At 32.2% G+C, this 108833-nt stretch overlaps 3 protein-coding genes across 3 annotated transcripts; 1 reads left to right on the top strand and 2 right to left on the bottom strand.

Moving 5' to 3' along the window:
• The first annotated feature begins 1474 nt into the window (after positions 1 to 1474).
• On the top strand, positions 1475 to 42309 carry Gbeta13F (guanine nucleotide-binding protein subunit beta-1). The gene is made up of 7 exons (XM_011065282.2): positions 1475 to 2121; positions 27605 to 28177; positions 33215 to 33360; positions 37082 to 37375; positions 37911 to 38112; positions 38231 to 38447; positions 38644 to 42309. Exons 2-7 carry the CDS (start codon positions 28121 to 28123, stop codon positions 38748 to 38750), a joined length of 1023 nt encoding a protein of 340 aa, XP_011063584.2. The 5' UTR covers positions 1475 to 2121; positions 27605 to 28120; the 3' UTR covers positions 38751 to 42309.
• A 5187-nt stretch (positions 42310 to 47496) lies between these two features.
• Positions 47497 to 54459, bottom strand: LOC105151524 (uncharacterized). The gene is made up of 8 exons (XM_011065284.2): positions 54293 to 54459; positions 54128 to 54213; positions 53825 to 54000; positions 53439 to 53666; positions 53103 to 53355; positions 49327 to 51186; positions 48542 to 48900; positions 47497 to 47972 (listed from the first exon to the last, which is right to left on the bottom strand). Exons 1-8 carry the CDS (start codon positions 54442 to 54444, stop codon positions 47733 to 47735), a joined length of 3354 nt encoding a protein of 1117 aa, XP_011063586.2. The 5' UTR covers positions 54445 to 54459; the 3' UTR covers positions 47497 to 47732.
• A 957-nt stretch (positions 54460 to 55416) lies between these two features.
• LOC105151533 (defective transmitter release) lies at positions 55417 to 89557 on the bottom strand. The gene is made up of 4 exons (XM_087412328.1): positions 84753 to 89557; positions 59086 to 62739; positions 55944 to 58006; positions 55417 to 55699 (listed from the first exon to the last, which is right to left on the bottom strand). The coding sequence occupies exons 2-4, from the start codon at positions 59224 to 59226 to the stop codon at positions 55417 to 55419; spliced, it is 2487 nt and encodes an 828-aa protein (XP_087268454.1). The 5' UTR covers positions 59227 to 62739; positions 84753 to 89557.
• Positions 89558 to 108833: the final 19276 nt, after the last annotated feature.

Below are 108833 nucleotides of genomic sequence, written 5' to 3'. Positions count from 1 at the left end.
TAGCGCAAAAGATATTTTGCAATAAGTGAGAAGGGATCGGAAAAAAAATGAGAAAACAACGAATTTTTTTCAAAACCTTATCTTTTTGTCAAAAATAAATGAAAAAAGATTTTATTAGTGATGAATCAACAGCTAATGAGTTGAACTTTAAGAAACTATAAGCGTTTTTGCGATTTGTTCTAAAAACGATATTTTTTTTGCAAAGTAAAAATGATTTTTCAGTTTTATGGAAACTAATCATAAACCGAAAATCTTTAAATTTTGAAATAAAAAAAGTAATTCTAATATTCTTCTAATGGTAAATATTAACAATTTACTGTTATAGGTATGATCAACGCAATGCTACAAATGCAATTTTAAAGCAATTTTTAATTGGTCAATTTATAAAATTCTTTTTTCTAATTGATTAACCAAACGCTTCAAAGCATTTGTAGTGAGACTTTGATCGCAGCTTATATTTAGTATTTACCGCATTTTCCGTAGGATTCATTAACGAAGAAGCCTAGGAGAAGAAAAAATCTTTTTCTAATATTAAAAACACAATAAAATTGACTTAAATCATTTTTTTATGATGTGCACTCATGATTAAAATCATAAATAATCTAATTAATCATTTCTATTTTCATTTCAACTTTACAGTAAGTCCGGATTTTTTGACGTTGTACCCACAAGGGGTTAGAATAACCCCAACACGTACTTTACACCATACAATTATGTAGCTAATAACGCATTAGAAGGTCGCCGAGCAAGGAAATTATAAAGGTGAAACTTCAGTTTTTCCCTTCCAGTTTCAGCACCATTGCTCAAAGCCTGTTCAAATGCCTGAACTATGAAAATCGGGTGGGGTTACGCTAACCCCTTGTGTGTACTGAGTGTTAAAGTAGTAGTAAGGCGAGAATACATCAGAGTCTTGGATAACGCATAACGCATAATAAGAAAATGAACCAAAGTCCTTCATTTTCTTCCTTTTCCATGAAATAAAGGACTAATTTTTTATGCTTTATGCATTACGCAAAGATCTGTGCTCTGGTTTTTAATCTACATTGACTGAAACGAACACGAGTTTCGAAAGTATCCGCCATTTGCGCTAATCGCAAGATGTCGCGATCGCCTATTGCCGGTCCTTACCTTTCGATCTGCCAATCGCGAATGAATCTCTGCCGGATTATCGTTTGTTGCGTCGTGTCGGTGCGGAGCAATTCCGCAGACGATCGTTTCTTTAATCATGTGTACTCGCGTACGTAACGTTCATACGTAATTTAATTGACAAGGAACTTGTCCGCGAACACGAAACAGACTCGGCAGGCAGCGGCAATCTACACTTGAACAGCTCCGACGTCGCGCCGCGTCGCGCGACACCTGACGGATCTGTTTGAAAACTGGCGGAGCCGGCCGCACCGATATCGGCCGACTCCGGCTGCGCTCGGCGATCTTCGGCTGCCGGCGCTGCGGCTGCGGCTCGCTACTGCACGGGGTTCACGAGAGTCGAAGCACGGAGCCCCGCCCTGCCTGCCACCCGTCAGAGCCGTGAAGGAGCAGGAGCAGCAGCAGCAGCAGCAGCAGCTCCGCTTGTCTTGTTCGAGTTGAGAGTTCCCGTGTGTCGTCGAATGAAAACAATCGCCGACGTCCGACCGTCGTCGTCGTCGTCGTCGTCGTCGTCGTCGTCGGCTTCTCGAGACGTTCTAGTTCCCATAATCGCGTGCTCAGGTGCGGCTCCACGCCATCGTGATAACGCGTAGCCGTCGCTTATCGTCGTCGTCGCCGTCGCCGTCCTCATCGTCGTCGTAATCGTAATCGTCATCGTCATCGTCTTCGTCATCATCGCGGTGTACCCGTTGTCGCGACGTCGGTTAACCTTAAAGAGAGCGACGGGTGCGGTGGTAGTGTTTTCCCTCCGAGGAGGTACGACAAGTAAGCTCGAGTATATATCGATACTCGAGGCGAAGAGCTGTGACGAGGAAAGTGCGTAGTCATCGATGTGAGAGCCGAGGACGACGAGGAAGAGCAGAGGGAGCGAGAGTGCGAAAGGGGAAAGCGCGAAGAGAGAGGAGAGCGGAGAGCGGAGAGAGGCCGAAGCAAGCCGGGAATTCTGAGGATCGCAGCTCCGTCAGGGAGCATCAGGTACGTAGCACCTCCGTAAGCACCTCCGTAATTACGCGTTCGAGGCTCCTCCGCGACTTCCGGCCGGCCCTTCCGAGTTCCGCGCGACTCGATCTCGATAACCGCCGAGAGCCATCATGGCGGCCGCCTAGGCCTACGCTCTCTGTCAAAATCTCGCCTGCTCGCCGTTATTTCGATCGCGCGCCGCTCGTCTCTCGCCTCTCGCCGCTCGCCGCTCGCCGCCGGTTGTCCGGGCGACGACACCGACCGCCGACGGCGAGCCCGGCCACGAGAGCGGATTCACTCCGGAAATTCTTCGCGTCACTCTTCTCGAGACGACGCGCCCGTTTGCACCCGCGAAAGAGACTCGACCTCATCTTTTTCCCGTGTCCACGCCGTGTCTCTCGTCCATAAAAGCCTCCTTCGATTTCATCTCGTTTGTCGCGCGACACGTCGTGCGTCGTGGCGCTACATTTATGATGATGATGATGCTGCTGATGATGCTGATGATGCTGCTGCTGGTCTAAGAGGACGACTTCGTTGCGCGACGTCGGCGAACGTGTTCGGAAATAGAATGAGCGTTGCGATTACGTGGGTCTGGATGCATTATCGATCGGATCATTGATTGGAGTGGACTTCCAATCGAGATTGCCGGGAAGACTCTTGGTATACATATAGGTATATATGTGTAGTAGAGACTTTAAAAAAGAGCGTTCTGACTACAATGAGTCAGAGTCCGGCGATAACGAGACTCTTCCTGCGCGCAGAGAATTTCCTTGTCGTAGGATATTTGAGAGAACGTCAACGAAAATCTTTCATTTTGTTAGTTTATATTTTCGTGCGAATTTATTGGCAATTTTCCCATTCAGATGTGACAGATCCTTCAACTAGTGTAGAATTTATAATGAGAGAAAATTATTAAGTTGTTAACTTGATCCGTCTTTATTTCTTTCATATTATATTCAAATATGTATTTTTTCCAATGAAAGAAATAAAGGCCAACTAAATTAATTTAGTCGAATTAATAACTTTTTTTCAATGTATATGGTAATTGTTGAGTTTAGCCTCCTCATCTCTGATGTTGATAAAATTGGACTCATTTTGATTCATTTTTTACACGAAATGAACGAATTTGGAAAAAAGTGTCGCTCTCTCTCTCTCTCTTTCTCTCTCTCTCTCTCTCTCTCTCTCTCTCTCTCTCTCGCGAACCCGATATTAATTGCTAAAGTTGACAAATATTCAGGACTAGAAATCTGTCACATCGATGGCATAGAGAATTACATAAATTCTCTCTTTTATAAACAATATAAACACAAATTATTTTCTATTGTACAATTTTGGTTTTTACAGTAGTGAATTTTATATTTATAAAGCAAACAAATATCTAACCAAAATAAAATAAATTCTCTACTAAAAACAAAAATTATATAGAAAATAATTTGTGTTTTTAAAACAGAGAATTTATGTAATTGAAGCAGAAAATATACTTACTCTAGCTTCACTTACATGTTCTCATGTTTTTTTATGCCATTCGATGTGACAAGATTTCCCAACTTGAACAGCCGTCAATTTTAATGATTAATACTTCAGTCCATGGAGCAGAGCGACATTTTATTTTTACCAGCCAGATTCGTTCTTTTCGTGCAAGAATGCATCGAATGAGCCTAATTTTATCAATATTGAAGATGAGGAGGCTAAATTCAACAACGATTATTTCACACGTAATATGATTTAAATACATGCATTTTTCGACAAAATTGACAAATTTATCTCTATTTATTTATTATTATATTATACATATTTGATAAGTACATACATTCTGCAGCTATACTATCATAATTTAGCCAAGTTAATAACTTTTTTGAACGTATGTATTTAACTCAAATGTATTAGGTTTAATTTAAATACATACATTTTTCATCAAAATTAATTAACTATGTTGTTTTTATTAATTTCAACGAACAAACTGTATTTTATTTTTATTTATTATTATATTATACTTGATAAATGTAAATATATTCTACAACTATACTAGTTTTAGTCAAGTTAACAGCTCTTTTGAATGTAGGTACATATATATTTAAGTCAAACATTGTGATTCAATATTAATAACACATTGTTTTGTGTTTATCAATTTCGACGAATGAACTATATTCTGTCTTTATCTGTTTATTATTATAATATATTTGATAAGTATATACATTCTATCCAACTAAATTAATTCAGTCAAGTTGACAACTTTATTTTTTCAGTATAATATTTATACATTTATTTTCATTATATTATTTATAAAATTGAGCAAATCTATTTCAACTTCTAATTCATGCGATTATTATGACTTTTAAAATGAATCATGCAGCGTCATTCTGAGTTTTTATATTGAATACAAATTTATCATTAAGGAAAAAACATATAAATATACAATAATACATTTGTCAAGAAGGTGCATCACGCTAAGCCTTTAAAATTACGCGACCGTAACTTTCAACATTTTGATCTTCAGGAATGTTTGCGTGTCACATCCATAGTCGTTTTTCCTCGACGAAGCGATGTCTATGACGTTTGTTTGACGATGACTCGGGTTATCTCGCGGCATACAATGCGCGTAATATGAGTCGCTTTACATAATATATGTTTCCGTGAAAACAAAGTTTGTTTTAACTTCTTCTCGATGTAACCCGTGAGTTGAATTTGATGTAAAAAACGCTAAGGCGAAAAGTGTCCATTGTTTTCTATGGAAATTCATTAGAGAGAAATGTGCTTATTAGGAACTTAGGCACTGAAAAAGAAGTCTAACTATATAATAATAATCAAGCCTAGATGATAGTTATTAAAGATTCAGTAAAATAATTTCAATCAACTATAATTGATTAACATAACTAACACAAATTAACTAATGGCTAATTTTACTTTTCTAATTATTATTAAATGGTTGATTACTAGATATTATTTATTATGTTTGGTTGATAATATTTACTAAATATTAAACCAATATTCTAAACAAAATATATTTGATAGCTACTGTAATACCAGAATACCCTTTTTTTTCAATGCTAATTTTACTTTTCTAATTCTTTCTAAATGTTAGTTCTTTTTTATTATGTTGGATAATATTTACTAAATATTGCATCAATAAAATATATATTGTATATATATTGTATATTATAAATATATATTGTAAATATATATATATATATATATATATATATATATATGGTAGCAATTATCAAACTTTTTTTTAGTGCATTGAAATTGACGACTGCGAGTCACGCCGTAACATTTAATCTCGGCAGGAACAGGACTGCGCTCACTCGATACAATAATTGAAAAAACAATCATTAATTTTTGACAATTTATGACATTTCGTTATTTCAGGCTGGATTAAATGATGTAGTAATCACATTACTCATCTGTTAAAAATAGAGCTACTAAATTTATAAGTGAGACTGTCACGAACAAATTTATAGAAATCGTAAATAGGAGTCATAAAAAATGGTTAAATAACGTGAGTAATTGGGTCTCTCTCTCTCTCTCTCTCTCTCTCTCTCTCTCTCTCTCTCTCTCTTGCTTCTGCTAAGATTAACTCTTAACTGGTAACTTTTGTGAGATATTCTAAGAACGGAAAGCGTGATGCAACGCAAAGAATTGAATTTTCTTATATAACAAGTGGCGATTATGTTTGATTTCTGTTAACATCAAATGCGTATTTGCTGGATTCGTATTTATTGGTAGATATTTTTTTACGATACGAACGACTTTATGTCGTAAAAATATTCAGCTCAAGAAAGTTCACATTAAACCATATTTATATAAATTTCATGTTCTTCTGTTCGGTATTTTAGTAAATCTTTAAATATCACACAAAATTGTTTTGTTGCCGTTTGAGAAGCACGGACATTCTGACGTCATTCACTGGATTTCCTGGAAACATTTCATCATGTAATAATTGGCTTTACCATTTTGGATAGAACTTTCTCTCTCTCTCTCTCTCTCCTTTTATTTAACCGTATGTATCACCATAGTTTTTGTCACAGATTTTTGGCTGTCTCATGGCAATAATCGTTTGAGTCAGAGAAGATGATCAAGCGAGGATACACGTAAGCACGTGATCCATGGATTTTACGAGAATGATCTTTGGCATTTCTCGGATAATAAACCTTAAACGACAGGTCACGGGTTAATGATCGCAATAAGTCGAGAATGGGGAAAGATGGAGAATCGGTGATAAACAACGGGCGATTGTTGTTGCGGGTTATAGGTATCACATTGAGATCGCTGGTACTTTAATTTGATGCGTCAGATACGTGGAGATACGTCAGGCGACTTTCTGATCTTGGTTGGAGAAAGAAATTTCTTGCGACGCATCACATTCCATCTTGAAATTGGCCGACCAATTGCCGACCGCAGCTGTCTTAATCGGCTTTAATTGCTTCGGAATATAGCGTCGCGCGCGCTACAGACAAGTGACGTCTTGAGTTCAATTGACAGCGTCCCACTTGAGAGACGTGTCGGCGATGATATCTATGGTTATCGGCACTCCCGATTGAGTTGGGCCAGAAATCAGTTGCACGTCACAATAAATCGCATGTTTCCTACGAGATTTCAGTATTTCACCGGCACGTGAAATGCACTCGATGAGAGAGAGAGAGAGAGAGAGAGAGAGAGAGAGAGAGAGAGAGAGAGAGAGAGAGAGAGAGAGAGAGAGAGGCGCGGTTGTTTCCATTAGTATATAATAGCGCATCTCGTATTATTCAACTACATTTCTTCAATCTTATTTATAGCAAGTCCTGAATTAGGAGAGACGGGGTCAGTTGAATAGGGGTAAGTAGAATAACCGAGACTACATTAAAAACAAAACAGGCGAGACATGCGTAAACGAGTCTAAGCACGCAGCAGCGACTGTCGCTAAGTCTACTGTAACATCTTGTTGCGAACACATCTATGATAAAAATTATGCCACAATTTTAAAAAATTGTACACCTAAATAAATATTTTTATTCTTAAAGTTTTTGTTTTACTATCGTATATGATTGTCTGAGATATTTGATTTCTACTTAGATAGTAAGTGTAGTTCTTACTTAATAAAATCCAACAGATTTTTTTTGTTTCTCTATGTGTCTCTATTATCGTATATTGTTAATGTTTTTAAAAAACGTATGAGGATAGTAGACTAACCACAGCATGGAACTGTATGACTCATTTAGTGACGACTCTTATAATACTTACTCAAAATTTTATTCCTTTCAAAAGATTTTCCTCAGTGGTAAATGTTATAAGTTTAGTTTCCTCAGGTCCAATCTCGAAAACTAGGCTTATTTGACGTGTTTTTGTACGAAATGAAATTTTGCAAAAAGAAGTATTGTTTGTCCTGCGAAGTGAATGTTTGTGTTTAAAATATATTTTATAAAAGTTTTATTAATATGTAGTCAAAGATGTAGCTTAAAATACATTAATCTTTATTTTAATAATCTTAGTCGAATTACCCCGATCTCGGGGCTAGTTGAATCAGATAGAATGCATTAGAAAAATGCATTTTTTTCATATTAGTTATCAGTTTTCCCTTATTATTAAAATATTATTAGATAGTCGAATGTATGTAGTATGTAAAATTCATTTTTTCATAAGTCTCTTAATTTTGTTTGTAAAAATTCGAAACTGAAAAATGAATCTATTAGCCCCGGTTTCCCCTATTCAGCAAAGTCTACCTTAATGTAAATCGATTCTTTCATAGCGAATTCGGTCTCCTACATTAAGTACATTATGCATATTAAGCTGTCCAGAAAGATCGCTTTTGTCGAAAGATCTAAAATTTTGCTGGATATTAATCTAAAAATAATTTTATTGGAAAGTTAAGTTAGTAGAGTATCAAAATTTTTTGCAGCATTGCTCATCACTTTTTTTAATTTCTAACATATAATAATTATTTTGATAATCTAAAATTATTTTTAGATTTATGTCCAGCAAAACTTTAGCTCTTTCAGCAAAATCTTTCTTCCGTATGCTATACATAAAATTAGCAAAGTTAAATGTTCGTAGCATATAAATATTTTAAATGATTTTACTACTCAATAATTATATAATATTATAAATTTATTAAAGATATGCTTGAATTATTTCATTGAAGTTAATTACGTACATCGCATTTAAATATTTTATATAAAGCAGCTTTTAGTGTGTACTAATCCAATACTGTAGTAAATGATCGAATTTTTATCATCAGTTTTGAATATAGCACAAAAAACACGATTTTACTGAAATATTTCAAAATTTAGCTAAATACATATTTAAAAATAATTTTATTGAATCAGCAAATAATTATGTACTCGTAGCTTAAAACTGATTGCTAAAATGTCAAAAGATTTCGCAGCACTGATCGCCATGCTTGAGATTTCTATAAATAATAAAAATTTGAGTGTTTTGTATAATTATTTTGATAAGTCTAAAACAAAATTATTTTTAGATGTGCTTAAATTTTTAAATACTTGAGCAAAATTGTTCTTTCCGTGAGTTTTTGGTCTCGAGTTATATTTAGGTTATATTATATAGGTATTTATATTCCGTAAAATTTATTTCAGTGAATTAGATTAATTCCGGTAGCATTGGATGTGTGTTTAACGAAGGCGCCTACCGCTATCCCTTTCATTTTATATTGCAAACTGAACATTGTTCTTGGTTGCGCGATGTTCGCGTAGGAGGCCAAGATCTATCCAGGACCGTTGTTTGTTGTTACTCCACTCGCGTGTGGTTCCGTATATCATTTCATCACAGATAACGTCACGTGCGCCGAACAGCGGCGACGACGGTAAGCTTTATACAGATGCAGACGCTTCTCTCTGATAGAAAACACCCGGGCCTCTTAATAGCGATCGCGGCTTACAGGACGGTTAGTAGGTCGCACTACTTATCGAATGGCGAAAGGGTCAACGTATTTGAGCTGGATGATGTGTCTCATAGTTAAAACTCCCCTTTAGTCACTCTGTCGTCGACTTTCCTGCTCTTCTCTCCCATGGGCTACGTCCTGCTGTTTTATCATACCTGCCTCTCTATTCCTTGATACCAGCGAGATAGCGGTTCTTTTTGCAGGGACATGGGAAATAAGCAGTACAAAAAAAAAACACGATTTGTTAATTTAACCCTGGAATCTGGAATTGTACTTATATTTTTCTTACGCTATTCTGAGTGAAATTATTATTAACACTACTCCTGGTGAAAATTTATATAATATTTATTATATAATTGGAAATGTTTTTACTTTTTATTCTATTTTATAGGTTGCAAAGTGTAGAACAACTCTATTTTAATGTAAAAAAAATTGATTTTAATGTTAAACAATCTTAAATGTTTCAAGCTACAACATTTTAATAACAAGAACTGTACTAAATTTGAATTAGTACTTGAGTGAAAAAGTCATTGCAGGGTTAAGGCTGATATGTATGTGTTTATATTTTATTCGTATGACAAATTTTTCAAGTATAATGATTAACTACAGAATAGAAAAGTTCTCGAGTTTCCATAAACTCTGTATTTTGTAACCAATTGACATACAAGAAAAATTTGTCGTACGTCAAATAAAATATTAGCTTAATAATTGGTTTCTTGGTGAATTCCCTTCTTATAACGAAGTTTAATTTGAATATTGTGTAATTTGTTCATGAAATTTAATATTGCGAACGAAATATCGTTATCTCGAACTTTTATATGGTAGTTATTACGTTACAATTATCTTAAACTATGAACAAAACTGGGACACTGCTGACACTTGGAAAAAATCTCACAGATGCGCTTTATGCGGTTAAACGATTCTTCTTGGCACGCCTAATGACGTCATACGACTGCATTAAACTAGGACAGGGTTTAACGCTGCAAGTTCTGCAGCGTGTATTCGGCCGCGATAAAACCGTCAGGATACGATTATCGTCGGATTTAGTTTCTCGCAGATTTCGGTAAACTCGATTTACGAGCTTTCTTAGTGAGAATCCATTCGCGTCTCGAAAGCCGTTGGAATCGGCTTTCTTCTCGCGGCATTATTTTCATTCATAAAAGTAGCACCGGCGATTTCATTTTCTAACAGAGAATCACGTTCGCGGTATAAATGCCGTTCATTGATGTCGATGCTGCCACGATCAATATTGTACACCAGGCCGCGTATTGAATGTAATTTACACGGTCCAGTTGCCTCGCATGCGACTAATCGAGAGTCACATGCACATTTAGACGCGCATTTTTCTTCGATCGGGCGACGTTTTTAATAATAAAATCAAATGTATTTTATCGTCCACCTTTTTCTTGCGCAACTCCCACGCGGTGACACGTTAAAAAAAAAGAACGTCCCGTTGGTTGTTGCATTAGATCCTAATATAGAAACGAGGACGTGTCCGCGTCTCCCTCGGCATCTAGAAATTAGCGGACCAGCAACACTGCGCGGTCTGCTACTCCAGGTTACTTTCTGACGTCACTGCCAGCCTCTTGACGTCATTCACCTGTATCTGCTTCTCTCTTTGTCTCGTCTCGGGAGATGTGCCACATCTTCGCCACTTAGGATTCGATGACCCAAACGTGTATCACATTTATCATCTATTTCGCTACTTTGACGAAACAATTATGAGACGAATATTACTTCGGGAGAGGAAAAAAAAGTTCAAAAAAGCAAACGAGTTGCAGTTTTTGATCGATCGATCGATGCACTTGCGTCACGGTATATTTTAAAACATCATAATGATTCCGTGCCAAAGTGAGACATTAACTTTCTATGGCCTATAAACGTGAGTTTAAACCAACGAACTGTATGGTTATTAACTAAAAGATTGAATTTCAGAGAAGAGTGAGCAGTGGTCTCTCCGTTATTAATTTCTCTTCGTTAAGACGAATAGATACTTTGTAATAAAATCAAATCGGGATGCCAAGTCCAGAAGTGAAGCTCAATTACATGAGCGATCACGAAAGTGACGGTCGGGCGACCGTAAATCAGATCGTAGCTCGTGCATCGGGTCAGGTAGAAAATTACGGCACAAGGGTTCGACAATGTTAGCTTACCGAGCATCAGGATGATAAGTCATAAAGCCATTAGCCAAGTAACCAGAAACATTGGAGGGCAGGTGCGACGTTGATGAACGTCGTGCCGGTCTGTCGACCAACTGTCGCTCCGCTCCGCATACGATTACTGGCTAGCGCTCTCCCCTTTTACTTCGGTTCGGTGCCCCAAAGAGTCGACGGTGCCAAAGGAACGATCAAGTATTCGATGTACTTGGCAGCCCCGCGGTTGTGTATGATCAGGCCGAGACGCAACCGAAGAGGCCGAAGAGCGAAAGAGCGAGAGCGGGTTGCATTGGACGTTGACCCGAGCGACTCAACTGTTGCTCCCATTCGCGCATCCGGGAGTCCGTCGAAGGGAGGCGACCTAGGGAAGATTTGATAATGGACGAGTTCTTCCGTCTGGCTCGAGTGTTTGTCACGTAAATTTAGTCTGGGGAATGACTGCCGATCGAAAATTTGTGACACACGAATTGGGAGTCACTTCACCAGAGAAAAATATCTGGTTGGATTTAATAATTTGAATTCTGAAAATGAATCTTGAAAGTGAACGAATCAGAATTATCTGGTTAAATCTATTAATTCTAGCATACTTGAGATAATACCAGAATTCTGATTGATATAATAAAAATTTTATGGCTCCATTTTTCAATCAGATATTTTTCTCAGTTTGAATTTCACACTCAATGTGTGCTGTGTTTTCGTCGGAGCAGATTCCAATTCTCTTAAGCGGCTATAATTTTGGGATTTGATAAAAAAAGGAGGCTGTTAATGTTCAGTTTAATCGAATCGAATAATAAAATGTGGAGATGTCAGGTGTATTAAACTTTATATGTTCACTAAAAAATGATTGGTAGTGGGCATGTAATACTTATCAAATGTATTTTGTTTAGCGTATTCATGCAATTAGTAAATCACCAAACATAATAACAGTAACGAACCGTTGGTAATGAAATTTTATGGATAATTTTTCAAATCGCCGAGAAATTGATGTATTAAAATTATTAGAAAATGAGGTTTTTGTAAAGAAACTATGTTTTATGTTTTTCTTGTTGTAAAAATAATCTTTTTGTCGTTCAAAGACTTGAGAAATAACATTTTTAAGTCATCATATAATTACACTACAAATTACCGGTTGATGTTCTATTTTAGTCAATATCACAATGCAGCGAATATGAACTAGCTGCAATATGATTGCTTAAAATAGAATCATCAACCGCAACCGGTAATCCGTAGTGTGATCATAAATTTGTTCGCATCGAATACTTCAACATGTTTCAAATGTTGATCGTTGGAATGAGTAAGAGCTATGATTTGGAGCATGTTGGAGCATGTTAAGGCATGTGGCGCGAACAAACCTTATAGTTTGAAGGTAACACATTGTAGGATATTTTCCTTTTGATAACATAAGTCGACAGACACGCAAGTGCGATGTCATCTTGTGTCATCAACTGGAAAGTACCCATCGTTAGCTGTGTTCGATTTGGATGCTTACCGCGCTGTAAATGATAATTCTATCTTTATTGTTTATTAGACGTAAAACAAGGATAGAAGCGCTGAAAATGCTGAAAGCGTTCAAATCGAATATAGCCATAGAAAAATGTAAAGCACTAACGTTCGTTTCTATCAACGTGATTTAATTTTAATCTCGTTCGTAAGTTCAACTAACTTTTCATCTTTTTCTAATTCTAATACGTCGCCTACAATATGCGGAGTAAGAAGTAAGAGTAATACACATTCTGCAATAAGTCATTAGTAGTGAATCAGAAATCAGAAGAAATTGACCAATCACAGTCGACTCTTCTTCTTATATTCGACTATGATTGATAAATTTCTTATTTTTGCTTCTTACACACACACACACACACACACACACACACACACACACACACACACACACACACACACACACACACACACACACACACACACACACACACACACATTGTAGGCAACGCAATAGAATTAAAAAAAAGATAAAGAGTTGTAATCGAATCGAGATTAAAATTAATCTACAGTGATAACAGACATAAGATTAAGCAGGACTGAATTGATCAATTATAATAAACACAGGATTGTCAGTTTTCCACGGACGGAAAAATCGAGGAAATCGGGAAAAGTCATGGAAATTTAAATTGAATTATCATGGAAAACCTAGAAAATTCAAAGAAAAATATAAGAAAGTCTGAAATTTCGAGCTTCGCTCAATTCTCTCAAAATGCTTTTATTCCAAATAATTATTATAATAATATATTAACATTTATAATCAAATATTGATTGTCTTAGTCAATATTTCAAACCGTGTATTAGATAATGTATCAGTCAGTCATTATATTAAAAGAAATGTTATAATTTTTTTTTAAATATAGAAATTAGACATTTCTTAAAATGTCAAATTTTTATTTTTGATTTACTCTTCATGCAGTTTAACACAAAACTTAATTCATTTTAATTAAACTTTGTTATAAATGAGATACATATTCTATTAAATATATTTTTTACTTCAAATTGTGATGTAATTAAAATTAAAGTAATCGAAACAATTGAAATTTATATTTTATTCGATATTTTACTCATTCTTTTCTATTATAACTGAAATCTTTTTTCTAATACTCTTTTATTTTTTATTTATTGACCTAAATGTTGCATCCAAGATTTCATTATGCTGTTAAGTTTCTAAATGTATGTTCTTAATAATACAGGATAGAGCTTTCTTACAATCTCTGCTTCTAAATGTAAAAATTTACATATTTGATATTGATTATGGAAAAGTTCGTTTCTGGTCGTTTCACTGTCACCTGGAAGACTTGGAAAAGTTCAAGAATTTCAAAATTCATTTTCTGTGCAACTTGGGGCAATAGCCTTACATTATTCTCTACTATGATTACTCGATTTGCTTAAATCATACATACTGCCATACTTGTTTTTGTATACAGTACCATGGATTTTAGGCACTGCAATCAAACAAAAGTATTTAGCAGTTGCAGTAACCATACATCATATGTTCTGCTTGCCATTGCCATGCATGTTGCGGTGATTAAACCGGCAGCTTTCTTTTTTATTTGGATTGCTGGCTGGTGGCTGCAGGAGGCAGCAACAGCAGTGGTTTATGTAGTAACCTGTCATCGTCGGCAGCGACGACTGCGTCCTCTTGACGCCGGGTCGGTCAGTTGATACGGCGCCAGCGTCGTCTCTCCCACTTCCCGACGACTCGTCCTCCCGGCCGACCTTCTCTCGAAACCACGTCCTTCCTTGGGTGTGGTTCGGGATCGTCGAGACGTCGTCTCTCAATCGTCGACAAGTCGTGGAACTCGTTTTTCAAGCTGCTAATCGTGGATTTCCTTCGCCTTGACGTCGCGGCTCGTGAATGACGCTTGTCCTCCTGCATTCGTGATTTATGCGCCCGTCATAGGAACAAGGACGATTGTGCGACACTGCGAGCGGACGAGTCGAACAAGAAGTGCAAAGAGTGTATGGATAGGGGGAGGAGGGAGAGGAGAGGGAGAGAGAATCAGAAAGATTGAGGAAGAGCGGGGTGAGAGCAACGACGACGTTCATCGATTCGCGTCGCGCTTTCACGATTGCGTGCGAAACGCGATGGAAAAAGCGAGAGCCCCTCTCGCTGACGTACATGCGTGTATACATGCACCTCCGCAGTGCCTGCAAAACTAACCCGCAGTTCCGAGCAGTAACTGTTCCGGGAAAGGAACTGGAAGTGAAACTGCGGCGCTAGCCCAAAGTTCCAAAGTTCTCCGTTGCCGAAGAAAAGAGTTTTCCTCGCAGACACGATTCGCGTGTTGACGGGCGCAACCTGGCGGTAACGAGCGGCAAGACTTTTGACGGGGTTGTACGTCGTCTGCTTCGACCTGGTGGTTGCGGCGGCAGCGGTGGTAGTGGTAGCGGTAGTGGTGGCGGTGGTAGTGGTGGTGGTGGTGGTGGTGGTGGTGGTGGTGGTGGTGGTGGTGGTGGTGGTGGTGGTGGTGGTAGCGGCGGTAGCGGTTCTTTCACAAGAGGTTATGTTGCTGCGGCTTCGATGATGCTCCTCTGACAGCAGTGGCGGTGACGGTGGGACGGAGCAAGTGGGTTCCATCAATGCGTATAAATCATACTTTCCATCTCAACGCCCTCGTAGGCATCGTCTCTTTTTTTTTAGTCTTCTTTTTTTTCCTCTCTACTCTCACCGATCGAAGCTGTCGGGAGATTCTTGCTACTCGCTATTAGCTAGCCAGGACAATGGCGCGCGTCGTCAGGGAAAGGCGGAAGAACGATATTACATGACGTTGTTCCATCCTGTTGTTAATAGCGCCCTTTCTCGTTATCGATAAATGCGCAAAAACGCATCTCAAGTTTCCACCGATTTTCATATTTTGACTCACGGGACCGATTATTCATCGATAACATTCTTTCGCAGGTGGCGATATCGTTGTGATGCCGTTATGGAATTGCATTTTGTCTACATCTAGAGGAAAAAAATGACGGCAATTATAAAAATGACTATACAAGTTTTATATGCAAAATTAGTTTATATAATTGTACAAACTATTTTATTAGGTGTACAAATAAGTTTCCGCCGTTTTTTATAAAAAATTAAGCATTTATTGTGAAAGAACGATACATAATGTTTTATTGATGTAAATCAAAATGTAAGTGCAAGTTCTTTTTGCGTTTGGCACGAATCTTCATTCATTAATGTTTTCAATTCCTCGTCTTCGTACACTTTCGGCCTTCCGCTACGTTCTTTGTCTTCGACGTCAAATTCACCGTTCTTAAATTTTTGAAACCATTCACGACAACTTCTCTCACTTAAGGCAGCCTCACCATATGCTTCTACAAGCAATCGATGAGCCTCAGCTGCAGATTTCTTCAAATTAAAGAAGTAAATCAAAAGTTCTCGCAAATGACGCTTATTCGGCACAAAACTCGGCATTTTCGCACAAAAAAAAATATATGATGCTGATACAAAATCGCTAGTATTTCAAGGTTATGTTGTTGACAGATGTCCAACTTACGATATAATGTTTTACATCAGACAATTTTAACCATAGCTTGCTAGTGGCACCACCTTTTGTCAAACGGCGGAAACTTATTTGTACATCTAATATATTTGCAATAATTAAAATAGTTTATTCAATTGTGTGTACATTAATTCTACATACAGAACTTAGTGTGCCGTTATGGAATTGCATTTTGTCTACATGTAGAGAAAAATAAATGGTAATTCAAAAAACAACTGGAAAGAAAACATAGCATAGTTGCTTATTTAAAAAATTATCTATTTTGCATACATATTTTTTTAAAGCAACGATATGCTTTCTTTACACTAACTGATTCATCTTATTATTCTGTTCATAAAAGGTATGATTATCAAAAAGTTAATAGTTTAAGAGTTATTTAACATTTTATGTGTCAATATGTGCCAGAATAAAGTGTAAAATATCTCGTCAACTATTGGTTTTTTGATACTATCTTAATACTTTTGTATGCAGAATAATTAGAGGAATCATATTGTGTAAAAAAAATACAATTCCATAAAAAAGTGGAGGTAACCTTCATATCTTTTTGGCACCTCCACCTAGAAAAAAAACATGATCAAAATACGTTCCCCTCGAAACCGTTCCATTTTTGTTTGAAACATTTTTTGTGTCATCAAAAATAAGCGAAATATTCGAGGTGTTCGATTTAAGTGGACCACCCTGTATATTAAATCGCGAAAAAGTATATTGTGCTGTTTATTATTGCACTGTTTTATGAAACATGTATATGGGTATTTTATCATTCGAATTATTTGCATTTCACTTTTGTATTCAGAGATTAAATCAGTTGTATACCAAATATAATATATGCCGATGCGTGTCAGTGCATCCAATTAAATTCGCTATATGCTTTTTCTCTGAGTGTAATATATATGTTTTTTTATTTTTGCGCTTTTCAAATCAATACCTACAGACAGAAATGAATAAAACATGAATTAACATATAATTACATATTTGCGAGGTTGCATAAAAATGCTAATGTCAGTTTTCGGTTTTATCAATTGATTCATACTTTCTTTTTTTTTTATTTGAATATCGATTTATTGAAAGATACATAGCTTCTATGCTATTATTATCTCTTTTCTTTTATTGATGGGCGCTAGTGTCATAAAGTTTCTGTGTCCCTGTGACAATCTATTATATTCTAAATTCAATAAAAAAATCTAAATTTTTCTCTTTCCCCCCCCCCTCTCTCTCTCTCTCTCTCTCTCTCTCTCTCTCTCTCTCTGTTTTTTTCCGACTCGCGATTATCTAATTTGTGTCTTCTGTTTATAAAAACTTAATGATGCAGTGCGAAAATATTTCCTGTCCTTTTCTGAGATGTTTCTCAGATTTTTCCTTCATGTTTTCTCAAATCTGATGTATTTTCTCAGAGATAATTGATTAGTCAGTAAAAGTTAGTCAGTATAAGTTGGTAAAATTTTCAGCAAGCATTGAAATTAACACAGTCAAGTTAATTTACATTACGTATCCTAGTTTTCGGAAAAATGTTTCCTTGTTTTTCTCATTTACATGTACTTTACTCTTGCTGTCGGCTCAATTCGGAAGATGAGAACATCCGAGCGTTGGATTGATAATTCTCGGAGTTTCAACGGGTCGCAAAATCTCGCGAAGATAAAGGACGTGGATCTCTGTATCCGTGATTGTTCGAGAATAGTTGCAAATATCATAGTGAAGAGGAAAACTTATGTAACCACAAGACGTAGTATTTGTGAGATGTCCACTTTTCTCTCGACGAAAGAAAATTTCAGGATTTGCGGCGCCAATAAAACTCGAAGAATTTATTTGTCTACGTATTAAAAAAAAAATTTATTTATGTAAAAAAGTAATCGATTGTTATTTTGTTATTTGATCGTATAAAGGAAATATTCTAACTATTTTTAAAATAACATTTATGTATCTGCGAACACTGTAATGAGTGTATGTTTTTATAATAATTATATGTTTTTAAAAACAATTTTACATTGTTCTCAACAAAATCAATATGTTTTTTTTTATTTTGAAAATGTTAATGGAAAATATTAAAATATAATAGAAAAACTTATTGATATGATTCTATAGATATAGTATAATTGTTTTAAATAATGAAAAAATCGAAAACAAATTATTAAAAAAGTCAAAATTGGGCGTATTTGAAATAAGCTCTATAAAGCTAGCAGGACTAAACCAATAGAATCAAATCGAACTTATCGGAATTTTTAATATTCATTTTGTACTATTAAAATTGTACTATTAATGATTTTGTACCGTGTGTCATTTCGAAAAAAAATTGTGGTGGTTAATATCAAGCTGGCAGGACCAATTCAAAATAAAAGAAAAAACAAAAATATCAAAAATCAATAGGATTGAATTTGTACTATTTCGTTATTAAAAACAATTCTATATTGTGTCATTTCAAGAAAACAATGGCGCTGTTAATTTAATATTTAAGCTGGCAGGACCATAGAAAAAATACAAGGATAAAAATTAACACAACTGAATTTGTACTAATTTGTATCATTGAAAGTAAGTTAATATTTTACATTTTTCTCCTTAAAATGACTTTATTAGTTACTCTATGAAGCATTCCACGTCAAACCGTGCACCTTTGAAATATCATTTTATTTTTTTTTTAATTTGCTAACATTCTATAGATAATATGAGACACATGTTTTGCGAGAAAAATGTGAGATTTTTTTATTTGTGAAGTTATCGACGTTTGCAAGTTGCAGAACTTCTAATAAAAAACGTGCGAACATTCCAATTTTTTATTATTATTATATATCGTCGAAACCATTAGTCGTACAAAAAAATATGCAAGATTTTCCGAGATTAAAAGTCCGATTTAAAAAATCTTGAATTGTTCTATGAATGGATTATTTTTAATTTATTGACTGATATAAAATATATAAATTTTAATATTTAGACTCAAGGAGCTACTATATTATGTAACTACTATATTATTAAAGCTATATTATTAAAAATGCAAAAAAGCTTAATAGCATAGTAAAATTTCGGGCGCAAATTGAAATCATTAAAAAATAAATTAGTTTTGAAAAAAAGAATGTAGTTACGACAAAAAAGAGGGATCAAATAAAAATATTGAAAAAATATTGGAAAAATATTAAAATATAAATTTGAATTATTTTGTTAAAATCGTTTAAAATGTGCAAGTTTTGAACTATAAACGTCAATATAATATTAAAACAATTATTTGGAATAGAAGCAGTTTAAGGAAATTGTGAGCAAATTTTGAAATTCCAGACTTTTTTACATTTTCCCCTGACTTTTCCCGGTTTTCATGATCAATTTCATTTTCCCAGTTTTCCAGGTCAGTGGCAGCCCTGGATGCGCAATTTTGTTACGGTTCAAGTATAGCGAACAGACGGCATGCCTAAGCCGTCTTCCGCAAATGTTTCTCCGAGAATTATTGCGATTCCTTAATGACTGTAATAGATAATCGCAGTAACTTTGCACGACTCACAAAGTACGGTCTTATGCATGCGTGTCGCGACGATCTATATATGCCTAAGGAAATTCTAAGAAGTCAAGTGGTATAAGAACATCGCTGGAACTTTCAAATATTTATATTGTGATAGTGATGAATTGGAGTGTGTAACTTAAATATATTTGCTGTATCATCGTTTAGTCCGGCTAACTAATTGGCACATATGCCATTTTTAAGCCATTTTTTATTATATACACACAGTGAAAATAAATATTATTTCCAAACAATAAGTCGTATCGTTCGCGTATTAAAGAGAAAATACCATTTTACTACGAGAGAAACATAAATAAATTAAATTAGGATCTCTGCTGCATTAACAATTGCAATAATCATTTATCCAAAACTTGAATATTGCATAAAGAAGAACGAATTATGCTGGATGCTTTCTATTTTGGCACTTAGTGAGTATACATATAAAATGTAAAACCACATTTATGTCATTTTATATTTTATGTCGTTTTTATATCGACTTATCACTAAATGGGAAGTACCTGAATGGGAAGTAATTGATTTATTCTTAAAGTAAATATTCATTAATGTACCGATATTACATTTAGAAAAAAAATCATTTTTTATAATGCTGGCAACTATAGAAATGACAACTGTACGAGTTTATACGTAGAATTAATATACATATATGTATAATTAAATAAACTATTTTATAACTATTGCAACTGAAAAGGCTGAATTACGAGGAACTTCTATAAAACTCGTATAATTGGACTCAGAGAAAAAGACAGTTATACACAACAACTTATATACAAGTAGAGTTCGAAATTTTGGTTTCGGTCAGTTTCGGTAAAATCAGGGTTTCGATTTAATTTCGGTTTCGGCTGAAATTAAAAGAAAATTTCGGTAAGTAAATCGAAACTGTACAAATTGCAACGCACTGGTAAGCATTTAAAAACAACGGTTCGATTTTAATCATTAACTCATTGATTAAGCGTAAGACAATTTGAGTACAAATTTTAATGATTTGATTTCTTTAAAAGTTAAGGATGCAATATTATTATATTATTATAATTAAATATTTTAATAAAATCTTGTTTTTTGAAGAGTACATAAATTTGTCATGATTTCTGAAAATCATAGTTTCCATAAAATTTATTTTAAAAAATCTCTCCCCCCCCTCCCTCTCTAATGGATGATTTTAATAAAGTTAAAAATTACTGTCAGAATAAATTAATAAAAGTAATGAATTCAATAGATTTAAAACAATTGGTAAATAAGCCAACGAGAATAGTAAATACTTCAGAGACAATAATTGATTTAGTTTTTACTAACGAGGAAACAGTTGAGCATGAGCTAAAAATAACCATTCAATGATTGTCTTATATTGGGATGTAAGTGCGAAAAAGAGAATAGAACGATTGTATGTAGGAATTATAAGAAGATGGATATGGAAAAATTTGTGAGAATGATTGATTGTAGTGTAAATGTTGTCAAAAATAATAATGTTAATAATCTGGCGAACTTAACTATAAATGCGATTGTAAAGTGTCTTGATATGATTGCGCTTAGAAAGAAAATTACGCTGCGAAATAAGTGGCGAGGTAAGCAATGGTTTTCCGAGGTGATCCGTCAAATGGTAAATCTAAGAGATGAGGCTTATAAACTAACTCGAATAAGCAAGACTCAGGCAAGAGTAATGATAATTGCGAACTGTTTCGTCAACTGAGAAACAAAGTGGTTAATGAAGAAAGGCTAAGAGAAATTATTTAGAATCTAGATTAGATAAAAATAAAAAAAAATCCTAGACAAATGTGGAGGTCGCTTCGGGAGCTGCTGAAGGGTAATACGAGAAGAGATAATATTGTACATATAGAGAGAGATTCAGTGTGGAGACACTTTGTATAGTAATATGAGATGGCAAATATTTTTAATAGATATTTTGTAGATAGCATATCAGAGACTTTTAGAAAGTGATGATACATTGAAATTAATAATAGATAAATATACTGAAAGTAAATTTGATGTTTTTAGTACAATTAATGTAGGCGAATTAAATCGAATAGTTAATAGATTAGGAAATAAAAGTGGTACAGAGGAAGGAATAACTGTTGAGATAATGAAAAGGGTGATGATGGTATAAAATTATGCAAAGTATGCTGAATAGTTCCTTAGAGAAGGAAATATTCCCAAATGAGTGGAAAGAAGCTATTATAATTTCTATATCAAAAATACAAAGAACAAAAAAAAAATAGAAGAATTTCGATCTATAAATAAGTTACCAATTTATGAGAAGGTACTAGAAATAACAGTTAACACTCAATTAAGTTAATTATTTAGAGGATAATAAATTATTAGAAGAATGCCAATTAGAGTTTAGAGCGAGACATTCATGTAAGACTACCCTTCAATGGATTATATCAAGTTGGAAAAGAAATATAGATGAAAGAAAGATGATAGGAGTTGTATTTGTAGATTTAAAAAGAGCGTGTGAATTAGTAGACGAAGATATTATGTTGAAGAAAATGGAAAGTTAGGGATAATAGAGGTAGTACTTAGTTGATTTAAAAGTTATTTATAACTCAGAGAGTTAAATTTGATGGAAGTTAAATTTGTCAGGATTTATTATTGTGAAGCTGAGTTCCACAGAAATCAGTATTAAGACCGTTATTATTTTTACTCTATATAAATGACTTGACGAGAATTGTGGCATATGTAAAATTAGATTATTCGCAGATGATGCACTAATATATACGATAGACCATACAAGCCAAGAAATAAATGATTATTTTAATATACAGAGGCAAAAAATTGAGGAATGGTTGAAAAATAATAGACTAAAATTAAATGTGAATAAAACCGAAGTTATGCTAGTTAGAGGAATTAGGAAAAAAAGTATCGAAAAGCAATATAAAAATAAAATTAGAAAATATAGCATTAGAAGTGGTTAGTGAAATTAAATACTTAGGTGTCATTATAGATAGAAATTTAAATTTTGCAGCACATGTTAACTATCGGAAAAAGATAGGATCGAAATTGGAGGTATTTCATCGAATTAGTATGAATTCGACACCATACATGAGATATGTTGTATACAAAGCAATAATTGCTCCGTTGTTCGAATATTGTTCGTCTATACTGAGTTTAAACGATTATAATGTACAGTATTTACAGAAATTACAAAATAAGGGAATGAAAATTATATTACGGTGCAATTACAGAACAAGAATTGAAAACATGCTTGAGACATGTCAATTAAGGAAAGAATTGAACACAATATTTTTATTTTGATACATAAAATGGTAAATGAAGATTGTCCAGATTATTTAAAAAAATGAGATAGAGCAAGTAAGAAGAGAGGAAGGAGTACAAACAAGATCAGAGGGAAAGATATACATTAAAAGATGAAAAACAGAGATTATTGTTATATGATGGGTTTAAAATGTACAACAGTTTATCTAATGAAATAAAAAAGAAAAAAAGATTTTAAAAATTTTAAGAGAGCGCTAGTATATATATGTATGTGTGTGTGTGCGTGTGCGTGTGTGTGGGGGGGGGATGAGGAGGAGTAGAGAGGGATAGTGCAATAGATGTATGGGATGTTAATAGATGGAATGTAATTAATAAATGGACATTATATTAAATTATATTACACATTGTAGCTATTGAAACTAATAAGGATCAATCAATCAATCAATTAATCAATCAATCAATCTCTCTCTCCCTCCTCCCCCTTCCCTCCCTCTCCCCTCTCTCTATCAATAAGACTTATCTAAGTTTCGGTTTCGGTTTCGTTTCAGCTGAAATTAAATGACAACCAAATATTCAGTTTCGACCGGAGGTCAAATGTGATTTCGGTCGAACTCTATACATAAGTTCCATATATAAAATTAATGTACATATAGTTAAATAAACTATTTTGTAGTTGTTGCAACTAAGGCTAAACAGTAGTTTCTCTAAGTAATAAGTTTTCGTAACCATTCAGCTTATCTCTGAAGTTGGCACCTCATTTTTCAAACAATGAAATTTTCGTCACAGTTCCGAATGCATCCCGAGGAGTTCCTGCCCAAAATGAAAAATAGTTCCGACGAATTAACATAAAAAATTGAAAATTAAAAATTTGAAGTGTCAACTTCACAAAACGCAGGACGAAAAATCGCAATATCTTCTAAATCATTAATCCTAGCGCTTTAAATGATAATAACTTTTGATAGAATTTTTGGTGCTATCCAGAACTATCAACAGAACTGCAGCAACCATTCCAAAAATTTTTTATTCCTCAGATGAGAGAATCAGACATTCAAAAAATCGCCATATCTTATAAACTGTTGGTCCTAGTCTCGGTCTTAGCGTTTCGAGCGTTAATAATTTTCGTTAGAACTCGTAGAATGCTACCCAGAAATGTCGACAGAAATGCCGGAAAATTACAAAAAAAAATTTCTAATGTTCAAAATTTCTAACACCCGAGGGATGAAAATTTTTCGTTCTGCGTTTTTTGAAGTTGGCATCCCAAATTTTTAATTTTCGATTTTTTTGTGTTAATCGCTAGAACTATTTTTCATTTTGAGCAGGAACTCCAGAAATTCTTCGGGGCGCATTCGGAACTGTGACGAAAATTTAAAAAATATTTATATATTTAATTTTTTGAAAAATAAGGTGCCAACTTCACAAAGGTATTCAGCTTTAGTAACAATAACTATAAAATATTTCATTCAATTATATATTATACAGAATGTTTCAAAATTCGCGCCTGCAAAGTACAAAATACGTGATACTTTATGCTAAAACAAATAACTTTTTCAAAATTGTGTCCGATAAATAATTTTTGCGCTTATTTGTTAATTTCAAACTGCTCTTCTGCAAAAACTACTTGTCAGACGCAATTTTGCAAAGGGAAAAAATTGTTTCTTTCAGCATAAAGTATCATGTCTTGTATTTCGCGGACGCGAATTTTGAAACACCCGTTACACACACACACACACACACACACACACACACACACACACACACACACACACACATTAATTTTACAATTTATAAATAAAATTTGTATAGTTATTACCTATACATATAATTTGCTATCATTATATTTTTTTTCTGAATAGAAATTATGACAAATCACATTAAAATAAATTTAATTCAAACTAGAACAAACAAAAACAAACAAATATTTATGATCATGTAATAAGTATAACAAACTCTTCTCTTTTGATATATTAAAAAAGAATGAAATATATATATTCCATCGTCTTTTGCATTTATCGAAACAAGTTCATTTTTCGCACTTTTTGCTTAATCTGAATCCGGGGTCTTAAAAGATGTAATGAAAATAATTACAAAAAATAATAAAGCGCTTCTCTTATCACGTATACACGCATATCGAACGCATAAAGATAAAAGAGTATATAATTATCGGTTCTCTAAAAATATTTTGGTTGTATGGCGCATACAGATATTTTTATCGCGACCTCTCTTTTTCCCTCAAGTTCTTGTCAGCTACTCAGAGATTCAAGTTTTCCTCAGCGCGTACTTTTCCTCGAGAAAAACGTCATCCGCGCGACGTGTATCACCGTCACAACGACGAGCAATCGGTCGACGCTAGTACGACTAGTTAACGTAATATCGATAAACTCGGAAAACCGATAATTGACTGAAAAGTACTGACACGTGTGTTTGCCACTTATATTCTAGATAAGTTATACAATTTTCGTTTTCATCCAGTTATATTGGAAAAATAAATGCCACATATTTTCATAATTGTGGAGAAAATATATACAATATTAATATTTTTGAAAAATAATTTTAAATATTTTTCAAATGACAAATTCACCTCTTTATATTAATACTCGAAACAAGATAAGTTATAAAAAAACCTAAATCAAGCGTATAAAAGAAATTAAGGTATGTATATTGTAATAAACTTTAGAATTATATATGTTATAAGAAGCAAAACAATTTTTGACTTTATTCGTCAGTTTTCATCAATCGCATTACAAGAAACGAAATTATAAAAATCTAAATTACTGTTAAAATATACCATTGTCAAAATAAAGTAATACTAGAATCAAATATTATCATCCCTTCTTCTATGCGACAGGATATATGTCGATGTCTCTATTGTCTCTAATACAATATTTCTTTCCTAAGATCTTTCCTCCGTTAACAATTTTATTTCCTATATTTCTTATTCTCCAATACGCTTTCATGAGTGAATTTGATGATAAATATTCGTCATACAAAATAAATTAAAAGAATTAAAAGTTACAAGTCCATAGGATTTGTTTATTATAATGCGGCTGATGAAGACTGACGAATAAAGTCGAAATTATTTCGCTTACAATATATAATTCTAAAGTCTATTACAATACTAATATCTTAAAAACTCTACAAAACTAGCAGGACCAAATCAACAGAATCAAATCGAATCTATCAAAAGTTTTAGTACTTATTTTGTACTATAATAAATTGTATCATTAACGATAATTTTGTACCGTGTATCATTTCCAAGAAAACAATGGCGCTGCTAGTTTAATATTTAAGCTGGCAGGACTATAAATGTTAGCAATTTAAAAAACAAAAACACAAAGGCAAAAATTAACAACTGAATTTGTACTAATTTGTACCATTGAAAGTAAGTTTAATATTTTGCATGCTTTTTTCTTAAAATGATTAATTTATTAGTATAAACATACACTGGAAAAAAAATATTTTAATGTACAATGCTTTATTTTCAATAAAATTTTCATTGATCCAAAGAAATATTTTTTTTGAATACGAGCAAAGAAATATTTGTTTAAAATTAGATTTTTTTTTCAGTGTACAATCTATGAGGCATTCCACATCAAATCATGTATCTTTGAAACATCGTCATTTTTATTTTTTTTTTAAATTGCTAACATATTCTACGGATAAAAATATGAGACACATGTTTCGCGAGAAAAATATGAGATCTTTTTTTGTAAAGTTATTGATGCTTGTAAGTTGCACAAAAATTCATAAAAAACGTCACTCATCCAAACATTTGAATTATTATATCATATATCGAAACCATTAATCATACAAAAAAATGGAACAGACCGATTTTAAAGATCTTTAATTGTTCTACGGATTGGTTATATTTAATTTATTCATTTTCATAAATCATTTTCCATTTGTTTACAATTTTTGTCAACATTTTTCATCAACTCACATTTAAAAATTTTGTGAAAACATATCATCTCATTTCAATTACAATAACTCTGAAGTAACTGAAAATTTCAAAATTCAAATTTTGAAATTTTCAGTTTACTTCAGACTATACAGTCCATTGTATATTATATATATATATATAAATTGTAAACAAATGGAAAATGATTTTATGAAAAATTTTCCTCTGAAAAAATCAGGGAATTTTTAAATTCATTTTCTGTGGCAACCCTGGCATCATATGCGAGAAATATTGTATAATGTTCTGTTTATCACCGGCGGTAACACACACGACAGATGGAATGGCCGTTGATTTATGTAACACTTCTGCTTTCTTCGTAACAAAGAATAAATCCTAGCGTCGCGGTAAAATAGCAATGACATTTGTAATTTTATATAACTTGACAATGTTAGACTGATTGTAAGAGAAAAGTATTTAGTATTTGTGAATATAATTGGCATAGTAAATTAATTATGGTCAGAAGCTCCATAGTTACTACTATAATGCTAATAATTAATAATTACATTTATGCTTTTACAAAAGTATGCAGTTGGCACCGAAAATGATTATAAATTATAGTTACTCTCTCAATTCTTTGGAGTGGAATCTCACTCTTTTTCAATATTAGCTCAATTTTCATTCTTTAGAGTGAGATCTTACTCTTCAGAGACAATTCACTCTAAAAGTTTTAAGGAGTAAATTATAGTAATTGCAACACCTGTCAGTGTATTAAAAGAATTTAAGGGCGATATTATATAAACTTAAAGATTTTTTATGTTTGTCAATTGTACTTGATTGACTTGATATTTTATGTTTTAGGGGTGGCAACGGTCTCGTTGGGCAGTGTCGAAGTTGGCGCGAAGGGCAGAGAGGTCAGCTGTGATCTGGCTTTGGTTGCGGTGGTAGCAGCGGAAGCGGAAGCCGCTGCAGTAGCGAAGACAAGGGGTGAGGAGGTGGGGCCGGGTGAGGCTGGTAGTAGTCCCGACTTTGTTAGGCGGAGACACAAATTTTATTCTTACCTCCATTTTCATTCATCTCCTTTTCCTTTACCTGTCACCTTGCTTTACGAGAGTGGTAAGTTCAGGGGCGTTTACCACTGGCCACCGGAAACGCTGTCGACGGCGTGACACCGACTTTGCAGTTAGCCTTACTCCTCCCACAGAGAGTAGGCGCCGTAGGCAAGAGCTACCGTCATCCGTCATTATCGTAGAAATTCTGAGCCCTCCCTGACGAGAGGAGGGAGCTCCATCAAGCCCCTCTCGCACGCACGACGTCCCAGTATCTTGTACCCGTTAACGGGTGCTTATAAGGCACGCGCGTCATCTGCCAGACATCATGAACGAGCTCGACAGCCTTCGTCAAGAATCGGAGACGCTGAAAAATGCTATTCGGGTAAGTACTCACTTTCTTACTTCGAGATGTTTCTTCCTTTTCTTGTTAAAGAGTATTATTCCATTGTGGAATGGTTTATAAGATAAATTGTCTAGATTGTGAGTCTTGTCTTCTTATGTTGGCCAAACAAATAGGAAATTAAAAAAACTCGAATCAAAGAACATAAGAAGATCTACCTCCGATATGTCAATGATTTCACGCCACCAAGAATGAGATGCATGAATTGGATTGGGATAATATTAGAATTTTAGATACAGAACAATTATTATTCAAAAGAAGAATTTTTGAAATGATGTACATAAAAAGCCAAATAAGTAGTATTAATAAGCAAAGTGACACTGAAGGTTTGCCTGATGTTTATCTGCCTTTTCTAAAGAAAAATCTCTCTCACACTTAAAAATAATTCTAGAACGATCTAACTTTTGACATACATATAAATAGTGGTAACATATGACGATATGGACAAATAATAATACAATTTCACGACGAATTTTCATCTGCGTGAGGAAAGTGCTTAAGATTCATCATTTTGTCTGTAAAACAGGTAATGATTTATTAATCCTCATAAAATTGACTAGAAGATATTAATGATAGTTTAATTTTTAAATTAGAATCTGGAAATTCTTGTTTTACATAACTTGCAATATGATAATTGGCGCTGCAACCATGTTATATGATGTACCTTCACAAGAAAGAACATGTTTATTCATATTTATATTTTTGACAGCTGAATTTAATGTCAGATTTATGTAAATTTTGCGTTTTACTGATATTTATTATTTTACTGAAGATGGTCAGATTGTGGCTGAAACGTCTAAAGATTTTTTATGAATGTAATGATTTATTAAATCTCACAAACAATATCTAGTGCTGTAGTTTTAGGCTCCTCTTTTTGAATGTAAAAGTATTAAAATATATAGGATGCACGAAATATCACCATATTATTTAATTATCCAATTTTCAGGTTTTACTAATCAATTCTATATTAGTTCTATACGAATTTTGTTAAAAATAAATTATTCATAAATCAAATAATATGACATTTCCATTTTATATGTTGTGCGCGCACGTGTGTATAACTTTTATTTCACGCGATTGCGATTTGCGTAAAATATTTTTAATTCAAGTTGCAAAAAAAGTATTACGAATAATTTGTCAACTACTTTATTGCTATTTTTATAATTGAATTTTTTGAAATAAAAATTTATTAAATTATTTGCAATTATGACAATGATCTATTAGCAAATAATAATACGCTAAGTACGTTAATCTTTTATTATCAAATAAAATAAAGGTTAAGAGAGTATAATGTAATTGGATCCTGTCCAATTGATCGAATCGACCCATTTGTCTCTTACATCAGATTTTGCAATTGTATGTAACTCTCTTCCGACTTTCTTTGCTCTGAATGTTAAAGCGAGTAAAGTAGTTGGCCCAGAAATCGTCAGGGTACCAGTAATCGCCAAGTTCACGTATTAAAGACGTATTTTAGTGCTTTCTGTCGATCATGAGGCTTGCTGATATTTTTATCGGTTCCAAGGAAATATTTACAATGTTGTGTTACATTATGAAACTCGTAAATATATGAATTCACTATTGATTAAATCGAATATGTGCAGCAACCGACTCTATGCGTGATTTCGATCAAATGCTTCAGTGTGAGGTTAAGAGACACTGTTTGACATCTCGTGTGATTTTGGAGTATTGGCAACTTGCGTGAGGTAAATTGAGCTTCGAGTTCTAAATCGAGATCGCAGTTTTATGTACGTCATCACAAATTATTATTTTAGACAAATTTAGTAGTTTTTTTTTTTTTACGTGACAAGCACTGGTTTATCAAAGCACATAGTCGCTCAAGTAATCGCCATATTAGATCCCAGTAATCGAAAAAAATTCTTGTAAATCGAATAATAATGTATCCAAAGTTCAAATAAAAAAATTAGATCCGTAATTGTTGTTATCTAGACATTCTATTGATCAGTAATCATCATAGGCATAGTTGAGTTAATAAATAGATACGCAAGCAAATAAAGAATGTCGATCACTGGATCATTTCTGTGATCGACAACTGGTACGTCTTGTAGAATGAAGATCGACACTACTTGAATAAAGCCTAATTTTACAATTCTTTTCTGTTGAAATAGCTATTGATATTTATTGAAAATTTATAATCATGATAGTTCTGAAAAAAAAAATATAAAAAATTATAAAAATATATATATGTTATATATATTATATATTTTATAAATAATTATAAAATATATATATATATATATTTATATATATAAATTTATGTATCTGAATCATTCCATCGTTCATATATGCGATAGTTAAACACGTATGGCGATTTGTAGGACATATTCATGACGATTATTAAAAACAACGCTTAGCATAGTGCAATTTTGGATGCAAATTCAAGCCACAGCAAAAAATAAATTAGTTTTGGAAAAAAAAGAATGCAATTAACAGGTAAATCGTTATGGCGGCATGGCGATAACCCGTACATTTGCGTCTTCTATTATAATTTTTACGAAGGATTTTCTCAACAACAACAGTAGGTATAAGAATTTTAGAATGATATTTTTATTCATCACAAAAAATTGATTTAAAATAACCTAAAATAACAATCATTTACTTTTCAATCTGAAAAATATAAATTTGCAAAGTCAAACCTTTTGGTTAACGTGACGATTACTGGGCCAACTACCTTATTGTAAATTTTAACGATAGAGAGATATTCTTCTATGGCGAATGACTTTCCACATAGTTGTGAAAATATGGAGCCGAGTAGCGGTGGTGGTAGTGTGGTGGTAGTAGGGCGCGGCATAACCGTCGCTTCTCTGATCAATACACCACCATCCCTCTCTCCCTCACTCCATATCTTGTTTCTTCTCTGGATGTATTCGTCTCTCTTTCTTTCGTGCTTCCCTTTTCTGCTACCCTCTTCTTTCATACATGCATAAAATGTACGCGCTCGTACGGTATGCGCGGAAATATGCGATGAAAGGAAATAACTCTATCGACTTTGTTTATTAATTATTTATGACGCGTGTGATTTTTTTTAAATTACACTTTATTCAGCAAAATTCCTAATATACGTAATGGATACGTGCACCATGAATGCTAAAATATTTTCTTATGTTCAACGATTTTTTTATATTTACCCGAAATGATTTTATCAAAAAGATATCCTCGATTGGATATACATACAGGATTGCCACAGAAACCGGGAAAAGTCAGGGAAATTGCAATTGGTCATGGAAACCGGGACAAGTCAGGGGAAAATGTAAAAAAGTCTGGAATTTCGAAATTTGCTCACAATTCCCTGAAACTGCCTATTTCAAATAATTGTTATAATTTTTTAAATTATATATGACATTTACAGTCAAATACGTTCAAAATTTGTGCATTTTAAATGAATTTTAATAAAATAATTAAAATTTTATTTAATTCGGTATTTTTATTTGTTCCCTCTTTTTCGTCATAACTGCATTCTTTTTTTTCAAAACTAATTTATTTTTTGCTGTGGCTTGAATTTGCAAAATTGTACTATGCTAAGCGTTGTTTTTAATAATATAAACTAGCTTTTTTACAATCCGTAAGTCTAAATGTTAAAATTTACATATTTTATATTACTCATGGAAAATTTTCTATTTTTATCTGGAAAACCTAGAAAAGAAAGAGAATTTTAAAATTTATTTTCTGTGGCAACTCTGTTAACGTAATAAGTTACGATGAAAATTTATTATAAAACGAATTATGAAACTGTGAAATATAGTGCGGTCTTATTTTAGAAATCAATGATCTTGTACATACTCGTACATCTTTAGTATATCTTTAGTCTACTAAAGGCAAAGAGTTATATATCCAATATACTCCAGTATTAAGTCGCTTTAAGTACTACTGTCTACTATATTATAATCCGATTTTAAAGGTCAGCTGAAAGAAATAGTATTGCGACATAATATCGGATTAAAAATACACGAGCACTATTTACCGGATTTTTCCCTCGTCCCGTAACTTCCTTTTTCTAATTCTTTGAAATTTGTGGAAATTTTCAGCATTCTATTTAATTTAGTGACATGTTCGATCATGATCGTCGTTTGACCTTTCATGCTTAATTCGTGTATACACAGGAATGACACTAAACGAAGTTTTCACATGGAAATGAAATTTATTAAATTTTCATGTGATGTGTATATTCGCTACAGGCGCATTCCAATTAAGATGCTGTTTCAACGTGAAATTTGGAAGCTTTAAATTGTACGATGCTTACAAATAAAATTTTCTAGTCATTGTTTATTACGTGGCTAATACGCTGAAAAAAAAAGATTGATTGCTGCAACAATTTAGATAGTAAAATATGGCATAGCATTTTTATATGGCTACAGCAACTAGTTTTTAGTTGTAATAGCAAATTTTTAATTGCGTTAGCCTATTCGCAATGTCAGTACATGATTTCGATATGTTAACGCAACTAAAAATTTGCTGCTACAACCAAAAACTGCAGCCATATAAAAATGTTATGCCATATTTTATTATCTAAATTGTTACAGCAACTAATCTTTTTTTCTAATGTAACGAATAATTGCATACGATGTCTTTCTTATCACATTATTGTAAATCGCGTATATTAGAGATTAAATGTGGGAAATAGATCCTAATGCAAATTTACATACAAGTATAAGTCAAACTGAACCGACGAGAAGAAATCAATTAAGAGAAATAATTCTATTCAATCAAAGTCGATTTTAGTGCTTTAATATTTCAGTGTTTATGTACACTTCCAATTGTGCAAATCGCGCGCCGAAATCTTTTTCAGTCTCGAAACACAATCATGAACAGAACTAGAGTAATAGTACCACATATTAAATTGACAAGCAATTTAATAATATTGATGTTAATAAGCGTCTATAAGAAATTAACAATATAAGCATTTTAAAAACTGTTAATAGTTTATTGCGAAAAATATTGCCTCAATCAAGATTCGAATCCGCATCTTTTATTTACAAATTTACCTGTAATTTCATGCCGCAGGATGCCAGGAAAGCAGCATGCGACACGACCTTGGCCCAGGCCACATCAGGCATGGAATCTATCGGTCGCATACAAATGCGAACGAGACGTACGCTTCGCGGTCACTTAGCTAAAATTTATGCGATGCACTGGGGAAGTGACTCGAGGTATGATGTTAAATGCAAACACGTTAATTCGATAGCGATTGGCATGTGAAATTGTTTATCACTTTAATCACCTGGAGCTGATGATGGTTCTATTGAATCCACTCAGTTGTATTCTTCAATCATCTGCAAATTCGAATTATTGAAGTGTTATTAAAATAAACTTTTAATATTTACATATACATTTCTTTTATTCGAGTTATGTTATTTTAGTTTTTTGAAATTAATTAATACCTTTTAATCAATATTAAATTACAACGAATCTCATAAACTCAACATAATAACTATGTTAGATTTTGATCTTCGTCTCTAGAAAGTTAACGTGAATAAAATTTTAGTAGCAATAGTAGTGATTTTTTGAAAAGAAGGATTTAAGAAAGTAGAAAAGTATATATTTTATATATGTATACATATATATATATATATATACACACATACATACATACATACATACATATATATATGTATACATATATATATATATATACACACATACATACATACATACATACATATATATATGTATACATATATATATATATATATACACACATACATACATACATACATACATACATACATACATACATACATACATACATACATACATACATACATACATACATACATACATACATACATACATACATACATACATACATACATACATACATACATACATACATACATACATACATACATACAAACATACATACGTACATACGGTGTCTGATAATTGGTCTGACGGAGTTCAATAATTTTGTACTCAAATACTATCAACTTCACAGAAAAACTGCAAGAGATGAAATTGTTTATTTTCTTCTCATAGAACTGTACGAATTTTTTCAGAATTTTTTATTAACTTTCTAGCACTACATTTTTATCAAATGAGAAAATACGGTATTAAAAAATTCTCAGAACTTTATTAGAAAAAAATAAGTAATGTCTCTTGAGGTTTTTTTGGAAAGTTATGATAGTAAGTTATGATAAGTATTTGGGTAAAATCTTGTTAAACATTGCGACAATTGCAAAATGATATAGGACTTTTCGAGGCACCTGCATTACACACACACACACACACACACACACACTATATATATATATATATATATATATATATATATATATATAATATATACAACAAATTTAACCATGTAAAAAGTGAGTGATTACAATATACATATGTGTGTGATTGGTTTTTCGTACAAAAATAACACTATACTGTAAACACTATACTGTATACAAAAATGGAGTTACACATTTAAACATGTAATATAGTAGCATTTTTACATGAAAAACTAATCATACATATACGTATATTGTATAATCACTTGTTACACCCTTAGATTTATAATGTTATACAAATAGTAGATACAAATAGAAGATTATGGCTTAGACAAAAGATTCAAACATGTTGAATATTCGATTTATTCGAATTGTTTGAAGTTTAAAGAAATGAGCATCTAATTCGAATATTTTGGACAGTTCGAACAGTTCGAGCTTAAACAGTGATCAGTATGAAATGTCAATTCGTTATGTCTGAAATTTGGACGGTTCGAAGTAAACAAATGTACGCACAGTAAACAAATGTAGTATGCTTTGGAAACAAAAAAAAACAATTTTTTTACGAGACTTCAATATATAAACATTACAAAAATGTCAAAGAAAAAGTCATGTGTAGGAATATTTTATTAAATATAATAATATTTTGAAGCGCAATGTGACATTTATAAGGAAACGTTCAAAATGCATTCACCTACAACTACATTGAATAGACACCTCGAAACAGTCCACAATATAATTGTAAATGCGTTTAAATACATATTGTAATTGTAAATACGTATTGTAATTGTAAATACGTACTGTAATTATAAATACGTATTGTAATTGTAATTACGTATTGTAATTGTAATTACGTATTGTAATTGTAAATACGTTTTCGTTTAAATAGCAAGTCTTAATTCTAAATCTAATATGAATTTATTTGTCGTTTAAGTTTTAATACATGAAAGTACATGAATGTACATGTCAGTACAGTTCAGAAGATGAAACATGTGTAATAATGTCACAATATATTAGGAGTACAAATTAGTTCGGTCTGTTTTCCAAAAGATGGCTCCGGTTGTTGTGAATGGTTCATAGTGACAGCTGATTTTGGCGTTTTCAGAGAGGTTAGACATCTGCTAATAATATTCAGTTTATATTGCTTTGAGTTTTATACAAAAACCTTGATTTTTACTGTGTTTGAAATGTTGAATTTTGTGTTAACCAAGCAGCATTTGCGGAAAGTTCTAATTTTCTGCTTTAATTGAAAGAAAAGTGCAGCTGAAGCCCAATTCGAATGCTTGTCGAAGTTTATGGTGACACTGCTCCAACTGATAAATTATGTAGGGAATGGTTTCGACGTTTCAAGGATGGAGATTTCAGCGTTGAAGACAAGCCTCGCTCTGGACAGCTAAAAAAATTCGAAGACAAAGAATTAGAGGCATTACTTGAAGAAGATCAGAGTCAAACGCAAGAGGAGCTTGCAGAATCATTGGGAGTAATTCAACAAGCCGTTTCTGCACGATTGAGAGCCATGGGAATAATTGAAAAACAAGGAAATTGGGTGCCTTATGAACTGAAACCGAGAGAAGGCGATTTTTCACTTGTGAACAGCTGATTCAAAAACAACAAAGAAAAGGTTTTTTGCATCGGATTGTGACTGGAGATGAGAAGTGGATATTCTATGGCAACCCCAAGAAGAAAAAATACTACGCTAAGCCCGGTCAATCGTTGCCATCGACCTCAACATCAACACCAAAGCCGAACATTCATGGTTCGAAGATCATGCTCTGTGTCTGGTGGAACCAAAAAGGTGTTGTTTACTATGAGCTGCTGAAACCTGGCGATTCCATTACGGGCGATCGGTATCGGCTACAATTGATTCGTTTGAGCCGTGCATTGCGAGAAAAACGGCCGGAATATACGAGCAAAGACATGATAAAGTTATTTTTCTTCATGACAACGCTCGGCCTCATGTCGTAAAAGTCGTAAAAAAATATTTGGAAACGCTCAAATGAGATGTTTTACCGCACCCGCCGTATTCTCCGGACATTGCTCCTTCTGATTACTGGTTATTCCGAAGGATTTGGCAAGTCACTGATTCACTTCTTTCGCAGAAATCGAAAATTGGCTCCAAAATTGGATCGCCTCCAAAGACGAGTCATTTTTTCGAGATGGAATTCGAAAATTGTCTGAGAGATAGGAAAAAGTAGTAGCCGATGGACAATACTTTAATTAATCTGTTCATTCATTTGTTTTGAAATTTTGAACACAAAAAAACGGACCGAACTAATTTGTACTCCCAATATATAATTGAATGTAATTGAATGTGCATATTAAATTTACATAAAATTCCAATATATTTATTGATATCATCCTACAAATACTCATCTTGGACATATTCAGGATGATCCTGAGGATGATTTGCGATATCTGAGTTTGAAATGTAGTAATTTTGAATTTTCAGCTCTGAAATGGATTCAAATAGTTCAAACATACATTCAGTCCGAAATATTTAATGTTCGAACTTGAGATTCGAACCGTCCGAACTGTCAAATCGTCTGATATTTCTGAGCACTAAAATAGATCATTATTTCATATTTTACGATACTTCAAAATTATTAAAATAAAGGAAGTTTGTTAAGTTTTCATCAACGTATATTTTGTTTCTCGTGTATAGGAATCTAGTCTCTGCATCGCAAGATGGCAAACTGATCGTTTGGGATAGTTATACTACCAATAAAGTTCACGCGATTCCATTACGGTCATCATGGGTAATGACTTGTGCGTACGCGCCTTCGGGTAGTTACGTAGCATGCGGCGGGCTGGACAATATCTGTTCCATCTATAGTCTTAAAACTAGGGAAGGGAATGTTCGGGTGAGCAGAGAACTTCCAGGTCATACTGGATATTTGTCCTGCTGTCGATTTTACGATGACAACCAAATCGTCACCAGTTCCGGTGATATGTCTTGGTAAGTATCACTTACGAGATTTATGATGGATGATCAAAAATTGTTATGATAGTAAAATCTTATGTTTTATTTATATTTTATATTTTATTTTCTAAATTTTTGCAAGATAAAATTGTGTATTTCTTTTTTCTTTGTCTCTTATATTTTTTAATTTAGAAGAAAATAAAAAATTGAAATATCATGAATACAATCGTATTTTTTAATACGTTTTATCAAATACAAACATTACGAACTATTGCATTTAGTAAAAACATAATAAACATAATAAAAATATATTAGGTGTTGGAATTAATTCGTAGCGTTTTTTAATGAAAGAATGTTATTTATTTCACATGAGCATTAAAAAATACATTAATGAAAGTACTTCCCATCACTTGTAAAACGCTACGAATTAATTCCAACACCTAATACATAATAGAAAACGATAAAAAAATTTTTTTTCTCTGTCTATTCCCAAATCCTTTCCGTCGTTGATTCCGATGAAGACTTTGGAAAATTATAACGCGAACTAGAATACTGAATTGTTCTGATTCAGTGCTTTATGGGACATCGAAACTGGCCAGCAATGTACGTCGTTTATCGGGCATACTGGCGATGTGATGTCTCTGTCGTTGGCGCCGGATACACGCACCTTCGTGTCCGGTGCGTGCGATGCCAGCGCAAAGTTATGGGACATTCGTGAAGGCTCCTGTAAGCAGACCTTCCCAGGTCATGAAAGTGACATAAACGCCGTCACGGTGAGAGATTATGTTAAGAAAAAAAAAAGTATTACCTTTTCATAACGGTAATGCTAATGCGTTTTCGAGAAAGATTTCATTAAGGATTAACTTGATGATTTGGATATATTATTCACAGTTCTTCCCGAATGGATATGCTTTCGCGACGGGCTCAGACGACGCGACCTGCAGACTTTTCGACATTAGGGCGGATCAGGAGCTCGCGATGTATAGTCACGACAATATCATTTGCGGTATCACCAGCGTAGCTTTCAGCAGGAGCGGTAGATTATTGCTGGCGGGCTACGATGATTTCAACTGCAACGTTTGGGATTCTATGAAAACAGAGCGAGCTGGTAGGTTGATACCTTGAATACCTACGGCCGTTTTAATATCGTAGAGAGAAGAGAGAAGAGAGATTTTATTCGAGGCCCTTCTCTCGATCATTTTCTTTCGAGTTTATTATTTTATCAATTTTAATTATTGTAGTAAAAGATAAAAATTATTCTTACTATTGTATTAAAGAATATTTCCCATAATTGTGTTTTCTAGGAATTCTCGCTGGGCATGACAATCGTGTGTCTTGTCTCGGCGTGACGGAAGACGGCATGGCGGTGGCGACGGGCTCCTGGGATTCGTTCCTACGCATTTGGAACTAACTTGGGGCTGTCCCAAGGACGTTCCTTCAAAGAACCAACTACAGTCAACCAATTTACAGCATAAGAATCAAGTACCACCATCTGACCACCGAGCAAGTCGGCATGCCAGCAGCCACGACACTGGCAAACAATTCGCCAGGTTCACCGGAGTTGATGCTGATCAGAAACTTTGGATACCGGATTAGTAACAGTAGCAGCAGCAACGGCAGTAGTAGCAGCAACAATAACAATTATGAGCGTATGAAGACCCATGATAATAGCGACAACAGCAACGACGGTGATTTCAAGAACGTTTTGGGTTATGGTGGTAAAAAAGATTCCCACGGCAAGCGCATCGTAGTTGACTTGACCTGGCGACGCAGTAAAGTCGGCGACAAGGACCACGAATATCAACGCTTCTAAGAATTCTCGAGTTATATCAAATACGAAGATACATTGCAGAAAAAGAGCGCGCGGCGAAGGATGAGAAGGCGTAAGAATGGAGAATAAGCGCCAACAAGGTCGACAGTTAAGAACTCTGCGGCATTGGGCGCAGACTTTCTTTTTATCTTTCCCTTTTTCAAGGACTTTCTTCGCGAACCTTCGAGATGCACGTGCTAGTTCACAACTTGATAGTTCTTTTCCCACGGGGGCACTCCCAATCGAGGATTCCGAAGTTCGAAGGACGGACGACAATCTCGCGCCGACGATCGTCGAGAGATTTTCATCTCGAACCAAGGTTCAAGCGTTCACTGCCGAGGAAACGCTGTTAATGTTTGCTCCGGCGATTAGCTACGAATTATTTTTCCCATGCGCAAAATGAGATTTTATTGAGCATGACATGTAATCGTAATAATGCGTCGCGATTCAGAGATGAGAGACAAGCACAGTCAAGCTCATAATCCCAATAATGATGCATTCGAGTTTATACAGCGCACATTGAACATATATGTGTATCGATGGAGATTTACGACACGAATTGCGTACACTTGCACGCGAAAACGGCGGAACGGTGCGGATCGTCCAGCAGCCTCGAGACACATCCAAGTCACACATAACTCGTCACGCGAGCTTTGCCCTCGTTCATGAGCACCGTCAAACGGGAGGGAGAGAGAGAGAGAGAGAGAGAGAGAGGGAGAAAGAGAGAGAGAGAGAGAGAGAGAGAGAGAGAGAGATAGAGAGAGAGAGAGGATCATTTTTCTTATCATGATAAAATACGCCAACTTTGCACCACTACAATTATTACTATTATTACTATTATCAGCACCACAATCCTCTCGATTGATTAAATGTATCGTTATTTATTTTGTATAGATTTCTGCCATAGGCCGTTCTGCGTCTACGTTTTTTGCGAGTATGAAAGCGATTCAACACTTTGTACAAGAGATTGAGAGAGAAAGAGAGAGCTGTGAGAGCGTGAGAATGAGAGCCAAAGGCGCGCGGCCAATTGTCGATCAAAAAAAAAAAAAAGAAAAAAAATCGAGACGCGCGGATAAACAAGACGAATGTTGAATACAGAACTATAGAACATAGTTGCTCCTTTGATAAGTATTCGATTCATCTGGACGTTGACGTTTATGGAAGATTACGAAAAGAGCGATGTACTAAAGTTCGAGGGAGAGAGCGTAGATAGTTTCATCTGTTTTTGCATCGTGACTGCGTTAAGATTGCACGAAAATGGCAACGGGAATGCCAGCGTGAAGTGTCGAGTACGTTTAATGTAATGTGTAATCGTTTAGTTCATAGTGTCTATACCTTAACTTTCTCTCTCCGCCCTGTCCAATTATCTCTAATTACGGCAACGGCGAGAAAGAGAAGAATTAATCCCTAACTATCGTCTCGGCGGTATCTCTTCCCCACTGTCGATTAAACGCCAATCAATCCTCATGCACGAGGCAAGCACGTGCTCTCGATCGGAAGAGTCGTGCTAAAAGTACCTTTGAAATAGGACCCAAAGAATCCCAGGTTAATAGAAAAGGCCGCGAAATTTTCTTTCCCTTATCATTATTACCTTTCTAATACTTTGTTCTTATTTACATTTTGTTTATCACGGCCTTTTTTTGTAAACATGTAAGTACGTAATTGTATTTTTTCGATAGCTTTTTTTTATAACTTTCATCTCTCCTATCTAGATCCCTCTTTTTTTTCCACGCTGTTATCTTTTTTTCGTTCCTTTTTTTTCACTCCTGCCTGTTCTGTCCTTTTTTGTCAAAAATAAATGTTGAAACTGTGTATGCATTTAAAATTAAAATAATAATATTAATGATAATGATTATACTATTAATATTAACGGTGATCGTAATTTATAATTATTAATATTTAATATATAAGTACATAAGATCGATGGTTTTTCTTAATATTGCAGGATTACATGGTCCAATCGCCTTCCGGCAACCACGTTCCGGCAGCGTCTTTTTTATTTTCTTTTTTTAAGAATTTTGTACATTCACCCTATACACACATATATATGTAGTTAATTGCGTGATGCGCTTTACTTTTCATTTATGATATATAAATGAATATTTTAATTCGATAGGAATTCCATGAACCTTTGTTTTAATTACGAATAAAATATATAATTTGTATATATGAAAAGTTGTTGTGTATCACGATAAAAATTATGATGGGATGCGTCGGTTGTCAAAATCGAGAGAATTGAGAGAAAAATGCGTGGATTCCGGAAAGCGACTATCGAAACATTTTTTCCTAGTGGAACCAAAAAAAAAATGTAATTTGTCTGGCTACAAAGCAAGCAAGCACCAGTCTCCGACGATTTTGGAGAGATATTGCAAACCTCGAACATATTCGAATTTCGCAAAATCGGTTCTTTTTTTACACGTATATATAAATAACTAATCTTGCTTACGTAATGCTTTATACTTGTTAGATATCAAACGGGAAAGATCTTTCTCTGTCTCAAAAGAGAAGATCCTTGTTCCTTCGATTCTTTGTATTATTAAGAATTCTTCCAAAGTTCGATGTAAAATATCAGGCGTTACGTTAAAAATGCGAGAAACGTGGATGATGCGTCCCCTTTTCGGTACTTCCAACATAACTTTGAAATGAAAGAAGTAATGATTTTAGAGCAGAGAATTACGAAGGAATAGAAAACTTTAGTGAGCAGACTAATGGAAACAGATCTGTGCTTTTTGCATTTCGCAATTCCATGGCTTTCTCAAGAGATGATTTTCTCCTTTTGTACTTTGAAGCCTGGAACGATATGATTTCTTATTTTTGGTACAAATATGAAAAAAAATCCTGTCGGCGAATAACGCAAAATTGACAAGTTATTAAGCCTCTAGTCATATTAATGGCATTCGCGTGAAAAATAAAGGACCAGCAAGTAAAACTGTAAGCGGAAATAATTTTTTTAACATCTTGCTGTTCGCGCGAATACAATTGCGGAACTATTTATTTTTCTTTTTTGAAAATGTGACGTACGGTAGAGAATAATTGCGACGCAGGAGGAAAAGTAACGGCGTAAAAAAACAGCTCTGATAAAATCAGCCTTTTGTTTTTCTCTCTTTTTCGTGCTTTTAATGATATAAAGAGAATAAAAATATTTGGAAAAAGAATCAAACGTGGCGTTTCCGTTATTTTTTTACCGCTTCTTCGCTTTCTGTTTCCTCCCTCCGTAAGTGATATATTCGCGTGTTTTTCATGGTTTTATCACCCCGACATTTTCTTTATGTATTTTATTTATTTTCTTTCGTCACGTATTCGTTAATGTCGTTAAGCACCCTGCTAAGATCGAGAGATCTACAAGTTTATGACGCGTTGGGTCCTATTTCAATTATTAGAATAATCTTCACTAATGTATACGCGTTCATGTGCAATAGTTAAAAAAAGAGGGAAAGGAGGAAAGAAAGGGAAGAAACGTGAAAAATGTGCCGATGACACTTTCGTGACTTGTTTTACGATGGACGACGAGAAGCTGTCGGGAATACTGCCTCTTTCAAGTTATGCAAAAAAAAAAGAATAAATTACGAGATATAATGCGTGTATTATACATAAAACATACATTAAATGACGCGAAAGCCACTGTTAAAGTTTAAAAAAGAAAATGCGCAAGAGGACGTGGCCGTGTAAAACAACTAAGACGTGGAGTGAAAAGTGCATCGATGAAGATCGAGTGAACATTATTTGGAAGGGAAATGTACATTCACTCAGCAATTTAAAATTGAAAAGCAAGACACGTCTTTATCGTTAAATGATAGATAGTTACAAAGATTTCATCACTTTTTTATATATAAAAATATATATACGTATATATATATATATATATATATAAAAATATATATAAGTAATGATAATTAATCACTATTGACGGTTAGCCTAGGTCATTCGCCTATAGTCACTTCGCCGCAGAGACATTTCCACGAAGCGTGTGAATATTCGATTTTCTTCGTTGATAAATAAATCTCTTGTTTTTTATGATATTGGTCGCATTCCGATATACACTATACCTATATTGAAAATCTAATATATGTAACGTGTACTATAGATTTTTAGTACTGGCAGTGTATATCGCAACACAGTTATCAGACCGTTATTGTTATCAGACAGCACGCACGTCCAAAATCGGCATGTAAAACTTGTGAAAAATGTCATTAAGGCATGTCTTATTCCTGACTTTGGACATTTCTTACAGAAATCCAATTTAATACTAAAAATTGCTTATTTCAAATATTAAAAGCATTGAACAACAGTTTAAGATTTTAATATTCAAAATAAGTAATTAAATATCTGTAAGGAATGCGTGCTGAGCATAGCACGTGGATGTCCCTGTCGCAGAATTCATCATCATTCGCATAATAGGAAGAATTGTTTCGGAAGGGATCGGTTGAGAGAATACGTGGAAAGACGAATTTCGTCGAGTTATAGCGATATCATTATATTTGAATCAGGGATGAATTTCAAAATTTTTTCTTTATCCTACTATATATCGAGTCATTTGATTACATATTTCTTCTGTTGTAATGAATTGTGTTACTTTTCGATATTACATCTTTATTTAAACTTTTTGTCGTAACGTAACATCCAAATATTCTGCAGTAGAGAAGCCTATTCGAGAAATAGTTCTGCAGAAATAAAAAAAATTCTTTCAAGCACAAGCATTATCTGCCCACTTGATTGGTCATTGGATAGATCATTCAGATAGCAAATAAAATAAAAATATATCTTTTTACACACACACACACACACACACACGCACGCACACACACACACACAGTTGCAGTTTTATGCTGTAACAAGCTATGTTGGTTTTGGATATCGCGTCTATTAACTTAAACTTTCGCCAGAAAATTTGTCATAATAATATGATCCGATGACATTCCGCAATATTCAATAATGAAGTTTACGCGAGAGAAACCGCCTAGATATGATTCTTTCGAGCATATAGTCATCTATCCGCGTTCATGTATATTCATTCGTCATCAGATAAATCACTAATTGCGTAGAAAACTGAGCGATATAGTCTGTCTATTCGATAAACATGATTAAAAGGATACAGATTTGCGTATATAATTAGGAATCGTTAGGGATCATCTCGGAGCGTGATTGTATCTGTTTCTCCCGTCAGGGCTTTTAAAATGACGCGAAATAAAAATCGCGCCGGACGGGTTCATCAGGGTGTTTGTTTTAATGTTTCATTTTGCAAAACTGCGTGATTTGCATGTGCGTGAACGATTACGTAAGAACCGCTCGAGTCCTCTCTCTTGCGCGTTTTTCTCTGTGCAATTTAAGATCATGGGTGCAACGGTATAAATGCGTTTTCATAATATTCTACATTTCATTTCTACAGTTAAGTGGAATCCGCGAGAAAATTTCTTTCCTACTTTGTCGCGAATAAATATTGAGTAAAGATTCAGTTATTATACATATTTGCGTTTTGTTATAAAGATTACAAAGATTGTTAATGACTGCGTTCTGCAGAAAAAGCAGTTTTGTTGTAAGATTCTTTAATATGATTGACTTATTTCGACCCACTAAGATACCAATCATATATAAAAGAATGTTACAACTGTTACAAAGCTTTTCTGAAAAGCAGAAGCTGCTATTGCGTTTGATTAATATGCCCAGAGAAATCATCATCGCAAGCCCAGAAATCATCATGTCAAGAAGACGACGAAGCGCACGAGGGCCACGTTTGCATAGTGTTCGATAATACCCTTCAATGTCGTATCCTAAGTCGTTATAGTTATCGGCGAATTTTTTTAAATGCAGTTACATACGTAAATATATATCTAAGAGGATGTGCAAACGGAAATGCGAATCCTTTTAAGTGAATTGCGAATTTGAGACACGACCTTTTTGTTACTTCATGTATTAATACGGTAGCGTGAACTCGATTCCTTCACAGCGTTTCTCATTAACATACGTGCGATTTTACTAACAATTCGAAATTCTGAAATAAGAGAACGGCATTTTTTTAATGAATTTCATCACTGAGGCCCATTTCTATCAATGTAGATTAACTTTAATCTTACAATTAGTTTAATTTACTCTTTAACTTTTTTTTTAATTCTTAGAACTAGAAGAAGACGAAAAGTGAATTAAATGTTATGACTGAGATTAATGTTAATCTACAGGTAGAAATGAACGCGAGACGTTATGATTTTGTAAATTTTTCTTTAGACATGCCTTAAATCGTCTAACGATTTTTACGTGATTTTATTGTAAATCTAATGTTATGAAAGTCTGGTACATTCGATCTGCAATCATGAAGGAGAAAAGCGGGGAATTGATGAACTTGTATATTTTTGTGTGTTTTAACTTTTCCACGCTTCTTAACTCATAACTAAATATCGTAACGATATAATCCCATTTAAGATAAAACAGAGATATATTTTAACAAGATAGATAATATCATTCGTCAATGAGAGAGATATTCGGACATATCTTTGAACTAACTAAAAATTTCGTTCGTGTGTCTTTTTGATGTAAAATTACTATTACTTTATTTGCTATTCTTTTTATCTCCAATTTTTCGCGACGCGACGTTACAATCACAACCTTACTTATATAAAATAATTATTAAAGTACAAAGTTTGCCAGAATTTATCAGCGAAAAACGTTTATAAATCGCGCTCTTTTACGAGATAAAAATACATCGCTTTTAATTAAGTTACGACGAAGCTTCGTCCGAACCGGGAACAAGTATGAAAAAAGTATGATGGAAGAAACGACGAGAGAGGATTTATTTTTATTGTATCAGAGTAAAAGACTGACGCGGTTTTTCGGTGTCAAAATAATTAAACGATCTCTTGTAATAAAAATCAAGTTGCAAAATAAAAAAAAGAGTGGAAATGCGATAGATGAAGTGTGACAGAGGTTTCGTTGCTTTTACTTCGTGATTGCAAATTAGGGTAACCGGCATTAAGTCTGCTACAGTGTCGAGGACAATTGCTTCTTTCATATTCTCTCTTGAGAAACAAAGCGGATAATGAGAAGCGTCTTTTCCTCACAAAGGCATCGTTCAATTTTGATAGGTATCGACGAAACTGAACGTATTTGACGATGAAGTTGACGACAACCCTACAACAAGGGACAAAAGAAAGAACAAAGAAAGAACGGCGGACTTCCTAATTTTTGGAAAGAGAAACTTAGCATGTAAGATACTCTCTGTAACGTAAACCATAAGTCGTAAGGTGTAAGGACTGCAACGCATCAAATAACCATTAACCTCGATGGATAACAACCATAAATATGATCGCGATAACGATACGATATAGTACGAGGAGATAAATCCAAAGAGGCGTGCAAGTGTCGATGAAGCGCTGATCAATGGATGGCGACAAGAATCATCACGCAGAATCACATTCGCACAAAAGAAATAATCTAACCGTGGATCGTCATTTCCCGTGGATCGGATTCCCTCATTCTCGAAGCGTTGATCCGCTCTTGGTCGTCACTTGGCACGTTCTGGAGAATAACTTACAATTATAGGGAGCAAGCGAGGATGCGAGCGAGAAAGAAAAGAAGCGCACGAGAACACAAGTAACTACATAATAATAAGGATGAATGCGAGGAGAAGAGAAGAAAGGTGCAGAAAAAAAGAGAAAGAAAAACAGAAACGAAATACCAAATTTGATTTTCGCGTGCCTGTTTCGCGGAGGAGAGCGAGGTGTGATATACATATACGTGCATATTTATAAACCTATAAACGATCCTAGCAGGTATGTAATCCTTACGTTTGTTCGAGAGGAAGGGATATAGATCCTCTGCATAAATAATACGAAATGGAGTGCGCGAAGAGTGAGGGAAGTGATAAAGATGAAAGAAGTCGGATGACAGGAAGGGAGACAGTTTCGTTACACGCGGTATCACTCTATATAAATATATTATAATATCAAGAGCTTCTTGCCAAGTGTCAAGGTGATAGCTTCTGCAGGAGTGAGTGATCTGAGATCCATCTAGGATCCGTCTGGAAGCCAATATGGCTGATGGAGAGAGGCTGATGGTGACGGTAAAGATATAATATATTTAAACGTGACAGAGATTACCATTTCTTTTGCGTGCGACCGATTATCATTGCACATAATTACGGATTAATTATTATTACTATTATTAATTACGATTCATCGACACGTCACCGCCATCGTCATTCTTATTATTATTATTATTATTATTATTATTATTATTATTATATAATTGATGTGAGTGTGGACACAAAAATAAAGTGTACGTAGTAGAAGGTCGACCTGTTTCACCACCTGTCGTTTCTTTCGATAAAGTTTCCAAGTTTCCGCATTTAAAATGAGTCTTATGAAAGTAACACATTTATTTCAAATAGAAGAGCAAGAAAAATATTGAATATTCTCTAAACTTAAACTAACGAACGTTACATCGCCTATAACAAAGTCTTCAATCGCATGAAAACTTGCTTCCTCGAAAGCAAAGTCCATTCCTAGTCTTACAGTTTTTTCTCGATTAATGTGCGTTATGTACATTAACTGCGATTGTTTATCCAAAAATAATGTAGTAAAACAATGATCCATTTTAATTCTCCTGTGCAACTTGCATTTCTATACTCTTTTTCATATTTGTCGTGACGGGTTTGCGTTCTTCTTCTTTTGGTAATACACACTCTTCCTTGTATTCTGTATTTTCTATTGTACACGATGTTGTAAACGTTTCGACTTTTATTCCTTCTTTTACATTAACTGCGCTTTCTTCATTAATATGCTTTTCAGAATCATCAGATGTCTCAGTTTCCTCTTCGGATTTCCTGAGGACAGCCTGAAGGTAATGTATAAATTAATAATATCATTTTAATCAATTGTAACCAAAACTTTTTATGAACCAAAGCACAAAAATAATTTGTGTGTGTGTGTGTGTGTGTGTGTGTGTGTGTGTAATAATTTGTATATTACATAACGCTTTGATTTTATATACATATAAGGTTCAGCAAACAGATAGATTAAAATTTAAAGATTCTGGATAATAAAGGATGAAAATAAGGAATCACAAAATTGTGAGTTCAGCTCCGTTTTATAATTACAAATATTTAAACAGTCGTATGTATTAGACACTTCTACATGTGTGAATATTTAAACATTCAGAATTATCAAAACGAGAGTAACAAAATTTCGATGGACGCTTCGTTCTTTTATTATACTTATGTCTAAAAATTATGTGCTTTAGATTAGCTTTTTACACGAATATTCAAACGACTATATAAAAAACGAAGCTGAATTCACAATTTTATTAGTCTTCAACTATCTTTCTTATCTAGAATCCTTTCTTAAATTTCATCTTTTCCTGTTGCCGAATACCTTGTATATTATAATATTATATATTATACTAACATCTTTCTGTTTGCAATAGGAAGTAGTTTGCGAGCCATGCGATAATTTAATTTCTTTTCGTTCTGATGAGATTTGTTCAGAATTTTTAGACGTCGTAGGACATTCAGAAACTATTTGGATTAGTGATTTAATTGATTTTTTTATCGAACATTCAGTATTCTGTAATTTATTATCAGATATTTCTTCTGATTCATTATTGTCCATTGTGAAATCTGGCTTAATCAGCAATTTCTTGCTGTTGTCTAATTTATGCAGATGATCGCAAAATTCTTCATAAAGTGATACATTGGCATTTACTGCTGGTGACTGCGACTCAGAGTTTTGGGATTGTCGAAAAAGATTGGCGAATGATTGGATATCTAGAACAAATAAATGTAATTCTAAATAATTTTTAATTTTTATATTCTTCTTTTTACACGAAAAAAACGGTTCTGCTAAAAATTTAGGTAGATATAGATATGGAAATAATTTTTTTGGACCATTAAGATAATTATATAGAAAATTCAGGCACGATAAATAATCATAAACAATCTCGCTCCCTCTTTGATATCTCCGTTTTATCAGAAAATTTTTCTAATTCGTCACGGATTTTCTCATTTTCATAAATCGCGTCGTTATGATTTTTATGCTGCAAAAAGTTTTGATATTTTATCAATCAGCACGGGCTACACAATTATTGTGATAGTCCAATAAAATTATTTTCAAATTTGTAAATATGTTTAGCTCAATTTTTTAATATTTCAGCAAAACTATTCTTTTCATGTATATTAATATACCGATCTTACCAGAACGATGAACTGACGCAGCGAATTGCGAATTGATCGTTTGTTCCGTCATCAATTCTTGTCTTTCAGAATACGTATTTGTCACGTCATTAGATTTATTGTCATACTTATCGTGGCAATTATTTTGTTCTCCAAAATCGCCCGCGGGCTTACTAAGATTCATTTTTGAAGGGTAATCAGATGGCAAGTATTCTCTAAGATTCCTCCGATTGTATTTATAGCATTGCGATTTCCCGTTTGCATTTTCCGCGTCTTTTATTAGATGCGTTATACATTTGTCGATCAACGGCGATACTTTCCTCGCAAATTTCTTCGTTTCTTGTATCATGTGCTGTCTGCATCTCTCAGAGATTTGACTACGAGATTTGCGTTCCTCCAGTTTCTTTCCGGGATTCGTTTCCTTGATGAGAAAAGATTTCTTATTGCTCACCTCGACATCCTCCGCTTCGCGAGTTCTTTTGCCCGTCAGTCTTGAAGAGTGACTCGCTCTTTCTAGAGATAAACGATCTATCGTTCGAACGAGCGATTCCATTTGAGAATTAGATTGTTCTGTTTCAGTTGAAAATTCTCGCTCGCTTTTTGATATCTCCGTTTTATCAGAAGATTTTTCTAATTCGTCATTGATTTTCTCATTTTCATAAATCGCGTCGTTATGATTTTTATTTGAAATTACTTCCTTCCAATTATTGTCCATTGAAAGATCGATATTTTCATTTTGAATTGAATCAATAATTTTGTCAAAATTATTTTCCTTGTTAGTCAATTTTAAAACTTTTGGTAATTCATAACTGCTTTCCAAAATTTGCGAGTCTTCTTGAACGGACAATGCCGTCTTAAAGGAATCGTCGTCAGATTCATCGATGTTTTTCTTCCTTTCCGGAGATTCGAATGAAAGATCGTTAATTTTGTCTTCCAAAATCTCAATTTTTACAGAATTATTCTTCTCTGCACTATTTTCATGTTCCGAATACTGTTCATTAGAACTAACAAGATCCTTCGTATTGATGAGAGTACAGATATTTTTCTTCTCTGTATCAATGGCTAATTTTTCGTTATCCAGTTTCTCCTCTAGAGCCATTAATTTAGTTGAAATTTTCGGTTTGTGTACGCACTCCCGAATGTCCCGATTTCTCAATTCAGCAAAGAGACTGTGGAACACTCCGTGCGATTCTTCTTGCTGCATACTTACAGGTTGCTCGCTTTCATAATTTTCCGTGTTTTTCACGGAATATGTTTCCATTGAATCCGGAAGGACACTTGACGGGCAAGTCTTTAGCATCATCAAATCGTAGTCATCCTGAAAATAACTTGTAGCATCGGTCAGCTGCTTTTTATCTTCCGACGAATCGGAGCGATCGGATTTTTCAGCTCTTTTGGTATCTTCTGCCTCCACTTTGTTTTTCTTTGCTTCGTCCTCTCGCTTCTTTAAGATCTCCTTGACCTTCAGTTTTCTTTCCTTGGTACTCCACCATCGTAGTTTATCTTCCTCGCTCACGGAAACCTTGGTTCCAGTTTCTTGGGTCTTCCTATCATCAACAAAATCAGTTTGTAAATTTTGGTCCACCATCTTTTTCTCGCCCCAGAATCCCTCCACTTCGCCATTCTTGAACACTATCTTGTTTTCGTCAATAAACCTATCCATACTGTCGCAGAATTCTCTCATTTCTTCTCGGATGCTGCTAAGTTTAGAACCGAACGGAGAGTCTTTGTTTTTTCTTTGATAGCTCTTGATACTTTTACTCAATATATCTTCCTCGTTGGTGATTGCATTAGCAGGTTTATGGTATTCTTCTAACATCTGTTTTAGATCCGATGTGTCACACGATACTGAACAGGCAAACGTTCTCTCGCTTTTACAATCTGTAAAAAACAATTTTAATTACCAAGATGAGAATAATTATAGATGATGTAGAAATTTATTCGAGATAAAAATAAACGAAATAAAATAATAAATTAAGATAAAAATAATTATAGATAATGTATGACATTTTTCTACGATTAGGATAAAGTTGCCGAAATCGCACCAGCTCCTAAATCGCACTATCTCGCTTAAAAATTCAATTATTGCGTTTATATACTTTCTTACGGGTTATTTAAGAAGTACATGTGATATTGCAACGCTATTATATTGACATAAAGAGTCGCAATAGGAGGGTTGTTACATAAATAAAAAAATCGTGGCGTTGCTATATTTCAACATATTTTATAACAGAATTATAGAAAATATAAGTTAAATAACCTGATCATTTGTCGTGATTAGAATATTATTAAATTTAAATTAATAGGATTAAAGTTTGCTTTACATATTTTTATAAGTTAAATAAATAAAATTTTAAAATTCTTTAGTTAAATCGTATCATAATGTGATTTCCTAAACCACAATCTAAGCTTTTAAATCGCACATTACTTAATATTTTTTCATTTCTTACATTTTTATTCCATTTGTTATTATGTAAAAATGTAAACGAAGTGTTTATTTTGTTTCACACAGAAACTCCTTAAATTACTTCTTGAAATTATCATGTGTTTTTTCAGAAATTATGAAAAATATATTTTTAAGTTTTTTACGCATAATGAAATACAATTTTTTCCTTTTCTTATAATTTTTTAGTTTCGTTGTCTAAAAATCGCATAATACTGAAAAAAATCTTCATTTTAAACATTATAATAATGCAAAAAATCATGAAAAAATTACATAAGAAAGGGAAAAGAGTGCAATTTATTGTGCTGTAAAAAACTTAAGAATATTCCTCGTTTCTGAGTTATGAACCTTTAAGTGCAAAAAGTGATGCAATTTCGGCAATCTTATCCTACAAGCGCATAATTTCTTGTTAAACTGTATCTCTACAGGCGTCAAAATATTAATTCTTTAACATGTCGTTCTCTTATTTCAAAAGTGACACAACTCAAAGATTAATTTTTTTAGAAAAGAGGAAAAACTATTTTTTAATTTAACAGAAAATTATTAATTAATCAAATAATATCGATAAAAAGAATATATTCTTAGAAATGTGATTGAATGTTATTTCTGTTATTTTAATTTCTCTCAAAATCCTTAAAAAACCACCACTTTTCGAATTGATAATTTTGATGACCTACAAAATATAACAAATTTGGAGAATAATTAAAAGTGACATAATTCGAAATATCGCAATATTTTTATTTTAAATTTTAATTGCTAAATTTTAATTGCTAAAGGCAAATATAAGTTGTGTTGTGATGTTTCGAGTTACATCACATTTAATGAAAGAGAATCATATTCCGGATTTATTATAATTTTGTAGAACCAAAATCGACACAATACAAAGAGTGTCATCAATCATCGAAACTCTTGTCTTAATTCTAAATTAATATTGCCTATAAAAGACACTATTTTTTATTTACAAAAACAACACAACTTATAACTCTTGTGGAAGATCTTATGAATGCTTTAAAAAAACTTTTTATACGTAAGTCCTATTTGACGGACATTGTGAAGTTTGATAATTGCTAGAGTATATATAATCTTCACCTAACTCATTCATTGTAATAATTTGATAATTAAGTTTTTTAAGTTATCATCGTGTACAAAAGATATTTTTTAAGTTGTATTATTTTTGTAATAAAAAGAAATCTTCTACAGAGAATTTTTAGAGTTTAGATTTAGTTTCGAAGGTCAAAGTTTGAAGAAAATATCGTTTTGCTTTAAATTTAATCATTTTAGCTCATTAAATATAAATTTGATGATATTTTGAGTTGTGTTGTAAGGAACCGAGAGAGAGATATAATCTGCTCACCGTTAGCTTTATTATTGTTACTGATTGATTCTTGTAAATCTGCTGTCTTTTCTTTTTCTAATTGCAGTTCCAATACTTCTTTCTTAGGAGAGACAGTCTTCCTGTTGACGATACCATCACCGAGTGAATCGTATATACTTTCATAGTTATTCAAAATTTGATCTGCGTGTTTTCTTTCTGCATCACCAGCGATGTCATGTTTAGATTCCGATATTTCTTCGATCAGCGTTCGCGATCGGATCTCTTCTCGGACCTAACCATGAGGAATAGATGAACAATTCTTTATACATCCCTTGTTAAATTCCCATTTGTTACAAGAAGAGAAGGATTGCATACCTTGGCTTTCCAGGGCAGCAGAAGCTCCTCGTTGTTTTCATCGGAAACTTTTTTCTCTTGCTCCGCCATTGGCCTCCTTCCGTCACTTTCCTTGCCTCCTTTTTGCCGTGAGCGTTCGTTTTCTTCGTTTGCGAGCTGTTCGTCTTCCGACGATGACGACGACAACGGAGAGTCATAAGAACCGAGGAAGGATCGCTCCTCAGATTTTTTCTTCTTCTCCAGGTCGAGCTTTAGCGCGTTGATCGTGGCCGGTATCATGGATGGCAGGAGATCGGGAGGTGTACGGGTTTTACGTGGTGAATGATCAAATAGCCGACGGGACCGATGGTGGTGATATTATTCAAAGCACGAATTCTGTACCAGACCTTGACGAAACTAGTTCTTACCAGTCCGCTGCTCCTTGTCGCGGTGCGCGCGCTTGATTTCGTCGTGATTTCTTCGTCCTCTTCCTCCTCCTCCTCCTCGTCCTCCTCCTCTTCCTTCTTCTCCTTCTTCTTCTTATCTGTCGCCTCCTTTTCGGACGTCCCGACCGGTTTGCACAGCTTCCTTTTGTTTATCAGGGCTTTCGAGGGCGGACGCAACGTTCGACAGGTAAACAAAAACCGAGACCAGAGGAACCGAACAGGTGAGAGGAATCAAAGGGGTGGCCATTTCGAGGCTCGCTTCGAGTAACGAATCTTTTAACTCACCCATAACACTGTCGTTGATTTTCTTCTGCTCCGCTTGGAACCACCGATTCCTCTCGGCCACCTCCTCGTCGATACCGCCACGCATCCTGTGTGTCGATTCAGAGATATTTTAAGACTAACGAGATATTACTTTCTCACATGTCGTGTTCTTGCTGATAAATTTACCAGGCCTCGGCGCAGGCACGATCGCGTGGGAACACCGGTCGATCGTCTAGATATTGAAGATTCTTGCATTTAAGGATCATCGTCTTGCGATACATCTTTATCTGTTTTAGCACTGGGTTGCCACTCAACGTTACAACGCGCAGCGACTTCATGTCTCCCAAAATCTAAACAGTTCAACTTTTGCTCGCACTTGCGGCAAATCAGATATCTCGACGAGATTATACGCATCATAGAGACATTTTGTATTAATATATGTAAAGCATTTTTTATATGTGTAGATTCATATTTTTAATTTAGCTCTCTGAAAAAAAAAATAGGTAAAAGCCTATTATTAACCTTTTAGTTCATAATGTAATAAACTCTTTATTATTAGTGTGAGATATCCAAAACTCCTTTTATAAATTCGCTAACTGTCTTAATGCACGTTATTTAGTGTATATATATTTTTAAAAACAATTATATTTATCCGTTTTTACCTAGAAGACTTATTATCAATTTTTATTTTATTGTAAATTGTCAAAGAAATAAAAATTGAAATAAAGATATAATATTGAGATATGAAAAATATACCCCACACGAATAATTATGTTGTAAAAAAACCTACTCGAGTAAAGGGTTAACGAATGTAGCTGCAGTAGAATTTTTCAAGTTAATGGTTAAGATAATATCAGTTTGCAACCACAAACATTATTTAATACGTAAATATATTCCATTCGCGTTTTCGCCGTAACATCACCTGTCATTTCGGAAATATATTCCGGTTGTGCGTATTGCATGCACCGTGCGTAGTTATCGACTTACGTCAACGATGTCGCAGGTGTCGATCCTGTTGTGAGAGATATCCAAGATCGAGAGCGTGTGCAGCAGACGGAGATGCTCGATGTCAGCGGTTTCTCGTAGATAGTTGTGCGACAGGTTCAGGTTGTTCAGGAACTTGAGGCCGTCTGAAAAGCAGAGGCACGTCAAGGTCAAGGTCATCTGGGATAATACCCGCTTCACGACTCGAGTCACCGAGATTCTCGATCCTCCGTATCGTGTTGTGCGAGAGATTCAGGGTGTCGAGCTTCGGCAGGCAGTCGAGATTCTCGATTTTGCTGATAAGGTTGTGGTGCAGATATAAGCTCTTAAGTTCGCTCTGATTTTCTAAATTGGCAATCTCGTATATACCATTGCTCTCTAGCCACAAACACTTTAGACCCGTGTATTTCTCGAGGTTCTCGATGAAGGAAAATCCTAAAATACGTAAATTCATCATCGATACATTCATCATTGATATTAAATACGATTAACGTGATTGATCGAGTATTGTGCATGCCTTTGTAATGCAAATACAGAACGTCGTTCAAATACGGGGTTTGATACAACTTGTGCTCCTTGCAGTGCTTCCTGATGAGTTCTTCCGTCATCCTAAAATTATCATCTGTTGTTAAATTAGATAATTATTATCTAAGATATTAATGATTAATATCCTTTTAATTACTCATTATTATTAAATTAAACTGTTAACTATTAATGTCTAATAATAATTATTTATTATTAAATCATTTATTATTAATAATTATTACTGTTAAGTTAAATGGTTAAGTATTAACATTTTATAATATTTTAATAATTGTTAATTATGAGTTAAATTATTATTTCGAGAGCTTACCTAACGCCATGCTTTTTTTCGTCAAAGTCATAGACTTTTCCTTTAATGTACGTTCTTTCAGGTTCCTTCCACTCTTCCATAAAAAAATCGTCGGATTCCGAATCAGTTTTAGCCACCGTTGTATCATCTGTCATTTCTAATATTTCATTTGAAAATTCCTCACTTATTTTTTCGTCGTCTTTAGATTTATTTTTTATTTCTTTATCGATATCCGCGTCATTGTAAGCTTGCATTGATTCCGACTCCAAAGTCAATTGAATCTTCTCTAAATCCGTCGCAATAATTTTTTGATATTCATCCATAAGTTTCTTGTGCTCTTTTATTTCATCCTCCAGTTCTTTTTCTAATTCCTCGATTTTCAATTTTTCAGCTATTTCGGGCTTCGTTAAAGGAACTTCGAAATTTTTTGGATCAATCTGAACCTGAAACTCGTCGAGACTGTCAAAATTATTGACGACATTCTCTGGAGTTTTTAATTCATAAGAATCATCATTATCAGATCCAAGAAAAGTATAATTATGATCAGCAACGAGTTTGTCAATTTCCTCGAATTTCTTCGATAGTGTCTCTAGCGATTCATTCTTACGATTTTCTATTTTCTTCTTTTCTTCAGCTATCTTCTCCAAAATTTCCCGAATCTCGATGCGTGATCTAAGACGACCTGAATATGTAATTTCAGCTAATTTTTGCAAATTATCTTCAACAACATCAGACTTCGAGGCCGCAATATTTTCAATCGTATTTACTGAATTTATCTTGTTATCTTTAGTCTCAATAAAATCGATTTCTTTTTGACTTATTGTTTCATTTATTCCTTCATGCTCTTTATCATCTCTTACTTCTTCCGCAGATTTTTCCGACGAATTGTTTTTGTCATAATTTTCAGTTATCTGATTAACAATTGCCTCTGACTTTTCCCAATATGGATTGTCAGTTAATATTTTCTCTGCTTCCTCGATAGTTCTCAATATATCTTCTTTCGCTATGGCAGTCTCGGAAACGACGCGACGACATGGGAAAAATTCGTTTTCTCGAAATTCCTTAATTACACGTTTGCTACTTGGTTGTATGGAATCTGCACTCGAGATTTCACATATCGTTGAACGTTGCTGAAAATCTGCGGCGTGACAGCAACTTTCGATAATTTTCTTCATTACGTCATCGCAATCGTCTTCCATTTTTGCAGATAAGTCTTCTATCATTCGTTCCTCCGTCGCAGATAAATCTTCTATCATTCGTTCCTCCGTCGAATCGTAATGCTCGTCGTCACTAGTGTATAAAAGATTCTTGATTATTTTATCCATTTTCTTCATCTCTGTAATCGTTTCTTCGATACTGTCTTTTTCGTTACATATATTTAACATATGATTCGCGTTCTCTTCCATACATTTCGAGAGCTCGATGTCATTTTTAAAATAATTCTCGTTATCACTTATAAAATAGTTACCAGATTCTATTGTTGAAACTGATAAGTTTTTCATGTCTAATTCTTCTTGAAGAGAATCTTCAATATTTATACATGTAACATTCTGTGCTTCAAGCTTTATCTCTTTATTTTTTGTGTCTTTTTCAATAATTTTACAAGTGACATCGTTAGGAATATTCTGCGAATTAATAAAATTCTCAGCAATTAGTTCATTAGTAGAGATTCCTGAATCCATGAATTTTTCTTTCTCATATCTTATTCGACATATTTTTTCATGCATCGAATCAATATTAAGACTATCTCGAAATTCTGTTAAATTGTTCAAAGAATTTGTATGTTGATCATCCGTTAAAAATTGATTTTGAATTGTTTTCTCTATATCTTCGGAATCTTCTTCCTGAATTGTCTTGTCATTGCAATCAAAATATTCGTAAATGGAAACATCACAATCGTTTATACTAGAATTAAAATAAGACGGATTTTCGTGATCCAAATCGAATATTTGATCATATTCATCGATATTGTTTGATGCTTCTGTTTTTTCACTTCCGCATAAATTTTCACATTCTTTTACTTCAAATTGATTCTTCACAGTGTCGTTTAAAACCTTACATTCTGTTGGACAATCCATGACGATCTGTTTGCCAATACAAATGGACTGTTTTCTTTTTATTTTTTTATGAATAGTAAATAATTCTGTATTCTAAAAAATATGGACTTGGATTTAACGCTACGGACAAATATAATGCTCACCATGTTGATGTTGATATAAACACCAATGTCAAGATGTATATTTCTTTTTGCGCAAAATTATTAATTTTATTCAACCAGAATTTTGATCAATATCTTATATGTATATTAGTGAGTGTTATATGTATAAAATTTTTAATTAAAAATTTTGATAAATAGTATCGGCACAACTATTTGACATTATAATAACAATAGCGGTGATCATCTCAATTTTTACAATTTATCTCAAACAAAATACCTAATTCTTGAAACATATTAATAAATCTAGTTTTCGTAGGAATTTTTTTAAGTTATAATTTTGTTATGATAAAAACTGAACAATTTTTTAAATGAAAAATTACATTTTTTAATTTTAGAAGTCCACCATTTTGTCAAAATTGAGAATGTTTAAAATTGGCTACAACAAAGATTAGATTTATTAATGTTCTTTTATCAAAAAATTTATTGAGTTTTGTTTCAAGTATGAAAGTTTTAACGGTCATCATAAATTGTTATTACTATCGACAAGCTTCATGTCAACAATTGTTCCAGCGTTATTTGTTAATATTTTTATTAAAAATTGTACGTGACACTATAATACGTATAAATGTGTAAAATATTGATCAAAATCCTGTTTGCTCAAAGTTGATAGATTTTGCAAATGAAATTCATAAAAATAATTCATAATCTGTTTGATAGTTCTGGATGAATGTCCTTTAAATCGTGATGTTAAATCCACCATGTTGCTATTTTATATCAATATGGCAAGAATTATATAAACACTACATATGGTATTAAATCCCCATCCACATTTTTTTCTCAGAATACGTGAGCAACAATAAGATACAAAAAGGTTTTAATCTTTAAATTCATATTTATATGAAAGCGTAGTCGGCGTTACAAGTATTGTGTAAAACATGAGAAAAAATATGAAACGTTATGTTAAAACATTATATCAAAAAAGAAAGGTTTCATAATAAAATTTACCTTGTGTTCGGATACAGGAGATGCATTCGTATTAATAACGTACGATACAGAAGTTTGGCTGTTATTATCCTCTGCTGGGAAATTGAATGAGAGCTCGTGTGTGTCATTCAATGCTTCATCATCGAGTTTAAAAGCATTCATGATTAAGAATAGTTTTGCAATTAAATCTTTCTGAGAATCTATGAAAACGCGGATCGCGAATTCGAGCTAAAACTGACGTGACCGATCATTGAAAACAAGAGCACGGCGCCATGGTCACCGTTAGTTATAAGTTGTTTAGTCGATAGGATCGACCATCTTCACGCTCTTCAAGGCGATTCGACCATGATACATACGTTGCATTGTGTAACATATCATTTTTCAACTTGTCAGACATTTTTAATCAATTTAAGAAATTTATATTTTACCATGATATAAGAATACCAGATATAACATTCCTTTAGATGCGCAGTCATTCAAACTCTTCTGACCAACTAGAAATTGAAACCTAAATCTTCAAAACTAATAATAAAACATTCATTAGAAATTTGCCGCCAATTCCTTTACATGTAAATGTAAGCTCGTGGTTATGAACGAAATTAAAAGTAATGAATGATTTAACTGAAAATTAAGTTACAGTACTTATTTAAATGTAATGAATATTAAATATTCAAATATAAATGAAAAATACATTAAATTTAATGTTATAATGTTATGAAATTAAGTTCAAATTATGTAACTTAAAAATATTATATATTCAATTTAATGAAATTTTTACAAAATGGTTGAATATAACAGGGCAATAGGAATCAAGCACGGTAATTCTTGTGCAAATCAACGGTTAACAAAACAACTTTAATAATAAGTCACTTTTGAGTTATCCTCAGAGATATGATATTGTAATTACAAAAAATTTTTTTACAAATTAATTCATTTCAGTGAGCCGTCTATTAACGGAAACTATAATGTAAAAACGAACTTTAACAATCTAAAATGTATTAAAATTATTAAAAGGTAAATTTGTTGGTAGCAAAACGATGTATTGTAAAATAATAGAAGATAGTTCACTAAAACAAAAATTCACCATATCACAAACACTTAAATTCTATTAAGTTTAGTCAAAAACCAGTCTTTGACCATTCAGCGAATCAGTGTCAATTATTGAAATTAATGAATAACTTTTAATACACCTAAAATGTTAATCGCAAAGAAAAAGAAAAAAGAAGGGAAAAAACTTTGATATTAATTATAGTCCAAACGGACATCAAAACCAAAACTGAATGTTTAATAATTTAATCTTAATGTAACAAAGAATGGCTGGCAATAACAACGCTGAAATTTTTAAGTGTATATCACTGTTAGAAATGTAATCATGCACGAGCTTTCTTTATATATAAATGAACGAAATTAAAAGTAATGAATAATTTAACTGAAAATTAAGTTGCAGTAGTTACTAATAAACGTGTAATGAACGTGTACATTAAATTTCATAAATTTTTATGAAAAATACATTAAATTTTATGTATATTACATGTACACAATAACATGTACACAAATATACTTTTCAGTTATAAATATACATTAAATTTATATAATGTAATGTCATAAAATTAAATTCGAATTATATAACTTAAAAGTATAATATATTAAATTTCATTTTTCACAGTGATTCTATACACAATGGATTTTACATTTATTAGGTTATGTTCCAATACATTGTTTTTAAATTGAAATTTTTTTTATTTAATAATTGCATTAACTATTAATGTATGTAACTGGTGAATGAAATTTAAATTCTATATAACTGAAGATTTTTTTTAATGTACTTTCACATTTACGGATATTAATAATATTTTAATTAAGCCTATGCATTAACGCTTTAATACGTTTACGTTTCTTACATTTCATTAACATGTAAATTAATTTTCAGACCTCTTACACTTTATTAATGCGTAAATTAATTTCTATAATTATTATATTTATTAATTTTAATACACGCGTTCATTACGTTTAATTTACTACTGTTTTAAATTTGAGTTACTATTATAATTGATGAAAACTAATTGATTTTCAGTTACCAGCATTGAAAAATCTTTAATAAAATTCAGAATACGTATTCAAAAAAGAAATCCTTTATAAAATAAAAAATTGTATCAGTTTTTTGTTGTTCGTTAGTTGAATTTGATGATGATTTAAAAGAATTAAAGAACAAATGTAGAATATTACGTGAAAAAGCGTGATTTTGCGATTAAAAAGCCAGTTATATATCGCACGTATTGTGATTCAAAAAAAGAAAATTGCGATGCTTATAGAGATATATCGAAAAATCGCACCTATCTAATTGGAACACAGCCTCAGTTTGCTTGTGGTTGCGAATGGAACTCCTCAAGATTGAGCTCGGAATCTTCGAACTTTTTGATTCGAACTGCGTAAAACCGCGTTGGCAATTCGCGCGTGCAATCTACCATCAGGCCGGTCGTCCTCTCGCGCTTTTCTCACAATGTGAAAACTGTGATCACATCTTAAATGCAGCTTGAAGAAAACACTGTGCAGACTGGCATGATCGATCGCACGCGGCGGTATGCAAGCACAATGTTAGCGGTTACGGGGTTGTCTCGTCTACGATATCTCTTCGTCAGCGATCTTCTCTCGCTTTGTTTTCGTTGCGGCTGGATGCACAACATACATATGAGCCTTGTTTTCCTCTCGATTTCAGATTTCGCACTCGCCCCTCGATGACATAATGGAATTAGACGAGATGTTATATAGCGGCGTGATCAATTAGATTCTAAATGTGCTAATCAGTCCTAAATGTTAATTGGTCTTAAATGTTAATTGGTCCTTAATAATAATTTTTTTTAAGTTGTGCATTACGATATGTAAAATATCAAATAAAAAATTGAAAAAATATAATCAAATCATTGAACATTATGTTAATGTCAGCATTTAGGACTGAAACGCGCGGACGCCATTTTTTTTGCTACTACCCGGCAAATGAGAATGGATTAAAATGGATTGAAATTTTTTTCTATCCGAATGCATATTTTAAATAGCGAATACTTTTTTTTGGATTTAATTGGATTCAATTAGATTCAATTGGATGCAATTGGATGCAATTGGATTGAAAAACTGCATTTCCTATTCAAAATTTTGAATTGAACAGTGTTCACAATGCACAGAAAAAGCTAATATTATTTTTAGATTGAAAGACATTGATTTTAACATTCGTGAATCAACATTTCTGAAAATCTGAATCCATTTCAATTCATTTCAATCCATTCTCGTTTGCTGGGTGCTCGATCTTCGGGAATACGATACCTTGTTTAATTACAACATGCCTCCCCGTTGTCTTCGTCTTCGTCGACGTCGACGTCGACTTTTTGTCGCACGGTTGGCGATTATGTTCGCGCATGATACCATCAACATAATCCAGCGGGAAAGACGCGTGGTGGAGATTCGCAAATGCCATGCACTCTTGGGATAGTCTTCGAGGATCATGATAGCGGGAAATCGCGAATCGCGACGCGTCGCACATATGGTGCGAGTCCTTCTTCGCCTCGTGCATAGCCTCCTTTTTTATTTTCCCCTTCCTGAGGCACGATGCACGGTCGTCTACTTTGCCAGACGCGTCTTTCTACGCAGTAGCTGCGATTCCATGCGCTCCTACTGTCACTTCTGTGATAACATAGAAAATTTCATTTGCACACACTGAGAGAAAAGTGTTTGCCACTATAATTGCATGAGAAAATAATAATTGGTAGTAATAATAATAGGTTTTCAATAGGTCACCATGTTTTTATAGTTATCACTGCTATAATGTTAATAATGATAATTATATTCATAGTTTTTTATATTTAAAAAATATGTAATGTATGGCTCCGGTTATAATTTACAGTCGTTTTCGATTTCAACTATATGTACACTGTCGTCGAAAAGTTTCCGGATATAGAACTTAAAATTGCATAATATTCAGGTCATCAGATGAAAAGCAGATGAAAAAATAAAAAAGCATTTTAAAGCTTGAAACTTATACTTTAGCGTGCTTTTAACCGCTTTTCAAAAAAATGTTGTCTTCACAGTTCTGTATTTTAATAAATATCGTGTTGCTGTATTTCTTAACATTACATACATTTAATAGTGCGCAGTTTGATAAAAAGTTTTTTTTTTTAAAAATTCAATATTTTTGAAAAACAATATAAAGATTTACCTCCAAAATGCTTTTTTAAAAATTTTCTTATGATTTTTCTTAACTAAATTATACGCGATATTGAAATTAAACCTGCATCGCTAAATAACCAACGGTGAAATTTGGTAAAAAAATCATCACAAACAATTTTATTTTCTCAATTCTGTAGAATTAAATTTAAAAACGATCAGAAGCTTCGAGCTTCAAAATACTTCTACGATGGTATTTCACCGAATTTTAATGTTGGTTGTGAGCTAGGTTTAGTTTCAATGACACATAATTCAGTTAAGAAAAATCATAAGAAAATTTTTAAAAAAGCATTTTGGAGAGAAATCTTTGTACTGTTTTTCAAAAATATTGAACTTATAGATAATCATCAATATTATAGTAACTATAAAAAAATGGAGTTCTTAATCATAATTATTTTATGCAATTAATTTTTTATACACATACTACTGAGCTATATTTTTGCAACTATAAAAAAGAGCTCTTAATTGTAGTAATTTTACGATGCATTTATAATTACAAATGTCAAACACTTTTCTCTCAGTGCAGCATTCTGCTTCATTTTCTCTTGTAATCGTACTTCGCAAAAGAGCATCGCAGACGATATTTCAAACGATCTCTACGAATTTCTGCAACCTTACGACTATGTACAATGAAATAAAAGTACATGAAAAAAAAAGATTCTATTGAAAGATCTAAAATTTTGCTAGATACAGAATATAATTTTGTTAGACTAAAGTAGTTATAATGATTAAAAAATATAAAAATAGTTATAATGGAAACTAAAAAAATAATGAGTAATGCTTGAAAAAAATTTTAATATTTCAACAATCAATTTCAATCAATTTCACTAACAAAATTATTTTCTAATCTGTATCCAGCAAAATTTTCGATCTTTCAGCAAAATTGTTCTTTTCATGTACAATTCTAATATAGGAAAGGAGAAAGAAAGTATAAGAATATAAATATCGACTTCGTAGCTGGTCGATACTAACTGGGTAGCTGATGTTGATGTAACCGGTTCGATTGCATCGACAGCGTAGCAGTCGCGATTAATTAATTCTTTTAGGACTGGATTGTAGCAATATTATACTTGACTATATAATCATTTTTAGATTATAATCTTATTTATAGCATGTATATCAGATTTTGAAAGAAATATGGTCTTTAAATCTAGGTCGCGCGCATAATTGCTGTCATTGCTTTGGTCCCAGTTATACGCTTTCTCGATGTTTCTCGAGCGATCCTGCAATCACGATCGGTACAATAACGCACGTCTTACGTCACGGTGGCACGCACTTTTTCGCGGGTCGACTCGGTGGTGAACGGTCCGGTTTCACTTGCAAGGCTTTCGCACATTATTGCGTCAAGATAGACGCATATATTTCAAACCGTTAGATAGTCGCGCTAAAAAATTCTAGTCCTTGCTCCAATTATAAAGGTTTAAGGCCATATAATAATAGTCACTCGAGAATTCCAAAGCTATTCTCGCTATTCCTGCCTAAAGAAAGTTTCTACCGCAAGTTCAGCCGTTGTGCCGTTGGTAACATCACGTAAGCAGAATAATTCTAATCGCTGATACGGAAATGCGAGAAGCTTACACGGAAGTTACACGTGTACTTGACATCGCGTAATACGATCTCGTCCATTTCAACGCGATTGCCACGCGAGTAACGTTTTGCATACCAATATTTTCCAACGTTAATATTACTTAATTGATCAAACAGAAAATCACTGTAAATGTACTTCGTAGACAATTTCATATCTGCAGTTAATCTTAATCGCAATGTTACATCTTTCATTATTTTTCTAATACATTTTTTATACTCCTACTACATATAGCGATTTTTTTTTTTAAAGTATGATGGAACGATCAGGAAATTATATATCGAAATTAAATTGCTTCTACAGTATTTAATTCTTACGCCAAACCATTCTGCTCTTTTGATTTCTAAAAGCGCGATACATACATACAATATTAGACATATTGATCTTTGATCTTATTCTTCGATTTTGCTTTACCTTTCCAACTTGCATCGTCGGCTGAAAATACATTCCGCAACGTAATCGAATCGTAATACGATCGAAGATCGTGGAGACAGATGTGAATTTTTGGCACCGGACGAGAATTTTACCTCTCGTGAGGAGCCTTGTGACCATGACCTCGAGGATTCTCCACTGCGACGAGTACGGTCATGGATGTATGAATTTGTACGGGGTGTACTGAAAGCTCCGAGTTTGCAAGAGTGAGAATATAAACTGAGGATGAATTAAATTTGACGGATAAGCGAAGAAAGTCTTATTTGATCGAATTATTCATATATATTATCATTTTTTTATTATCGATTGTTCACTTATTATTGATTTATTTGATTTTCATTAAGAACAGACAAGATTGAGCTTAAAGAACTTGATGTTCTCGTATTGAAAAATCTTCTTATATCATTTTTTTTTCTCATATACATTTTTATAAGCTTTACGCAGTAATAACTATTACAAAGTGATCCTTCTTCATGAAATTAAAAATAAATGAATACATTTAAAAAGTATATCTTGAAACTAACGTGGTTCTAATATTAATACATATAAAAAATAAGAGCATAAAAAACCACAGCACAAGTTATAGTTTGTGATATTTAATTATTATTACATTAATTAAAACATTAAACGTTTCGACCACAATCTGGCCATCTTCAGTAATTCAATAATATTCTTAAAACGCAGAGTTACATCTAGTTGACATTAAATTCAACAGTCGAGAGTTGTAATTAAATAACATGTTCTTTTATATGTGAAGATGCTTCATACAGTAATGTTACAACGTCAATTGTCATATCAAGAAAAGTGTAGAACAAGAATTTCCAGATTCTAAATAAAATTGTATATATTAAAATCTTCTAGTCGGAATATAAAGAAATAGAATCATTACCTGTTTTACAGCAAAAAAACCAAACGATGAATCTCGAGTATTTCTTTTACACAGTTAGAATTTTGTCGTGACATTATGTGTTGTTATTTGTCCTATCATTGCATGATGTCAACTAGATGTAACTCTGCGTTTTAAGAATATTATTGAATTACTGAAGATGGCCAGATTGTGGCCGAAACGTTTAATGTTTTAATTAATGTAATAATAATTAAATATCACAAACTATAACTTGTGCTGTGGTTTTTTATGTTCTTATTTTTTATATGTGTTAACATTTAAAAAGTATTTGTTTCCTTAAATATTAATCTGAAAAACATATCACAAATATCGGTTTTTGGAGATGTTTAATTTAAAATTGAATAAAAATTTAATAATAAAGGAGACTAGATGACGTATTGATAGAATATCCTCCTAACTTAAATTAATCATTGGAAATTCTTTGTGGAACTTTATAGAAACAGAAAATTAAAATTATTTGTCCATCAGGTCTACTTAAGTTCTTTTAAGTTTTATATTATCCCTAATGTGTCTTTAATATAAAATTAATTGCACATTTATTTATATGTTGAAAAGTGAATAAATGTAAAGAATATCATTTTTTTGGATCACACAATGTACAGAGTGTTTCATTTCAAATGTCCCAAGCAAATATCTTGAAAAATAAGGAAGATATGGAAAAGTTTTTTAGATGGTTTAGATGAAGTTGTACGGCTGAAGGGTGACAAATAGTAATAAAATCAATTTTAGAACAATTTTTTATGGTTTTTACGATTTTTTAAAATAGAATTATATGACTTTTTTACATAATATGATTTCTTTTAATGAATAATCTGCGTATAAAAGAATTAAAATACATAAAAAGGTAACAGTTTTCAAGGTATTTTATTATATTCCTTATTTTCGCATTTTGACATGATGTAAAATATTTCGAAAACTATTTATTTGTTGTTAATTGTATTTTTATGCAAAAAGAGTAAATTATTTGATGTAAAAAAACATATTGCTTTTTAAAAGAATTGTGCAGTTTACATATATGTATAATATAACTACATATCTTTTTTTTTAAAAACAGCTATGTATTTTATATACCAATTGATTTATCGCATTATTCTGTCCATAAAAATGTTAAGGTATAGTTACTAAAACATGAAAATAGTTTAGGAAATATTTTATATTTTGTATCAAAAGAAAGTGAATGAATAAAGTATGAAATATCTCGTAAACTATTAACTTTCAAATAATTTTATAATACTTTAATACTTTTTTATATAAAGAATAATTAAAGGAATCATTATGTAGAAAAATCATATAATTTAATTAAGAGAAGTAACAATATCTTGTACAATCTTAAAAATTTTATTTTTTCAAATCATACAGCTTTTGTCCAAATTTTATCATATTTTTTCATATTTTTCAAGATATTAACCTATGATAAAATATGACATTCTGTACACATAAAATCACATATTCTCTACATTTATTACTCACCTCTTAACACATAAGTATGCAAATGATTTTATTTTAAAGATACGCTACAGATATGAAATTAAAAAACACTTCAAATGACTATTTTAGCAATCATTAATAATAAACTCCAATTTTCATAACTTTCTTCGGAGGGGCCTAGTGGATAAATAATTATACCGATAATTATGACAGTAATCTACTAATGTAAAAAATTGAAACATAATGAATTTATCCCATAGGTGCTAAAGGATTTGCAAATTATCGCCGTGTCATAATTTATTGTTAATGACAACGTTTCTCGTGAATCTTGCGGCCGTTCACTTCATCGACGAGGAGTGCACTGATATTGAGCTATTCCTCCTTCGAAGGACGACCATTTTTTAATTTATCCCATATTGTGTACATTATATTATAATTTTACAAAATATGAGGGTAAATCCATTCTTTTGCTTTGAATACTTTCATAATTATCGGCATAATTGTTACTTTCTGATTCTATAAAATTCTACAGTTTCCAATGATTAATTTAGATTCTGTTAATAGACCAAAAAAATAGAGCGACTTATTTTTCATCTTTCTTTACGTCTGTGACACTCATGACACCCCTTATATCGAAGTGTTCTTTGTGACATGCTATTTGCAATGTATTACGTAATTGACAGCGATCCTGGATGCAGGAACTTCTCCGCTTTTTGAAAAACAAAGTAGCTGTGGGTGGCCATCTCCCTCTTTTTGCGAATGCAGGATCACATGTCAAGTAGTGGAGGAGGCGGAATCGTATTTGAATACACTTTGAATCAATGATCGACCGTGAATGTCTAGACATCATGCATGAAATTCGTCGATTTAAAGACCGCCGAAGCGGGAAGACTATGATCGAAGTATTATAAAGTATAATCGCTCATATCAGCTGATTACTACCTGACTGTTAATATAATTGATACTCAATATTTTAGAGATTAATTTGTATCTGACTGGATTTTTCATTATCACTAATAACGAGTATTTCCCATCTTTTACTTTGTAGTAAGATAATATCTTTATCGCAAACTAACAGTCGATACAAATGTTACGTAAAAAGATGAAAGCTTGATTTCTTAATCTATTTTTTATAGAATATTTTTTATAAGTATCTTTAATTGCATTTCTACATATATACTTTCTACATATACTTCAAAAATTAAATTATTATTAGCAAAAATATTTTTTTAATGAAAAAACTGATCCTTTTTTTGTTATAAGAATTATTAATTATAACATTATACATAAACTTTTTATTTAATGATAGATTATATTTATATTAATTCTAAAGCAAATTCTTAGATAGTTAATATTTAATAAAGTTTTTGCATTTTTATATTACGCTCATAAATGCGATTATATATGATTGGATGTTTAATATATAATACATATAATATTCTTAAGGCTTCCACGGTACTTTCTATAAAAATGAAAATTATGCGTTTCGCGGATTTCCTCCTCCGTGTTCAGATTCATTCTTGGAAATCTTTCGTGAATCTTGCAGTCCACTTCAGTACGAGGAGCAGCTTGATACTGTAATAAGGTTCATGTTGGCATTCCAACATATGTATATTTTTTTTATGATAAATTTCTCTCTCTCAACAAAATATATTACATACTTTGTAAAATTACAATTATACATACAGGGTATAAAAATTTAGATTGCTTTCTGATATTAACTGCCTGTATTGAAAACCTGTAGTATAATACGTTACGCGCATTATAGTTTTTCAGCACTGTCAGTGAATATTGGAACGCAGCCTTAGAATATTTCATTTTCTTATCGAACATATAACCTTCTCTCAGTCTACGATATGTAACCTACGACAATCTAATCCGTTACGAAATGATTTGTAAATCGTTGCTCTTTAATTTCATGGTCTTCGAAAAATGACAAAGACAAAATAAAGAACATTAGCAAGTACAATTGAACAGGATGGCCTAAGGCAATGCGTTTGATTCGTTGAATTTCACCTACGGGCCAAGGAAATTCTTCGAAAAAGATTCGTTCAGTACATAGATCGAGATATTGACGAAATAGTTTTCTGAGATTTCTAGAAATTTTTTATATAATCTCCCCCATCTCTCTCTCCCTCTCAAAATAAAATTAAAACTGATATCCATATAGTCTTATTTAAAATAATTATTTAACTCATCTTGAATAATCTTCAATTTCAAAATTATCAAATATTATAAGATCATCTTAAAATGTTAATACTGTTCTGTGATTGGTTCATAACATCTTAAGGCAGTCTTAAATATAAGAATCGACTATGAATGCTGCCCTAAAAGTAAATATTATTCTCTTATTTCAAAAGTGATATAACTCAGAATGTGATTTTCGAGTTATTACTATCATGAGTTAAGTAATTATCAATCATCAAAAGTAAAATAAAAATCAAGAAGAGTGTTTAAGGGGATCCTAAAGTCGTCTGTATCAGCGACTAAATCATATAATTTTTATATAACAATTATTTTTTTCTTCTCTTACTGATTTGAAAATTCTTTTCCAGGATTAAAGTTGTTTATGAGGTGGAGTCTATGCTGAGAACGACAAAAAATTTCAAAATTGAGATCTTATTTACCATTTCTTAGTCCGATATGGCGCTCCACAGCTGTCACGTCGTGACATTTCTCTGCAAATTGAAAAGTGAAAAATTTCTCTGTAAATTTCGGACGTTTTCCAATAAGGATACAGTAAAGGATATAATGATTCACTGCATTATACTGTGTATACTTATATTTGCTGGAAAACGCCCTTCAATGTAATGTCAAACAAAAAATTTCATTTTTCACATTTCCGCCCTAGACAAAAGTTACATGATCGCTATCCAGATTTTGACTACAAAACTTTAAAAATTTTATAAAAATCTGTGTCCGCATTTGTCTATGGATTTGTTGACAAAGCCTTCTGATAGGCTATGTCAGCTGATTGATTGGCAAAAACCGAACAGAATGTGCTCGAATCAGGTTCTGCTCTCACTCTGCTTTCAATCTGCCATATGCAGGACTTTATTCGGTTCATGTTACCAATCTGCTGGCACAGCATATCTAGGCTTCATCATATTTCTGACAGTAATTTGCTGATAATGTCAGATAATATTCTGTGTGCAATTTGTTGCTTTTCTACAATCAATAATTGGTAACAGACTTTGATCAAAATCTCCGCAGGTTTTGTTATCAGGGTTTGCTTCATATAAAAGCTGTGCAATTTGTACTTACGAAATAGTAGTCCACAGACTAGTAGTTTACATGAAGAAACAGTATGGAGTTCTTAAAATTGGACCTGGATCTAATTAAAACGAATGTCTAATTGTTACGAGAATTTATGTGTGGCGTGCGTAAGTGAGATATTGATGTAGTGATATGTCAATGACACGTAAATCATGTGTGTAAGCGCTATTTTCAATGACTAATCATCTTTAGAATTAAAAGACTTTGGAGTTTTCTTCAGCCATATCGCGATACAAAGAATTACGTAATTAAGTGTCTCAATGCAGTCAATTGAGATTAAGTCACTCACAGGTTAACAGAATTGAAGCGATAGATATATCTAATCCAATAATTTATGTAATAAATAACAAAACAAGAATTCTAAAATTAACTGCAGTGCGATTTATCTCAATAAACTAAGAACCATGTCAAGAAGCTTTAGATAAAAAGCTAATTGAAATTTTCTACAATTATTGCCGAAATAATTCAAAAAAAATTTTTTATCGGATTTATAGGTATGGCACACATGTTACTCTCTCAATGCCTAACGTATGTCTGTATCGAATGTAAATTGTCTATATCGAAACGCTGCGATTCAAATGTATTCGTTAGTTCCATAGACAATTTACATTCGGTACAGACATACGTTAGACATTGAGAAAGTAACGTGTATGCCATGTGTGTAAATCTGGTAGGAATTAATTATTTTTGAATTATTTGAGTAATTTACAGTTAATTTTAGAATCCTTGCTCTGTCATTTATTATATATATGTGTATAATTTATTGGATTAGATATATCCACTTCAGTTCTGTCAACTTGTGAGTGACTCAATCCTGATGACTGAGGAACTTAATTATATAATTCTCTCTCTAGTGACATTGCTGAAGAGGACTCCAAAGTCAAAAATTTTAATCCTCGATCTACATCAAGTTTGGGATAAAGAAGACCTTTGTTTTTGTTATAAAAAAATAAGTGGAACATTACACTTGCGCTGTACTCTCATTAGAGCTGAACTCTTTAATTTTTCATATTTTGAGAATAGAGAGTCCTTATAATTATTATACTGTTATTTCAAAATGATACATTCAAACATCATTTTAAACATTCTATACTTCTCTCGTTCGAAGAATTCGTAGTAGAATGATGCAGAATTGTCGACATTCAATGCGTGGCGGAAAAACGTGTCTGTACTGCAAGAAAAGCGTTTATTATCCTGTGATCGAAACAAGGCCGCTATTTCATTTTTCAAGTCTGTTGATAGTACACTGAGATCTCCCCCACCCCTCACTCCCCGAGAATCTCTCTGTTCTGCACACATTAGTCGTACGACAAAAACGCACAAATTATATAGCACGTCTCCCAAGGGAGGCTAGTATCAATGAAGAAGAAACTTAGGCGAGAAATCGCTTCAATTAAAACAGATTTTTTACAGATACTAGAAGCTGTATAAATCTTTCTATTAGGTTTTTTTTTAAATCATTTTGGCACGACTTTGAAGTACACAATGAGCTGATAAATGACAAACGAATATCGACATGCGCAAGAAACGACATTACTTTCCGGTCCACCTAATACATTATTAATAGAAGTTTAGATTATAAAAGTGAATTACTTGAAAATCTGCATAAATGATCAAGATGGATAAAAATAAGTAACTTTTCTTAAAAATATTTCCATCTTTTTAATAATTCCAACGAAAATCGAATGCTAGAGCTAGGCTTGCCATAGAAGCCTCGCCAGCCATCTCGCTGACAATGCTGTTTTTATAACCGAACGAGCCTAACGTTGGTGCAGCCGACAGTTGTCTCTCTCTAATGTTCACGGTGCAGTGTAACCGTACGTCCGCGACGACGCTCCGCGGAAAATTCATAAATAATTGATAGGTAGAACGCGCGCGAGCGCGTGGCGGCGAGAGCGTAGATGCTCGCGGCTTGTCCCTGACGGACGAGACTGACGGATTCGTTTATTGTTTATATAGCGATTTTCTTCGATTCCTCACGGCGACATAGGCAATCATAATGGTTGCATCGCCATCGCGCGCCAACTTTTTTTTTCTCATAAATTTAAATAACATTCGCACTTCCTGCGCCGCCAACCAATGTCGCGACACGCGACATGTCTCTAATGCGGTATGACCTCGTCCTTAGAAAGAGGGAACCTGCGTTTGACTGAATTCAATCGGATATTATCGACTGCTGCGATTTATTTTCCGCGAATGTTCTCTTGGATCTATATATACTTGTTGCGTCACGTCGCAAGATGATTAGATTTTACACGATGAATAGTAATTTTCAATTTATTCAATTTTGTAAAAAGACATTAGATCTCTCTTATATCAAAGATTTTTTTTTTATTTATTGTCGTTCTTGCAATTGATTTGCATTAATTCTGTGATCGGCGCGAATTTCTTTTTAAAGACTACGAGTTAATAAAAACCAGGCTCTGTGTGTGTGTGTGTGTGTGTATGTGTGTGTGTGTGTGTGTGCCGTGTTACCGTTATCTCATTATACAATCAAGTACTTTCCTATAAAGGAATTTCATCACGGCGCCAGTTCGCGGAAATCTCACGGAAGAAATCATAAATTCCGGCGCGGGCGCCTTGTTTCGCATTTTAACGGCCCCTTGACAAAATTCTACAAATAGACTCGATTTGAAAGTCGATTGGTGAGAAAAACCTGCAAACACGTGAGATTACCTTTACGATATGATCTTTTTTTTTCCTCGCCAAGGGATTGATTTCTGATGGTTTGCTTATCTATTCATCTCTCCAACATACCATTCTCTAGTTTTGTAAATCGAGTTAATATTCAATGTTAAATCGATCGATTGATAAATAACTATTTATAGTGTCTAGATAGGGATACATAGATATTGATAATAAAGGCTCTAGAATAATCATTCAAAAGTTGGGAAGGAAAAGAGCCAACGTGAATTATTGTGTATTTATGATAATTTATGTATTGGAAAACTCGTGTCAACTCAGATTGGAATCCTCTTTAGTACTTATTAAACAGAAACCCAATTCCTTGAGTTAAATAACATTATGATATTTTTAACTTTCGTGACAAAATGTAAATTAATCTGTTTCTATGGTTGAATTGCTTTTAAAATAAATACTGTCTTATGATATATTTTTTTATATATTTGATTTTCAATCTTTGACCGGTATTTATAATTCATTCTTATTTAAGTTTTAAAGAATGTCTTAAGGGGATACTGAATTGAATTATCTGCACTAATTGGATACGTATATTCAAGCAACAATTCGTCGTCCTTGGACGTCCGAAATATGTCTAGAAAAGTCCCTAGAAATTTAAATCACTGTATGTTGGATGTTTAAAATATGTCGCAAGAATACTGGACGTTCTGTACTGAAATTATTTACACAAACATTTTAAAGATGTCCATGATACGTCGTGCTGTCCGAAACTATAAAGACTATCCGCATGCAACGTACATTTTTGATGCGACGTCTTATATATATATATATATATTTTATAAAATGATGAGATGTTATCTTAAAGATGAGTCTCCATAAGTGGGCTCGAAAATAAAAATTAATAATGTTTTTTTTAATAGTTCTCGGACCTTGCTGACGACGAATATTCGATTTCTTTCTTTTTTTCCCAAACATTTACAGGACAATTGAAGAACAGAATTTCTCAGAATTAATTCTTTATGTTATTAGTGATTGGACATATTAACAATTAACAATTATCTATTAGACATTTTTGGGCGGTACATTGTACGTACGAAAGATATCGACTGGACATCTTTAGGATACTCAATTCATAATATATAACAAACGCGTCCATACGATGTCGAATTGTTGCACGGGTAGGCGTCAACTAACGACAATGTTAGGTTAAATTTCATAGGTTATTTATGTGAAATGAAACGATGCTACTATGCGATCTATATAAATGAAAAACACTGATGTATTGATGAAATTAAGATTAAAAGTCTATAAAAAATTTTAGGCTCAATCACTTTCATATACAAGTACATGCAAAATATAGGTGCACAATGGAAAGGAGAGCAGTAAATGTATGTAGCAATAGATTTTCTATCTTGCAGAAAATGGCGCTGCAATATGTTGGATGAGGACAGCTGTATGTATTTGAATGGAATAGAATGATAATATGAGATATTGAATTAAAGATACTACACTGAGAGAAAAATGTTTTGTATCTGTAACTATAATTATATATTACTATAATTATGATTATTACTGCTATAATAATAATAACAGTATGTATATAGTTTTAACAACAAATGTATATATTTGGCAATCTAAAATGACTATAATTATAGTTATTATAATCATAAAATAGTTGAAATCTATAAAAATGGATTCAAGTGACTATAATTTTATAGTTATATTTTGGGACAATCATAAAAAATATGATTATAATAACTATAATTATAGTCATTTTAGGTTGCCAACTATATACACAGTTACTATTGTTATTATTATAGCAGTAATAATCATAATTATAATGATATATGAATTATAGTTACAAATACCAAACATTTTTCTCTCGGTCTACTATTATCGATATTTTTAATTTGGAATTAAAAAGCCTGTACTATTAACTTCGACCAAGTTTAGCCATTGCGTCGAGCATCCCAGATAACACGTTCAAAAAGAGGACATAAAAATAGATGTTTAGAGGATATCTTTATGATGTGATATCTGAAAGACATTTTGATGACATCTTCATAACGTCTTATATCCGCATTTTGGACATATTGTTCTTTAGATTAAAAAGCAACTTTCCATTCTCCCTAATTTCATTTGGTATCTACGATATGCCAAATATCTTGCTGATGACATACACTCTAAAAATGTTATTTAATATAATATGTTTGTTAGTCTCGATAATGAGCAAATAATACGATATTTTTAACAATCAAATTGTTTGCGAGTAATTACATTTCTCTGTAAAACATAATTCATCTGGTCGCTACATTCCATGTAACACTTTCCATTACGAATACTGTTTTTTCGTCTTTGGTAATTAATGCATTGTGTATTATTATATTATCTGAAGATGACTCAATTCAAGAACTGAAATATGTAAATGTTTATAATTTATGTATTTATTCGAAATTTAGTAATGTATTAATAATGTTTTTACGCTCAATATTTGTTGTCAAATCGACTCTTATTTGTCCTTTACAATCATTTTATTGTTTTTAAAATTAAGAATCCTTATTGTTTTTATATAATTTGATATCTTTAAAATATCAGAATTGCTTTTTGTAGAAGTTTGATAGAATAAAATTATATTTTTATTTTTAATACTTCTATTATTTTTTATAAAATGGAATACAATTGATACTCGGAGGGCCTAAAGTGTAAGTCGAAGTTCTTTGAGTCAAATTTCATACACGTTCTTGAGTACATTTTTTAAATATTGAATACAATATAAAAATCTTTTGATAAGAATAAGTATGAATTATCGAAATAAAGTTGGAACATAGATTCACAATTGATTTGCATCTCAAAAAACTCAGGATATAAGTCTAGTCCTTCGCTCGACACGAGGAAGGTGACGAGAAATCAGGTCACCAAAACAAACCGATCAATTCGGGTTCGATCCGACGTAAATGGATTAGCATATATGAAAAACTTCGTGCGGTTCACTTTTCTGAGTATCCCGTTTGTGGCAGTCGCAAACAGATCGTCGTGACCGTTATTGACGAATTCTAATATCGGTTTCTGTCGAATCGATGAATTGCTAAATTAATTTGACACGGTTTTATTGAATTTTCCTGGTTCTTAATCCTTCGAAAACAGAATTTTTCTTGCAAAGGAACTTAAATATAACTTTGTTTTTTAAGAATCTTTGGAATTGCTGAATTCGATTTTAAACTTACAATTGAAAAATTCAAATTAAAAAAGTCTTATTCGATTTTAGAAGATTTATTGATACCGATCAATTTGAATGTAATCTGAAAATGTTGAATTTTGAAAGAATAATAATCCGCAATGGAGGAGGATGTAGTGTTACAGGGCTCATAAGTTTGGGAAATCAGTATTAACTATTTGCGTGCAACTGATAAGTTTCAAATAAAGCGAAATTGATATATATATTTATTTTGCAATTAAAAATTCCCTAAATCTCCGTGCTTTATGATAATCAACTAATGATAATCAAACTATTTTTTAAAATTATATCCACAATTTTATCTACTACTTTGAATTTTTTATTTTAGAATCGAATAAAACATTAAAAACAAATTAAGTCAAGCTTCGTAAAAATTGGATGAATAGTTTATAAAATAAAAGAGGCGGTCCAAACATGTACATTTATAAAGGGTTAATAGATATGAATATATTTCGCTAATATATATGTATATATGCTATCAATTTCCTTCATTATGAAATAATAAAGCAAACTCAAAAGCAACGCCTTAAAAGGATATTTGGCTTTTAAAGGGAGAAATAGAATCCATGTTACTTATCCGTAGTGCCCTATATAGGTCCGAGCGGCGTCACTTAAAGCGAAAGGAAAGTACCGCTATTCTTAAGGCCTCGAGATCCTTATCAAGTAGCTTCTGCATTGGTAATTTTCGTTTATGTCGAATTCAGTAAACAAAGGAAACTTGTGGCTTCTGGAAAACAAGAACACGTGTCAACTTTCGCATGTCACCTTTCCAGTCTTCGGCATCTGACACCCTGAAGTTTTTTTTCGCAGATTAATTCTGGTTGACAAGAGAGGAAGGGGGGAGGGGAGGAGAGAGAGAGAGAGAGATTTATAACGCGCTCTAGGATAGCAGGGCGCTTCTTAAGCGCCCAGTACATAATAGTAACAACACATATAATTTTAATGATTGTGTTACACATCTATTCATTATAGAAAATAAAAATAAAAATAAAAAAAGTAAGAACAGAAACCAAACAAGAGAAAAATAAAAGGAAATAAAATAAAATATAAGATTAATAGGATTAACATTGACATAAAAACAAAAATAAGTACTTAATTAAATCAAATTAAGTTTAATAAATTAGAATTAGGAATCCGTATCTAACGAGAAGCTATAAAGTTTGCGCTTGAAAATATTTAGGCTAACAGCGCTACGGATACTCGGTGGTAGCCCATTTCACACTTCCGCTGCAACACAACAAAATGATTTTTTATACGTTTTATTCGATAAATATAGGAAGGTATTCAATAAATCATTACGGCCTTAGTATTTTTAATGGATCTTTCATATCTGAAATGAAAATTGCTGTGAATAAACTCAGGTTTTTTGTTTCGTAACGTATAGTAGGTAAAGCACGTCACAAAATATCTCAGTCTAGAATTTATTTTAAGCGAAACAAGCTTTTTAAAATACGAAGTAATATGCTCGTCCCATCTTAAATATAAGACGCACGCAGGTGTTTAGTGCGCGCTGGACACGCAAATTCAATTCACTTGTGATATTCGGATAGCACAGCAATAATCCAGATGAGGAAGATGAGGAAACTAGTCTCGAGTGTAGTTGAACTAGTGTCGACAATAGTTGTCTACAGATCTTCAATCGATATAGAGAACAGCTGACCTTGGAGACAGCCTTAGAAATCTGTATATCCCATGAGATATTATTTGATAGTGTGATTTCCACATATTCGACGCTGTTCGCAAAAGATATTGCATCATCGCTAACAAAAATCCAAGGTAATGCTGCATAATCTAAGTTACGAATCTCGACGTGACCATAATCATGGCTGTCGTTTTCTTAGGATTTAAAAAGAGTCCGTTATCAGATGCCCACTTCTCCGAATACTCCCACTTCTTCGTTCACTTTTATAGTTATAGCGTCGTAAAGAAATCGTGGCTCGGCTGAAGATAAATTAAAAGATCGTCCACACACATATAAAAATTATATTTACAATACTATAGTATACTGTTAAAATCCAATAGATACAAGGTGAACAGCAAAGGTTCCTAAAACCCCCATCCTAAAACCAATCCCTCCTCTTGTCTGCCTTGTTTGGCGATAACACTAGTATCGGAATCAGTGTACTCTGCCTTCCAAGTAAGCGCACATCTCAGTCTAGCGCAACGCTGAACGCGAGAATTTCAGATGCATCAGCATCTTTTTTATTAATTGACTATGATCAAAGTCGAACGCTTTCCTAAGTCGAAAAATACAGCGACCGTAACCTTTCGTTTATCCGTACAAACTTCACGTCATGAAGCACTCTTAAGTGCAGTCTGTGTAGAGAAACCCTTCCTATATGAGCATTGATGGAATATGGATCCAAAAGGCCAACTCCCTCAAGATAGTTTTTATCTGTTCAGCCACAATACGTTTCAAGGCCTTAGAGACCGAGCAAAGAAGCGAGATCGGCCTGTATTATTGATTCAATTCTGAATAGGATTCTTGATCTTTAGAATCAGGTAAATGACGGCTGATTTCCAAGGAATCCAATCTTATGGGAAATGTCTTTCTGCGAATTTGACTAATTTTTGGATATGTTGTAGTTCTCTTCATTCTGAACAAATGTCTCAATGGGTGCTACAAGAGCTACAAGTCTTGAAAGGTCCAGTAATCATGTAAAATCTGAATCTTTCAAGGTTTGTAGCGCGGAAACGGCTCATAGGATCAAGTTGTGCCCATTGAGACATTTGTTTAGAATGAAGAGAACTAGACATATCCAAAAATTAGCGAAATCTGCAGAAAGCCATAAGATTGATGCAGGATTCTTTCTGAAAATACCCCATATGTTAGGCAATAATTATAGATATGTGTGATAACTGATAATATGCAGGGCACTGCGCTCTGATAAGGTTGTGGTATTTCATCTCTCTCGGCCGCATTAATTTTTATGCTCATGATGCTCCAAGGACATCCTGAGAGAATGAAAGAGAGAGAGAGAAAGAGAGAGAGAGAGAGAGAGAGAGAGAGAGAGAGAGAGAGAGAGCTGTATTTGTTAAATCTTCTAATCCAAACAGCAGAAGTCAAATAATCGTTAACTTAATAAAATGAGTATGATTGGTATTCTCTCAAGTGTCGATATTAATTTGGATCATTAAGCATTAAAATGTCTGAGGTCCTAACTCTGAGGTCCTAAAAAAAATGATTGTTTAACAAACTAATAATAAGAATTGAATTCTCTCCTTGATGCACCTCGATCGCCATTTTTCTTTTCTTTACGAAGTGTGAACATGGCAGGTGGAAGAAGATACTGGTATGACTCTCTCTCTCTCTCTCTCTCTCTCTCTCTCTCTCTCTCTCTCGTCGCTTGTTAATTTTAGAATGAACGCGAAGTCGACTCGTCGCGGTATCACGTGCACAGCTCAACCACGTGCTTCGGAGTTCCTCGCTTGCACGCGTGTGTCACACGCACGTATTTACGACAAATCTACGATTGATTCAAGATTGCATCAAATAAATATTGTTCATGTTCTTTGCGTGATCGAAATGAATTGAACATGAAAGTAGCATTAGGCCCAGTTTCACAACTCATGGTTAACTCTTAATCGAGGTTTCACTTATTCTTTATCTCTTTCTAATGCTAGAATTGGAAAGAGATGAGAAATAAGTTGAACCTCGATTAAGCGTTAACTGTGAGTTGTGAAATTGAGCTTTAGACAGCCTTTATGTGTCTTAAATCCCTTCTATAGCAAACATTTTTATTTTAATCCGATTTATCCTCTAAATAATCTATTATTCACTGACATATGTGTGTATACCTTGGATTTTAATAGGACAATTGATTTTGCGTAAAACCAAAGCAAAAGGGATAGATAGGCAGAATGAATATTGAATTTAGATAAAGCTAAACCTTGGATGTTCATAAAATCACTTTTCACTATAAGGGTGCATTTTTGTCGTACGACAATAACGCACAAATGAAATTTCACCCTAAGATAAGGTAACTTTTGAAATAAGAGTTTGATAAAAAATGCAAATTCGAAATATATATATAAGATGACAAAGCCTTTCTACGAGAAACTACTTTGGATGAATTAAAGCAAGGCAAATTGCCGTTCTTGATTTAATCTTGCCAATCGCTATCCGCGCTCACGAAGTGAAAGAGAAAGTGACACTGGCCACATTTGGCGGCACCCTTTAAACGCAAGAAAAAAGATCTCGCTCGAAATGCAATGATATGTATATCACATGCTTCCACAGAGCTACAAAGCCATGAGCTTTCTAAGGAAATGTATTGCCTATGCGAAATGAAAGAGAAAATGTTGTTATAATAAATGTAGTTTGGAATACTGTCCTTTGTTGCAGTGCACTTTACGTGAGAGCATCTTGAAATCTGCGATAAAAAAAACTAACATTCATCTATCGACTAAGTTTCTAATTATTTGTAATAAGAGATAGAGGGTGGCATACAAAATGTCATTTAGTTTACATGTAACATATTTCTTTTTAATAAAATGATATAAAATAAGTATAGAATTAATTACTAAAGCTGAATATTAAATAATTAAATTAATTAGAGCACATTTGCAGAAATTTCTGTTAATTATTATCGGATCAACATTTTGATGTTCAATCAAAATTTAATTAGAATTAACAAAATGTCATATCATTTAATTATTTAATTTTCGTGCTTTATAGTAATCAATTTTATACTATAAAAGTCTATAGTATGTTTGATTAAAAATATTTATATTGTATGCTTACGAAATGTTATTTGATTTACATACGCAACTTATGTACAATATTTTTAAAATAAAAGTAAAGTAAATAGAACTACAGTAATTATGAAATTGATTATTGAGCTTGAAATTAAATAATTAAATGATATGACATTTTGTACATTATCCTGTAAATTATAATTCAATTTTGAGAATCGAAACATTAATCGGATAATAATTAACAGAAATCCTTGCAAATATACTCTGAGAATAGTGCATAATAATAGTGGAAAAAAATGAGTCGGTAAAGTCGCGTTACATGTGACATAAATTTTATTAAGCTGGGAGCAAAATTAAAGAGATGAAGAAATTTATTATCTTATTTTATCTTCTGCGAATAACGAGACATTTTTTTATGAAAATAGAAAATAGAATGAAATCGATAAGCAGATTGGCTAATTGAAATTAATTTACGTAAAAGCTCGGACTTGTAAATGGAACGTGTACTGTTCGTGGAGATCAATTGTCGATAAACGGAGTCACCTAGTAAACTTTCAGCCCGATTACAAGTCACATTCGTGCGTCAGCCACGCGTATCTATGTATGTGCAAATGTGCGAAATCTGTGTGCGTATGTTTGACACGATTCGGCCGTCATTGGACACGAGAATGACACAATATATTCTAAATATTTCAAAAAAGTCATTGAATTGAAGCTACATAAAAATGTCTTAGAAATATCTTCTGCAGAATCGAGTTAGCCTGACTTTACGAAATCTCGAACTCTTGAGAGCGCACTTGAGAATTTGATTTTCCGAAAGAGCGGCTATGAAAGTGGAAGTTTAAGTTGAGAACAAAAATAAAAGTAAGTAATTTTTATTGAATGTTAATTAGCCGATTTATGTAATACATCTTGATTTATATACATTGTACCATCTTGGTTATAATAAATAAGGGAAACTGGAGATAAAAGTAAACTCATCAATATTTCTAAAACTAATAGTTATGCACATGTGGCAAGGCAAAATTCTCTAAACAGATTAGCATTGATTAATTAGTTGTTTATCGTATGCAAAAGCAGAAGTTATTTTTTTCATAGTTAATAAATTTTATTGCGTGCACAAAATATTTAAAATATTTCTTGTACAACAAAGGTATAACATATTATTATAACGTGTTTTAATAATTATGTATATGTTAATGATTTGCATATTTGAATTGACTTGCATCTAAATTTATATTTAAAAAATTTACTGTATAAATTATACAATATTACTAGGAAATAGTAATGACATTCATGTCTGGAATCAATTATAGTTACAATTGTTCTTGGACTTGTTTAATATTATTTTAGTGTTATTTTAGTGTAATATTATTTATATTTTTCTTCGTTAGAATGCGTCCTTACTTCTTCATTTTAATTTTATATTTATTATTAACAAAAAAGTTACTTTTTGTTTTTTATCATTTTCAATAGATTTTATAAATTGTATAGATAGTCGAATTGATAAGACGCCCGCACAGAATAAGAAAAATTTAGATTCGAATCTCTGCTGAAATAATATTTTTCGTAATAAGACATTTATAGGTTTTTAAGATACTATTAGCATTATTATTAAATCAATTAATTTACATCATTGTGAGATTATTATTTTAATTTATGTTTCAAGTCTAAACCGAATTGATATTGCCTATAGAAACAGATAATTGTATTCATATATATATTTACATATGCATATTATTAATAATAAAGATCAAGACTCGCTTTGATCGAAAATGACATTCTTCTGTTATTTGTAGAGTTTATTTTCGCTACTTCACGTACACACATACATTAAATACATATATATATATGTACATATGGTAATGTGATAAATAACCTAGCACAAGCCCATTGTACGTTCATTGGATTTCCGATTCTGGACATTGGGATGTTCATAGGAAATTAAAATTATGTCCGTCGGACGTCTATGGGATGTACATTTGCAACAACATTGTACGTCCATAGAATGTCCAAAACATATCCAATTTTGGACATTTTTTTCCCTTGAAGAACTTGCTGCAATAGCGATTACTGATAATAGTTTATTGGAATACGCCATCCAATATATCCTCTGACTGTTATCTTGTTAATTTTCTCAGCTTTCATCAAATGTGAGTTAGCCCAGTATTGCAATAAGAGAGTGTGTATCTTCAATTTTGAATTTGATTAAAAATTTTAAAAAATATTGAGTAGTTCATAAAAATTACAATTTTTTGGAATTAACTAATTTTATTTTGGTAACAATTTATTGATAAAATACGCATATATGTATACTTATATACTAATTTTAATGTCATAATATGTATTCTTTAATAAAGAAAAACGTTGTAAAAGTAAATGCGAACATCCATAGGATCTTTCGAATAGAACATATAATATGATACGATGAATGTTACATTTTATGTCCATGGACATGCGGACGTGATTTGGATTTAAAATGGAGGTCCTTGGGATGTCCAGTGCTATCTGGGTAATTATGATTATAAACAGTTTTATTGATAAAACTTAATAAATAATCATTATTTTTTGACAATTCTCTTATTTGATAAGATTTATTTTTATCGGTCCAAATTCGTACCATATTATTTCTTTATTCAGAAATAATGTGGGACAATCATCTCCTTTCATTGTTACAATCGTACCAGAGAGTGGAATGATTATAACAAAATTTTTTATAGTCTTTAAACAAGCATAACCTTTATTCTAATTATATTACAAAATTGAACAAAAAAAAATTGCAGTTAAATAAATTCTGCGTCTAAATGTACGTTACTTTTTAACATACATATTATTTTAATTGTTGTAAAGCTTTAAAATCAAAATGTTACTTTTGTCTCCAAGTCTCTTTTATATAAGCACTTTGAGTATCCTCAACTTATTACTTTTTTTATTAAAAGGCAGTAATAAAAAGTAAAGAATTAACAAAATATTAAAATTATTATAAAAGTAAATATTTTCAATAGTCCTTTTTTAATTTACTTTTCGTTAAAGATAAAAAGTTTATATCAATTTGTTAGAAAAAAAAGTGCTTTATATTTTGATCAAGATTGTAACTATTCTGTAAAATTGATAAGCTTTTGAAGTTTTTACGGTATTTATTTTCTTTAAGGAAATTAGTCGTTTAGAAAATATTTCTATACTATGTAAAATTTTTCGAAATGAATCTAATTTTACAAAAACTAGAAAAATAGATTTCGAAGAAATAAGCGATTGCGTTCAGTTTTTTGTACCTTCGAAAGTAAAAAATTGTAGCGATGTGATTGATACTCGTGAAATTTTCTACATCTCTGAATCCCTCTTCGCTTTATCTAAATTTTTGTACGTCATCAAAATAGTAGAGTGACTTTCTGCGAACGTTTAGTGTTGCGAATAAAAAACAGCGAAATTATCCATTATGCAATAGTATGTACGAATTAATCAGGTTGCACTGTGTGATTGTTGATGTGAGTAACCCCATGGTTCATCGAAAACGTGTTGCCAATAAACTAATCCACTCGCACTGCAACAAGTGGCCCCAATCTCGGCGATTTCGAGATTTTCCGCGCAATCACAGCTTGCGGTTGATAATTTCGCACGCGTTTTCCGCAAGACCGACCGCAAGACTTTCACCCAACGTATCCAGCGTACGCGGGCGCGCGTTCTCCAACGTTCTCCAATGACGTGGCCGGCCGACTAGCCGGTTGGCCGATCGGTCGGTCGACTCTCGTCACGTCGTACTTCTCGTTATGTGCGAACCGAGACCCCGAGACCCAGTTTGTCGGGCGACCCGGCGCGCTCTATTAATAGGTGAAATGGTTTCTGCATATCACGGATTCGCTGATAAGGCCGCCGAGTGGCGTAGCTCGATCGAGTATGATCTATGGGTGGAGGTGTTTTGAGGTAAAACATGAGCCATTACGTCGCGGTCAATTCGCACGATTTTCTCTTAAGTAGGAATCCGCGAACGAATATCGTTGAATTTCTATTGCGTATATTTGTTCGGAGAGAAAAATGTTAGATATTTGTAATTATATGCTAATTGCATGATAAAATAATTATGGTTAAAAGCTCCTTTTTTATACTTGTTAGAGAAAAGTCACCGACACTGACGTAGGTTTCCTAAAATGACATCCCCTTATTTCTCAGAAACTAACTATTGAGCTTTATTAATAATAATAAAGTCAAGATCTGTTTAACTAATTGAAGAAGTATAAATTCATAATTCATGTATTTGTGGCTTATTTCTATAAATTCTATAAAACTAAAAACGAATTCTATGAATGCGAAAATAAAATTCTTATTTTCTTTTGCAAATTGTGTAGTTTAAATAATAGTGACTATATTATTGATAAAATTATGTCATTTTAAATGCTTGTAATTTCCTAAATCAGTTTTATTTATATTACTTTTTTTTAGTTTTTCATAATACGATTTTAAATTTAAAATTGGAGCGCAGCGTAAATCGCCATACCTGTTTGTACAACAAATCGTGAGCTAACTTAATCTTTATAATGTTGCTTTATAGCTCTATTGGAGCTGAAGACAATCATGGAAAAGCTCTTGAAAAACTATTGCGTTACATATTTGCATCTTGCAGAACAGCATAAAGTAAATATGCATATAATTCAATGAAAATGTTTTATAACGAAGTGAAAAGATTCTGGAATATCTTATATACATTCACTTGTAAATACTTTATACAGATAATTCCTATAAAAGAAAAAAAATAGGAATATGTATCATTACTGCCTTCTGTGTTAATTTTGGAGCCCATTTTGTCAGACGCTTATTTTTGTTTACTTTATGAAAAAATTAATTATTGCAAAATTGCAAACAGTATTATAAAAATTGTTTATATTATCTGATGGAAGACACTTTTTAATTTATATTTATGTTTTTACAGTTTATTTTTACCTTTTGTTTAAGAAATATTATCTAAAAACAAAGTGATATGTCGGTATCGGTGACTTTCCTCTATTGCTATAATTAATGTTAGTAATAATAATAATTATATTTACAATACTACTATAATTAATGTTAGTAATAATTATCCCAGATATCACTAAACATTCCAAGAACATATATTTTAAATCCGATTCATATCCGCGGATTCATGGATATAAAATGGACATTCATGAGACGACTCCCCGTTATATAAATGTTCTTTTCGGAGCATTCTATGAATCTGCATTTGGATCTTTTATAATATTTTTTTATTCTTTTTGTTATATATATATTTAATATCATTTACAATTTCCTAATATACATTTATTGGTCTCCTGCTGATACATTATAATTAACATTTTAATAAAAGTCCTATTCTGCAAATTTAATGCGATGTCGCGGCGCATCTTACAATTCAGAAAATCGTATTACTTTTTATGAATTACTCAATAATTTTTAGTATTTATACTTAAATTTACAATTAAAGGATATTTGCTGCGACAATGGGCTAACGCATATCGTGAAAATGGAGAAAATGGACTCTAAATATAAGATAGACTGATATATATTTTAATAATTAAAGTATTTTATATTACTCTATTAATATGTAGTCTTTTTCATAGAGCTTTGCAACGAACTAAATTAAACTAAATTAAATTAAATTAAATTTGTTATCGCTGAATATTTATTATTATATAACGATTCAAAATAGTGCTAGATTTAGTAACAACTATTAAAAAAGATATTAATATTAAAAACGAAATGTTAGAAAAAGTTTTTTGGAAAAATTTTTCATTGAATGTTGATTTTTTATTACAGGGTGTTTGATAAGTAACGATATAAATCTTTTGCACAGGAGCAGAATGGACTGAACTGAGAAGAAAAGTCCTCAACCATTTTCCAAATTTCGCAATAGTAAACAAGATGTTAATTACTAACAATTGTCGAAAATTGGTCCTTGTAATTTTTTAATTAAAATACTATCAACTTGACAAAAAAACTGCAAGAGACAAAAATTGTTTATTTTCTTCTCATAGAGCTCTAAGAATTTTTTCAGAAACTTTTTATCAACTTTTTAGTACCGCATTTTCTTATTTTTACCAACATGAGAAAATATGATATTAAAAAATTCTGAAAAAGTTCTCAGAACTTTATAAGAAGAAAATAAACAATTTTTATCTTTTTGTAAAGTTGATAGTATTTGAGTAAAAAATTATTGAAGATCAATTTTTAGCAACATTTAACAATTAATATTATTAACTATTGCGAAAATTGCAAATGATAGAAGACTTTTTTTCTCAGTTTAGTCCATTCTGCCCGTGCGAAAGATTTATCGTTACTTATCAAACTTATAAATGTTTTATAAATAAGTAAGTGCACTCATAAATGCTATAATATCTTATATATTGTTACAAAATTACAATTTTTCCTCTACAATTTTCCTTTTCAGTTTTCTTTTTTTTTTAATTAATTAATTTTTTTTTAGAAGATATTGTCCCGAAATTCGGATATTCGGAAAATATCGGATATCCAACTCGAAAAATTGCTTTCCCGGATATCCGATATATTATTATATATGTAAATTAAATTATATTACAACAATCTTTATGATAATAATAACTGTAATTTATATAATTATTTTTGATACCATATTTTCTTCTTAGTGCGTCGCTTCAATTCTTATCTTACCAATTTTTGTATTAAAAGAAAGCGGTTCACTTTTACGACGCGATTATTTCGGCGCTTTTAAACTCGGCGTAGCAGTGATATTTAAGGAATCGACATCGTTGAACAACTTCGGCCGGCTGATAGCTTGTTAGCCCTCTTATTTTTGTACGCCTCGAAAGCTTTAGAATGACAGAGCAGAAGAAAGTCTCTCTCTCTCTCTCTCTCTCTCTCTCACTCTTTTTCTGATACGCGTGCGCGGCCATTAGCTCGACGTGCGTATGCATAAATAAATCATGCATGAATCTTTATCATCTTATGGGGTGGTGAAGCTGGACCTCGATTTTCGGGACTGGTTTTTTCGATAGTCCGGACTTACGGCGCGAGAAGCGGCGAGAAGAGGCAGCAAGAATACGGTATGCAGATGCGGTAGCCGTGCCCGCGGCTCGAATTGCAACAAAGTTACAAGTCGCCTGTTGAATATGCAAACGCTTCTGGCTAGGTCAAGGGTGTGGGAAGAGGACGCGTAGAAAAAGAAAAACAACGTCTCACAACCGCCGGGTCGGATCCCGTACCGGTGGGGCGTCCTGTTAAATACCCGCGGTACCCTCGGGCCTCACGTCGGTATCCGTTGGTTGCCTAAAATCCATGTCAGGATACACCTGATGCTCATAATACGGCGATTAAGGCTAAGGTAGACGCATAAAAATGCGGACGACCGAGAGACCGAGTTACGAGATTGCAACTAAGTAAACACTCGCCCTTCTCGGAGCTACCGCCATTGAATATTCAAGGACGAACCAGGATGCCCGTCGCATCCAGCCCGCCGACCGGCATTTGCTGGGGGAGGGAAGAAGGATGGGACGCGTCTTCCTTCGTCGCGAGACGAAGGACGAGGCGTGAGTGCATCTTACCGTGCATCTTATCGTGCGGCGGGAGAAAGATGCAGGGGCGTAACTACAATAAAAAGACGTACCGCTCAGAATTTATAGGAGACTCGTTTTCATATGAATGACACTCCGTTCGATCAGACTGGCTGTATTATTAGAAAGCATCGATAACAGCGATGCGAGGACAGACGAAAGAAAATTCTTTAAGTATTCTTATAAATTCCTTATAGAAATTCAATTTAATACTAAAATATTCTGGTTAATGACTTATTTTAAATATTAAAAACATTTTTGTTTAATAATAGTAACTATTATTCACTATTTTTCTATAGCAAATTTCTATAAAGAATGCGCTTATACATATATATCCTAGGAAACTAAAATATCCTCTCTTTCAGATAGAATTAAAGAAGATGGAAATATTTTCTGATCATCATATGAGAGTACCATCACAAAATGTTTTTCTCTAATTATATCTTCATACAGGGTAACTCCGATATACATTATGTATAATTGTATACCTATAATATATGCAGGGCTGAAAAAAAAACATCATTAAAGCGATTGAAATATAAAATACAAAATACTGACAATTTTAATATTTACGTTACAAATTATACAAAATACAAAAATATTTCCAAATTTTGTATTTCAAATACAAAATGTTTTTTATTAATAAAAAATACAAAATCAATATTTCCAAATTGTTTATTTAAAATACGAGAAAGAGAGAAATGTTTCTTGAGTGAAATATATATGACACAAAATATTTTTTAATTTTTATTTAAAATACAAAATAACTTTTTTAAATGCAAACTACAAATACTTCCAAATTTTTTATTTGAAAAATAAAATATATAATACTGGTAATATTATTTGAATTATAAAATACGTGCGAGCATCGAACAAAATCACTTGTACTTATTTAAAAATTAAACAGTTTTTGTATTCTAAAGAAAATTTTTTTTTCTAAAAGCAATATTAATTACATTCAAAATTTGTATCGTTTTTAAATGACAATTTAAAGATCATAAAAAATTATTTCTGATTATTGCTCTGCTCTCGAACTGTTTGAAAGAAATAAGAGAAAAGGTCATGTCCAATTTCTTCAACTTTAGATAAATTATCTATAACTTTAATAACATTATTGATCTTTTATTGATCTCTTATGACAAAGCATGCGATGCTGCGAGAAATAACTGATGAAACAAATAATTTTATTTGTTCCAGTTCGATACTCTAATAATTCGGCCTTTCCTAGTTAATATAAAAACGATTTATAAATTCTGATTTTTTTCTTCTAACATTCAATTACAACTAAGTATATATATATATATATATATATATATATATATATATATTAATTTTCTTCTTTTCTGTTGTCTAATGCCCGATTTCTTCATTTCTAGGTAAGTTGTCAATATGTAATTTTTTATCCATGAGATTTCTTTGTTTAGAGATACTCATAGATAAAAATTATCGACAACTTATTTAGAAATGGTAATAATTTTGTATATTGAATGAAGTAAATTTTTATATAAAATGAAGCTTTTATATTAATTATTAATGTACCGATAGAACCGGAGCAAATTAACTAATTTGTTTCAGTTATTTTTCATAAATGTTCTAACATCACGTGCTTTGTCATGGAACATCAATAAAAGCCAATAAAAAAGTCTGTCTCAATTGTATTGTCTCAAATGATTTGTACAATTTCATTATTCATGACTATGAATAATGAAATTGTACAAATTTATTGCTATACAAATATTGTGATGACATCAAAACTGTGAAAAATTATACTATTGAGTGTTAAATAGAATAGTAATCAGATACAATTATAAGTATCACAGTACAATAATTCTAATATAGAGTATCTTAATTTTTATCGAAGTGAAAGTTGATAAGAGGTGTAGCACAATAATAAAAGAAAAAACTACTTGCATAATTGTACAAAAAGCATTTATGTCACTTGTCATAAATAATTTACGAAAGAGTAATAAATAATATAAATATAATACATTTTTAATTGTATATTTAAGGTTTTCTGATAAAATATGCTTGATATAATCCATGCAAAGACGTTAGATTAACAAATTAAATCTCAACTGTGAAAATTTCATGTCTTCCAAAATTTTCTGCCTTAAGCAAGTGCCTTGTTTGTCTATACGTTAATCACTAATTGAAGATAGTTCTGTGTGAACCGAAACGTTTGGGAGTTTTTTTAAGTTTGTTAATAAAGAAAGTGTTCAACACTGAACTACTAATCTTGCGCACCAACATTGTGCCTGGCTCATTACGCGTTATTGTTACACTTTTAATAATATTTTAGCATTAATATTAATAGCATTTTAAAAATTTCGGATGCAAATGGAAATGATAAAACTTTCGGTTATTCTAACAATAAGATTATATTAAACTCAGTCTTGAACTACTTTAATGATCTTAGATCATTTTGGATTAACTTTAAATTATCACAAAATATTTTAAATAAACTCTTAGTTTTTGAAATCTTAATTTTATTTAAAGTAAATTTTTCCGAGAATAAATACATATATCATGAAAGGGAAAGTGGGGGTAATTTCGCGTAGCGGGTAATTATACGCATTTTGATTTAGCACTTTTCCGAAATAGAAGCGCTACTGCGGCAAAATTTCTTGCTAGATGCAATTCTTTTCGGATATAATCATAAGCCAAATTATATAAGATAAGTTATATAATTTGGAAATGTAGTTAATGACGAAAGTAAGAAAAGGTGAAATTACATATTTTGATAAAAATTTTGGCATTCAGAAAATAAGATGGTAACTTCGTATTCTTATTTTGTTTGCTTAATCGTGCATACCTTATTGAAATACATTATTATGTGTCGTTTTTTGAACTGTTATAAAGTTATTTTGATATTATTTTGATTTTTTATTGATTTTTATGTATTCCTTGAGAGTTACATTGTGAAATTATTAACGTTGACATTATGTTACTTTTAGTTTGTGTCGACTGGGTGGTTTTTACGCGATTTTTGTTTAATAATTAATTTTTCCAATTTTTGTATTATTTTTTCGAAGTTTATATTAATTTTGTATTAACATTGGCATAATAATTTTTTTTTCATTTTCTTACCAACATTCCATAAAATATTTATTTTATTAATTTTATATTAATTTCTTACAATTTTGCGTACAATTATTCAACCCATGCACACAGTGACGCGCGAAAAATTCGTTTTTGCTTTTTTTGCTAAGTACAACATTATCAAATAAATTGCAATATAAGAATGCATGTCGTTAGACGAATGTTTATACTTTGTATTTATATTGATTTCAATTTAAAAAATCACAACAATAAATTTTCCTTAAGTGCGCACAATTTTCCCACTTTCCTCTGTATATTATATTTACATGCATTGTCAAAATTAAGATAATTCATTGGAAAATTACTATTTAGTATTCGATCAAATTCACGATGTAAACTGGGCACTGCTTGAAAGTTAAGACACGATAATAATCAGTGTCGCAAATTATTAAATGTGAGAACATTTAATAAGTTACTATTATTGTTATCAAGGATACAATATATTATTATCAAGGATTCTTTTTGGTATTTTAAATAAAAAGTAGATGGAAATTGTATTTGAAATACAAAATATAAAATACTGTTTGTATTTGAAATATGCCTAGCCTTGCCTATAAATATATATCTATATATAACATATACCTGTCGCACCTTAATCGAAAAATTAAATTTAATTTATCAAATATATAATAGTTTACTATGTTTAAAGTAAATATAATATTATTCCAACAAAAACTTTATATTGTTTATTATCAAAAGATTTTATCCCGTGCTCGTTCTTCGCTAAAAAGTTATTAACGAAGAAATACAATGAATAATTATATATATAAGCTGTACACACTTCTACATATATTATCTTATTATCCGTTCAAAATAAGTTGTTTGTATATTTCTTACTAATCCCTAGTAAAAAATTATTCTCATAATTTCTCATGAAATTTTCCATAATTTCTTGTAATTTCTTATAACTTCTCATAATTTTTTATATAATGTCATCTTTACTCATAGAATGCTCGCTTTTTCCTAAATAATCATAAACTTATCAAATGCAATGAGAAAATGTAACTTTTTCTACATATTTTGTCATTATTTGCGAAATTTTCTTTTAAATATGCCATATTTTTTCATATAAAGTTGAATTTTTTACATTTCCTCACGCACCTAATAATAATTTTTCTTATAATTTCTCATAAATTCTCATAATTTTTTAGATACTAATATGTCATATTTCGTAGAATGACTGCTTTCTTTAAAAAAATATTTTTTAATGCAATTGTTATTTCAATTTTGTTCTTGTCGTATTTTCTGACATTTGATAATTTTTCTCATTATTATTCTCAGACATTTATTCAAAACAAAATTTAAAGAAATATAAAATCTTTTTTTTTTAATTTATTATTTTTTATTAAAAGTATCTAAATCTGAGAAAATTTCTACATATTAATTAAATGCAATTTTTTTATTACATTTTCATTTTTTTACTTACTTATCCGGTTTTAAATATGGGACTTTATGGACTATGAATATTGTGCCTCACGCGTTATGCCACATTACTTCATAAGTCGTTACAACGCTATTTTTAGATTTTCAGATTTTTTTAGTATTTTTTCATATTTTTTTCCAATAACAAGAAATCAGAATAATTTAAATAATTAATTTTAATAAAATCTCATAACGTCTCAGAAAGATTCTATCAGAAATTGTGACATATTTTTCAGATTTTCTAATTTCATATTTTTCATATTTTTTTCTATCAATAAGAAATCAGAAATCTCATAATTATAGAATCTCATTTAACAAATGAGAAAACATTGGAAAATCTGAAAGATGACTCATAATTTTTCATGGGGTTATAAATTATTATATTTCTTATTTTTTGTTGCTGGAGAAAAAAATAAGAAAATGTTAGAAAATGTGAAAAAAGTTTCTCTTAATTCCTCATCATATTGTTATGATGATAGTTATTGGAATGAAATACAAGGAAAAATATTTAAAAATATCTAAAATATCTAAAAATATCTAAAAAATTTCTCATAATTTTACATAGTTCTTCAGAAATGTTTATATAAGAAATTATGAGAAATTAAAAGATTTTATGAGAAATTATGAGGAAAATTTTTACCAGGGATATCAACAATGAAATAAACATAAAAGGAGATAAAGTCCACGCGAAGCAAAATCCATTCCACATATTCTCTGCCTAGGACTGTCTAACTTTTCGCGTGAAGGTAGATTCATCCCACCTCTCTTTCTGCCAAGAGGCTGACTTTCCATGAAGCGAGATCTACTCCACATCCTCCCTACCAAGAAGAGGTTTAATTTATTCGTTAATAACTTTTTAACGAACAATAAGCGATAGAGGACTTTGTTGATGGTGGACTTTGTTTCATGTGGAAAGTCGAACGTTTTTTGACAGGGAGAAGTGGAATGAAATTCACTTCGCGTAAAAAGTTGGAAAGCTCTCCCTTGACAGGGGAGGATGTGGGATAGATCTAGCTTCGCGAGAAAAGTCGAATGTCACTAAACAGGAAAAGAGGGAAAAGATGTGGGATGAATCTCGCTTTGAGTGCAAAGTTGGACGCCCCTAGGCAGGGGATGGCATGAATGGTTTCAGAGTGATCGATTCATGTTCTGAAGATTTGAGTTCGAATTTCAGTGTCCCACACATATACGCGTTTTTTGCATCTGGAGATCATCGCTTCATCTAATTGTTGATGAGGCAATATTGTGTTCTATCTGTGTGTTCTATCGGTGTGAATAACCTGCTTAAGTGGAAGCAATTAACATTTTGGAAAAGGCTTAAAAAAGTTAAGATATTCTGACGAGCTTCATCTTGAAGCGATTCATAGCGTTCTTTGAGTTGATTCTAGAAAAATCTGTATTATACACTAAAAATGTATTCTCTGCTTCCCGAAGAGAACAGAACACTATTTATCGTATTGAGGCCCTTGACAGTGGGCCAGAAATCCAAACGGAAAAATTTAAATCAAATCAACCAAGGGCAAGGGAGATATAGGATGGATCTCGCTTGGCATGAAAAGTTACATTGAGTTATTTGTGATAGTTAAAATTTAAATTATACAGTTAAATGCACACTTATATTGTCAACTTTATTTGTAAATAGCTTTTGAACAAATAACAAGGCTAAAACCTTCTCTGATGAAGGTCACTCAGGCCCATGATCTTGACAATATATGTTAAGGTTAAGGTCATCGGAGCTGGGTTCATTACTGTTAACATTTATCTCGCAAATTATTTCGACTTGTATTATTTTTTATTTGTATGGCGTAAATAGCGGAATTACTTTAATGGAATATGATATGGAATTTTTTTTTATGGCATATGATTGGAATATTTAATGGAATTTCTTGATTCGTGCTGTTTCTTTTTCAAAAATTTGTAGAAAACTCATACATAATCTTCTATTCGAGAGGCATTCAGGAAACGTTATTAGGATGTTCAGAGAATATTGGAAATATTCTCTAGATGTTTTCAGAACGTCCCTTGGAAATCTGTGTGGGAAATGCCTTTTCTCTAGAACAATCCGAATTCATGCCGCTCTGTCGTATTGTGTATCTCGGCGCTTTAAAGCGACTGAATGAGTCTTCAGTTTCCTTTTTATTCAGCAAAAGTGAGAAAGTGGAAAAGGGGATGTCAGATTAAATTACTTTCATTGCTTCCACATGGATCCACATTCATCCACGATAAATCCATGCAAATTGCTCGCGAGCGCGTACATACGTATACGTAGATCCGTGGTAGCTTCACCACATATATAACGTATATATATGCAAGTCAAAATTTCATTATGCATGGATTGACCCCAAGCTCATGCTTCAGTAATATATCAACATAGATTAGAATCTAATCGGCAGTTTTTTGGATGAATCTTTTTTTTTTTTGAGTTCGGTCAGTATGCGCGGCATAATCAGGTCGCCGATACACGCGTTTCGATCATCTTCCCTTTTCACAAACGGTTCCTACAATCGAATGCTCTCGTCCATGATGGAAGTTTTCCTTGTCATGCCAATATTGTTTATTTATAACCTGCATAGTGCCTGTAATTATCAGAATTTGTTAAATAAAATAGTTAGAGGAGACCGGGGCAAGTTGTTACAATTTTTGCTTAATTAGTGAGTAATTTAAATTAATGAATGTATCTGTGCATTTCTTCAAGTAAGTCTTTGACTGGATACATTTTTTTCTAATTTGTATCTATGTCTTTAAATACTGAAAATTAAAATTTTTTATCAATAAGTAAATTGTAACAACTTACTTCACTGTGGGGCACAAGTTGTTACAATTATTATTTGAAATATATGTATATATATATATAAAAGTAATTACAATGAAATCAAATACGAAATACTTCACAAGGAATATGTATCTTATGACATAAAATTAAAAAAATATATCATCACAAAAATGTTTTTTTTAATTAGTTATCAAAGTTAACGTTGGAAAGTCATAAAATTAATATTATACGCATTCGCTGCTTTTCTCACAGACAGATGGACATCTTTAACTTCCTTTGTCGCTGTCGCATACGTTTCCTCATTTATAGACCCTCTTTGTCTTTTTTTTGTAAGATCGCACCACAGACTTTTATAACTAGACTGTTGACTCAATATGATAGAAAGTAATGAACTTGATTTCAAATTGTCCTTGTTTCAGTTCACATATGCGTATGCATGTGTCCTATTTGTGAATATCGCATAAATTTATGTGAAAACGCTAACGATATTATCCGTATGATTTATACATGGGAAAGTGAATGAACACAAATATGACGCTGCCCAGCGCTGTCTTCAAACATGGAGACGAAGTCGGCAGTCTATTTATAGAAGTCTGTGCATCATTCTGCAGAAGAAAAAAATTGTTTTCAATAGGGTAAGTTGTAACAACCTGTCCCGATCGAAGTGTAACAACTTGCCCTAACCTTCCATTTTCAATTAAAAAAAAATACAAATAGAAAACCGGTACATATAGCGATTCAAACAAAATGTGTTATTATAATCAAATGTATATAAAAGAAATATACAAAAGGATAATCACATACCTCTAACTTATATATACAATAACACAAGCGATTTATATAATGAAATATTTACTTTTAATAGTGAAAATCAAGAAAACATACGTAATGTTTTTTAGAATTCAAATATGGCAGTTAAATTAAGTAAAGTTGTAGAGTATTATATAAGAACTACATATAAAAATTTATGAAAATGTGCTGCCAACTTTGGCAATTGAGAAAATTAATTGTAACAACTTACCTTGCTCTCTCCTCTTTGCAATGTAATGTTGAAATAATGTTAAATTTATAATAGATATACTAAAAGAAAAGTTTTTGATATCTATGATTATATTATTACAAAATAAAATAGTATCTAGTAGTATTATCATTTTATTTGATTTTAAAATGGAATATAAAATTTGTCCAATAAAGTTTGTCATTTTGATGTTATATCTTGGTCCTTTACTAATCATTGTATTACCTAAGTGGCGACTTATGACGTCAATATAACGTCACGGAATAACGTCAGTATGATATTACGGAACTGTCGAACATACAGTCACTTTTTGGTCACTTGTCATTTGTACAAACATGATTTGAATTTAACGTCAAAATGATGAATCTTGCTACGTAGGTAATATTGTAATAATTATTATATTTATGGTTTTGTAAAAAAAACCATATTACCCTAAAAAAATAAAAGATCATCTATTCTCCAAAAATAAGTAATATTTTAGAGAATATAACTTCATTAAAAATGATTATAATGTAATGATTCCAAAAGTATTTTAAAAGAAATCCGACAAGTCTGAAAATTTTGTAAAGTTTAAAAATTTACCAAGTTCTATAATGTGAATTAAAAATAGAGTAGCACTCAGTAATCTTTAAAAAATTGAAAAGAAGAATCTAACAATAAATTTTTTTTTTAAGATGCAGTTCTCATTTTTTTGATATAAAAAATATTTTTGCTTGCAACTTTTTTACTTAAATAAGGTGTTAAAAGTTAAATTGACATGTCATCACTCAATTATATACTTAATATAAGGCGAAACATTAAGAATATTTTACGATATTAACATAATTATATTTTTTGTGTTTGAAGTAATGACTTTGGGCAAAACAATGTTTGCTTGATTCTATTACAACAGACTTGTGTAATTATTACTCAGTTGGATTTAAACTTCAATATGTGTTACGTATACGATGTATGTATGTACATGATATACATTGTAAACAGAAAATTTGGATCTTTTTATTTATTTACAAAACAAATTTTTAAAGAAAAATTAGATAATACTCCGTTTCTGTAAACGAAGTAAAAAAGACGCTTTTTGTTTCAATAACTGGATGAAAAAAAATTGTACAATGTTCAACAAGCATGCAAGTTATAAGTAAAGATTCACTCTTTCAAAATCTTCTGTAAACTGCTTTTGTATATGATTTTTAATTCATGTCATGGAACTTTGTAAAATTCGTACAAAATTTTCAAGTTTGACTAATCTTCATCTATATAGCTTCAAAATACAATAAAAAATCAGTTAGATTGTCATTACAGATTGATACGGTAGAGACTTCAAGTTTTAAAATGCCTTCTGGATCGTTTTATTATGATATTATTTTCAACGAAAATAAGTTACACTCTATTGAAAATTGTCTATTTTTGGAAGATAGAATAGGTGATCTCTTAACTTTTTAGCATAGTGTACATAGTTGGCACAGAAAATGATTATAAATTCTATTTAGTTAAATTATGGTATTATAATAACTTTTTTCTGATTAATATTAAAATTAAAAGATATATTTGTGTAAAAATTAATTGAATTGACAAAAATAAGTGATGAAGAAAGTAAAAAAAGGTGTAATTATGCATTTTATTACTAATTAAATAAAGATGCGAGAATGCCATCGAAAGTTAAAATTACATTATTGTTTAAAATCATGTAATTTTAGTAGCAGTGTAAAGGATCGATAGGACCCGCCGATTGCTCGCGAAACAGATGCGTTTGTTGCGCGCAAATTTCGCTGTCGATGCGATTGCGAAGAGGAACATGGAAAAAGTGGTCGTTTATCGTTGTCAGCATGCAAATTGGCGGACGCCAGCAAAAGTCAATGACATCGGGTGATACGCCACTGCAGTCGTAAACCCGTCTTTATCGGTGGCATAACTGGTTTTGGTGAAATTTGTACCAACATAAAGCGCGTGCACGCGCGCGCTTCTGTGAACGGAGAGGAAATCTACTACCCGTGGATGACCTGGAAGCGAATTACGTCAGAATCGAGCTTGGGTCCATCGAACCCAGATTCCACGCGTTTACTGCTTTCCGGCACATTCGCGGCCACTGAAGAAAATAATGCGGAGCAGCGAGGAAAGTAATAGGTTATTCTCTCTGGACACTTACGTCATCCTGTAAACAGGAAGAAATGGAATGCACCATAGATGCACCAACATCGAACATCTCGCGAAGGAACAGAGGGAAAGCACTCTCATTTGCATCGCTCATTTGCTACAACAAGAACATAACTAAGAATTAATTAGAAATATATTAAGGAAGGCTACGAATCATGAGAATACAAATAAATTATAAATACTAAGCTAAATATATTAATAAGCGCTAAACAACATAAAACAACTTAAAACAATAAGTGTTTATTTGTATTCTCATAGTTCGTAGCCCTTCTTAATATTATTTGAACCATTCACGTTATGTATTATAAATAAGAATGATTAAATAACAAAAATGTTATTCTTTTGAATCGCTTCCAGAAAAAGAATATAAAAAAAGGAAGATCCCCTTGCGAAAATTGTTCTTATAATTAGAATTTGTCATTTAAGTTTTCAGTTTTTTAATGTAAATTTCAGAATTATTTAGAATTTCTCGATAAATTTTAACTTTTTAGAAAATTTTTTTAATTTTTCGTACAAATTGAAACATTTCTCCAAAGTGATGGGAAAGTCTACATCTTTTCTAGAATTCTTCAAAATTTTAAAAAATTCTCAGATTTCTCATTCTACAATTTCTGATAAAATCTGAAAGTTTAGGATATTTTTTCAGAATATTTCTAAATTCACATATATAAAAAATTTTAAGAAAAAGATGTAGATTTTTTTTTATTGTCAATATTTCTGAAGTGTTCCAATTTGTAAAAAAAATATATAAAAATTTAAGAAAATTTTTCATCATATTTAAAAAGAATATATATTTGTTCCTTTATAATTGTACAATTATCAAGATCATATTATATTTCATAATTAATATTACAAAATGTCAATGACTCAGAACATTGAAATTTATTTTTTAGAAAACTTTATTTCTTGAGTTGTGTCTTTGTTGTGAATGATATTGTTTTGCTAAAGGAATAATTTTATTTCATTCATTTTTTCACACTTTGTCGAATAAGTGATTTTTCTTCACATAATGAAATTAATTATAATATATATGATGATAGAGAGAGATTCATGCTAAATATTTTATAGAGCACTGACGAATAAAATTTTCAACTTTTTTTGCAACACGTTACGTATCTGATATCTCTTTAAATCTGTATAACTGTTTATTTGTTTACGTCTTGCGAGCAAAATTTTAGGAATCATCTTTTTAATGGAAACTGATGATATATAGAAAGTCAATAACAATTATAATTACAGTCTGATATTCGCGAGAAACAGTGAAAAGAAATGTGAAAGGTGAACGCAAAATATCTTGCCGTGTTTGTTGTCGCTTAAAACTTGAGCAAGGAAGTCTCTGCAGTACTGCCTGACCCAGACGATCGGAGAACTCGTTCATCCCTACTCTACCTTCCTGGTCGGTCAAGGCCAACATCATCTCCCGCATTTCATTAATCCTTTTTCCACTCAGTTTCATTCAGTTATCGCACAAAAACGTACAAACATGCACATTCGATGTAAATATGCATTTTTTTCAACTTAAAACTTTGAAAAATCCTATTTCTGATATTAATTATTTCTATAAATTTGTAATAAATTTGGTCTTGCTTATATAAATAATAAAACAATATAAATGATAACGGTGTATTAATAATTATTAGTTACAGAAAAAATGTTTGAAGTAGCGTAAGCTTAAATTTTCTATTTCCAATCAGGATTAGCATTCTATTTCTCAAACGCAAATCATATGTACTAAGAGAAAAATGTTTTTGTGGTATCTGTGTGTGATTATATAAATTACTATTAATTATTACTACTATGTTAGTAATAACTACGCTACTGAACGAGTACAAAAGAGTTTTTTATTGTCAATCGAGGCATTTGATTTGAGGATGTCAAAATTACAAAGCGATGTACTTTAGAACTGTACTTTTGTAAAAAAAATTTTTTCCTTAATGTTATATAATCCAGTTAAATGCAACTTTTAAAGGAGATCTTGGGAAACTTCCAACTGGATCTTGTTCTGAACAGATCTACAGTTTGAAGAGAGTAACGATCCATTTGAACGCTTGGAATCTTGCTAAAATCGACCTTGAACTCTGGTCATTTCTTTCACATTAATCGAACTGTATTTCTTAAGGCGTATATCGTAGAGTTATATGAATTATTGCATCGTGTTCAGGAATTCAAAAGCATACAGTATTATCCATTCTTTATCCATTTTTTGCGTCATATCAAACATTAACGAAAATCAAAACTTTTTTATTTCAAAATCGTTCACTAGCGACCGCTAAATCTTAATAATTTTTGATAAAAATTTAAGTGTTCTTTTGGCATAAAATGAAGTCTTTGTGCTGTGTAGGAGGATTTTAAAAAAATATTTTTTTCTTTGTCAGTCTAATATTTGCATATGTATTATATATGTATGCAATAATAATATGAATAATAATAATTTCATTTTTGCGGTTATGATCACTGTAACTTATTAGTTCATACAACTGTACATAGTTATTATTAGTAATATTATTAACAGTAATAATCAGTATATAAAATATATATATATATATATAATACATGTACATATATGTATTTAACTATATGTATATTTTCTAGGCCAGCTATATTTTATGAATTATAGTAACATGTATATAAAATTTTTCTCTCAATATATCTATTAAATGTGCTACAATTAATTTGTACAGTGGTTTGATTTTTCTCAAGATTAAATTAATTCATCAGCGTTCATATATAAGTGCAAGTGCTTATTACACAACAATTACTTTTACATCGAAGACAATACATTTCGTTCATGCGAGTGGAAACGTTATCGAACTCGGAATATGTTTATCTTAAACTCTTAAAATGCTTGATTTGCTGGACATGTAGTTACGGTAGTAAACATGTATTAATCTGTAAGCGTCGAAACCCAAAGAGATTTCCGTTTGGAAGCCAACGAATGTCAAGACTAACGTTCTTGTATGCATATATACAATGTATGTGTGTGTGTGTGTGTGTGTGTGTGTGTGTGTGTGTGTGTGTGTGTGTATGTATATATATACACATTCACCGTAGCGGCTATTATTACCCCGGAAGTCCTGGGGACCAATGACTTTGTTATAGGCGAAACAGATGTCGAAAGCAAGAAAGGTGATAATGTGCGAGATTTCGACATCGATCTTAAAAAAATACTAGAGATCGCGTTCTTAGCTATTTAAAACCTGAAGTTGTCTATACAGTAGGTAATCGTTATATTATGAAATATTTAGAAGTCTGCAAATATCATAATATCAAAGAAGAAACCAGAGACTTGATTTTATATCACACAACTGGCTGAAAATTACAAAAATGAGCAAATTTACTAGAATACTTATAATTTTATTGGTCACTTACATCTACACAGCAGAGATCTTCGCAGAACGTTCTTAGAACATTCAGAAGATACAGAACGTTTTCTGTATTATCTTTATGTACGTCCTTTGGAGGTCTGTGCTGTATAGACCTAATGAATTTGATCACTTTTTTGTAATTTACAACAAATTGTCAATATTTTAGACGAATTGCACAAACTCCATTATCATTATGTTTCTCTACCTCACAATTTCTATTCTCACTTCTGAGATTCAATTAAGTATCACACAGGTAGGGGAACATAATCATAACGCAGTTATGCAGTTGGTAATTGTTTTAACTAAATTTGTCGATTTGGATCATATAAATGACATCTGTATATCGGAAAATCCTAATTGTAACATCTTAAAATAATAATTTCCAATCAGTTCGAGAACTTTCCATACATGACAAAACATTTAACACGTGAATCGTCACGGTCCATTGGTGGTTCGAACGTTCCAGTTACACTTGTAACTTGGTCGATGAGAGAATCCGGCAGTGATTCATCGGTGCTTCACGAAGGAAAGAATCTCTCTCTTCCTTATGCAATTCTCTGATGCAATCGGCGTTTCGTGCAACGTAGGAAACGAAACGCCGTTCACGTCACTTGCTCTCTCGTGATACGTGTACTTATTTACCTGTCGAAACTCGGTCACAGACTATTCCCGAACTGTATGACGCGCGTTCGTGCCTTGACTACGCTATCTGAATAGCTACCGTTTACGGAAATATATTTTGTCGGATCATCGATATATCGATGAGGAAGCTATTTCAATGGATATTAAATTGGTCTTTTTTTTAACTTCTACATTCTTGGCATAATACAAAGTACCCCTGTGAATTGACGTAAACATTCTACATTTAATAAAAAATAAATTAGGAACAATTTTGAGTAAGATTCCTATTATTTTAAAACAACTATTATTTTATTAAGGAATATATATTTATTTTTGTAATAATCTTTAATATTTTTATATTTTTATAAAAATTAATTAAATGACAAAAAAATCTTATACTCTGTAGTAGATCTTAGTGCTTAAATATTTGTCTTAAAAATTTATATATATATATATAAAGGTAAATATTTTTTTTATTAAAAAATCAAAGTCATCTTAAAATTTTTAAATGGCACCATATAACTTTTTTATTGTAGGGATCTTCAAGATGGATTCAAATCTTACTGAATATCATCTTTATTGATGTTGTATTGATTTTATTGCATATTTTGTTTTTTTTAAGTAAATACATAATATACATAAATCATAAATATTCATTAGCAAAGAGTACTATTATAAGCATAAATCAAGAAAAACTGTCAACTTATGTATATACATATGTTTATATTCTGTGTCTAGTCAGAAGTTGTAAGTATTGCTGTTACAAATAACGATGCGAATTTGATATTGAGTATCAGTAAGATAAATAAACTATTAATAAAAGTGACATTTCGTAGTAACGTAAATCCATCTTGAAAACTCCTACAATATTATGGAAAAAAATTGTATGGTGCTATTTAAAAAATTTATGACTGATTTCTTACGAAAAAAATTTTTTTTAAATATTTTTTTATTGCATGTTGTAGCCTGTATGAAACAAATAAATATTCACCTTTCAATATTTTTTTTTAAATTGTCAGAAGTGTCTGAAAAGTCATGCGGACTTAACTACCGTTACACTGAACACCATGTGTATATAAATTTGATTCTGCAAATCAAAATAGTAATATCACTTATTAAATTTAATAATTTTTGATACTATAAATGGACATTTGTAAGAATACTAATATAATCTGATGTTAGTACGAATCTTAAATTTGCGAATAATTATTACAAAAATTGTAATATTTTATTAATTCTCCTCTGATTTTCATTACGAGCTTTTTAAGAAAATACAATAAATTGAGAGTACTTTGTACTTATAGCCAAAATTATATCACATGTTGCTTGATACTTTCTTTTTTTCATCAATTTTTTAAAAGAGAAAAAAAAATATTTAATTCAAGTAAAAGCAAATTCAACTGTTATAAACTTTTTTTATATTCATTTGTACTGTTGCCGTCATGTGAGAGAAGGGATGTTATTTATATATACCATCGAGAATCACTTCTCGTGATGTTCATTAGTTAACGCTCTCATAGAAGTTAATCCACAAGTTGATGCACTATCGTAAGAATATAAATCGCGTCTAGTAACCGTGCTCAAAGACTGGATTCCTGACTAATGTTGCCATCGGCTAGATAGAAGCACGATTCTCGTACTAAATACACGTCTCCGTCGGGATTCCGCTGACTGACGCCGGGGAAAATAGAACCTCCATTCCTTAATGCGATTCTCCGTCCTTCTTTGTACGTGCAATTCTCGGCCCTGCGATCAGCCAACTACAACATAAGGCGGATAAGGCCGGGTTAGCCTTCGTGCAAAAGTATCCTTGCTACCTTTCGCGTAAACATCCTCCGAGAAATTCATCTCGGAAAACACGCCGGTAGGCACGGTAATAATTCCTGCAACCGAAGTACAGGTTCTATAAGCTCGCATGTTAAACGAACATTTTTTCGTCTTTCGAGATAAGTCTTGTGATACAAGCCAATAATCCGGCATTGATTCGCTTTTACGATATTCTAATGGTTTAAGGATGTATGTCACATTTCAAAGCATTATTAAAAATATAAAAATTTCATAGGTTGTTCTATTATTACATCTGAGTATCTGTGTAAAATTGAAGCACAATCTTCTTATTGGTTTAAAAGTTATTTGAACCAATTAATGATTAAACATTTTTTTGTTTGCCTTAATTTTTATGTAAAATTGCGTTTTGTAGTACTTATTTGGAAATTTCATGAGGAAGTGACATTAGTAATTATCAATTGATTTCAGGTTGTATTTATGATTAAAATTTTTTTGACTGATATTAGCTTTTTGGCTTTTTGATATTTTTTGATGGTATACAAAATGTGTTTAATTGATCAAATTATCATTTCGATTCGATATTGTGTTACATTTTAAAATTATTGTAAAATATTTTTAAATTAAATATTTTAAGAATATTTTCTCTGTCAATTTGACTTAATTTTGAAAATCCGATCATTACTATATGTAAAATTAATATCGACATCGATTGATTCCTTTCTTCATTAATCCTCGCAATCATTTCGCACTAAAAAATTTGATAATTAAGGCTAGGTGTTTAGTTAATGTGATTAAAACATATTAGTTGAATCAATTTAAACGCTGAGTTCATTTTTTTTTAAATGTAATAATTATTGCCAAATGATTGATTATTATTATAATATTTGGTAATAAACAAAATACTGGTAATTATTATCATACAGAAATAGGGTGATCATCCGTACTCTTTTTTGTATTACTTTTGGGACTTGAGAGCGAGCGAAGGGGTTGGAAGTTATTAAGTTACTGTGACACTGTCACACATGAAATATATTAACACATAGTACAGGATAAGCATGGAATAAGACATTAAGACCGCCAATTGAATATCCAGCATAAAATCGCGACATTGATTTACATAAGACGCCGATTAAATATTAGGTTTATTCGCATTGTTTGCACTTTTTGCACTCAGCATCTTCGCTTTTTCTTTTTTCAACGTCCAAATATATATCTATCATTTTAAGTTTAGAAATTTTTTACATAAAGTTGTTTTGTTTGTACCGTCTAAATGAATTTAAAAGAAGTTTAAAAAAAATACAAAATAATACAGGTCTCAGATCAACAATGTCTGCTTCTATTTTATTTTTTATTCTCCGTTTTTTTTTTTAGTGTTCGTCGGTCTTCGTGAAAAAAAATGGTAATATATTACTTTTGTACTACTTTTTCATGATGGATGTCCTACTTTATGTGCGTTGCATCCGGTCATCCTATACAGAAAGAACAATTTTGTTGAATTATTTAAAAATTTAGCTGGATGCAGTTCTAAAATTAACATTGTTTAGACCATGAAAATAATTATTTAGAGAGCTCCATCTGATTGTTAGTATATCAAAATTTTTTACTCATTATGCTTGAGTTTCTTTACATAAATATTTTGATTTAATCAAACAAAATTATTTTCAGATTTGTAACTAACTGAATTTTTAGATATTTTAGCAAAATCATATTTTCTGCGTATTTTCTTTGGAATTTGTTTTTCCCAAGTGTAGTCCCTCTTGGAATTAACATCACAAATGTATAAACGAGAATCAGGATTCTCGATCCATAGACATCCTTTCGTTCGGCACGTGACTGATCTCCTTTCCTTTATCAGGTCGCAGGGGTCAGATCAGTTGTGTTGGTTAAAAATTCGGGCCGCGTTCGAATCTCGATACGCAGCTCTGCTCTGCATCCGGTCCTCTGGATCAATCCGCATCTCAGGTAGTGATCCTACAATTTAGATTCAGTCTCCCGCGCATCAGGATTTGTGGATTTATGTGCATTTTGATAGCGCAGTGATAGAGATGGGCGGCTCTACTGTATATTTCAATATTGTAAACGCATAATAATCGTGCACATTTTCGGCCTGCCAATTGTATATTTCCGATATAGCGAACACCCACGTTAGGGTAAAGTGTCCTTCAGTTAATATCTATTCAAGGCAGACATCCGCGTATTCTATATATATAAGTGGCTGACTCTTCGGTGTGTTCGTCAGTATACCGTGTACACTGACGTGGAAAGAACAGTTTTGCTAAAGTATCTACAATTTTAACTAAACACAAATCTAAAAAGAACTTTGTTGGATTATCATAATAGTTATATATTAAAGAACTACATATGTAATTTAATATAAATTCACACAAAATTATACTTATAAGCATTTAAGGTCTAGCTAAACCATCAAGTTATCAGAAACCGTGTATTTCGGTGTATCTGATTTCTGATAGGTTGAAATAGTTATTCCTTATTCCTAATTTCTTGTTCTTTCTATTGTGGCTGCATCCTTAATGGCATTAATTATCTCCTATTGGTTGTGTACTCACATGTATGGTGATATTCCTATGAGATTCTCAGTTTAATATTATATGTTATAGAACGCTCAAGCTGCTGATTAGTATAATAATATGTTCCTTTAGGAGGCCCCATCTTTCGGCGTGGAGCATACGGTCTCTAATAAGGTTTCAATAATAATGAATTTTTTTCCGGAATTAGATTGTTAGCCTAACGTCCAATCCCCAGTCTGGATTCATACATATATATTCACTGATGGGACCTACGATACTCTGGATCCGAACGGCGTTGGTGATCAAAGGTCTCTGAATCACCAGGTGGAGTCATTTTCGATTACTTCAACGCGAAGAATCGTATATATAGACATAGGTGAGATTGAATCCGGATTTATAGATCGCGAGTCAATTGCACCGAACGGCAAGTTACTTGATACCTTTCTGTTTAGTAGAATGTCAAAATTTTTTTGCATCACTGTTCATTATGTTTTCAATATAGTTATTCTGATGATTTAACAAAATTATTCTTGAATCTGTATCGAGCTAAATTTTTAAATACTTCATCAAAGTTCTTCTCGTACATGGCTTTAAATTTTCCAAAATATTGTTTAGATAATATGTGAGCGTTTCACTTGACGCTCGCAAGCATCGTTTGTCCTTGTGTAACGTTTGATAAATGATAAGGATGAAATGATTTCATAAGCATTGTGAGCGTTAAGTGGAACGCAGCCATAATAATCACATAAAAAAATGGATGATTAATATGGCTCAGACTGGATTGTTCCACTATTCGATAAATCTCGCTTTCGATCTGGTTCTCTTTTTCTCGTCCGCTCATTCTTTTATCCATTAAATATATTGTCACATTCTTTAGAAAAATTTACCTTAGAAAATTTTTTAAAAATTTAAAGTTTACTGCAACAAAATTTAAGAAATGTGAAAAATAAATTGAGATATTTTAAACTTTCGTTTAAAATAATCTTAAAACTTATTTAAGAAAAACTAGAAGACATTAAAGAAACTTAAAAAATT

Source organism: Acromyrmex echinatior, chromosome 13 (genome assembly GCF_024713525.1).
Source record: "Acromyrmex echinatior isolate Ae372 chromosome 13, ASM2471352v2, whole genome shotgun sequence".
Lineage (NCBI taxonomy): Eukaryota > Metazoa > Arthropoda > Insecta > Hymenoptera > Formicidae > Acromyrmex > Acromyrmex echinatior.
Note: the sequence above shows the minus strand (reverse complement) of the source record. Positions and strands in the feature narration are given on the sequence as shown.

Coding starts and splice junctions, on each gene's coding strand:
- Gbeta13F (XM_011065282.2), top strand. CDS start 28,121: ATGAACGAGCTCGACAGCCTTCGTCAAGAATCGGAGACGCTGAAAAAT. Junction 28,178..33,214: donor CGCTGAAAAATGCTATTCGG/GTAAGTACTCAC, acceptor TTCATGCCGCAG/GATGCCAGGAAAGCAGCATG. Junction 33,361..37,081: donor CACTGGGGAAGTGACTCGAG/GTATGATGTTAA, acceptor TCTCGTGTATAG/GAATCTAGTCTCTGCATCGC.
- LOC105151524 (XM_011065284.2), bottom strand. CDS start 54,444: ATGAAGTCGCTGCGCGTTGTAACGTTGAGTGGCAACCCAGTGCTAAAA. Junction 51,187..53,102: donor TAACAATAATAAAGCTAACG/GTGAGCAGATTA, acceptor TGTTTTTTACAG/ATTGTAAAAGCGAGAGAACG. Junction 47,973..48,541: donor CCTATTGCAAACAGAAAGAT/GTTAGTATAATA, acceptor CATTACCTTCAG/GCTGTCCTCAGGAAATCCGA.
- LOC105151533 (XM_087412328.1), bottom strand. CDS start 59,226: ATGAATGCTTTTAAACTCGATGATGAAGCATTGAATGACACACACGAG. Junction 58,007..59,085: donor CTCCTGTATCCGAACACAAG/GTAAATTTTATT, acceptor ATTGGCAAACAG/ATCGTCATGGATTGTCCAAC. Junction 55,700..55,943: donor GAAAAAAAGCATGGCGTTAG/GTAAGCTCTCGA, acceptor TGATAATTTTAG/GATGACGGAAGAACTCATCA.